Below are 137,587 nucleotides of genomic sequence, written 5' to 3'. Positions count from 1 at the left end.
GCAAGAGAAACACAAAATCCTGAGCTCAGCTCTTGGCAGGCAATGATTTTTATTTCCCCTCTAGGTACTCAAATGCTTGCCTATCCCTGACCCAAAACAATACCCTCAGAACTGGTAATTTCTGTGAGAATAATTAACAGCAAAATAGTTCCGTGAATGGACAAAGGGCAGCTGTGATCTGGGACCCTGCTAAAAATGAACAAAATCCTATGTGTATTGAGCTGGGTAACAAAGCAGATATAGTGTGAACTGCAGTTATTGATAAAGAACTAATTTGGGAGTATATTATTGTTATGCTTGCCAAGCAAGTTAACATTCTTACTGCAGTGTTTGGATCTGGCTGGCTTCTCCATGTTGCACGTAGGGCACAGGATGCCTTTCTGAAATAATGCACCATCGTATGCATAAATCTTCACCAGTGATGCATGATTTGATTTTGTTATTATACCTGTGGGAAAAAAAAGGAGTAAATAGTAAAAGTATTGGTGTTTGCAACATTTTTTAGGTTCCATTTTCAAACAGCCACAGCCCGCAATCGGCATGAGCTTACCGGGATCGGCACGGGAGCAGAGAACGAAGCAGCCGATGTTCCCAGCCAGCAGCAGGTAGGGCAGGAGCAGAAGAAGGAGGTGGAACTCCAGCTCCCAGCAGTAAACAAACACTTCCCACGTGTATTCAGCATAGACTGCCGCCTGCAAGGCTACGTGCAGGACAGCGAACAAACGGCTTCTGCAACAGAAAGGGGACAGTCTGTTTAACGCTCAGCATCCCGATTAACGGATCAAGTACGCTCAGGTGATCAGCACAGACTTTCCAAATGCAAGGGGACATCTCTTTTAGGTTTTTAGGCCAACATGGACTGCATATTAAGAGAGTTCTCTCCACCCAGTGACTCCTTTGCACATGAACTCATTTAAAAACCCCAGCTAAATTCACTTCCGTTATTAGCACGTCCTTGGGATTCTTTTCTGTCAGAGTCCAGTACAGTCTCATAGTCCCTGTGTGCTGCTAAAACATGCCACAGCAATAGGCTGCAAAATATTCTGCCAAAAAACATTTGCTACATGCTGCTCTGAAAGCAAAGAAAAACCCCAATAAACGGTAATTTTAAAAAACTGTAATATAGAAGAGCCGTAAGCAGCTGTTCTAAAAGAAAGCGTGGCAGAACGTTACCGATGGCGAGCGCTGGTTCCAGCCTGCCAGCAGAGTACAGCTTCTGCGAGGCAAGCTGCACAGCTGCTGGGCACGCAGGCTGGTTTGGGGTGCACCAGCTGCGCCGCAGCTGCCAGCAGCCTGGCAAACCAACACCAGACAAGCCGTGCGTTAGGACAGCAACTTCCACTGCAGCTCTTTGCACGATACACCAGTTTGCTGGACTTCTATCACCAGTTTGAAATAACTAGTAAGGGGTATCCTCCTACAGCGTGCCAAGCTCTCCTCTCCTGCTCTCTCCCACACTGTTTCTGTGTGCAATCCAGTGAGATCCTGGTGATCTCCTCTCAGCTGCAGGGCTGCAAGAAGGCTCCCTCAAGTGCTGCACCTCGCTGCACCTCTGCGTGAAATGAGAAGTCTCTCGGTGAATGAGGTGACGCAGCAGAAGGGCGTGCTCGAAGGATCCAAGTGCCTCCAGCACGCCGCGTAAGCTAGCAGTGACAACCACACCAGGCTCATCAGATAATTGCTCTGTTGCTGACTGCACATTTGACAGTGAAACCACTCTCCTGGGCTGTGTTAACTAACACCAGAAAATCTGCACAGCAGGCGACGGAACAACAGCAGTGTGCAATCGACAGCTGTAGACGCCCCTCGAGTGCCTGGCAAACTGGAGTTGCCACCCCCAGGGGAAGGGCATTTAAGTAGTTCCTGAAGCAGATCTTAAAGCACCAAATTTTACAGGACACTACGCAATTCACCTTAATACAGCAGGCTGCACACTGGCAGCTGTGCAGCTTCCCCTTGAGCCACCTGCACGCCCAGGCTGCTGGACTAAGACTAATGGGATTTGAGGGGGAGTTGGGATCACCAGCTCTGTCTAACTCATTCCGCAGCTGCCAGGGAGTTTGTTTTGTAATTCTCCTGGGGATGCAGCTTCCCACCAGTGTGACCAGCATCTGTTGTAGTGGAAACTCCCGAGCCACGTTGTTTGTCAAATATGTTCACATGTTTCAGAGTTCCATCTTCTCAACAGAAGGAACAGAAAGACAACAGTATGGCAAGCCTTAAGGGAAATCTGTAATCCCCACCAAGCATCCCTAATGAAGATGGAATATCTGAGGATAACACCGAAAGCTCCGGTGGTAGCAGTGGCAAGAGATCATCAACAGTAATCAGAAACATTACCAAAAACAATGTCAAAAGCATAAAATAAACATGCATTACCGTGTGTGGAAGAGCCTGTGAAGCACCTTCTGTGTCACTCTCTGGAGCCGTGTGGGGATTACCAATGACAATACCTGAAGCACATGAAAACACCGTTACCGGTACTGCACATCACTTCTGCCGTGGGCGCAGTCCAAACAAAAATGTAAGTCACCTCACCCCTCACTTACATATCCCTGGACCCGTATCACCAGGGAGGAAGCTCGTCTTCAGGGGCATTTGAGCTCCTAAGAATATAGGCAAGCAGTTGCTGGGGCTTTCAAAAGGGGAGTGAGGTTCCCTATTTCTGAAGCCCAGCAGGCACAAACAAATTTATCTGGGTTAATGTGTGAAAGTTATAAGGAGCTTTTATCAGGTTATAGACTGGGTCAGTGGCTGAGCAGGGGATAGAACTGAGCAATTTCTCAACTACAATATGCTTCATCAGGACATCCGACAGATGTAAGCAGAGATAAGCAAAGAGATAAAGCCTGCTATCCTCCAGAAAAACAAACAAACAAACATACAAAACCACAAAGCAAAACCCCCACCCCAGCTTCTTCAACTACGGCCACGATTCAGTCTGATAGCTCCACGTCTGTCTGAGTGCCGTTTCAAAAGCAGCCAGACACAATGAAGAATAAAACTGCCTGTCTTCATTCAGTGACATCCTCCGCAATAGGCTGTGACTCTGGGGTTGTTTGGCTGTGCTGTTCAGAAGATGACAGATCTCTATAGCAACACGCTGCTCCATCAGCGGTGGAAGAAATAGAGCAGCTGAGCCTATTTCTAGCAGACATGGAAAGAAAATATGCAGTCAGAGCTTTTTATCTTAGATGTGAAAGACCAGAAGGCAAAAAACATATGTAGAGTTGAAAGATGTCAAATATTTTTCTTTTAAGTGGTATGCCTCTTATCAGCAGTTCAAGTTACAAGCCTTTTTAAAAAGAGATTGAATACTGCAACAGGAGACACGTTAGGCAACTAGACAGAAAAGCAACCTATCACACAATTGCAAAATCCAAATTTAAATGAACTGTGTGTTAATTACAGCCCAACACTGCACTGATAACCTGAGACACCCACCATTCCCCCACTTACAGAACACCCATCCCTTGTATTTCAGACACTTCTTACATCAAAGAAAAAAGCTCTTACAATACAATTTGTGCTTGCGGTGATAACAGAGGTGTGAGGGAACGAGACCCATGTAATAAAACCAGCCTGCGCAGCTGAACCACTGGCGGCTTGGAAAAGACCCGGGGGTGGAAGATGACTTGCCACAGAGCTAAAAACAGCTGTGCTGTGTGCAAGTGGTTATTTCGTATTGCTCACGATGAATACTTTGAAGGGTCTTCAAGGAGTGCAGTCAAACAATTTCAATCCACTCCCAGGTTTATATACTTAATTAACTACAGTCAGAAATTAATTTAAAATACAGTGTCTACAGAAACTATTTAGCACTACCCATGTTTATTTCATGCATACAAGTATCAGTTGCATTTCTCCAAAAAGGGATGTTATAACACAGCAGCATTTTAGTTGCTGATTGCTACATGTTTCTTAAAAGTACCTATTAAGGAATGTGGCAAAATAATAAATTTCTCTGCACAGTGATGTGAGCGTCTATGAAACAAAATGGTAACACTAGGAACAAAAATCAATGTCTGTTTAGACTCTCATAAGCAGCACTAAATATTATTTACAACTTAAGTAATTGCCTTATCCTTTCCCTGGCAAGATTGCTATGCCTTTTTTTTCCCTATTCAGACACAGCCCAATAGACAGAGAAATAAGCTAGTGCCTTGTCAATTCATTCCCTGCTTTTACAACAGAACACCAACTCTTAATCCTCTTCTAAAGCTCCTTCACGTTATTAGGAAACAACAGCCTGCAACATTATTACAGACTCACCTTAAAAGCTTTCCCTACGACATTTATTACCAGCTATAATTCCCTCCCTATTTTAATCCTCAGCACCTCCCCAGAACTTGCTCCTCTTAATGGGCGCAGCAAGCGCCACAAGCTGCGCGTCCTTGGGGTTCGTTACTGAGGAGCATCTCACAGGTGAAGTGCGAGGCTGTCACTGAACAACGGGATCTCGGCACCGCAGGAAAACGCGATTTTAGCACAGCGGGACGACGCGACTTTGGCACGGCGAGACGTGCCACCCTGCCAGCACCCCGGTGACTGCGGGCGGCCAGCCTGGCGCAGCAGCGGCTGCAGAGGCCACCCCTGGGTGCGGGCAGGCTGTGAGCAGCCGCCTGGGCAGGGTTGCGGCAGCCCGAAGGAAGCAGAGTGCTGCTGCGGGTGCCGGTGGGCATCCTGCTGGGAGGTGGGCATCCACCTGGGGTGTCATCGGCACAGGCCGAGCCGCGCATCGCCGCTCAGACGTACCCACACGTACCCCCAGTTTTTACAGAGCAGACTGATATCCTCGCACACACGCGTTTTACGGAGGAGGCCGGGAATCCCAGGAGGGTTAGGGCTGGCAGGGACCTTGCAGCCCGCCTGGTCGCAGCCCCAGGGGCACGACCCAGCCCCAGCCCCAGCCCGGCCCGGGGGCACCCGCAGCTCCCCGGGGCGGCCTGGCCAGGGCCTCGCCGCCGCCTGAGTACAGAATTTCCTGCTAACATCTAACCTGACCCGGACCTTTTAGTTTAAAGCCGTTCCCCCTGTGACACACACCCCCGCCCCGCAGCGCCCCGTGTCCCCGCAGCCCCCTGCGGGCCCCCCCAGCCCCGGGGCCGCCCCCCGGGCCCTACCCGCGCCGCGCTCCCCGGGCAGCCGCCGAGCAGGGCCGCGGCGGCCAGCAGCAGGCCCAGGTACAGCGCCAGCAGCACCGCCAAGTCCATCGCGGCCCGGGCCGGCCTCGGGGCGGCTCCCCCGGCACCGGGCGGGGGCAGGAGGCGGCCCCCGGGGTCTGGGGGGGGGGGGGGCCTCGGCCGGGCCCGGCTCGGAGGGCGCTGCGGGGCCGGGCCCGCACGCGGCTGCTCGGAGCGCCCCCTCCCGGGGCCTGCCCCCGGCCGCGGCCCGAGGCGGCAGATGAACGGGGGGGGGCCCAACGCGGGTCCCCGGGCGGCGGGGCCGTGCTGTGGCGGAGCCGGTGGCGCCCCGAAGGGGATGCAGGGCGGCCCCGGGGCTTGGCGCTTCGGGGGGGGGGGGCTCGAAGCAAAGCCCGCCCGGCGTCTGCAGGAGCCCCGAGCGCTACATCCCGAGGGGCATCCCCTGGAATCGGGGTGCTGAACGTGCTGCACACGGTGGGGGCGGTTTGTGGCAGCACGGAGGGACACAGAGCGGCACAGGGTGACATGGAGTGACACAGAACACACACAGAGTGACACAGAGGGACAGCACAGAGTGACACAGAGTCACAGGCCCTTAGGGACTGGAAGGCGCCTTGGAAGATCCCCCAGTGCAACCCCCAGTGCCCAGAGTTGGGCCCCGGTGTGCCAGGGGTCAGGAGGTGCTGGCGGTCCGGGGCCGGTCCGTGCCCGCTGCCCGTGAGCTGGAACCATCCCCTGGCCCCGCTCAGGCTGCACACCGCCGCTCACGAGCGGCCTATTGGGTTTCTGCGCCGGGGTAGAGTTTGCCATAGAAACTCGGGCGGCTGCTGCCGCAGGTAACTGATCCAGAAGCTGCGCGGTGCGTTGTGGCTGGGATGACTCTGCCAGCCGATCCTCTGCGTCCCGGGCGGCCGCAGCGCGGGCACCACAGGTAAGCCCTGCAGGGCGCTGGGGGACGTGAAAATAACTCGCTGGGGCAGGAGAGGCTGCAGAAGATGAGGTGGCGTTTCAGGAGGGGATCTTATTTTCCCTGGTAAGTTCTCTGCCAACAACGCACCGAACTCGAGTCTGAGAGGGAATGCAGCCTGCGTTTGCACAGGGGCACAGCTGCCCAAGGACTGGCTGCGGTGCTGGTGTGCAGCCCGGGGCACTGTGCTCCTGCCGGAGGGCACTGTGAAGAAGCCTTTTTTTTTTCCTCCCACTGATTATAGCAAAATTTCTGCTTTGGGCACAGCTATCGACTGGGGACATTCACTGCAACCCTGCAAGTTCGGTGCGAGGCTGTGTTTGTGCGGGGGACACACAGGGTCCGTGCCACGTCTGTGTGCAGCCAGGGCTGGCTGTGCTCGGGGCCGGTGCTGCGTGCGGCTCCATGGCCACCTGAGCTGTGCCGCAGGACAAAACAACAGCAAAGGCTCTAGCAGCAGGCCAAGTCTGAAAGAGGTGAGGTTCATTCCGTTGGAGCGCTGTGAAAGTCAGTCAAAAGCCTCGTCTGATCAAAGTCTGGTCTTCAAGGAAACCCTCTTTTTGTTACCACAGATTTAGGTTGGAGTCCCAGAACTAATTTCTTGCAAGGAGCAACATTTAGTCATTGTTTAAAGCACTCAACTCAGTTAAAAGTCGTGGGAAAGGAAGCAATGACTTCACTTGCTGGGAAAAAAAAAAAAAAAGAACATCCATCACAGCTGTGTCTGCAGCTTTGTCTGTTGGGCAGTTAGCAGCCAAGATCCCCGCTTCCCCGCTGTTTTGTAGCAGGGCGTGTGGTTTCTGCGCCCATTGGGGCGGGCAGCGCACACCTCCCAGCGCCGCGCAGCTCCACGGGGGCCGTGCAGAGCACAGCACGCTGGGGAGGCCGGGGGGAGGCCGGGCCTCCAGTCCCTTGCAGCAGTGACATTGGCAAGGGGACGATCCTCCAGTGCAGAGCACATCCCTGCAGCTCCCTTTCTTAAGGTTTTGCCCACCCCGTGCCCAGGAGCCCAGGTTTCTGGGAGGCTGCTCCCCTCCGGCCCGGTGCCGCGCACCGAGGGGAAGGCAGGGTTGTTGTGTGGTCAGTAATGGGATGTGCCGTCCCCCTGCAGATCCCCACCCCTGCTGGTGCCACAGCAGGACGTGTAATACCCTAAAACCTCTTAGCGTGCTAAGCCCTGGGATCCCTAAGTGCTGAGGAAGCAAAAGAGAAAATCAGAAATAGCAGCTTAAGGGGGAGCTGGTGGGAGCGCGGGGCTGGGCTGCAAAGCGCTCCCTGCTGCGAGGAGCTGGTGGCCCTGCTGTGGAGGGAGCTCTCCCGAGCAGCCACCCCGACGTTAGCCTAGGCCCCGAATCCCTGCAGCATGTCGCGTGTTGCTGGGCAGACGTGCACCGCCAAAGGCTCTGTTTTCCCACCCAAATCTCTGGTGCTGGGGCCAGCTGGGTCTCGGGGCGCTGCGTCCCCGCTGCTTTGCAGAGCCCGTCTTGGGATTTGCCCCTGTGGGTAACGGATTTCCCTCCATGGGCTCTAATCTGTTTTACCTCCCTTCAGGCCCTAATCCCCCCTCAATCTGCAGGCTCAGGCCAGCACTAGGCGCAGCCAGGACCAGCACGGCAAGTCGTCTGTCCGCGGGTCTCTGCGATGGACATGAAGTCGGTTAGGACCGGGGGAACCAGAGGCAAGGCAGCCCTCTCTGCGTGCCTGGCCTTGACCCAGAGCGCCTGGCAGGGCGCAGGGCTGGAGTGAGCAGCTGGGGATGTGGCTTCGGCCGCCTGGTGCAGCAGCCCTGCCCGGGGGCTCCCTGGCTGTACCCCCCACGCTGGCAGCCCGTGGGCTGTCCCCTGGGGCGGCGGCGAGGAGGCAGGAGCTGCGGGAAGGCAGGACGCGCTTCTGCGGGCCATGGAGGAGACCCGAGAACGCCCGGACCCCTTAGCGGGACAGAGCTGCCCCCTGCGAGCGCCCACCAGGCTCGCTGCCATGGATTTCTGTGAGTGCTGTAGCAGTGGGACGCCGAGGTGGGAGGGTGGTGATGGTCGTCGGCTGGAACGTAGTGTTACCATCAGCATCCTGACCGAGGGCAGGGACAGCGGTAGCTGCAGCTGAGCAGTGTTCGGTCCTTTTTCGTACTCCCTGGTGAGGACGGCACTCCTAGTGCCCTTCGTAACGCAGTCTCGAGCAGCTGTTGGTGACCACGGGGCAGGCTGGGGTTATTAATACAGATTTCTGAGGTCGTGCTGTGTTCCCGGCCCATCCCCCTGCTCCTGCTCTCCAGCTGTTCATGTGGCCTCTGCTGAAACAGGACACGAGAAGCATTTCGTTCATCTCTTTGGCCTCCAGTAGGGTATAAAAGCAGCATTTTCAGCACCGCTGAATTTTGGTCAGTGTGGAGAAGATTTCCCAGGTCTCAAAGGAGCAGATAAATGGCTTTCGGTCACTCCAACCAGAGCCCTGCAGCGACACGGCAGTGGAGATGCCTTTGCTGTGCTGGCCTGAGCAGGGACCCTGGGCTGGGTGGGCAGGGAGCAGCGGCGCTGGGTGAGGCACCGGGGGCTGGCACCGGGGGCTGGTACCGAGGGCTGGCACCGGGGGCTGGCTTTGTGCCGTGCCGCTGGGCTGGTCTGCGGCAGGGGCTGCTGCCTGTCGGGAACAGCTGGGCTGCGTGGCTTTGAGTCCTGATCTGAAGAGCACGAAACTGAGGATGCATTGCTGAGGATATGCTTCTGAGTGATTATGAGTCTCCATAGTCCCCCTAAGATAATTTGCCCAGACAAAATAGTTTGGGTTTCAGTTTTGTAAATGCTTAATGTGTGCTAAGTAACACAGGTGGGATAAAGGTGGGAATAAAAAGCATCTTCAGGCAGCTAAGATGAAATGAAGTGAAACACCGCATGCAAATTAATTTAGCGAGTGTCAGCAGACAACGAATGCCCTCACACTCCAGCAGCATCAAAGGGCAGCCAGGAGCGCTGCTTTCCTCTGCTGCGAGTGCACCACGGCCATCAGCTGGGCTCGTCCTGCCCCAGCACAGACTCTGCAGGAGTGTGGGGCTGCTGTGCCGATGTCCCTTTGAGCACGCTTCTCCCACTGCACCCAGAGCAGGTCCTAGCCCATGAATTAACAACAAAGGAGTGCCTTTGAAAATCCTCATCTTTGTATTTCAGGGTGCTGTTGTCACGTTAATGCTAGACACGGGATGTTTTGGCCTTGAAAACATGAAAGCTGTTTTGGAGGAAATACACTGGAAAAGCATCCCTCTGGGGGCATTTCTTCCCTCGAGGCGTGGAGGCACGGCCCAATGCGGCATCTACAGGAGCAAGCACTGGGAACAGAGACGCCCCACAGCTCCGTCTCCCCTTTCTCTTGCAGTTGCAGCCATGCCGGCGACCAACCAGGGCTGGCCGGAGGCGTTCGGGTTCTCCATCGGCGGCCGCGGGCCCTGCTACGTCCTCTGGGTGGAGGAAGGCAGCAGCGCGGCGGCGGCGGGCCTGCGGCCGGGCGACGAGGTGCTGGAGCTGGAGGGGCAGCCCGTCGCCTCGCTGGGCCGCCCGGCGCTGCTGGCGTTGGCCCGGCGCTGCGTCGCGGTGCCCCCCAGCATCGGCGTGCTGTCCCGCCTGCAGCGCGCCGACCTCCCCCCGGGGCCCCGAGGCCGCTTCGGCTTCCAGCTGGCGGGCGGCAGCCCCCCGCGGGTGGCCAGCGTGGCCCCCGGCTCGCCCGCCGCCGCCTGCGGCATCGCGCCCGGGGACCTGGTGCTGGAGGTGGACGGCGTGCCCGTGAGGTGCCCCGCGGCCGCCGCCGCCTTGGTCGCCTCCTGCAGCGGGCGCGCTCTGCGCCTGGGGCTGCTGCGGCCCCAGCGGGACCTCGGGCCCAGCGCCGATGCCGTGCGCCAGGAGAGGAAGCAGAAGGCGCAGGAGTTCAGCAGAAAGGTAAGGCTGGGGCGTGCGGGGGCGCCGGGCACCCCGCCGTGCCTTGGCCATGGGGGCGTGGGGCTGGACGAGTCCGGGCGCTGGGGGTTTGTGCTCCGGGGTTTGTGCCACCCCTGTGCCACTGAAGCTCTTGGGGCTTCAGTGCCAAGAGAAGGGGCCAATAATTCCCCGTGTGTCAGTGATCGCTGGGAGAATAAAGGGGTGCTGCACAGAGCTTTGAGGTCTTCCACGTGCTCGCTCCCTGGGCGCTGTGGGAGCGCAATGCTCGTCGGGTGGGACGCCAGGGGCAGGGCCCTTCCTGCTGCCCGGCTGTCCTGCAGCTCTCCTGCTGTCCTGCAGACTCGCTAGCTCTCATTTTCTTCCAAAGGGAAAACTGTCATCACGATTACATCCTCATCGTGCTCCCAAAGGCTGCCTAGAGGGCAGTTTACCAAACATATCACCTCTTGCTAATTATTAATTTGATCATGGTTGTTTTTTAATCTTTCTAATTTCCATTTCAAAGTAGCCTTTTAAAATACTGTTATGAAAATAACCAAGCTTGTAATTTTTTGATCCCAAGCTAATAAAGGAACAAGGCATTCGTAAAGAGATTTGTGGGTATCGGCCGAATCCCCTCTGTCAGCTTTTAAATGAAAGATTCACAAACAGGTGTTGAGGTTTGGATCATAAGGTAGAGCACCGCGTGTGAAACAGATACCCGCTGATTACAGGAGATTAACGAGTGGAGGAGAGGCTGTTCCACGCCGCCTCCCTCTAGCGAGGCCACATTAATCCACGTAAACGTTTCCCGGCTGATCACAGGGGAGCACTTGCAAAGCACGCGAACCGATGGTGCTGCAGGCACCTTTCCCCTGCCAGCCGCAGCAGCCCCCCGCGGCGGGGACCAGGCTGGCTGTGCTGCGCACACCCCTCAGCAGTGCCCTGCTGCCCCCTCCAGCAGGGCAGGGCCACCGCAGGGCCGCGGTGTCCCCACAGGCGGGGCAGAAGCAGGCGCGGAGCCACGCGTGCTGCCGGAGCGCAGCCGGGATGGCAGGCAGCGTTCCAGAGGGACTCGGTGGCTCAGATGTTTCAAGCAGCTTCATTTGTATGTGATGCGGAAAATATTAGAATTTCGGGGGCGGCTTCCCCCTCATCGCCCTGCAGGCTCTGCTCTGGCAGGTGCCTCTGGTGCAGGCACTGGAGGCAGCACAGGGCAGTACCCAAGTGACACTGTCCACCTGGCATGGGTGAGGGTCAGAGGGGGCTGGGGGCTCGTGTTTCATGTATGCGCTGCTTGCAGGTGACTCACAAGTCTGGGGTACAGAGGTTTTCGTCACCCTCCTACATCCAGCAGGGCTCCTGTTCTGTTAGTGCCTGGGGCAGGATGGGTGGCGCTCCTAAAAGGGCTGGAGCTGAGCTGCCCACACCAAGCATTGCTTGGGGCCATCACCAGAGGTGATGAAGGTGCCCATGGTCTCAGATCGGGTCATTTCCCTTTGCCCCCTGCACGCTCAGGGATGCACTGGGCACGGTGCTGGCACAAGCGGGGGCAGCGCTGCCCCGGTTCCTGCCGCACCCAGCCCCTCAGCCCCAGCCCAGGGGGATCTCAGTGGAAGTGGCCTGGGATCAAGCTAACCAACACACCGCGTTCTTTGTCATCCTTGTGCTGGATCCAAAGACAAAAACGTGCAAAGCCATCCGTGGGGAGGCAGCTGCCGCTACCGCCCCAGATTCGGTAACCTTGAAACGCCGGCTGCTCCGCGGCGCTGTCACACAGCCAGCGGCACCCGGTGCCTGGTGGGGGGGTGGCAGTGCCCCCCGGGGAGCTCCCAAACGGAGCAAGCGCCTGGAAGGAGCGACCCTTCCCCTCCCTCACTGAGCGCCTCTCCCCAGTGGAGCGCTGGGCTCCCAGGGCATCGCCCCTCGGCTCGCTCTGCAGGGGGACACAACCACCGCAGGGGACTGCAATGAGCTCCTCTCCTCCCGCTGCTCCCCCCCACCTGGGAGTTGCTGAGGCCCGTTCCATGGCCGATGCTCACGCCTGAGTCCTCTCTGCCCACGTCCCCACAGCCTCCAAGAGTTACGGGCAGCACCACGGTGGGACCAGAGGCGTGGGCACCTCTCCGTGCACACCGTGGGTGCCCCAGGCTGATCCAGCTGGCCAGCAGGGTGCTGCCCCCAGACAGACCCGTTTCTGCGCTGTCTGTGCCTCTGCACCCACGCTTAACTTCTCTGCTGCTCAGCGCCCCTTCCCCTTTGCTCCTGCTCCTGTGCTGCAGGTGGACGACATCCTGGGGGACCAGCCGGAGCTCAAGGAGAAGGTGTTCACCGTGCTGAAGCAGTACGCGGCGGAACGCAAGGTGGAGTACCTGGCCTCCGCCCTCTGCATGGTCCTCACGCAGGAGTCCCACCAGCACCTCATCGACAGCATCAGGTACGGGCTGCCAGGAGCCCCCGTCCTGCCGCGCTGCTGGTTATCCCCTGGGGTCTGCCTGTCGGTGACGAGCGGCACGGCGCAGGAGCACTCACTGCCCGCGGGACGGGGACACCCCCGGCTGCCCGGCCATCCCCATCCCTGCAGGGAGCAGTGCCCACCGAGTCACCAGCTGCACCCGCCACGCGGGACGTGGCTCATTTTTCTGGATGTCATCTCAAATTAGGTGCAGAATGGCTGGTGATTATGCAGGAGCCGGGCCAGAAAATAAACCAGGCTCTGCAATTAGAGAGCTGCCGGTGGCTGAGGCTCTGCGTGGGGCTGGGGCTGCATAGGGGTGAGCGCTGCCCGCGGGGTCTCAGGCTGTGCACGCTGGCAGTGCTCAGCTCGGGGTCCCCAGCACCCCTTTTCCCCCCTGCAGAAGAGCCGTGGGTGGGCGTGCAGCCGCCGCAGCTGTTCTGCTGCTCTTGTCATGGCCGAGTGGCGCGGGATGGGGCCAGGGCTGGTGCCGGTGCGCGGGCACGTGGTGGGGATTACGGCTAGGCTGAGACGATGGCCATTAGGGAATCAGGTCTCCATCTGGCCCCGCTCCGGGCCCGGCTTTCCAATTCCTGCTTTAATCAGTGGAATTGCAAGATATTACAGTTACCATAACAACGTCCCCGTGCTGGGGTCTCACCGCGCTTGCCGAGGTCCCGCGGTGGGGAGGGTGGGGAGAGCAGGCGGGTGCCGTGGCCCGCAGCGCTCCCTGCTCCCCGAGGCTCTGCCACAGGGGCCCCTCCAGTGCCCAGCACCAGGAGCCCCTCAGCACCCCTCAGTCAGACCCCAGCCGAGGTGGCCCGGCTGTGGGGAGCCTGGCAGAGCCAGGGGTGCCGGGCATTGTCACCTGGGTGGTTATACAGTTGTTTGCTTTTTTTTCCCCCGCAGAGGGAGTTTGAATAACTGTCTAAATTTCTCTCCAGACCCAAGCCCCTCTGCCGGGGGCACAGCCGGTTTCCTCCCGGGGTGTCCCTGACCCAGCGCTCCCAGGAGAGCAGCTGAGAGCACAGCCAGACCCAGTGCTGCCGTCCCCGTCCCCGTGGTGCAGAGCCTGCCCCGCGCCCGCTGCGAGTGGTTAGCGCCGGGGCTGGGGCAGCACGCTCAGGAAATCAGGCAGCTAATCTCGGTTTAATGGAAATGAAATACTTAGCTTACGGAAAAGATTTACCGTCTAATCTTAATGAAATGAATTCAAGGGGAAAAAAAAAAGTTGCTTTGGAAACCAGGTTTCCCAGCTGAGGATGTGCTGGTGGGAGGCACATACAGCTGTGTGTTTGCTGCTCGGGCATAACATGAGCTGCTTAACCCGCAGTCTGTCATCGAACAGGTTTGCTGCTGAGCAAGAGCTTTTAATGCTTTTAATAACTCACCAAAAGGTGGTGAGAGACTCCCATAGGCACTGGATGTGTAGGGCTGTGATTTCATTTGGGTTATTTCCATGGGGCTCAGGACTGGGAAAGGGCTGGGTTGTGGGGCTCAGGTTCAGCCCCCTGGCAGAGCAGCCCCAGGCCCCCGTGGCTGTGCAAAGCCCAATCCTGCCCACGGCTACACCCCGCAAGCAGGGGAGGCAGCGCTGTGCACCCATGCACCGGGACGAGCCCTTCTCACGAGTGTGGGGCAGGCGAGGGCAGTGCCCACCGGCAGGGGCTGGGGAGGGTGCTGGGGGCGATGCCGGGGTCCCCAGCGCTCTGTGCTGGCAGCCCTGGGCTCCGGTGTGTGGTGGTGGCAGTGACAGTGGCAGTGTCCCACTGTGGGTGGCCGTGGGGCCTCTGCCAAGCAGAGCCAGGCAGCCGGCACGTCCCCGTCCACCCCTGTCCTGGTGCTGGCCTGGCTGGATCTTCCCCCTGCACCGGCTGTGTTTAGTTTTGGGCTGCTGCCACTCTCCTCCTTCCCGTGCCCCCCTGCCCAGGCTCCCCCACGCGCTCCCCGCGCGGTGCTGCTGTGCAGCGTAACCCAAGACCCCGGGACTCAGCACAAAGCTCAGAGCTCGCCCTCGCAGGGACCGCGGCTGCAGACAGCGCTCCTCCTCCGGCTGTCCTCGGGCTGGGCTTTTTCGAGTTTTTTTTTTTTTTTCTTTCCATTTAGCTCGAATGGATTCCATCCTATTTGCCCAGAATTAAGCTCCTGCAGATTTTAATTTGCTGACATTTTCTTCATCCGTTTGGTTGTGGATAGCAGGGATAATGCACGTGCTGCGCCAGTTCCTCCCTGCGCTCAGATCCCCTGCCCATATGGTTGGTCCGTGTAGTAAAAGTGCACAATTGTAGTTCTGCTCAAGGATGATGACAAGCAGCAGCGAGGGGGAAAGATGAGCTGTCTCGGGTAAGTAACGAACAGACCGTCCCCGGGACCCGAGGGGGCTGGGAGGGGAATGCTTTTAAAGCAGCTTAATTCTCAGATCTAGCAACCCCCGGCACCGCAAAAACGAGATGTGTGAAAAGTTAATTAACTCTTATTGCATCCGAGCTGCTGCCGCCAGAGGCTCCGTGGGCATCACAACTCTGCCGGCCGGGGGAGAGGGAAATCTCTCGTTTTGTGTGCCTCCATCGCCTGCAAGCGTCAGAGCCAGGGGAGCCGGGGGTTCGGCTGCTCCGCTCCCTGCGTGCGCAGGGCTGCAGCGTGCCGGGAGGGGAAGGGGCAGGTGGGTTATGTGGGGCAGGGGGTCCCGGGGGTGTGCGCCTCGCGGCACTGCTCTTGTTCAGAGATGTCTCCAGCCAGGGCCGAGCTGCGGCTCCGGCAGAGGAATCGCACCGGCTCTGCACCGAGCAGCGCCGAGGGCTTGTCCTGGGGCTCAGGGGACAAAGTGGCCCCGAGTCACTCGGAGGCAAGTGGTACGGACAGAGCCTCGCCTGCGTTTCAGTGAGGCTTAGAGCTTGTGAAACACCGCATACCGGTCCGGTCGCCGTCTCCCTTTGCGCTGTCCCCCAGCACCATCCGTCCCCATGCCGGTGCTGTTTCGGTTCCTGGCAGCGACGTTTGAAACATCTGTTTCAAGCAGATGAACAGCACAACTGCGGGGTGACGGAAATCACACAGATCTCCCCTCTCCCCATTGACCTTTAGTGTTACAAAAGCTTGTGCACTGAACACCAGCGCGGATGCCCCGTGCGCAGGCACCGTCCCATTAACCTGGATTTGATCAGTGGGAGGTGTTAAGGTCCAGGGTGCGTTAATTCAGCGGGAGGCAGCTCTCGGTTTGTTTAGGCTGCTACGTGTTGTCGTGGGTCTCCTTTAGGTCATTCTGTTGTGCTTCACTCTGCTGCAAGGAGAATACAGTGAGCTGTAGTTTGTCACGTCACTTCTTCGGCCGCAGCACGCTGCCTTTGCAACAGCCCCTGCTCGATTTGGGAGCCGAGGCAGGCACCAGACGTGTCCCCGCTGCTGCAGGGGCTGCACGGGGGCTGAGCTGCAGTGAGCGCGCTTGTGATTGCAGCCACTTTTGATCCCTGACAAAGATAAAATCGCTGCCCAACAGGGGTTCTCTTATCACGGGAGAAATTCCACCGCCTTCATTTTAATAATGCTCCAAACAATCTATTTGTCTCAGCTTGTTTTTCACGGCAATAAAATCGCTTGGCATGTCCCCGTATTAAAATGCACCAGCCATCTGTGACTTTCTCTGGATAAGAAATTTCATTTTATCAGGATTTATATAGGATAGATCGCGCTGCTCCCCTGCCTGCCCCCCTCCCCACGTCTCCCTGCCTGCAGGCTTTGGGGAAAGCTTTCCTTCGCGGTGGGGCTGGAAGTGCAGCTCGTGCGAGGCACGGGCGATGCCGAGCCCGCTGCGTCGTGCTGCTGCTGCCAGGCCCTGCTGCCCCGGGCTCTGCGCAGGGCCGCTGCACGGCCGCGTGGGCAGTAGGACGATAATGGAGGAAAAGCAGCTCTGGTTTGCTTCCGTTATAAAAAATCACTAATCTTATAGCCAGACATATGTTAAATGGCCCAAAAAAGGAATTAGGGCAGCAGGAAAAAAAATGTGCCAGCAGTGAAAGCAGTTGGGAGCGAAGTTCCTTTTATTGCAGCTGAGTTCAAATAGGTCATGACCAAAATGCCTCGGTGCAAAATCTGTTATGGGATTAACTTGGTTTGACAAGTCAAGCTACTGCTGTAATGCAGATTTTATCAGCGGAGCCTGCTTTCACACCAACACTGATTTGCAACTTCGATTTTGGAATGCAGTTGCCTGGTCTGAGGGGTTTCTCGTGTCTTAAACATGAGAAACTGCATTTGTCCTGCTGTTCCCACACTGAAGAGCTTACAAAAAAAACCCCACCTCCGTGGTGCAGGCACCAGGCTGGCAGGGGAAGGTGACCAGGGCATGTAGGGGTCCCCGGCCGGGGGCTGAGTGGGCTGGGAAGGCGCTGCGCTGCGGTGGGCTCCGCGTCTGCGCTGCTGGGTGGAGGAGCACCGTCAGTCCTGTTCCATGAGAGCAGCGGGCACCTCTGCAAAACAGCTGCGGCCAGATGAAGGATTACTGAGCCTTCCATTCTGGGGGGTGGGATGGTAGCCCTGCCCGCACGGAGAACCCACTGTGAAAACCAGAGGTCTGCGCCCACCGCCTGCAAGTGCCGCTGGCTCTGCGGCTGTGTCCCCGCGGGGCTGGAGGGCAGCGCGGGGCTGCCGGCACAGCCCTGCCCGTCCCCGCCGTCACACCACGGGACGAGTGCCCAGAGCCCGGCTAAAGTCTGCAGAGGTGTCAGTAGGGGAATCCAGGCAGGGAAAAGCAGATTAGATTTGAGAAGATCTGTGCAGTTCCTTACTGTATGGGTGAAGAGTTTTCTATCACAGAAGGATGTGAAATTTAGCATTGCAGCTTATTATCGGGGCAGAAGTGTTTTTCCAGCTTGGCAGCTGTTTATACGGCATAATTTAGACATAATCCAAATGTAGCTCAGTGTTTTAATCCACCCTGGGATGTGTTTTCTGCACAAGCGAGAGACTCAAGGTCAGGTCTTTGATGGCTGTTTTGGGGCTAAACCATACATTTTTCATTTTTCTTTGCTTTGCTGCCTGGAGATCATGTCTTATTTCTGCAGCTCCGGAAAGCTTCACATCCTCTTTATCAAAAGACAGTGCTGTGTTTAAAGACGGCATTATATAAAAAACAGTTGTGTTTTTTTTTTTTCATCTTCTATCCCTAACGCAATGCGCGGCTGCGTCACCCTGGGGGTGAATGATGGGGGTGAATGATGCCCCGCAGCGCAGGTTTGGGCCCACGATGGCAGAAAGCCGAGGTCGGGTTCTGGCCCTGCTGTCGGTGACCCCACGAGCCAGGGCTGGAGCCGGTGGCCACGGTGGCCGCAGTGGCTCCGCCGTGCGTGAGCATCACCACACCCGCGCAGTTGCTGTTTTCCTTTAAGGTTTCTCACCCATTACAGCAGCATGTAATTTAAACAGAAGCACTTTAGAAGTCAACTAATTAGCACCAGCGAGGCATCCCCCTGGAGTTCGGCGTGGAGCCGTGCCCTCCTTTCTGTGCAGCATCCTTACCAGAGAGTTCCAGCTGGAAATTACAGAGGCTGCAGTTTTAGGGAAAGCAAAAGGCTTCGTAGCCGAATTTCGGGGCAGAGCTGGAGCTGGGGAGAAGGGAAAGCAAAGCAGACATTAGAGCAGAACTGATAAAAAAGGAGGAGGACGCGGTGCGTGGTAACCCCAGCACTGGGAGGCGAGGGCGAGGGCAGGCAGCCCAGGCGCTGCCGGCCGCCCATCTGGCCGCGCTCCCCGCACCGCGGGGTGCCAGGGCAGGGCCCCGCTGGCACCGATCGGCTGCTGGATCCGCGTCGTGGGCGTGAGCTGAGGCTGAATCTCAGCTGCATGAGGAGCTGAAGCGTCTCCCTTTTGTTCCCGCCGCACCTGGACAAATGGGAAAGGACCGGAGTTTCTCTCGGCATTTTCGGTACGTCTCTGCTCTGCTCCTCCGCGTGCGATGCCTGGGGTTAGATTTACCGGGCAGGGCTCGTGCTCCCACGGGCACCCCCACGATGTCTCTGTTGCTGTTCCCCCACGCGTGGTGGGGCACGGCCAGCGAGGGGACCACGGCTGCCAGCATCGCCTTGGCCTGGCCAGATCCTGCTCCCCCATGGCTGTGGTGCGGGGAGCTGGGGGAGTCGGGCAAAGCTCAAGCAAAAATTGGGGCTGGGGAGGTGGGAAGAGCACTGCTGGGTCTGACTTGGCTCCGTGACCGTAGCCCACCAGCAGGCTGCTTTGGGGCGCTGCCTGGTGCCGGGGTGGGAAGGGGCGCGGAGCCGGGAGACCTCGTGGCTGGGCCCCACGGCTGGGCCCCAGGGAGCTGGTGTGAAGTTGTGGGTCCTGCAGACGCGGCACAGCACCAGCGCTGGGCGGCACCCACTGCAGCTTTCCAGGGCAGGGGAGGCCCCTGGGCTGGCGGGGGCAAGAGAAAACCCTTAGCAAGTGCCAGCTGAGGAATGAGGAATATCCGTGAGGAGATAAGCTGCAAATGACCTGTCTGTGAGTTTTGATAAGAGCGGGCAAAGACTGAGATGTGTTGACCACCCTCTGCTGAAGTGAACCTCAGGGTGGAGAGCTGTGACGGGGCAGGGCAGGCGGGCTTCTGCCAGCCGCATTTCCCGGCCCCATGGGAGCATGCAGCAACTCGCAGCGCTCGGGGACCTCTCCTGGCCTGGAAAATGCCCTGGATTCACATTGGTGCTGGTGCAGACTGAGTCCTGTTGAAGAACATGTCCTGGTACTCCACAGAGGAGGGCTGTCAGTGCGCTGGGGCTCTGCAGGGCTGGGGAGTGGGCGCAGGGCCACTGTGCCCAGGGCTGGGAGCTCCTTTCCCATCCCCTCTCCAACAGGGAATGCAGCCAGTGCTGATATGGAGCACACGAGGAAGAGGAGAGGGAGGAAGCCGATGGTGCGAGGCCGGCGTTGCCTGGCTCCCCAGCACAGGCAGCCTGCGGGGCTGCTGGACCGCGGGGTCCCCAGGTGCTCACGGGGAGAGCCCTGCCACAGCATCCCTTCGGGGGGAGAGGGAACCCAGCTGGGTGCTGGGCAGGGCTGATCCCAGGGATGGCCGGACGTGGTGGGGCAGCTGTGGTTTCCCACAAAGTGCCGGGCACCATCCGCCCCGTGCTGGTGCTGGTGCTGGTGTCGGTGTGTGCTGCGTGGGTGCATTGCGCTGGAGCTGCAGCATCAGCCCAGCACCATCCCCTGCGCCGCCTTGTTGCTGCGTTGCTTGTTAAGGACCAGATGTGAGCACACGCAGTTTCTCAGGCCATCCAAAACACTAAAGCACTGCCCTGCAGGTCCCCGAGCAGCGCCGTGGCCATTCTGCACTCCCCGAGGCCACTCTGGAAATTCTCTGCAAAAGGTTTTGCAGGAGGAAAACCATTTGTGTGCTCTAATAGGATTATTTTTACCAGTCATTTTGCTCCTCTCCATTCTAACACGAAGTTTTACTTTGAACACTGAGCCAATCCGTAGAGGAACGCGTCTTTGTGCCTGCTACGAGCCAGCTGTACTTTGCTCCTCAGCTCCTTTCTGTGCGCCCGCAGGTGAAGTAGCCGTCAGTGCAAAGTGGGACAGTCCTGCTGACGGCAGTGGGACCGAGTTAATTTGGCCAACTGAAATGGGAGCGCGCTCGCTGTGCCTGCGAGGGGCCCGGGCCCTTTCCCCGAGGGAGGGGAGCGCAGCCCGGCCCCGCTGCTGCCCGGCACTCGCCTCCTCCCTGCCGCGGGGCCGCAGACGCCTGCGTGCAGCTGGGGGAACGATTCATTAGCAGAGTTTCACTTTTTTCTAGTTGCTGCTTCATCAGAAATTGACTGTGAATTGCACCGATGTGTTACTTGTTTTAAATTATCACCAAACGCTTTGTGTGAGCATGTGTCAGCATCGGGCCCAGTTGCAATCTGCCTGCTCCGGCTCAGCGGGAGGGCACGAGCCGCTGCTTTGAGCTCTGCCTGTCCTCAGGAGGCAAACGGAGACGTCCTGGTCCTGGGAGGCTTGGGCTGGGAGGTCTGCTCTCCTCCAGCTTCGTCCAGGCTTTCAGGTTCCTGTGGAGGAGACGCCCAGGAGCCTCTCAGGAGCCCCCCAGTAGCACACAGCCGGCCACGGTGCTCAGCAGCAGCCTGCCCGCGGCCCTGCCACCCCCTCTGCGAAACGTGCCCCCGGCGCCTGGCGGCGACACCCGCCGCGGGTGCCAGGCCTGCTGTTAGCGCGCGGAGGTGAGGAGCGGTAACGAGGCGCACGAGGCGGTGTCTGGCGAGCGAGCGCAGCTGCGGCAGCGAGCCGCGGCCCGGGCGTAGCGCGCGGAGTTGCTATAGAAACACCAGGAGATAACACCTCCTCGAGGAGCCCCTAAATGTGCAAACGGAAAGGGTGGGAGGAGGTGAACGAGGTGTCGGTGTTCTGCGGCTGTGATGGCAAGAGGAAAAAAAAAAGAGAAAGGAAAAGCGTCTCCCCCGTCGCACCAAGCACGGGAGGAGTGCCACAGCCCGGAGTGAAAGCCGCGGGGCTCTCAGCAGAGGGCCTGGGCAGGAGACGGGCAGCTGCACCGTATGGGTCCTGGTGGGTCCTGGTGAAGAGGCTGGGTCTGGAGGAGCTGTTCTGGGGGCTCTTGTGCAGGGCTTGTCTGCCTGGACAGCAGGGACAGGGAGAGGACCCAGAGGAGGGCAAAGAGTCTCATCCTGCTTTTGCTAACACCGCCTGTCCCGTCCCCTCCAAACACTGCTCCGAGCCACAGCCCTCAGCAGCAGCGACGTTTGCAGCAGGACAGGCTCCACAGAGTGAGGTTTTCCCCCACAGGGCTGGCTCCTGGGCTGCTGTTAGGGGAAAAGCAGTTAATTTAAGGCTTGAGCAGAACCCTGTCATTGGCATACCAGGGCCAGTGGCTGAAGAGGTCTGGGATGGGACACAAGGAGAAACAGAGCTGTTTGAATTGGTCTCTGCAAGTGGAGGGCTCTGAATTCCTCACCCTGATGGAGCCATGCATGGGACAGAGCAGGAGATGCAGCCAGCATCCCTGGTGTCCCCAGGGTTCCCTCTGTTCCTGACATCCCCGGTGTCCCCAGCCCGGTGCCCTGGTGCTCACAGCTCCCGCATGAGACTGACAGCACACGAGGGGCTGGTGCTGCTCTGGCCTCTCCTTTCCCTGATACAGCTGGATCCAGAGCTCTGTGCCACGGCCACCTCGACCCCGACCCTCACCGCCCTCCCTTGTCCTGTCTGCCAGGATTTTCATCCCCAAGAAGCACCGGCAGCGCTTCGACGAGGTGGTGTCGCAGAGCCTGATCAGCAAGCTGTGCCGCTCCAAGAGCCAGCAGCACAGCAACCGGCTGCGGCGCAGCCGGAGCGAGGACCACCAGGAGCGGCTCCTCGTGTCCACCCGCGCCAGCTCCGTGCCCCGCAGCCACGAGGAGGCCAGCAGGAGCCTGCGGAAAAGCACCTCGCTCATCACCAGCAATGTGGCCTCGGGGGCTGCCCGCAGGTAACGCCTCCCCTGGCTGCCCTCGAGCTCACAGCACTCACAAGCTGGGATGGTGGTGTGCTGGGAGGGATGCAGGATACCTGGCCACGCTGGATGCAGGATGCTCGGCCCTGCTGATGGGCCACGATGCCCAGGCGCACAGCAGGCCGTGTCACCCTGCCCCAGCGGTGTCTGGGTGCCAGCAGCAGCAGGAGGGAAGGACACACTGGTGCGCAGGGGATTAACCCACTTCCCGCTGCCCATATGGCCAGAGCTCAGCAGCCCCGGAGCACCCAGCTGCCCTGGTGGTGCCCTGCTCTGTTCCCAGCCCCAGACAGATGGAGCAGGACGGGGTCTGTCAGCAGAGCCGGGGAATCCTCCCAGGAAGGGTCCAGGAAAGGGGGCTCTGGTGGGGCTGAGGAAGGAAACAAGAACTGAATGCTTGTCAGGCTCTGATGTCTCATTTGCTTTTTCACCTGCAGAACAGTGCGGGTTTATAAAGGCAACAAAAGCTTTGGCTTCACGTTACGTGGACATGCACCAGTGTGGATCGAGTCTGTTCTGCCAGGTAGGAAAAGCTGCCCGCCTCAGGAGTCAGACCTCTCTCTGGTCCGAATGTGAAATTTTAAGTGTTTGTTGTTTGCTAGAAATAGCAAGAGGGACTTCGACAAGGCTTAGTGATGGAGTCTCCCAGGTTGAATAATTAATAACTTTGGTGGGATTTATCTTGGTTTTACGCACTCCCTGTTTTGAAAGGTAGAAGGCATATTTAGTGAACAGTCTGAAACCACACCTGCTTTTGAGTACAAGCTGGGTGCTGGCATCACTGAGCCCGGTGGGCAGGGGCCCGTCAGCTGAAGCCCCTCTCCTTCCCTCCACATGCAGGGAGCCCAGCTGAGAAGGCTGTGCTCAAAGCCGGAGACCGAATCCTGTTTCTCAATGGCCTGGACATGAGGTAAGAGGCTCCTTAAAGCCCCTGGGATCAGGGGGGCCCTGGGCAGCGGCAGGGGGCCAGCACGGTTGTGTTCCTTGTTCACCTTTGTGCAGAGACCAGAGCTGGGTGTCCGTGAGAGCTGGCTGTTGGGGCATGAGGGTTTTTGCCCCATATGGACATCTCCTGTAATATTCTCTTATAAAACTGGCTCTAAGAGGAGTACTTCAGCTCGAGCCCTGCTGTTCCTTGTACTTCACCAGTGCAGTGGCAGCAGCCCATATTTCATCAGCTTGGACTTTCTGCACAAAAAGCAAGAGCAAAGGGTTAGAACAGGCTACGTGATAAGAGAGAGAGATGAATATTTAAAGGTTAAACATCTGATGCTTCTTCTGTCAGTGCTTCAGTTCTCACATTTCGGCTGATCCAGCAAACTGCTGGCTGATGCAGCACTGCCAGAAAACAGAGGAAACCCAGCTGAAGATTGTCCTCTGAGCCCACATTTTGGCAGGCCCTGTCCCAGGTCAGCCCGTGCCCTTCCCACGCAGCCCGGCCTGCCTACAGACGTGCATTTCACACCCACCTTGCATTTACTCTCCACACAGAACAGGGACAGGCAGACAGACCACAGCACTACCATTTAAATGGACAGTTATCTGCTGGGTCTGAGCCTAGCTTAAAGCTGGCTTCATGTAGCACAACAGCTCCGTGGGGCGCTCACACGCGCTGACTCCTTGCTGTGGGTACACCCAGGGTGTCACGGCGTGATTCACACTGCCCCGTCTGATCAGCACAGGGGGAGCCAGGCAAGGATGGAGAGTCCAGGGAGACTGCAGCCAGGGCAGCAGGGGCTCCGAGCAGCCAGCCGGGGCTGTTTGCCAGACAGAGGAGGGCAGCTCTGACCAGCTCCCCTGTGCCCTGCAGGAGCTGCTCCCACGACAAGGTGGTGTCGATGCTGCAGGGCAGCGGGGCGATGCCCACCTTGGTGGTGGAAGAGGGGATCGTCAACTTCTCCAACGGTAAGCGTGCCGGCCAGGAGGGGCGCGGAGTTAACGGGAATCCCAAATCCGAGGGCTCCCACATTGCCATGTCAGGAGGGAAGCACCACACACCCTCATGGGCTCAGCACGCTGCAGGCACTGCCTCCAGCCGAACGCTGCTCCTCCTGCCGGGGCAGGCGGCTGCTGGCTTTCTGGGGTCAGGCTCAATCCCCAGCCTGGCTGCTGCCCAGAAGGCTCAGTGTACTGTGAGATCGTCCTTGACAGCCCTGTCCAGCGTCCTCCACATGCAGTCTGTGCTGTGTACTTGACCGAAGTAATCCAACCCTGTGCATCCATGGTCGCTGTGCAAATATCGCGGTTGTGCACGGACTGTGCTGTTCAGAAGAACTGCTGCTGCTATGAATAATTTAGCTCACTGCTGGTGAGCGTGTCAGCAGGAGGAGGGTATCTGGGGTGATGTGGGTATTTGTCAGTGATTTCAGCACCACAGCTCAGCGTGGGGCTTGCTGCAGTGTTTCCAAAGCAGGGTCAGTGCATTATTGGGGTGCTGCTCTGCAGTGCAGGAGTTAGTGAGTGGCTCGTCCAGCCAGAGCAGTGACAGACTCCCCCGAGCTCCACGTTGGCAGCCCTGTGCTACCAACCTGATTGCACATACCCTAGAAACAAAAGCAAGATCTTCACTGCTCATCAGGAGGGCCAGGGGCACTCAAAACCCCTTGAAAAAAAATGGGATGGGATTTCTGCCCCCAGAGCCCTGGCCACATTCCCACGTTTGAGCACATCCCAGGGCTCGGGGCCAGGTCCCTCTCCCAGCTGGGACCATCGCCCCACACTGCTCCAGGCTCAGCACATGAAATGCACAGCAAAGCAAGCGGCCTCCCCTTCCTCAGCTTGCTTGCAGGTAACTCTTGACTGGTGCAGCCCCTGAAGGCAGTGATTATCGTAAAGTGCTTTGAAGTTTGAGCACAGGCTTTGGAGAGCAAGAGAAGGAATGCTACCCATGTTCCCAGACAAGTGCAGAAGCAGCCTGACCAAAGAGCAGCCCAGGCAGAACATCCCCGCCCGTCCGCAGCAGGTTACTGGGCCTGCTGGCACAGCCAGGAGCTCAGGAGCAGCCAGCCCAGCTCCCCGTGGCTCAGGACAAAGGCAAGGGCAGCCCCAGCTCCAAGCTGGCCAGAAAGCAGCCTTTTATCAGCCATCCAGAGACCAAAAATCTGTTTGATTCCCCCCCCCGCCCCCACCTCCCTGGTGCAGCAATGTGTGCGCCCGCACATCAGGCTGTGTATGTCCATGGAGTGAGGTGCTCATGCTCTGAGGTCTCCCTTATCAGAGAGATCTTACCTGGAAAACCAGGAGGTGGAGCCGGGTGTGAGTGGTCTGGGGGCAGGCATCAGCCTGAAAGACCCCAGCAAGACCAAAGGCACCCCGCAGGGCCCAGCTGCTGCATTCACCAGGGGGGCCACAGGCCAGGGCACCCAGAGGCAGGTTGCAGCCCTGTGGCTCCACAACCTGCGTGGTTTTCCAGGCCCCCCAAGAGGCACAAGCCAGCCCCAGCCACACTGTTCTCACTCCTGCCCAGCAGACAGGGCTGCTGCAGGGCAAGCCCCGTAGCCCCAGTCCAGCCCCTTTCTGTTGAACTTTCTTTTCTCTCTACCTGCGCCTTGCAGACTCTGACTCTGCTGAGTCCCCGACCGCCTCCTCCGCGCTCACCTCCCTGCAGTGGGTTGCAGAGATACTCCCCTCTAGCATCAAGATACAAGGGAGGACCTTCCACCAGCAGCTGGAACACCTGCTCACTCCACCTGAGCGCTATACCATCTGCAAAGCCCTGGAAAGCTTCTTCCAACATCGGTAACTCGTCAGCAGCCCCACTCCTCTAACACTGCCAACTGGACCAGTAGCGATGCCCATGTCAGGGTCAGCCCCGAAGCAGGAGCAGACCTCAGCCTCACGGGCTGTCAGCAGCGAGCTCTGATCCCTTTCTCCAGCTGTGCGTTTCCCTCAGGGAAAGAGCTGAGGCACAAGCCCATCTCTCGCCAGGTGTCCTGGCGGTCAGACATTAGCTTTGGAGGTCAGTTCCATCTCCTTCCCCCCCCGCCGTAAGGTGACCTTGTGTCCCACAGCACAGGCTCTCTTGCTGCCTCTGGCAGTAATCTCACCACGCTCCATTCCCGACTCCTCGCTCTTTCCAGCATTTTGTCTGCAGCAGGACAGCTGCACAGCCCTCATCCTGTAGCTGCACACGTCCTCCTCGCCCTGCTGCGGGGCTAAAACCCATCCCTGGGCAGCACCTAGACTTGCCGTAGTGACCTTGTTTTCTGCCCTTGGTCTTTAACCTTCCCACACAGCAGTGCAGAAGCCACTGCTCAGGGTGCTGGGAGGTGCTCACTGCCCCCTTCCACAGCTGCTGCCCCAACCGAGCCGTGCTGCCCAGCTGCTCCCCGGAGCCCAGGTCCCACCACAGGCTGGGGATGCACCAGGCAGAGCCAGGCAGGCTCCTGCTGCCTTCATGCAGCACTCTGCTTTATAAAGACAGATAAGGATCTGAATCCTCAGTTTTACAGGGAAACACAACAAACCCCTCTGTATTTAGGTCACTGACAGTAATAGACAAACTCCCAGCAGCAGCTCTAGGGCTGCACCACCACGATGCGACCAGAGCCTTGTGCTGCCCACGAACCTGCAGGTGCTGAGGGAGGCACAGCTGCTTGAACCCCCCACCAGCAGCTGAGCAAACCCTCCTGAGGCCCTGCAGTCACTGCCTCTGCCACAATAAAGCAGAAGTCATTGCTGTGAGCTCTCCTGAGACCACTCTGCTTCTGCGGGATTCCCCCAGCGGGCATTTGGGTGAGAACAGCTGCTGCAGGACGAGGCACCAGCCCCTGGGGTCTGCAGCTGGGAAACACAGACCCGAGCTGAGCAGGGCTCTGCAGGTTGGGAACTGGAGTCCTGCAAACAGAGCCAGGCAGCTCCCTCTCAGCAGGGCTGTTTCTGGGGCCATCGCCTTCACCTGCCCCAGGGCTGCACGAGGGGCATGGGAACCCCTCTCCTCCTGAGCTTGTCTCACCTCTAGCTGCCCCATTTCATGATAATTCATCATCAGCTAATCGTGTGCCTGCCCCAGGGTGAACCAGCTGTGACCTGTAGCTGCTCTGAGAAGGGCAGAAGTCCCAAATATTAAGTTCATGTTGCCTGCAGGCTCAGCAAGCAGATAGCAGCATTTCCCAGCTGTGAGCACAGGAGGGAGCAGGACACCCACAGCTGGGTTTTGGCCAGCTTACACACTGCAAGCCAGCTCGCCCTGTCCACAAACCAGGAGAACAGCAAGTTCAGAGGGCACAGCAGTTTCTGCCCCTGCAGCACCTCCAAAATACCAACCTCTGAGCAGGAAACAGGCTTCTGGCAGCCAGGAGCTGAGCCCAGCTCCACAGAAAAGGCAGAGTAGTGCAGAGCTGGAGAGCAGCTCAGCAAATGACCCCTTTCACCCCTCAGCTCTCCCTCACAGACCTGGTCCCTGCTCATTAGGGGGCAGGGACACTCCACTTGGTTAACATCAAGACAACAGATCTGTTCTAAATACAAGGTCTCCTTCCAGTTCTTCATAGGAAATTCTTACTATTGCTTCTACAAGCAGGATGCAGTAGTCGCAGGAAGCTTTGACCTCAGATCACCACCTCAGCTTCTCAGCAGAGGAGCAGCCTGACCTCAGCTCTCAGAAGGCAGTTCTTCCTGAGACACCCCTCCTTCCCTGGGCTGCCTCATCCTCCTCCCTGAATCGGGTGCTCAGCCCTGTCATTCTCAACAGCCCTTCCACCACCTCCACCCACCACAGAGCTACGTGAAGCAGAGCCTTCAGCCCAGCCCTTGTGTCCGGTGTGCTTCTACCTGAGCCTGCTTGCTGCCATCAGCACCTTGGGCCTTGCCAGAGCATCTCTGCCTTCTGGTGCTCCTTCAGCCAGCTCCCCCAGAGCCCAGCCTGCCTCGTGAACCAGGTTTTATAGCCTGGCTGCCAGGTGCTGCTGGGCCCAGGAGATCACTCTGTGCATTAGCACCACCTGCACAGCTCCAGGTCTCTGACATCTCGCCCTGAAGGGCTGGGTCCCTTGCTGGCAGCCTGGCAGCTCTGCGTGTAGCTGACCTGGTGTGCTTGCACCGAGGGCTCAGGCAAGCCGAGACGCAGGCAGAGGCAGGACGGGAAGCACAAAGCTGTGTGATGGGGCTGTGCAGCTCAGGACGTGCTCACTGCCTAGCCCTCTCTTTCCAATTTTGCAGGAATATTGACACTCTTATTGTGGATGTGTACCCGGTGCTAGACACACCAGCCAAGCAAGTCATTTGGCAGTTTATCTACCAGCTGCTGACGTACGAAGAGCAGGAGCACTGCCAGCAAAAGATTGCCAGGTTTCTTGGTTACAAGTCCTTGGCAGGTGAGAGGAAAGCCCGCGCTCCGGCAGGGATGCGCCGAGTCTCGCAGGCCCCCAGGGAGCTTGGTGCTGCCCCTTGCTGCCCCTGTGCAGAGCGTGTCTCCGGCTTCTGGCACCGATGAGGGTTTGATCTGTAACCATCAGGCTGAGGGCTGAGAGGAGAGGTGGTGCTGGTGCAGTAGCAGAGGTTGTCTGTGGCAGCAAAGGGCTTCAGAAGCTGCTCAGGAGGTTGGAGGTTAGGAAGGAAATGGATGGTCGAGGGGCAGCGCTTGGCTAAGAGAGGCGGGCGACGGATGGCAGCGGTGTCTGTCGGGGTGTCTGCAGCAGTCAGCCCTGCACGGGCACCTGCTGTTAACGCTGGGGTAGGAGGAGGTATCTCCACCTGACGATGCCAGCGAGGCGGCAGGAGTGCAGCTCGCCCAGAGACATCGCTTGTCCCTGTCCCCTGAGGGATGCCTGCGTCCGCCTCTGCTGCCAGCATCGCTTGTTGCTGTGGCAACACAAACCCAGCTGTGGCTCGGTGAGGATCACGGGCTCTGCACTCAGGCAGCGGAAAGTGGAGGGCAAATTTGGACTGAAATGTTTTAATCTTTGGATTTGGGCTTCTTACTCGCTTTCAGATTCTTCTATTCTAGGCCATTTGCATTTTGTTGATATGGTTGTTTTAGACTCAGTGTAGGTAAAACTGTATGAAAAAGGTGTTTGAATTCAGAGAGACATTTGGAAGAGCACAGTTCTTTTGGCACAGCCTTTCCCCTCACAGGGATAAACAGCTGAGCAGTCCTGGTGCAAACACCCCCTGTTGTGCGTGGCAAACTGACGGGTATTTGCTCACCTAATTTGCACAATTTCCACTGCTTTTGTGTGTGCGAAATCATGGCCCGATGTACCTAAATTGTTGGATATTCCGAGGAGCTAAGACCCTAAAAATGGAGTTTATAAACTTGAGAAGATCTCAGGGGGAAGTCTGTGTATTTGCAGTTAGCAGCCCGTGTCAGGGATGCCAAGCAGGTGTCCCCAGCCATGGACGATGAGGATGGTGCTGAGCCTCCCAGGACCACGCTGCGCACGGGTTGCTCCCTGGCTCCTTTCGGCCTCTCAGCAGCGAGGGGCAGCCTGTGAGCACCCCAGGTTCTGGCTGTTCTGGTGCATGATGTGTGTCCACGCATGGGAGCGGGCTGGCTGGAGATCCATGAATTTTGGGTGGTTCTTCACCTGGGCTTCTTCCAAACTCAGTGGCTATCTCTGACGTTTGTGTGTATCGGGCTGTGTGACCGTCAGTCTGTCGGATACCAGGGAGAACGATGCTCTGGTATCCTCGTCCTGCAGCGGGGCATGGCGGGGGTCCTACACGGCTCCCCGTGTCTCACTGTGCGTCTTTCTGCTGCAGCCGAGCCGGAGGCAGAGGAGCGCTACCGCAGCTCCGTGCGAGCGGCCTCCCTGTGCCGGGGCAGCCTTCGGACCCCCCGCCCCGAGGAAGGGGGGGCTGCAGGTGGGTGGCAGGGGGCTGCGCGGGGCTCCCGCTGCGGGGAGGAGGGCGCTGGGGTCCCACAGGCGGCACCCGAGTGCTCTGCCCCAGGTCGATGTCCTGGCCTGTCCCTGAGCACAAATGGTGGGAAAAGGTGGAGGTCAGCACGGAGCGGGCCCCAGGTCTTTGTCTGGAAATCCCTGCTTTCTGGAACAGCTGAGACAAGCACTTCCAATAAGAAGCCACTTGGGCTGAGCCTGAACGTTGTTTCCAGCCCCTTCCATTGCTCAGAAGTGAATTGCGAGGGTCAGCAGCCCGTGGGGTTTTCAGTAACCAAAAAGTATATTTTGTTTATTCTCATTTAGACAAACTGAGTACAGAGAGGTAAGGGGCAAGGCACAGGAGGACCGTCTCTCAGCTGTGCTTGTTTTCTGGTACACGCCATGTTTTACTGCTGGGTGGCTGCTGCTGCCAGCTTCGCTGCACGCCCGGCCGGGGCAAGGACGGGTCTGGGCCAGGCAGAGGATGGGAGGGACCTTCACGGGTCGGGACTGTCAGGGGCTGCTGGGGGCATGTGCAGGACAGGGGGCTCCTGACGGATTTGTGTCTTCCTTCGGCAGGTCAGAGTGACACCGTGGAGGTCCCGGTTCGCCTGATCCCTGGAGAGAGGCAGGCTGGGGACGGCACGTCCCTGCCAGAGACCCCCAACCCCAAAATGGTGCGGCTGTCACCCGTGGGTGGGAGGCGGGGAGGGCTCCTGGCAGCGCTTTGCCCCAGGAACATGGGACCTTTGCCTTCATGGGGAGCATCGACAGTTTGACCCCCTTCATGTTAATGCAGGAAAGCAGCAGCGATGTGTCTGTGTGTCAGCACCTGCTTTCTGTGCCTGGCAGCATCCCTGCCTCAGAGCTCTTCTCTGGGCAATTACTCAGCTTTAGTACCGGGGGGGTCTGTCCTTGTCTTCCTGCAGCCTTGTGGGAGGCTCCTGCGGAGCTTCAGAAAAGGCGAGGTAGCCTAGGTTTGGGGCGAAGCAGTCCCTTAAAGAATAAAAGACATCTGTGCTGGCTGTCCTGCCCCAGGACACTGCACGTCCCTGGGGGGGGTCACAAGCCAGGTCTCAGTTCGGGCACTGGCAGCAGCTCTTTGCCCTTTTTCCCAGATGTCGGCTGTCTACGCAGAGCTGGAAAACCGCCTGCTCGGCAGCTTCGCCAGCAAGATGGGCAGTGCCGCCCTGCACAGGGCATCGCCTCCGGCCCCAGAGCCAGCGCGCACCGCAGGTACCGTCTGTCATCCCACGGCTCCCGTGAGATGCAGAGCTGGGGGGGCTCGGGGGGGCTCTCCTGGTGCTCATCGCGGTGCCGGGCCCCGGCAGCCCGCAGGAGGGGCTCTGGGGAGCACCGCAGCAGGACCCCCAGCAGCGCCCTGTCCCGCAGGTTCTCGCAAGTCGGGGATGCCGGTCTCATGGCCGAGCGACCCGCTGGCCTCCCAGCAGTGCTACTACCGCCTGCACAGCAGCATGCCCTCCCCGAGCAGCACCGAGTCCAACCCCTACGTCAGCCTGGACAGCAGCCCGGCCCCGTCCCCCCGGCACCGGCCGTACCCGCTGAGCCCGCTGTCGCGGCGGAAGAAGCTCTTCACCTTCTCCAGGCCCCCGCGCAGCTGCGACACCGACCGGTTCCTGGACGCCCTCAGCGAGCAGCTGGGACACCGGGTCACCATCGTGGATGATTTCCTCACCCCCGAGAATGACTACGAGGAGGTGAGCGTGGTGCCGGGCTTGGTGCGTGTCTCCACCAGCCGTATGTGGCAGCCTGGAGCAGCCCGTGCCGTGCTGGGGACACGTCCCGGGGCCGGGCTGGGGGCAGAGGGGGGCAGGACCCCGCTGAGGCTGGTGGCCGGGGATGGAGGACGAGGAGCCTCCTTCAGCCTCTCCCCTCTTCCCCACCCAGATGAGCTTCCACGATGACCAGGGCAGCTACGTCACCAACGACGTCAGCAGCAGCGAGTACATCAGCAGCAGCGACGAGGGCAGCTCCCTGACCTACTCCACGCTCTCGGACCACATCCCCCCGCCACCGCTCAGCCCCCCTCCGCCGCCGCCCCCCCTGCAGTTCCACGACCCCCAGGCCGTCCCCGCTAAGGCAGAGGCCGCCAAGGCGAGCGCGTCGCCTGCCCCCAAGTCCCTCATCAGCCACCTGCACCCCATCCCACCCCCGCCGCCCCCGCCGCCGCCCCCCCCGGTGCCCTGCGCGCCCCCCCTGCACCGGGGGCTGCTGCACCGCAGGAGCGAGACCAACCACATGAGCGTCAAGAGGCTGCGGTGGGAGCAGGTGGAGAACTCGGAAGGGACCATCTGGGGGCAGGTACGGCCCGGGCGGGGGCGCGGGGGCTGCAGGAGGTTTTATCAACGGGAAACCACAAGCGCGGGTGGCAGCGGAGTGGTGGGGAGAGCACCGAGAGCACCACGGGGCAAAGCAGAGGCAAGGAGTGAGGCGAGGTGTGCTAAGCCTTTGGCCTCATGGACTTGAGGTGATGGAGGGGGATTCAGGTCCCTGTAGGGAGGAGCTGGCTTTGGTGGAGTTCATCTTCCAGCCCCTGTGTTTCTCCTCCTGCCCTGAACAGCTGGCTGGGAGCTGTGGGATCACCTCCCAGTCCCACAAGTACTGCCCGCACAGCAAGCACTTGAAGCCCTGCATCCCTGTGGGCAGCTCCCTCTGCCCCGGCACTCTGGGGAACAAGGTGTTTCTTCCCGGTGATTTTTTGGATGCAAAGAATTCCAAAAACCTCTGGAATTCGTACTTGATCCTTGAGTAGAGCGAGTGTGCCCCAGCAGCAGGTGAGCAGCAGTATCGCTCTGTAGGACTTCAGCTGTAGGACAGCAGCGAAACGAACCTGTGGGGCAGCAAGGCCAGCCGCAGGGACAGATGGAAGCGCTGACAGGAGTCGTCTCAGGGCTTCCTCCTCCCTTCTCAAAAGAGAGTGGGTCCCACCAGGTGAGCTCAGCACCTTGTGTAGAAGCCACCTCCACAAGCAGTGAGCTATTCACAGGTTTTCAGCGGGGGATTTACGATGGCTGACTCTCCTCTTGTAAGGACGGTGCCATCAACGTGTCCTGGGCTTTTCAGAGCCCGGGGTGGCCTTGGAGGGAAGGGGCACAGCGCAGGTGGCAGTGCCCGCTGGTCCCCGGGGACAGCACAGCCACCCGCCCGCTCTTTCTCCTCCTGCAGCTCGGGGAAGACTCGGACTACGACAAGCTGAGTGACATGGTCAAATACCTGGACCTGGAGCTGCACTTCGGGACGCAGAAACCAACCAGTAAGTACCGGAGCTCTGGGGCGGGTGCTGGTGGCAGGCGGAGGGCAGGGCGTGTGTGGCTGCGGGGGCCGCGGGGCTGAGCGGCCGCCAGGCAGCGGGGTGCTGGCTCTGCCTCGGGGCAGCACAGCAGCGTCCACACGCAGGGTGCTGTGACCGGCGGCACTGCAGGCTGTTAAGGTGGAGATGGTGTCGCTGTCTCCCTTAATCCTCCTCGCTGCCGTTGTCTGTTCTCATTGTCCGTTGTCGCTCTGCGTTTCAGTCGGGCTGGGCGGTGGAACTCGGCCGGACGGTTTTGCTCCCGTTCTGCTTCCTGCTCTCATGCGCTCAGTCAGCACTGCCCGGCTGCCCCCAGGCTGTTGGGTCCCAAAATGCTCCTCGTTGCCGCGACAGGCCTGGCTTTCAGTAGAGCAGAGCCCTAAACCTGCAGCACCTTTGTGCACGGGCTCCGCTCCCCGTGCCTGTGAAGTGCGTGGCAGCCAGCGGTGCTGTGTAGTGGGAACCAGCTGCAGGCTGGGAGCAAACTGCAGCTCTGCTGCTCGAGAACTCGGCCCTGAAAAAGCTGTGAAAACATTTCTCTGCCCATAGAGGGCATTACAAGTAACGTTTTTTGTTCTACCCATGTAATGTATAGCAGTGACAGCAGACATGGGCAGGCCCAGCTCGAGTGGGCAAATTCAGACGGGCTTGGCGGTGGAAGTGGGACGAAATGGGACCCTTCTCAGGGGCTGTTGTTTCGGGGATGTTTCTGGGCAATCTGGGATTTTCTGTGTATTTCACCTCTTGTTTTACCTTTTTCAGCTCCAACTGCGTCCTCCATTCAGGAGATCTTTGAATCGCAGAATTCAAGGATTCCCGGAGCCATTGCTGTGCGCAAAGCATCAGCTCTCCTCACTTTCATTCATGGTTTCACTGTTTTCAGCAGTTTTCTTCCCACTGGAGCCGGCTGAGCCTGTCCTTACCCATGATTAAATCTCTCAGTTTCTCTTCCAGAGCCAACTCTCATGCCTGAAACCTTTAAAAAGAAAGACGTGGTTGAAATTTTGTCCCACAAAAAGGCCTACAACACATGTAAGTAAACATCGTGGTGAACGTACCCGCAAAACGGGCCCCGAGATGGGACCAGGGATGTAGAGAACTGGAAAGGTAAAAGGAAGGAGGCTACATGAGCACAATCCCAGGAGCACAGTCCCAGCACGGCTCCTCTGGCCGGAGCTGTTCTTGCAGCCCAGCAGAAGCCGCTGCGAGTGCCCCCCAGGGCTGGGCTCAGCCCGGGCAGGGGGACAAGGATGGGAGCGGGATGGGATGTGGCTCATTGGCCTCCAAGGGACAGGGGAAGAGTGGTGTTGGGGCTGCCCCGTGCACCGAGGGGGGTCAGTGCTGCATCTCCAGTGCTTGTGGTGGGGAGGAGCAGTGGGAGGGCTTGGTGGGACCTGCGAGCCCCCGTCTCCCTGGGCTGCAGCGATGTGGCAGCGGGGGAGGCTCCGGGCATGGTTTCCAGTTTCCACAGTTTCCCAGATGGACATGCTGGGGATGTCCTTGCAAAATTTTGCAATAGCCTGGTAGGGGTCTGCAGGGGCGAGTGACTCCTGAGCCACCCCTACAGCCTCTGCAGGGCCTCGGGGGGTGGAAAGCCCTTCCTCCTCCCAGAGCTGACCTTGTCGGTGTGGGCACACGAAGCCCAGGCTGCTCTCACACTGCAGAGATTGCGCTTCCCCTCCCAGCCCCATCCTGCCAGGCAGCCCATCCCCAGGGCTGGCCCTCCTCCCGGCCCCGCTGATGTACGTCCCTCCCTGCAGCCATCCTGATCGCCCACCTCAAGCTCTCGCACATGGAGCTGCGCCAGATCCTCATGACGATGGAGACGGACCGCCTGGAGCCTTCTCACATCAAGCAGCTCCTGCTGTACGCCCCGGATGGGGAGGAGGTGCAGCGCTTCCAGAGCTACAAGGAGAACCCCGGCAAGCTGAGTGAGCCCGACCAGTTTGTGCTGCAGGTACCTGCTGGCTGGAGGTGCTCCGGCTGCGGGGCCCTGCCCGTGGGATGTCCTGCAGAGGGATGGGGGAGGAGGGCGCAGCAGAAAGCACGCAGCCAGCAGGGCTCTGATGTGCTCCGAGTGCGTGCTGTGGGTGGGAGGAGCTGGGGGCACCCATCACCGAGACCTCCTGTGGGTGATGCTTGGGCCGATGCCCGAGGTGTCCAGGAGCTCCCAGCAGTGGCAGTTTCACAGCTGAAGCATACCACAAAATTTACTGCATGCTAAGAGTGACTTTGCCCTCCTCTGACTTACTTCCTGCTGACACTTGTGGGTATGGGCACAAAACCTCCTCCTGCAGCACCATGCCATTTTCAAGCACAGGGAAATATGCCAGGGAGCATCATCTAGGAAGGATTTGGTTAAAGGTGACAGCAGTAATTTTCTCCTCCTTTTGCTCTCAGATGTTGTCAGTACCAGAGTACAAGATCCGTCTGCGCAGCCTGCATTTTAAGACCACCCTGCAGGAGAAGACGGAGGAGATCAAAGCGAGCTACGAGTGTATCTGCAAGGCCTCTCTGGAGCTGAAAAGCAGCAAGAAGCTGGCTAAAATCCTGGAGGTCAGAACCGTCCCTGTGGGCAGCAGCTGCTGGGGTCCCTGCCACCCCTCCAAGGCCCACAGAAGTGGCACAGCTCCGCACAGCCCCGGCCCCTGGCCCGCAGGGTCCCACCACTGGGTGCTGGCAGCTGCCCTTTGGCCTGACTCAGATGAGCTGCCCCAAATTAATGCTAATTCATCTGGCTTTGGCTTAAAAAAAAAAAAAAAAGACAAAAAAAAAAGCAGGTGGGATGAATGAGAACACGGTGTGACAGAAGGCATTTCCAGATGAGAGATGAACCGCGTTGGTGGCTCCTGGCCAGTGACCCCCAACACCTCGTTAAGTGCCGGGGAGGCAGTGGCTGGCTGCACATTAACGAGCAGAGAACAGGAATCCCGAGAGCCCCAGGCTGACTTCAGGGTGGTCCCGAGGGCCCTGCCCGAGGGCCCTGCCGTGCCCCTAGTGCTGCAAAGCCACAGCATAAGGAGTCAGCCTTTCGGAGGGGAAACAGCCCTGCTGGATCGCTGCTTTTTCTTTAAAAGATCCCCTTAAAGATCTGCAAAATCACGTTGTGCTGGAAGTGGCAAAGGAGCTGATCCAGCCAGCCCCTGGCCACAGGAGAGACCTGCCCGACTGCTGCAGGGGAGGGAAGGGAGTCGTGGGCAGCGCGCACGTAAGCTGCACTCTTGGTGCGGCTCTGACCCAACAGCAGGTGCCAAAGGTACCGAAGGAGACGGGGATGGGGCAGTGTAAACGCTGGAGGTGACTGGCCAGTCATCACCACGGTTTGTGTTTGCAGTTTGTGCTGGCAATGGGAAACTACCTGAACAACGGGCAGCCCAAGACCGGCAAAACAACAGGCTTTAAAATCAACTTTCTCACTGAGGTAAGAAGAGGAAGCGCGCGCCTCCTCGTGCCGGAGGCACCAGCGCCGGGAGCTGCAGTGACCCGTTGTCACGCCTGCCCTTCTACTGGGTGCTGGGTGCTGCAGCTCCCAGCGAGGGCCCCGCGGCAGGGCAGGGGCCTTCCACAGCACCGGCCCCGGAGGCCTCGGCCCTGAGTGCCCCGTGCGGGCTCCGTCCCAGCAGGGGCACCACGGTGTGTGCGGGGTGCAGGGATACAGCCCCCCGCGGGGTGGGGGCACTGCTTAGCAGCTCAGCGCCTCCCGTCTGGGTGTTACACACTGCGTAAACACTAAACGTCCCGTCTGAACGTTGATCCATGCAGCACGGCAGGGGACGGCCGTGCAGGGGAACGGACGCAGGCTGAGCCCCCGTGCAACCAGTCCCACTGGGTGCTTCCCAAACCTGCTCTGCATGGGGTCTCCTTACTTGTTTTGCTTTGCTGTAGCTGAACACAACCAAGACTGTTGATGGGAAATCCACCTTCCTGCACATCCTTGCCAAATCACTTAGCCAACACTTCCCAGAGCTCCTGGGCTTTGCCAAGGATCTTCCTACAGTGCCGCTCGCTGCCAAAGGTAATCGAACAAAAGCATCTGCACTGCCTCCTGGTTCGGTACGGGTACGGGACTGGCCATGAGCATTGGTACAAGCAGGATGGTGACCCAAGACAAGGGGGAATGGTCCTGAGCGAGAGGAGGGGGCTGGAAAGGCACGAGCTTAGTGGCAGGGGGGGTCCCGGCTGTGACATGCTGCTGCACCCGGCAGTGCCCAGAAACGGCTGTCCCTGTGCTGAACCTTCCTTCTGACACGAGAAGGTTTGGTGGCGAGTTCAGACGTACCTTGTAAGTGCCGATGAGGAGCAGAAGCAGGAAGTGCCAGAAGCCGTCCTGCTCCACCCAGCCCCTGTCTCCATCCATCCCGCTGCGCAGTGCCCCAGGGCTGGTGCCAGCGTTATTCCTGCCTGCAGCGTGCACCACCTCGCAGCTACAGGTTCACAGGCCAGTCACAGGTATTGCACGGACTGAGGATCACACGGCTTGGCTAGCTGCCTTTAAAATAGTCACCGAGATCTCGGGGTTACCATCCGTGTGCGGTGGTGGGGTCCCAGCAGGCTGGCTGCAGGCAAGCCGTGGGGCTGCCTTCCCTTTGCACACCATTGCCTCCTGGTTGCGAGCAATTCCCCTGGGAATTGGTGCTACAGGCGGTAAAGAAAGAAGAAAACTCAGGCCCAGAGATGTAAGCCTTCCCCTGATGAAGGCTGGAATTTGCACCTGGCCCAGCTGCTCTTCGCAGCCCACGGGCAGGCTGTGGGCAGAGCAGGGCGCGTGGAGCTGCGTGTCCCCGGGCAGCCCCGACCCCTGCCACGGCCCCTCCTCGCTGCCCAGCTAGGGGCAGGAAGGCAGCCAGACCCAGGTAACGCTGCTGGCTCCTCTCTGCGCCTGCAGTGAACCAGAGAACGCTGACGGCTGACCTCAAGGACCTCCACACCACCGTCAGCGACATACAGGTGGCCTGCCACAACATGCCCGCTACCGCAGAGGACAGATTTGCAATCGTGATGACTGTATCCTTCTGGGAAAGGGCCAAATCCCCAACACGACTTACTGCCCTCAAGTAAAACCATTTGGTTGTCGTTGTCCCCGCTTGGTAAGCAGCAGCGCTATGCCCACATCTCAGCACTGGGTGAAGTGTGGGGACCTCCACCCTCCGCTCTCTCCTAGCCAAGGTGGGAAACAGCTTTGTAGTGGCCGCCAGCCCCCAGGCCTCTGCATGGCAGAAAGCCGTGCCAGAGAGCTTTCCGGGCCATCTCCCCCTCCAGGGAAGTGCTGCTGTGCCGGCTGTGCATGGCAGCAGGCTGCCCTCGCGTGTGGACCTCTGCAGCAGGTCCTTTCCTGCATCTGGGAGGAAACCTGGCCACACTCACAAGCAGAAGCCATTATTATCTGTACAAGCCCTGCAGTCCGGCTGTTTTCCCTTAAGCCACCTCTCCCAGTCCTTTCTGGAGAGTGCCCAGCCCGCCATGCGCTCGCTGGATGACCTGCAGCACAAGGCCATGGAAGAATTCGGCAAGGTGTTGTCCTTCTTCGGGGAAGACTCTAAAATGACAACTTCTGAATCTTTCTTTGGCATTTTTGCAGAATTCATGAGCAAGTTTGAGGTGAGCTGTATTTCTCAAAGCTGGCGGGGGGGGGAAGGGGGGGGGGGGTCTGCTAAACGGGGGTGAAGCAACGGCCGTGGGGAGGGTGAAGCAGGAGCTGTGTCCCCCAGTTAACAAAGGCCGGCCTGCAGCACCCCAGGGCGGGTGGCACCGAGTGGGTAACACTCACTGGGTAGGTGGTGCCGTGGGGCAGTTTAGGGGAGAGTGAAGGGCACAGAGGCCGGTGCTGGGGCCGTGTTCTCCCTGACCACAGCAGCTGCCTTTGCCTGATGCTCGTCTCCTGCTCTTTGCTTTCTCTCCCCACAGCGGGCACTCACTGACGTGCAGGTCGGTGAGAGCCAGCGCAGCCCCAGGATGACGTCCCCCCTTGCCTGGTGACAGGCTGTGGCAACGCGAAGTGCAACAATTTATTGCCAACAAAGTGCAATTTGCTCCCGTTGAGTTTGGTTGTAAATACACTGCTGCTGCCTGCTACCACCGAGCAGAACCGCAGGCCGAGGGGCTGGGGCAGCTCCGACACTGAACGGGCACCACAGACGGTCACAGATGGAAGCGGGGGTGAGGCACGGGCACAGGAAGGCAAACACCGCCTTGGTTTGACAATGGCAATTCTTAGCATCCTTCACTTCAAGTGTATTACAGAATCAAGGGCTTCAGACACACCCAGGTAGAACCCCGCTGCCCTGCGTCCCAGCAGCACACAGACCTGGCACCAGCAGTCGCAGGAGCCCTGTCCCCTGTCCCCTGTCCCTGTGGCCAGCGGTGCGTGGCTGCGCAGGGCCCCTGCCCCTCGTGCAGGACGTCCCCTCGTGCCCAAGCGTTCCCCTCGCAGCTGCAGAGCCGGTCAGGCCGGGATGGGAGCGCTGGGGATGAGTACAACCCCCTCGGCCCCCTGTGCACTGGAGCAGCACAGCGTGGGGCTGCAGTGCTGCCTGCGCAGGCGGCAGCAGCTGGGTGCAGACCACCGGTGGTGGCCCGGAGGCTCTGATGCCTGCCAATGTCGGCCAGTGGCAGTGGGAAGAGACAGCACCTTGCAGAACCCCATGGCACACCTGCGTGGTGCCGACCTTGGGTCCAGGGTGGTTGTACCCAGCTGCTCGGGAGTGCAAGGAAAGCTCCAGAGCCCTTCTGGCCGTCAGCTTTGCTTAAAGGTGCGGCAATGACTGATAAAAGATCTTGTTGATAATTTCATGTCATCAGCCCTAGACTTACCTGAGCTCGCCAGGAGACACGAATCCCTGAGCATTTTGGTGCCTCCTTGTAAAGCACAAAATCCTTAGTAGCTTAAAAATGAGAGGGAGCCCTCTGGAGCCTCGAGTACTGCCCCCGAGGGACAGCAGAGCGCAGCCAGAAACGCCTCCTGTGCCCTCTGGTATTCGCTGCCAGGGGCTGGGGTCCTTGCAGTCCCTTTGGCGCACCGTGTGATGTGACCAGTTCGTGCTGGATATACCCAGGGAACTCTAGAAGCATTCGTGCCCATCTTTCAACAACAGCTGATTGTTATTTACATTAATTAAATTCCCTGCGAGCTGTCCCCGGGACAAAAGGGCTAACAGCACCCTGCGGTCAGTGCATGCGCCTCCAGGCGACGCAGCGCCCCAAGAGCTTTGCGGCAGCAAAACTACCGTGCGTTAATATTGTGAGGCATTGCTCCGTGCAAAATGCATCCATTGCCTTTCCAACCCGACATGCTCAAACCTCCCGGCCTGCCGAAGCGCTCCGCAGGCCGCAGCCTCGGTGAGCCTCTGCACGTCGATGCCAGAGCAAGAGCTCTTCCCGCAGCCTGTGCTGAAGCGCAGAATCACCAGCCGGTGCATTATTTATGGGAGACCTTATGACCATCAAATCATCAGTTTTCAATATTTTTTAAACCCTGCCGTAGAAAGTGAAGTATGTTTTCACAGCATTTTCAGTCCATACAGTTGTAAGTGCCAGGTAGTTTCCAGCCTTGTGCTGGCAGAGCCCAGCCCTGCCCGTCTCGGTCTCTTCTCTCCACTGACAGTGGTGACGGGGCAACGCGCCCTCAGCTCCACTCCCCATTTTGGGTGTTGCACACTGCATTCAGTTGATTTTTTTTTTTTTAATAATTATGTTAAACATTTAAACTTCTGGAGTTTATTTTGAAACTGTCATTAAAAATATGAAAGTGCTGTACATAGATTTTGCTACATGTTGTAACTTTCCAGAATAGTTAGAACTCCAATCCCCTTGGTATTTTTATGTGAATATTTTCAAAGAACCAGAACTTCTGAGATATGGTTATATTATTTGATAATGGGACTATGTATATTCACAATTCAGTCTCTACCCAATGCCTATGTGCTATTCCCAAAATAAAGCTACTGCCTTCTGCCTCCTGACTGCACGTGCATTTACATTCTGTTAAAAATCGCTTGGTACCACAGGTGCAGATGAAGGTGTGAGGAATTCTGCATTTGGCTTTTCTGTGACTGCACACCGCAATATCGGTCCTTGTACCTCCAAGATAAAGGTTGTTGCATCTGACCTTGCTGGTCTGAGGAAAACAGCTGCACACTTCAGAAGAGAGCAGTTTGCGAGCAGCGTTCAATCTAGCATGATGAATATGAGCAGCAAATTCTTAAAATAGTACGGATTTTTTCTGCAGCCTTCAGAAGAAAGTAGTCAGTGTGCATATGAGCCAGTGAATTGTTTTCCTCTGTAAAGGAATTCTTGGCTGAGGACAAGTTTATGTCCCTGGAGCAATTTATCTCCCTTTACCCTAACAGCAGATAGATAGGGGCCAGTCTCCTATCAGATTTCCTGGTTGTAGTTTAGCTTGTTTACAGCAACCTGCTCCAGCAGCGGCTCCTCCCTGGAGGCCATGGCACAGGCAACTGTAAAATGGCTCTGAGCAGAGCTAGGGCACATGCACGCCAAGTGCCCGCAGCCTCCCGGCGTTCCTTCAGCTCTCCTGGCTGCCCACGCCTGGCTGCACACAGGTCTGCAAACCGCCAGAGACGGTACCCTGCAGCCTCCACACTGTGTCTGGTCCTTGGCTGCATCCAGCCATGCCCTTGTTGTCTCGTTCCTTCTTGATAACTCCAAACACTTGGTCAGTTTTTCCCCAGAATGAACGCAGTGGCTGGAAGCTCTCCTCTTAGCCTTGTCCAGCTCATCCTTAGCAGAACTGAAGTCAGCCTTGACCATGGCATTGTCCTCATGGGAGAGCGTGGCCTTGGGAAGGGAGCAGTAACTCCTGGAGCAGCCCTGCTCCGGGACCCAGTTCCTCCACCACTGCGGGGCTGGCTCCATCCACAGGCAGTGAAACAGCCAGCACAGAAATCCCAGGTTGCATTTCACGCTTGGGAATATTTAAGGATTTTCACTCTTTCCTGCAAGAAATGGGAAAAAAAAAATCAAGAAGAGAACAAGCAGCTTAGGAAAGTCACGGTGAGGACGCCCTCACAGCTCCTGTTGGTGGACCGGCTGGGATAAAATAATTCCAGGCTGACGTCTCCAAGCCACGCTGGAACATGGCTGACGTTCTTCTAAGCATCCAGCCTGAAGTGCTGGGAGTCGTGATTTTTTTTGCTGTGAGTCGTGATTTTTTCCCAGAAGCAGTGAGAGCTGCCAAAAGGACAAACAGAAGTCTCAGCTTCAGAGTGGAAGAGCTGGAAGTCATAAAAAAGCTGCATGGGCTGGAGGTAGCGCAGGGCACCTGGATGCTCAGCTTGAAGCCTCCGAGGATCTGCATTGTTGTAGCACAATTCAGGAAAATCTGGAGTTTCCACATTCTAGCAGACCAAATTCAAGCATCTCCAGTCCCAGGTTTCAAAGACCTTTAGTTACGGCCATCAGCATGTGAGCTGAGAGGGAAACAATGAGCTAAAATACAGACACTAGCTTTTCCTACTTTGCTTCTGGTTCCCTGAGCTTTGGGGTGCTCGATTTTATTATTGTTTAACTTAGACACAGGACTAGCTGCGGGTTCCCTCCTGTGTCTTGGGATGTCAGCTTGAGAGGACACCAGCACTGACCTTTTTATTGTTACGTGTCCCTTCCTTAGCTGCAGATTGCTTCAGGGGGTGGCACTCTGGAATTTGACCCGTGAGCCCTGATAGTGGAAATAATGCCCTTCTTGCCAGAGCCGCAAGAGACCGAAAGAGTAACTTCGGGCAATTAGTTTAAGTTTGACTATAAATATTCCTCCTCATTCCTTGTGACACTGTTAACAGCTCTGCTGGCAAATCCCGATTCTCTGGCAATATTTAAGCTGCCTGTCAGTTGGCAGAGGCTTGGTGGTGCCTAGCGCGAGGGAACAGAATGAGACCCAGCTGAGCGCAGTAAGTTCCCGTTCGCCTTCTGCCTCGTGCCGGGGAGGTCTGGGTGCTGGGTGGCTCTGGGGCGGCTTCGGGGCTGACTCTCTTCCTGACGAGCGGTGGTGTCTTTAGAAGGTGGATAGAGCTGGAAAAGCTTTAAAAAATCCCATTACAGCGGCATTTAGAGTGGTAGAGTCCAGACGGTGCCTCGACACCCACGTGGGCTGCGTCTCCCTGGGACCATTGATAAAGGCTGGCTTCAGCGGCTGCATTTCTATGCCACGGATGTTCCTTCCTCACAATCTCTGGCGGGGAAAGCGCTGCCGCTTGTGCCAGGAACCGAGGGAGACCGAGCTGTGACCTGAATGCACAAAACAGGCAAAATTTCCACTGGGCCTGGGCAGGATTAGAATTAGAAATCAGAGCAGCTGAGCTCACTGCATTCGCCCTGCAGCTCATCGCTGGGTCAGGGACCCTGCATGGCTTTAAACGGGACCCACAGACACACCTTGGTGCCGGGAATTCACCCGAGCATGTCCTGCATGTCCCTTTGTCACTGACGGGCAGGACAGATGCCCGCAGGGCTCTGCCCCGGTGCTGCACACCTTGCAGAGGAAAAGGCACAGAGGTGTCCGTGCGCCCTGTCCCGTGCGAGACTGAGCGCAGGTAGCTCCTGGTGCTGGCTGCACTGCAGGTGTGCAGCACCTGGCCCTGCTACGGGAAGTGAAAAGAAATGGCAATATCAGAGCTGCAAAAGAGAAAGTGGGAGGTGTTAGAGGGGTTAGCAGCTTCCTGAGGCGGGCGCACCAAACTGTGTTTCTCTTTTCCAAGTTAGAGGTTAAGCATGCCAGTGAAAGCGCAGCGACAGCCAAGATACCTTGCCTCTTAAAGATGTAAGGCACCACTGACCGTCTGACAGTCCGTGCTCTGCCTCCTTGCAAGGCCAGTGCTCCCAGGGGATTCAGTGGGACCTGGGCGCTTTGCAGGGCACAGGAAGGGCTCTGTGGGGTCCTGTGGGTCCTGCTCTCAGCCCAGCACCGGCACCGCTCTCAGCTGACCACAGTGTGGCTCTGGACTGTCTTTGGGACGTGAGCTGTAGGATGCTGATGTCTCAGCATACAACCTGCCGGCTGTGGACAGTGGGTGATGGGACTGCAGGACCTTGCCTGCCACCCCAAAACTGCTTCTTGCCCTTATTGCCATAAACGCACGAGCCCCAAGGTCCTCATCCATGCAGACTGCACTGGGGCCGAGTTTGCAGTGGCACAGGGCAGAACCTGGGCTTTTCAGTGCTGCCCAGCAGTGAAACTGCTGCATCTCCATCACCGGTGCACTGGCAACATTGCCTCAGTGCACGGGGACACCGGGTGAGTTTTGTGTATCCGTTCCCTTCACACACCTGGCAGGGAGTACACGGCAGTGCCACGATGCCAGGGGCATCCGGCCGGCTCTTCAGGCTACGGGCGAGTTAAGGGCAGCTCTCGGCTGCTGCTCAAAGCAGCAATTGCATGCATCAACAAAGAGGTGAGGCCAGAGGAGGTTGTGAAACCCAGGACCAAGGGATGGGGCGGATGCCTCTGCCCGTGCTCGCTGAGCGCTGCGCTCAGGGGAAGAACTTGTCCGGCCGCCCCTCTCGCCAGCCCCGGCCAGCAGCACCGCAGCACAGCACCCGCACAGCTCCCTCTGCGTGGCGGGCAGGGCAGGGCGCACCGCCTCCCTTTGCCCCACCTTTTCCAGCTTTATCGTGGGGGGAGCTTATAAGTGTCACCTTACGAGTGCAAGAGTGGCCAGAGGCGCTGGGCAGCTCTGCAGGCATGGGGAGGAGGAGGATGAGCAGGCGCCCGGTGTCCTGGTGGTGACGGTGCCGCAACCCAGGCCAGGGGTGCAGGGTCTGCCCTGCCCAGGGGACGTCTCCTCGGCTCAGCAGGGTAAGAGAAAGCAAATCCCGTATATCCTCAGGGGAGGGCGAGCAGGGCGGGGGGGTGCTGGGCCACAGAGATCCTGCGTGACCACCAAAGGCCAGCACCAAGCCAGAGGCTCACTTTCTGTGCCACTGCTGGTGCTGCCATTCACATCCTGTTCTGCTTTCAAAGCAAGGTAGAGCCTGGATGAGAGGAGGAGGAGGAAAGGAAAAGGGATGACACTGATTCCCAATGAGCCTCCTTGCCTGAATTTTTCCTGTTCAGCTAGTTACTTCTCTGTAACGTGCCCATTTCTCTGCCGGGTAAAAACTCACCCACATTAATAGAGAGCTGACCCTGGAACCATCTGGCACGTTGCAGACAAGAGGGATCAGTGAGTGGGGACAAGAGCCAGGCACAAGAGCCACCCCCGCAGCTCCGGCATCAGCAGCACCGCAGCTCCACAGCCCGGCCAGCACCAACCACCCCAGGAAGCAGCCAGCACCTCCCCGCTGCTGCCACCACCCCACATCCACCCCCAACTGCCCGACCCGTTTTTTAACAGATATATGCATCAGGACAAAGAAGTGCCCACCCGCACCAGAAGCCATGGAGACCACCAGCAGCACCCCAGCGTCCGTGACTCCCCAGTGGGATGTGTTTCCCCAGAAGACGCTGGACTCCATCGACATCGCGGTCCTCGTGCTGTACTTTGTGTTTGTCCTGGCTGTTGGGCTCTGGGTAAGCATATAACAGTTTTCGTATGTGCCCTGTTATACTGAAAAATATGGCTGTTTGGGCCTTGAATTATTCTAGTTTGGCTTGAATCAAGCCACACTTCACTGAATTCAACTGCACAAGTGGAAGGATGCAGTTTACAGGCCCTTACCCTCACTTCAGCCCGGGGAAGTGCCCTCACTGCGCTGCAGGAGGGCTCTTCAGCTCCAGTGTTTGCAAAGGTTTTGAGAACACTTGTAAGGAAGAGGTTGTGTAAGTACCAAGTATTACTACTAATAATGTTTTGTTTATCCGGGAAGGAATTGCTGTCCTATAAATCATCCGTGCTTGTCTGCAGTGAGGTTCTGACAGCAGATCCCATAAATTAAAAATAATCTTTATATACAATTAAGGCATCCTCCTGGCACGGCTTTTATAATAGCAGAAGCACAATCTGGCTGTCACAAGGCAGAGATGAATGGTTGCTGCCTTCACATGCGGTGCATAACTCCCGATACCGCATGAAAACCTCTGAAATCTCTGAACAACAAGAGTCAGTGAGCAATGCTTGCAGTGCCTCGCATTTCTCCTGGCTGAGCCTGATAACTAGGGATGTCCGCAGCTCTTGTCCAAAATTATTGGCTTCCTTGTGGATCTGGAGTGATGACAGGACACTGTCCCACCGGGGATACGGCCACGTGCTCGGTGCTGTTCTGGGCAGCAGCTGAAATGATGATCCTTTGTTCTGCTTTTCTGCTTTCCCAGTCCATGTGGAAGACGCAGCGCAGCACTGTGAAAGGCTACTTTCTAGCCGGGGGACAGATGGTTTGGTGGCCTGTAAGTATATCTGTCATCGTACTGCTAGCCCCTAAGTTACAGTGAGACTAAAAAGCAATTTTGTCCAAGCAGAATGTATTTCTCCACACAGAAAGGAAAAGGTAACCCCCACGGTTTGCAAAGACCCGGGTACAATTTGGTTGTTTTTCCATGTTCAAGGAAGAGGAGCTGCTGCAGGGCACCCGCCCCAGCCCCGGGCACCACGGCAGCCACCCCCCGGCTGGCCAAGCCCGTCTGCTTCCTCGTGCCTTGTCTGGAGATCTCTGGCAGTAACGGGGTGGTCCCTGCTGCGGCCGCAGCTCCGTGTTGCTCTCTGCTAGGTGGGGAGCTTCATTGGGCTGGCCTGGTGAGGCAGTAGGTGCTAATACAGGAACCTGGAGGCCCGACATTCCTGGTGTGCCCTCCACCTTCTGCCCTGATCCTCCATGAGACTGGACACCCGTTTGGGAGCAGGATGCCCCGAAATTTGCCCCCAAGTGAGCGACACATTGCAAGTGGCGAAAGGAGCTGGAGAAAGGTGCCAGAGCCACTGAGCACGCAGGCGAAAGAAGGAGGCAGAGGGTGAAAAGGATTCATGTCCCACAGCAGGGTGTGCGGGAACAGCATCACCGCCCAGCCTGTGCGCTGGGACACGGAGCTGCCCCGCTCCCGGCCCCGTGCACCACCAGGCCCAGCTGAGGGCACCGCGCCTGACCTCCCGCATCTCTCTCCAGGTGGGCGCATCCCTGTTTGCTAGCAATGTTGGGAGCGGGCACTTCATCGGCCTGGCTGGGTCAGGAGCTGCCTCAGGAATTGCTGCAACAGCCTACGAGTGGAACGTGAGTGTGGCACGGCACAGCACAGCACGGCATGGTATTGCACAGCACAGCACAGCACGGCACGGCACAGCAGCCCTCCAGCTGCCTCTGTGCTATAAGGGCAGGTCCCCAGGAAGCCTGAGCCCCAAGGAACTGCCACACAAGGGCAGAGCAGCTCCCAAGGCTCAGAGTCCTGCTGCAGGAGCTCAGAGTCACCTCCAGCTGCTGGGGGCCTGAGGCCCGTGAGAAGTCCCCAAGTCCCCAGGGTGTGCGTGCTCCCCACACTTCATCACAGCCTTGACCAGCATCCGTGAACTTCCTTTCCATTTGTTTTGCAGGGGATGTTTTGTGTTTTGGTGCTGGCCTGGCTATTCCTTCCAATTTATATAGCGGCAGGAGTAAGTAAATGGGAAGTTGTGTCCATCAATGACTTTGTGGGATTCACACCAGCTGCTTGGCTCCTGGGCTTGGCCATTCCCTGCTGCAGCTGTGTTGCTCCTGACAGCAGCGAGGCAGCTGCAGAGCACCCGATGCCCCTGGGGCCCGGTGTGTGAGGGGCCGAGGGCCGGGCAGGAGCTGCTGCCTGCGCACAGTGCTCGGGCTGCCGGCAGTAAGGGAGAGCTGCGACATCTCCCAGGGAGCTGGGGGGTCCCGTATCTCACTCCCTGTTTCTCCCGCACAGGTCACTACTATGCCAGAGTACCTGCAGAAGCGCTTTGGAGGCAAAAGAATTCAGATGTTCCTGGCGATTCTCTACTTGTTCATCTATATCTTCACCAAAATATCAGTAAGTAGGAAGAAAATGAAAGGAGGCTGAGTTCAACTCACTTTGGAAAGGTCTTCAGCAAGACCGAGAGAGGCAGTGACTGCCCCTTCCCTGTAGTATCAGAGATGGGAGTATTTTCAAAATACCTCAGGTAGTCTACAGTTGTTTCAAGAAGCTACACGAAAAGAATTACAGCTTTTGTCCCAGGAGGGATTTGAATGCTTGCTACAGTAAGGGGGAAACTGCATGTCAATGTCCTGAGCAGTAATCCACTGAAAAGTTAACCTGATGGATGCACTTGTTAGATTTTGTGCGTCTGGCTTGCTTGCCCAGTTTCCCTTTGCATGTTCATTTCCTGCAAAGACACCAAACACTGCTTTGTGCAGGATGAATAAGAATGTAGGAGTCGGTATGCATTCAGGTGAAAAGAGTTCAGTGACTTATTGCTCCTGTTTGATGTAGTGCCTTGAATGAATAACTGAATCAACCCTTGCGCAACACCTCGCAAGCTGTTTATTAACTGGGCAGCAGTGCGTGAACTGGTGAAAGCAGAGAGTCCCTGCCCGTGTTTCTCCTGTGCAGGCAGGGCCCGGGGGGGCCGAGCTGTCTGGCACATGCTGCCTGCGGCCCTGGGGGGTGATGCATCGCGGGGTTCCTGTGGGCACCCAGGGGCCAGGCTCGGCTGCTCCTTTAGAAAAAAACGCCCCTTCGGTGCATCTCTCTGATGACATGATGCCTGATAGAGAAAAGGGACTGCTCAGATGCTTTTATACATCTGTCACTCTATGGTCTGCGGTTTGCCTGTCCTAAAAGGCAGCGTTTCCGTGTAGCTGCGGAGCAAGGTGGCTGCTGGGCCCACCGCACCCCGAGGACACTGCCCTCACCCACGGGCTGGGCCCTGCCAGCAACGAGGAAGTCACTGCACAGCCCAGGGTGCTGGGGCTGGTGGCAGGCGCTGGGGCACCGGGGAGAGCTCAGCACCTGGGGGCTCCGGTTCCTGCCCCCTCCTGCCCCCTCGCTGCCTCCTCCGCAGCGGGAAGGGGTCAGCTCAGCCCACCCGGGCACCTGCATGCAGGAGCCGTGTGCAGGCTCCTCCTGGGGTAGCTCCCACTGCGTCCCCCCACAACAAACAGTGATCCTAAACTCATCCTAACACGAGACGGAGCCTGGTCCCACGCACCGGAGCTGGGGCTGCAGAGGGATGTGCAAAGAAGGGGAAAGAGGCAGCTGAGTCGGCCGAGCGCTCCCGCTCCCTGGCTCGGGCAGCCTAGAGGGGCTCGGTAACACCATCAGCAGCTGCACTGACCGCTTTGTTCCCTAGGTTGATATGTACGCTGGGGCCCTCTTCATTCAGCAAGCCTTGCACTGGGACCTCTACATTGCTGTTGTGGGCCTGCTGGCAATCACCGCTGTCTACACTGTTGCAGGTACATGGCTGAGTTTCAGATCCTAATGCCAACGTTTCGCAGCACCACGGATCCTGCTTAGTGAGCTGAGTGCGTTCATGCAATGCACAGAGCATCCTCACGCTCATGGTAGGAGTCCCGCACTTCCCATACTGTCTGGCTTTGCCGTGAGTATGGAGAACAGCAAAACGAGCAATCGGTAACTCACCTGTTAAAAGAGAATGATGAGGTCAGAGTAAATGAACACCCCTTGCAAGGCCATGCCAGACATGGATGTACATCAGGTTCTCCTTACGGGGAAGTTATGCTCATGGTATTTGCCCAGTACAGTTTCTCCTCTGGGCTTTTTGGAGGTATGAGGGACTAACATAACAGCAAGCTGTGCAATGCGGAAAACACTGTCAGTCTCGGGTGCCCTTTTGGGGCTTAAGAGTGGCCAAATGGAACAAAGCCACGCACGGAGTAAGCAGCAAATCCCAAACAAATAAAGGTTGCTCCTTTCTCACTGCTCACCCCGTGATGTTGCTCGTAATGATCCCCCCCACGCCTGCTTTTCTTCCTCCTCCTTATTCAGCTTGGGCTTTGTCTTGGAGCTTTTCCACGTATTTCCCGTAGAAGTACTTATACTGGACTTTGGCTTTTTAGTGCCAAAATGGTGATTCATTACGATTCAAAACATGAGAAGTTTCAGCCAAAGTGCCGTGCAGAGGAAGGGCTGACCTGCCCACCGCGGGCAAAGCGCCCGGCAGCAGGTGACAGCGGCCCGGCAGGGCTCCGGGGTTGCCCTGCTCTCAAAACGCTGCCGAGGCGCGAGGGGTCCGGCCCAGAGCAGCTCCCGCTTCCCACCGCTTGCTGCTTCTCTCTTCTCTCAGGTGGCCTGGCCGCGGTGATATACACAGACGCGCTGCAAACCCTCATCATGCTGATCGGCGCCGTCACTCTCATGGTCTTCAGTGAGTGTTGCCCTGGGGCCGTGTTGATAAAACTGCGACAGAATCTTTAACAAATGGCACAGACACGCTGGGTCATTACAGCTGATTACTTAATTGATGTTCTGAGAACTGCTTCCTATGTATTTTCCTGCTGAAATATAAACTTACACAAATAATCTTACAGTAGTTCTTTATGTGGTAAAAGTGTACAAGTACTCCATGAAAAATACCTAAAGAAATGTGTTCTAAGGTAGTCTAAGAGATGAGCAAGCATCCTCTCTAGCCAGCAGGTTTACAGCGTGATGCTGTCCCCAGCCCAGTGTTAAAGTCACTAGCTTCTGACTTTAAAGAAGACCTGTGGAGGATCACCCTCAGCAAGCTGTAGAGTACAGAGCATGGAAGATGGTAATTGCTTCTTGTGACTTGTTTTAGGCTTTGTTGAAGTTGGCGGTCTCGAAGGCTTGCAGACAAAATACTTTGATGCCATTCCCAGCACCCGCAAGGAAAACAGCAGCTGCGGCTTGCCAAGGGAAGACGCTTTTCACATTTTCCGGGACCCTGTTAACTCCGACCTTCCCTGGCCGGGGGTTTTGGTGGGAATGACCATCCCATCCCTCTGGTACTGGTGTACAGATCAGGTGGGTTACTGCTTATTCCTTTGGCTGGTTTCATGAACATGCTCTCGGTTGTTTAAATCTGGTTACAAACCTAAGGTTTGCAGCATAGCCTGGACTGTTTATTTCTTAGGGGAATGCAGTAAAAGCTGATGCTTTCAATCCTCAACCTGCAAAACCTGACATGGACAACTAAGCTTTGTGAATAACTTTAATGTAAAAAGGGGGGAAATGTGTGTGTGGAGGGTGTTAATCTGTCTGTAGAGGTTTTTTTGAACTTCAGCCTTTTACTTCTCTCAGCCTTGCAGGGGTCTGACCGCCGTCACCCCTAGTGACAACATCAGAGCCAGCAGGAGTGGAGCCCTGGGCAACCTTCTGATGTTTCTGCAGCGTTCTTTTAACTCGTTTTGTTCATTTCAGGCTCTGTCTTACCCTGAGAGGAGTGCTGCTGAGCAGCAGACCAAACGCATTTCTTAATTTTTAGGTCATCGTTCAGAGGTCCCTTGCTGCTAAAAACCTCTCTCACGCCAAGGGAGGCTCCCTGATGACCTCCTACTTGAAAATTTTGCCCCTCTTTATGATGGTAATGCCGGGCATGATCAGCCGGGTTCTCTTCCCAGGTAAGTGCTGCAGGAGAGATCTGTTCCCTCTGCCAGTAACTGATGATGGTGACTGCTCTGTGGAGCTGCTTCTCACTCCCCCTTGCTTATTTCAGATCTGGTGGCTTGTGCAGACCCGGAAATTTGTCGAAAAATCTGTGGCAACCCATCTGGCTGTTCTGATATCGCTTACCCTAAGCTGGTCATAGAACTTCTGCCTGTAGGTGAGGAGCCCGGTAGCTGTGCTGGCACCGGTGGGCTGGGCACCAGCCGAAAGGCATCTGTGAGAAAAGTCCAGAGAGGAAAATGCCCTGCGACTATAATTTCAGTGGAGGTTACATTGGGCTTGATGAAACAGCAGCAAGGGACAGCATGCAACAAGAGAGATGGGTGATAGTCCAGTGTCTAGAGGTCTAATTCTTACAAATTCAGATAAGAGATAAATAGATGTTTAACAACGAGAATCAACTGCTAAAGCCTCCCTGCCACTAGCCATTTTACAATTGGGGTTAAAAATACTTTTAAAAGTCTGTTGTAGTTCAAAGAACTCAAGGTCATCCTGCAGCTGAGGTTATTCAGGAGTCCTCAGGGGGCGACACTTCTGTTTCCAGGACTCCGGGGCCTGATGATGTCAGTGATGATAGCAGCGCTTATGTCCTCCTTGACTTCCATCTTCAATAGTGCCAGCACCATTTTCACCATGGACCTCTGGAAACAATTCCGGCCTCGTTGTTCCGAATGGGAACTCATGATCGTTGGCAGGTACGGGGCACCAGGGCATGCGTGTTCTGTCAGACCCTGAGCCTTCAAGAGACCTTTTTGCACAGTTTGCACCCTGCTGCCCCTCTGGAGATTTAGTATCTCCAGTATCAATTTCTCTACTTCAAACTGGGAAAAAACAAAGAATATGACCCCTGTATTTCAGACCATTTTTAATTACAGCCACTTCATTACAGCATTGTTAGAGATGGGGGGAAGGAGCTTGCTCAGGTCAAACCAAACTACAGGAGCAAACCAAGATGCCATAGCACAAAGACATGCAGAGACATGAATCAAGCAGCTGGAGAGGGTGTCTGGGGAAGCCTGGGCAGGGCGGGTGCAAGGGATCCACTACAGGTGAGGACGGGCCGAGAGCCCCCTTCTGCACAGGGGTGCTGGGGGTCAACAGCAGAGGCCTGGTGGTTACAGATCTCAGCAGGAGCCCTGCAAGCTGAGCAAGTGGAAAAGAACAATCTGGGCTACCAATAATGACATCTTCTTCTTGCACAGGGTCTTTGTGCTGCTGCTCATTGTGATCTCCATCCTGTGGATCCCACTGGTCCAGGCTGGCCAGGGCGGGCAGCTCTTCATTTACATCCAGTCCATCAGCTCCTACCTGCAGCCCCCTGTGGCAATGGTGTTTATACTGGGTTGCTTCTGGAAAAGAGCGAATGAAAAGGTAACAACTCCCCTGTGCTCAGTGCAGTCACCTCTGTGGCCTGACAGAGGCTCAGAGCACAGCCCCAGGCTGCAGTCCGGCCTCCTCCTCTAGTGCATAGCAGAACAAAGGCACCCAGACCTCTGCAGAGCCATCAGCCTGGGGCAGGAAGCAGTAATTCCTGCTGGTTTTTACAAAGGCTCCACTGGCATTTCAGAAGTAGTGAGATGACTGTGTCACTTGGTTGCAGGGTGTTAGGGCCTCAGTAGCCATTTATTAGATGCACTCCTATGATCTGCATCAGGGGTCCTGGGAACTTAAGGAGCCGAATGGCAGCAGGAATCCAAAGCCTCCAGCTCCTCTGCAAAGATTGATGCTGGGTACAGGGCAAAGCCTTCCCAAACTGGCTTTTGCTTAGGTGGAGAACAGTTGTAAGCACCCACAGTTAAGGCAACCATTAGGATGTGAATATTTCCCTTCAGAGTATTTTGGCATAAGACATTATACCTCCCCTCCATACCAAAATGCATGACCCACTCGTCCCCACGCAGCAGAATTACCAGGCTCCAGCACACCTAGACGAACAGCAGGAGCAGAAAAGGGAGGCGAGGGAAGCCTGCCAAAAAACCTGCAAGGAGAAAGCCTGGCCAGCTTATAGCCTGCGAGCACGGGTATAGCCCTGGGTCCTGGGCGGATTCATGCTTCTTGCTCCAGTAAAGAATATCCCTCACTTCCTAGGGCGCGTTCTGGGGCCTGGTGATTGGGTTGCTGCTGGGTGTCATCCGACTGGTGCTGGACTTCGTCTACCCGGAGCCCCAGTGCGGGGAGCGGGACCTCAGGCCGGGCGTGGTGAGGTACATGCACTACCTCTACTTCTCCATGGTCCTGGCTGCCATCTCCACGCTCACCGTGCTGGTCGTGAGCATGCTCACAGAACCCCCCTCGGAAGAAATGGTGCGTCAACCCCTCAGATTTCTTTCATTATTCTTAAATGGTTTCCAGAATGCCCCGAGTTACTTCCATGGGAATAAGGTGGAGATAAATAATCTGGAAATGGAAGTTTCCATTCATTCTATGTCTGTGAAAACACTCGCAATAACTTGTAACAGCAATCCCTACTTTGCTCCAGCACTCTGCTGCCTTGTCATTTAAGGTTTTGGTCCCGTAAATCCAGAGTCCCACCCTGGAAACTGGTCAACAGTAGGTGTTAAAGAGCTGTTCTTAAATTCAAACGTGTGTTTAATCCATGACAAATTAGCTTTTTCCCTCTATTTTCCAAGAAATTCCAGCTTCTGGGTCATCTTTATCAACTCTCTTACTAATTTAGTGAGGAACCATTTTTACTCGCAGAAAAGAGAAATCAAGGGCAGAGAGCACACTTCCTCTGGAACAGGTTTGTGCCAGTTTGACTATTTTTAATAGATATACTGAGGCTACAGAAAAACATAAATAGCAGAAAGGAGGACTAGAAGGGACCTTCAGAAATCATACAGCCAATGCATCCTCTTGCTTCAAGACAGAACTAACCCGATACATTTCTGAAAAATCTCTGGCAAACTTACTCTCAAAGTCCCCAGAGAGGGAGAATGCCCAGGGAGTGCATGATCAGTTCGAGAGCTTACCTGCCCTTCTCAGTAAAGGTTTTTCCTCATCTCCAACCTGAATCTTTCTAGCTTCCATGTTGTGCTCATCCTTTCCTGTCTGCCCTGTCATTGATACTGAGAAAATTCCTCTTTAATGAATCTTTTACATATTTGAAGAAAATTGTCGTGTCTCTCATCTGTCTTGGCTTCTCTAAACAACCCCAGTTCTTTGAATCGTTCCTCACTGGCTGCAGTTTCCATTCTTTTGCTCCCTTCGCTGGCCTGCTCTCAATCTGCACCCAGTGATGGTCCCATGCAGAAATGTCTCCTGTTCAGTAACAAAAAGTGAAGAATGTGATCCTTCAGAGAGCTATCACGTTCCAGACAAAACTAAAACCAGCATGCCAATGGTAGCCATCGCTTCTGTCACTAGCAGCTGAGCACTTAGCTGTTCACCTGCTCCAGCAGAGCAGGAGAACAGATTTTGACCCTTTAAAGTATTCTCTCTCCAGGCTGCTGTGCTGCTAAGGTAGTCCTTTTAACAACCATGAAAGCAGTTTTCTTTAACACCACTCTTCATGCCATCAGATAAGTCGGCTTACCTGGTTCACACGCGGGGATCTACCAGTCAAGAAAGACCTAGCAGTCAGCACTTCTCCTGATGCTGCAAAAGGAGCGTGTGAAGCTGAGCGTCCCGCTCTCCAGATTGATATAAGCATTGCCTCTGAAAATAGTTCAAATGATAATAAATGTAAGTGCTCCAACACCACATTCAGTAATATCCACAATTAAAAACCCTACGCGTTATGTAAAGGCTCTGAAGACAAGAAAAGTTAAAACTACTTCCTCTGGATTTTTGTATCTTCGGGGTATGCTAAAAGGTTTTTACCTGACAGTTTTACCTGAGCAAACATTTAGTTTTAGTTTCTTTTCCATCTCTTGATGGCATTACATATGCTTGAAATCAAGAAGGAGCTGGATGGGATACAGGAAGCCATGCCCACTGTCCTGCACTAAAGATTAGCGCTATTTGCACCTGCTGCAAGGAGAACTGATTGAAAAAGGGGAGGGTGGAGGAAAACCACAATTATTTTCATGAAATTCCATTTCTGTTTTTCAGTGATGTTTTCTGATCGACTCTAGCAGCAGGGAGAACCCAGAGCCCTGGGCGGAGTTCTTGACAGATCAGTGAAGGAGGATTTACATTTTTTAAAACTTGTACTTGTCGGTATTAGGTACAAACATGCATAGCAACTCATTCTGCACTTTCCAGCAATGATTATCATCACTTGTTACTGCCAGGCTTGGGACACTGTTTGTGCAGCTCTGCAGCTTTTGCTGTGTATTCCTCTGATCTATAAAAAGCTATTGAAAAGATCAATTAGTTAATGAGTAAGTTAAATGCTGGGAAATCTCACTTTTGTTGTGTATGAGCACAATCTTCCTGGCATTTTGTCACGTATGTCCTAATCGACAACAAAGCTGGGAGAAATCATTTTGCACACGTGTATTGTGGAGTAACCCTAAACGGACTAGAGCATGCACGTGCAGAAGGAAGCTGACGGGCACCAAGCAGTTACAGCCGAGCTTTCAGGTGTGCTCTCCTGTTACGGTTTCCTAGAATGCTGGGAGCAGCAGAACTTGAGCTCAGACCTCCTGGGAAGAATGAAATTGATCCTGCAGCCCCAAACAGATGTTCCTTGAAGGGTTCCCCACACCTCAGTGTAGCTAGTGTATTCAGTTAAAGAGCGAGGATGCATTTTTGCATCACACCCTTTGTACAGGACCATACTGATACATCCCTGGGATTTGGTTTGTAAGTGAGATTTATACTTCGCTATTTACTGGCTTTGTAGGCACGACTGACACCAAAAGGAATTCGAAGCTGATGAAGACCTTTCTGTGGCTCTGCGGGATGGAGCGCAGACCGGAAAACTCTGAGAACGTGGCGCCAATTAAACCCGAGCTTCCCATGGCTTCCCTGGAGGAGAAACCGCTGGTGAAACACATCCTGAACATCAACTTGATAATAAGCGTGTGTGCTGGGATCTTCCTCTGGGCCTACTTCGCATAGCAGTCAGCCATTCGGTTCCAGATGAGATCAACTAATTTTAATTGGTGTAAACAATGATAATAATTAGCGGAGGGTTAATGTAATCCATAATGCTTTCTAAATCTTATTTAAGAAGACAGACCCTCCTCCCTAACAGCTTATTTCTCGCAAGGAGCCCGGCCATGGAAGGTGCTGAGCACTCGGCACCATCCCAGCCAGACCCGAACCAGACCCCTGTCGAGCCCGAAGAGCTCCGGCAGGCAGCTGGGCGGGAGCTGCGGTTATTTCAAGTATTTAATGACGCTCTGTGTGGTAAAGCACTACCTGGAATTCTGCTGCTCTCTTTGTGCCTCCGCGACCGCCTTTGCCGCACGCACTGTGCCCTCGGCGTCCTCAGCCCGCGGCTCGGGGGGGCAGCGCCGCAGCCCCCCCGGCCCCGCTCCCGGCCCCGAGGGGGCGCCCACGGGGGGGGCACCGACACGGGTGGGCGCTGCGCGGGGCCGGCGGCTGCGGGGTGCCGCTGCCGGGACGGGCTGGGCGCGAGCGGGCGCCGTTCAACCGCGGGGCCGGGAGAACGACCGCGCCCCCGGGAGCGGCCTCAACCCGGAGGGGGGGAAGGCGGCCGGGCGGTGCCGTGCCTCGGCCTCGGCCTGCTGCTCGTGAGCTGCGCCGGCCGGGCCTGCAGCTGCTGAGACCGTCGTTACGGGGAGCGAGCTGCTCCCGGCCGGGACCGGGGAGGGGGGGGGGGGCGCGGGGCAGGGGGACCGGGCCTAGCACGGGCCCAGAACCGGCCCCGACGGCCGCTGAGGGGCCCCGGCCCCAGCCCCGCGGCGCGGCCACGGCGGCGGCCCAGCGGGACTCGGCGGAGCCCGCGGCCCCGGAGCGGCAGAACCTCCTGGCGCTGCGGCGGCTGCGGCGGCACGGCGAGGAGCAGGTGGGGGCGGGAGGGACCACGCCCTGCTCTGACCACGCCCCATCCCGCCCCACCCTGGTCACGCCCTGCCCCCGACCCCAGCCCCACCCCGACCCCGCCCTGCCCTGCCCCCCCCTGCCCCACCCCGACCCCGCCCTGCCCATGCCCTGCCCTGACCCCACGCCTCTCAGCACAGGCCCGGCTCCCCCTGCACCGGCTGCTGGTGACGGCGCGGCTGGGCGAGGCGGCGGCGGAGGAGGTGGCAGGTGCGTGGTGGGGACCTGGGTGCGCGGCAAGTGCTGCCTCCCCCCTCTCGTTTCTTCCTCTTCGCTCGGGACGTGCCCCAGGGCACGGTACTGCTGTACGGTGCAGCAGAACTGCTGCAGAGTTGGAGCAAATACCGTGTGCTAAAGCTCTTTGTGCTGCACGTGCACAGAGTGACACAATGGGCAGCATGGAGCAGGGATTTGTACAGGCCCTGTCATAGCACATGAAATAAGAAAGCACCATTTTTGTTAGAGCATATAGAGAGAATTATCACTTAGGAATCCTTCCTAAGGAAATAAGACAGGACAATTAGAAACCCTGAGGGAGAGCAAGACTTTATTTTTGCAGTATGATACAGTTTTTACAAACAACTTACAAGCATGACGTTCTCAGCCATCTTAAAGTAGATGTTTTTTTTCTGGTGAGTGAGATACATTAAGACAGGTACTTAAAATTGCATCAGTTTGTGCCAATGCCAAGCACAGGCAAGAATCCAACTCTGCCTACAAAACTACTGAAGTGCTCCACATTTGAGGCCTTCAGGTGGTGCATCTAGAGCAGCCAACATGTAACTTCATCTGTCGAGTAAACAAATGCTGATAGAAATTGGAGGCTTCAGCTGCACTAAATGGTACAGGATTTGGTGCGGTTTTAGGAGCTAACATGAATTGTGTCACTGCATATGTGAAGAAGGGAATCCCGTGTTAACGATACTTTAACATTCCTTCTGAATACTAAAAGCGTAATTTGTAAAGCTGTTGTCTGTGGCAGCAGAGAGTACAAAAACAGAACAAACAGCACATGCTGCTGGAACTATCACTATAAGCAGTTTGACAAACTGCCGGTTTTTCTTTTGAAACAAGGTTATCACAGAAGATTGTTTGAATATGCCTCAAAACACAACTCAAGAGAACCAGTCTCAGGTCTGCTACTTCTCTGTTCCAGCTATGTTCTTCATGTAGTGGAGGTGAGTTAAAGAAATTCCTGGTGGGATCCAACTTCAGTTCATCTTTGTACAAACTTGGCTTCCAAAATCCAGCAACTACAGATGCGTAACCACCTCTTCCTCCATACATTGGCCTAACGTAAGAACTAAGACCTGAATAATGGTGTGGTGGTTTCCGAAGCTTACCTCTGAAACTTGCTCCACCTCATACTTCTGATAACTGCCCCAGAACAGTAATTTGACAGAAAGAGATGACACGTTCCATCAAATGTAATAAGAATGTGCTTTGTTTGCAATGTCTGGGACTAGAAGAGAAAGCTCATTTACAGGAGGGGAAGCTGATAAGTTATTTTTGTGTTCACAAATTATTTTGTAATATGCAATTCCATAAAAACTCTACCCGTTCCTCGGCAGTCTTGCAGCAGCACAATACATCTTATCATCCGAGATCTTGCTTCTCTCCAAGATCAAGGTCCCAGGTAAGCGGTGCCCATTAGCTTCTCCAAAAGAAAATGGTAACAGAAGTGGTAGAATGCTCCCTTTAAGGTTAAACTGAACATTAGCTATGGTTACACACCCTTTTTAGTAACCATTTGTGTACCTGCGGAGTACAGTACCACCATCCCACTCCTGCATTTGTTTACTAAATCCCTACTGCTCTTCTGCTCATTTTTTACCCTCCCATCCAACCAGTCCACTTGAGACCCTTGCCCAGTTGTTAGGGTGCAACTGGAAACAGCTTCTGCTGGAGGGTCTGCAAGGTGGACGGCCCGGGGTGGGAGGGTTGCTGCACGCCCCAGGCATACAGTGCTCTAGCATAGCATTAGGCCTGCAGATGCCATGTTGTCACATGGTTTATGAAACTTGAATGTGTTGTGATATAAAATCCTTGCTGCTCTAAGGATGGATTTCACTCTTTCCGCTCAGTGCTTTACTTCAGGACATTAAAGTTGCAGTGGTAGCACATAACATCCCCACCAGACTGTTCCCAGACTGGTATGTGACAGTGGTGACATCTCCTGTGACACAACCGCAAGAAACAACAGAGTCACAGCCTGCAGAAGGGACAGTCACAGAGTGCCTTAATCTCCTGTTCAGAGTGGCAGCCTGCACACCAAAACCTGCTGAGGTAAGCTCAAGATACTCGAGCTGTAAGAAACTTCCCCGGTTGCCCCCCCACAGCAATGGCAGCAACCTGCCATCCCCTGTGCCGCCTGCCCTGACACACGATGATTATTCCCAAGGACGACAGCGAGGACGCGACCGACAGTCCACACACTCTTGCACCCAAGCTGCTGATCCCGGCAGAGACAATTAGCCGTTTTTGCAGAGCCGGAGAATGTGCAAGCCCAGGAGACTTCCTGAGAACGTATCTAAGTCCTTTACAACTTGCCCTGGATTCAGGTACGCTGTACACAGTTTTAGGGATGAGCATCCCATTTAGTCACATGGCTGCAGTTCTGCCTCATGCCACTGAACTTGGAGGTAGAAGAGCTTGTTACGGGGCTGGAGCGGTGACCCGCTACCAGCAGGCGCCTTCCCTCCCAAGGCGCACCTGAGCAGAGGGCAGGGGGCAGCCAGGCTCTTTCTGATGCGGCATCAAGGACAGCGCAGCCAAAACGCGCGGGGTTTGTCACCGAGAGCCACGCGTCCCCTGGGGAACGCAGCTAACTTCATTAGTTACGTGAGCGTTACCCCCGGGGTCTGATTTCCTCTTCTGCCCCACCTCCCGTTCTCAGAAACAGTATGGCCCGTTCCCTCCCGCTTCTCTGCGCGATCCAGGCTGTGCCCAGCGCTTCTCCTGCCATTCCCCAGGGATCCACGTGTTACGGAAGAGGCACGTTCAGTCCCAGGCCACGTCTTCTGCAGCCCGTGAAAGAAAGAGCGCGCGGAGCAGGCAGCGCCCCGCTAGCTGCGGAGCCCCGGGGAGGAGCACACGGCCTCCAGGGCAGAACTCTGCTTCTGACGGAGCGCGAACCACGGGTGCTCCGTGCGCACGCCAATAAACAGGCCTCAGGCTGACAATGGGCGGTCTCTTGAGTGGGTCATGGCTGATTTGTGGCAGCGATGCCATCCCTGGGTGCAGGTCCACATCTTGCAGGCAGCCCCAGGCCAGGCTGAGGGTGCCACTGCCCTGTGGCCGGGCAAACCTGGCTGGTGGCTGCCAGGGCCCTGCCGCAGCCCCAGCTCCACATCCAGGTGAGCTCTGGCCAGCAGCACCCCGCGGGCACGGAGCCCACCGCACATGGGGCTGGTGGTGGCCGCAGGCAGAGCTCTGGGATGGGCCCAGCAGCAGCTGCTCCCTCCTGGCACCACACCCCCGAACAGGCGCTGGCTTCACACAGCGCCGCCCAACAGTCACCTTTGCACCCCCGGCACCCTCCTGAGCCCCGTCATATGCAAGCTCACGACCTGAGGCTTGTCCCAAGATCTTTATGGGATGTTCATGTGGCAAGATCAGCTGCAGCTCTAAGCGTTCAGCTTCATCCCAGCTCAAGATGCCACAGTCCATGGAAGAGGTGCTCTCATTTCTCCAGGCTGCTGCTGCTGGCTGCACCGTCTTTTAAAACCTTCAGCTCACGGGTGCCCTGGCAAATCAGAGCTTGTGCCAGGCGATGCACCTCCAGAAGTGGCACACCCAGAAAGAGATGCTGTGGGACTGCACAGCACTATCCAAACACAGCGTTCTCACAACTCCTACCCTGCTGACAGGTGGGGCTTTACGCACTGCGCCTTCGGTATCAAGGCCATCTCTTTCTTTTCAGCTGAAACATATGGTTTCAGTACCAAAATATTTATTTTCAAATGTTCCCTAGTGAATTCACCATTAGACCCAGGTCTTCCTCAATAATTTCAAAAAAAAAAAAAACTCAGTGCTTTCAGCTGTTGCCCCATGTTTCCCCCAAAATCTTTAATATTCACCTCCTCTTCTGCTCAAGTCCAGCTCTTCTTCCTCAGACTCTTCTCAGGGAGTTCAGCTTTTGCCCCAAGCTTCCCCCCAAAGGTTAAAAGCACAACTCAGAGTCAGTGATTTCAGCTGTTGCCCTATTTTTCCCCAAAAAAGCTTTATTGTTCAGCTCCTCTTCTGCTCAGGTCCAGCTCTTTTTCTCAGCTCTTTCCCATGATTTCACCTTTTGCTCCCCCATTTCCTCTCTTGCATGTGGAGTCTTAGCTCCCACCCAAGAATTTCAGCTCTTGCCCATTTCCCCAGAAAAATTAAGAAAAACAAACACAACTCAGTCAGTGATTTCAGCTGTTGCCCCATGTTTCCCCAAAAAGCTTTATTATTCAGCTCCTCTTCAGCTCAGGTCCAGCTCTTCTCGCTCAGCCTCTTCCCAGGGAGTTCAGCTTTTGCCCCACATTTCCTCCAAAGGTTTAAAAACACAACTCAGAGTCAGTGATTTCAGCTGTTGCCCCATTTTTCCCCCCAAAAAAGCTTTATTATTCAGCTCCTCTTCTGCTCAGGTCCAGCTCTTCTTCCTCAGCTCTTTCCCATGATTTCACCTTTTGCTCCCCCATTTCCTCTCTTGCATGTGGAGTCTTAGCTCCCACCCAAGAATTTCAGCTCTTGCCCATGCCGCCAGAAAAATTAAAAAAAAATACACAACTCATAGTCAGTGATTCCAGCTGTTGCCCCATTTTTCCCCCCAAAAAAGCTTTATTGTTCAGCTCCTCTTCAGCTCAGGACCAGCTCTTTTTGCTCAGCCTCTTCCCAGGGAATTCAGCTTTTGCCCCAAGTTTCCCCCCAAAGGTTTAAAAACACAACTCAGAGTCAGTGATTTCAGCTGTTGCCCCATGTTTCCCCAAAAAAGCTTTATTATTCAGCTCCTCTTCAGCTCAGGACCAGCCCTTCTCTCTCAGCCTCTTCTTAGGGAGTTCAGCTTTTGCCCCACATTTCCTCCAAAGGTTTAAAAACACAACTCAGAGTCAGTGATTTCAGCTGTTGCCCCATGTTTCCCCCCAAAAAAGCTTTATTTTTCAGCTCCTCTTCTGCTCAGGTCCAGCTCTTTTTCCCAGCTCTTTCCCATGATTTCACCTTTTGCTCCCCCATTTCCTCTCTTGCATGTGGAGTCTTAGCTTCTACCCAAGAATTTCAGCTCTTGCCCATGCCGCCAGAAAAATTAAAAAACAAACACAACTCATAGTGATTTCAGCTCTTTCCCATGTTTCCCGAAAAAGCTTTATTATTCAGCTCCTCTTCAGCTCAGGACCAGCTCTTCTCGCTCAGCCTCTTCCCAGGGAGTTCAGCTTTTGCCCCAAGTTTCCCCCCAAAGTTTTAAAAACACAACTCAGAGTCAGTGATTTCAGCTGTTGCCCCATTTTTCCCCCCAAAAAAAGCTTTATTATTCAGCTCCTCTTCTGCTCAGGTCCAGCTCTTCTTTCTCAGCTCTTTCCTATGATTTCACCTTTTGCTCCCCCAATTCCCCTCTTGCATGTGGAGTCTTAGCTCCCACCCAAGAATTTCAGCTCTTGCCCATGCCACCAGAAAAATTAAAAAAAAATACACAACTCATAGTCAGTGATTCCAGCTGTTGCCCCATTTTTCCCCCCAAAAAAGCTTTATTGTTCAGCTCCTCTTCAGCTCAGGACCAGCTCTTCTCGCTCAGCCTCTTCCCAGGGAGTTCAGCTCTTCCCCACGTTCTCCCCCAAATGTTTAAAAAAAACCTCAGAGTCAGTGATTTCAGCTTTTGCCCCATTTTTCCCCAAAAAAGCTTTATTATTCAACTCCTCTTCAGCTCAGGTCCAGCTCTTCTTCCTCAGCTCTTTCCCATGATTTCACCTTTTGCTCCCCCATTTCCTCTCTTGCATGTGGAGTCTTAGCTCCCACCCAAAAATTTCAGCTCTTGCCCATGTCACCAGAAAAATTAAAAAACAAACACAACTCAGTCAGTGATTTCAGCTGTTGCCCCATGTTTCCCCAAAAAGCTTTATTATTCAGCTCCTCTTCTGCTCAGGGCCAGCTCTTCTCTCTCAGCCTCCTCCCAGGGAGTTCAGCTCTTCCCCACATTCCCCCCAAAAGGTTTAAAAAGAAACTCAGAGTCAGTGATTTCAGCTGTTGCCCCATGTTTCCCCAAAAAAGCTTTATTATTCAGCTCCTCTTCAGCTCAGGTCCAGCTCTTTTTGCTCAGCCTCTTCCCAGGGAGTTCAGCTTTTGCCCCAAGTTTCCCCCCAAAGGTTTAAAAACACAACTCAGAGTCAGTGATTTCAGCTGTTGCCCTATTTTTCCCCAAAAAAGCTTTATTGTTCAGCTCCTCTTCTGCTCAGGTCCAGCTCTTTTTCTCAGCTCTTTCCCATGATTTCACCTTTTGCTCCCCCATTTCCTCTCTTGCATGTGGAGTCTTAGCTCCCACCCAAGAATTTCAGCTCTTGCCCATTTCCCCAGAAAAATTAAGAAAAACAAACACAACTCAGTCAGTGATTTCAGCTGTTGCCCCATGTTTCCCCAAAAAGCTTTATTATTCAGCTCCTCTTCAGCTCAGGTCCAGCTCTTCTCGCTCAGCCTCTTCCCAGGGAGTTCAGCTTTTGCCCCACATTTCCTCCAAAGGTTTAAAAACACAACTCAGAGTCAGTGATTTCAGCTGTTGCCCCATTTTTCCCCCCAAAAAAGCTTTATTATTCAGCTCCTCTTCTGCTCAGGTCCAGCTCTTCTTCCTCAGCTCTTTCCCATGATTTCACCTTTTGCTCCCCCATTTCCTCTCTTGCATGTGGAGTCTTAGCTCCCACCCAAGAATTTCAGCTCTTGCCCATGCCGCCAGAAAAATTAAAAAAAAATACACAACTCATAGTCAGTGATTCCAGCTGTTGCCCCATTTTTCCCCCCAAAAAAGCTTTATTGTTCAGCTCCTCTTCAGCTCAGGACCAGCTCTTTTTCAGCTCAGCAGCTCTTTCCCCCCAGGGAAGTTCAGCTTTTGCCCCAAGCTTTATTATTCCCCTCTTCAAAGGTTTCTTAAAAACACAACTCAGAGTCAGTGATTTCAGCTGTTGCCCCATGTTTCCCCAAAAAAGCTTTATTATTCAGCTCCTCTTCAGCTCAGGACCAGCCCTTCTCTCTCAGCCTCTTCTTAGGGAGTTCAGCTTTTGCCCCACATTTCCTCCAAAGGTTTAAAAACACAACTCAGAGTCAGTGATTTCAGCTGTTGCCCCATGTTTCCCCCCAAAAAAGCTTTATTTTTCAGCTCCTCTTCAGCTCAGGTCCAGCTCTTTTTCCCAGCTCTTTCCCATGATTTCACCTTTTGCTCCCCCATTTCCTCTCTTGCATGTGGAGTCTTAGCTTCTACCCAAGAATTTCAGCTCTTGCCCATGCCGCCAGAAAAATTAAAAAACAAACACAACTCATAGTGATTTCAGCTCTTTCCCATGTTTCCCGAAAAAGCTTTATTATTCAGCTCCTCTTCAGCTCAGGACCAGCTCTTCTCGCTCAGCCTCTTCCCAGGGAGTTCAGCTTTTGCCCCAAGTTTCCCCCCAAAGTTTTAAAAACACAACTCAGAGTCAGTGATTTCAGCTGTTGCCCCATTTTTCCCCCCAAAAAAGCTTTATTATTCAGCTCCTCTTCTGCTCAGGTCCAGCTCTTCTTTCTCAGCTCTTTCCTATGATTTCACCTTTTGCTCCCCCAATTCCCCTCTTGCATGTGGAGTCTTAGCTCCCACCCAAGAATTTCAGCTCTTGCCCATGCCACCAGAAAAATTAAAAAAAAATACACAACTCATAGTCAGTGATTCCAGCTGTTGCCCCATTTTTCCCCCCAAAAAAGCTTTATTGTTCAGCTCCTCTTCAGCTCAGGACCAGCTCTTCTCGCTCAGCCTCTTCCCAGGGAGTTCAGCTCTTCCCCACGTTCTCCCCCAAATGTTTAAAAAAAACCTCAGAGTCAGTGATTTCAGCTTTTGCCCCATTTTTCCCCAAAAAAGCTTTATTATTCAACTCCTCTTCAGCTCAGGTCCAGCTCTTCTTCCTCAGCTCTTTCCCATGATTTCACCTTTTGCTCCCCCATTTCCTCTCTTGCATGTGGAGTCTTAGCTCCCACCCAAGAATTTCAGCTCTTGCCCATTTCACCAGAAAAATTAAAAAACAAACACAACTCAGAGTCAGTGATTCCAGCTGTTGCCCCATGTTTCCCCAAAAAGCTTTATTATTCAGCTCCTCTTCTGCTCAGGGCCAGCTCTTCTCTCTCAGCCTCCTCCCAGGGAGTTCAGCTCTTCCCCACATTCCCCCCAAAAGGTTTAAAAAGAAACTCAGAGTCAGTGATTTCAGCTGTTGCCCCATGTTTCCCCAAAAAAGCTTTATTATTCAGCTCCTCTTCAGCTCAGGTCCAGCTCTTTTTGCTCAGCCTCTTCCCAGGGAGTTCAGCTTTTGCCCCAAGTTTCCCCCCAAAGGTTTAAAAACACAACTCAGAGTCAGTGATTTCAGCTGTTGCCCTATTTTTCCCCAAAAAAGCTTTATTGTTCAGCTCCTCTTCTGCTCAGGTCCAGCTCTTTTTCTCAGCTCTTTCCCATGATTTCACCTTTTGCTCCCCCATTTCCTCTCTTGCATGTGGAGTCTTAGCTCCCACCCAAGAATTTCAGCTCTTGCCCATTTCCCCAGAAAAATTAAGAAAAACAAACACAACTCAGTCAGTGATTTCAGCTGTTGCCCCATGTTTCCCCAAAAAGCTTTATTATTCAGCTCCTCTTCAGCTCAGGTCCAGCTCTTCTCGCTCAGCCTCTTCCCAGGGAGTTCAGCTTTTGCCCCACATTTCCTCCAAAGGTTTAAAAACACAACTCAGAGTCAGTGATTTCAGCTGTTGCCCCATTTTTCCCCCCAAAAAAGCTTTATTATTCAGCTCCTCTTCTGCTCAGGTCCAGCTCTTCTTCCTCAGCTCTTTCCCATGATTTCACCTTTTGCTCCCCCATTTCCTCTCTTGCATGTGGAGTCTTAGCTCCCACCCAAGAATTTCAGCTCTTGCCCATGCCGCCAGAAAAATTAAAAAAAAATACACAACTCATAGTCAGTGATTCCAGCTGTTGCCCCATTTTTCCCCCCAAAAAAGCTTTATTGTTCAGCTCCTCTTCAGCTCAGGACCAGCTCTTTTTGCTCAGCCTCTTCCCAGGGAATTCAGCTTTTGCCCCAAGTTTCCCCCCAAAGGTTTAAAAACACAACTCAGAGTCAGTGATTTCAGCTGTTGCCCCATGTTTCCCCAAAAAAGCTTTATTATTCAGCTCCTCTTCAGCTCAGGACCAGCCCTTCTCTCTCAGCCTCTTCTTAGGGAGTTCAGCTTTTGCCCCACATTTCCTCCAAAGGTTTAAAAACACAACTCAGAGTCAGTGATTTCAGCTGTTGCCCCATGTTTCCCCCCAAAAAAGCTTTATTTTTCAGCTCCTCTTCTGCTCAGGTCCAGCTCTTTTTCCCAGCTCTTTCCCATGATTTCACCTTTTGCTCCCCCATTTCCTCTCTTGCATGTGGAGTCTTAGCTTCTACCCAAGAATTTCAGCTCTTGCCCATGCCGCCAGAAAAATTAAAAAACAAACACAACTCATAGTGATTTCAGCTCTTTCCCATGTTTCCCGAAAAAGCTTTATTATTCAGCTCCTCTTCAGCTCAGGACCAGCTCTTCTCGCTCAGCCTCTTCCCAGGGAGTTCAGCTTTTGCCCCAAGTTTCCCCCCAAAGTTTTAAAAACACAACTCAGAGTCAGTGATTTCAGCTGTTGCCCCATTTTTCCCCCCAAAAAAGCTTTATTATTCAGCTCCTCTTCTGCTCAGGTCCAGCTCTTCTTTCTCAGCTCTTTCCTATGATTTCACCTTTTGCTCCCCCAATTCCCCTCTTGCATGTGGAGTCTTAGCTCCCACCCAAGAATTTCAGCTCTTGCCCATGCCACCAGAAAAATTAAAAAAAAATACACAACTCATAGTCAGTGATTCCAGCTGTTGCCCCATTTTTCCCCCCAAAAAAGCTTTATTGTTCAGCTCCTCTTCAGCTCAGGACCAGCTCTTCTCGCTCAGCCTCTTCCCAGGGAGTTCAGCTCTTCCCCACGTTCTCCCCCAAATGTTTAAAAAAAACCTCAGAGTCAGTGATTTCAGCTTTTGCCCCATTTTTCCCCAAAAAAGCTTTATTATTCAACTCCTCTTCAGCTCAGGTCCAGCTCTTCTTCCTCAGCTCTTTCCCATGATTTCACCTTTTGCTCCCCCATTTCCTCTCTTGCATGTGGAGTCTTAGCTCCCACCCAAAAATTTCAGCTCTTGCCCATGTCACCAGAAAAATTAAAAAACAAACACAACTCAGTCAGTGATTTCAGCTGTTGCCCCATGTTTCCCCAAAAAGCTTTATTATTCAGCTCCTCTTCTGCTCAGGGCCAGCTCTTCTCTCTCAGCCTCCTCCCAGGGAGTTCAGCTCTTCCCCACATTCCCCCCAAAAGGTTTAAAAAGAAACTCAGAGTCAGTGATTTCAGCTGTTGCCCCATGTTTCCCCAAAAAAGCTTTATTATTCAGCTCCTCTTCAGCTCAGGTCCAGCTCTTTTTGCTCAGCCTCTTCCCAGGGAGTTCAGCTTTTGCCCCAAGTTTCCCCCCAAAGGTTTAAAAACACAACTCAGAGTCAGTGATTTCAGCTGTTGCCCTATTTTTCCCCAAAAAAGCTTTATTGTTCAGCTCCTCTTCTGCTCAGGTCCAGCTCTTTTTCTCAGCTCTTTCCCATGATTTCACCTTTTGCTCCCCCATTTCCTCTCTTGCATGTGGAGTCTTAGCTCCCACCCAAGAATTTCAGCTCTTGCCCATTTCCCCAGAAAAATTAAGAAAAACAAACACAACTCAGTCAGTGATTTCAGCTGTTGCCCCATGTTTCCCCAAAAAGCTTTATTATTCAGCTCCTCTTCAGCTCAGGTCCAGCTCTTCTCGCTCAGCCTCTTCCCAGGGAGTTCAGCTTTTGCCCCACATTTCCTCCAAAGGTTTAAAAACACAACTCAGAGTCAGTGATTTCAGCTGTTGCCCCATTTTTCCCCCCAAAAAAGCTTTATTATTCAGCTCCTCTTCTGCTCAGGTCCAGCTCTTCTTCCTCAGCTCTTTCCCATGATTTCACCTTTTGCTCCCCCATTTCCTCTCTTGCATGTGGAGTCTTAGCTCCCACCCAAGAATTTCAGCTCTTGCCCATGCCGCCAGAAAAATTAAAAAAAAATACACAACTCATAGTCAGTGATTCCAGCTGTTGCCCCATTTTTCCCCCCAAAAAAGCTTTATTGTTCAGCTCCTCTTCAGCTCAGGACCAGCTCTTTTTGCTCAGCCTCTTCCCAGGGAATTCAGCTTTTGCCCCAAGTTTCCCCCCAAAGGTTTAAAAACACAACTCAGAGTCAGTGATTTCAGCTGTTGCCCCATGTTTCCCCAAAAAAGCTTTATTATTCAGCTCCTCTTCAGCTCAGGACCAGCCCTTCTCTCTCAGCCTCTTCTTAGGGAGTTCAGCTTTTGCCCCACATTTCCTCCAAAGGTTTAAAAACACAACTCAGAGTCAGTGATTTCAGCTGTTGCCCCATGTTTCCCCCCAAAAAAGCTTTATTTTTCAGCTCCTCTTCAGCTCAGGTCCAGCTCTTTTTCCCAGCTCTTTCCCATGATTTCACCTTTTGCTCCCCCATTTCCTCTCTTGCATGTGGAGTCTTAGCTTCTACCCAAGAATTTCAGCTCTTGCCCATGCCGCCAGAAAAATTAAAAAACAAACACAACTCATAGTGATTTCAGCTCTTTCCCATGTTTCCCGAAAAAGCTTTATTATTCAGCTCCTCTTCAGCTCAGGACCAGCTCTTCTCGCTCAGCCTCTTCCCAGGGAGTTCAGCTTTTGCCCCAAGTTTCCCCCCAAAGTTTTAAAAACACAACTCAGAGTCAGTGATTTCAGCTGTTGCCCCATTTTTCCCCCCAAAAAAGCTTTATTATTCAGCTCCTCTTCTGCTCAGGTCCAGCTCTTCTTTCTCAGCTCTTTCCTATGATTTCACCTTTTGCTCCCCCAATTCCCCTCTTGCATGTGGAGTCTTAGCTCCCACCCAAGAATTTCAGCTCTTGCCCATGCCACCAGAAAAATTAAAAAAAAATACACAACTCATAGTCAGTGATTCCAGCTGTTGCCCCATTTTTCCCCCCAAAAAAGCTTTATTGTTCAGCTCCTCTTCAGCTCAGGACCAGCTCTTCTCGCTCAGCCTCTTCCCAGGGAGTTCAGCTCTTCCCCACGTTCTCCCCCAAATGTTTAAAAAAAACCTCAGAGTCAGTGATTTCAGCTTTTGCCCCATTTTTCCCCAAAAAAGCTTTATTATTCAACTCCTCTTCAGCTCAGGTCCAGCTCTTCTTCCTCAGCTCTTTCCCATGATTTCACCTTTTGCTCCCCCATTTCCTCTCTTGCATGTGGAGTCTTAGCTCCCACCCAAGAATTTCAGCTCTTGCCCATTTCACCAGAAAAATTAAAAAACAAACACAACTCAGAGTCAGTGATTCCAGCTGTTGCCCCATGTTTCCCCAAAAAGCTTTATTATTCAGCTCCTCTTCTGCTCAGGGCCAGCTCTTCTCTCTCAGCCTCCTCCCAGGGAGTTCAGCTCTTCCCCACATTCCCCCCAAAAGGTTTAAAAAGAAACTCAGAGTCAGTGATTTCAGCTGTTGCCCCATGTTTCCCCAAAAAAGCTTTATTATTCAGCTCCTCTTCAGCTCAGGTCCAGCTCTTTTTGCTCAGCCTCTTCCCAGGGAGTTCAGCTTTTGCCCCAAGTTTCCCCCCAAAGGTTTAAAAACACAACTCAGAGTCAGTGATTCCAGCTGTTGCCCCATTTTTCCCAGAAAAAGCTTTATTATTCAGCTCCTCTTCAGCTCAGGTCCAGCTCTTCTTTCTCAGCTCTTTCCCATGATTTCACCTTTTGCTCCCCCAATTCCCCTCTTGACTGTGGAGTCTTAGCTCCCACCCAAAAATTTCAGCTCTTGCCCATTTCCCCAGAAAAATTAAGAAAAACAAACACAACTCAGAGTCAGTGATTCCAGCTGTTGCCCCATGTTTCCCCAAAAAGCTTTATTATTCAGCTCCTCTTCAGCTCAGGTCCAGCTCTTCTCGCTCAGCCTCTTCCCAGGGAGTTCAGCTTTTGCCCCAAGTTTCCCCCCAAAGGTTTAAAAACACAACTCAGAGTCAGTGATTTCAGCTGTTGCCCCATTTTTCCCCCCAAAAGGTTTATTTTTCAGCTACTCTTCAGCTCAGGACCAGCTCTTCTCGCTCAGCCTCTTCCCAGGGAGTTCAGCTCTTCCCCACGTTCTCCCCCAAATGTTTAAAAAAAACCTCAGTCAGTGATTTCAGCTTTTGCCCCATTTTTCCCCAAAAAGCTTTATTATTCAGCTCCTCTTCTGCTCAGGTCCAGCTCTTCTTTCTCAGCTCTTTCCCATGATTTCACCTTTTGCTCCCCCATTTCCTCTCTTGCATGTGGAGTCTTAGCTCCCACCCAAGAATTTCAGCTCTTGCCCATTTCACCAGAAAAATTAAAAAACAAACACAACTCAGTCAGTGATTTCAGCTGTTGCCCCATGTTTCCCCAAAAAAGCTTTATTTTTCAGCTCCTCTTCAGCTCAGGACCAGCCCTTCTCTCTCAGCCTCTTCCCAGGGAGTTCAGCTTTTGCCCCACATTTCCTCCAAAGATTTAAAAACACAACTCAGAGTCAGTGATTTCAGCCGTTGCCCCATTTTTCCCCAAAAAAGCTTTATTGTTCAGCTCCTCTTCAGCTCAGGTCCAGCTTTTCTTCCTCAGCTCTTTCCCATGATTTCCCCTTTTGCTCCCCCATTTCCTCTCTTGCATGTGGAGTCTTAGCTCCCACCCAAAAATTTCAGCTCTTGCCCATGTCACCAGAAAAATTAAAAAACAAACACAACTCATAGTGATTTCAGCTGTTCCCCAATTTTTCCCCCCAAAAAAGCTTTATTGTTCAGCTCCTCTTCAGCTCAGGACCAGCCCTTCTCGCTCAGCCTCCTCCCAGGGAGTTCAGCTCTTCCCCACGTTCCCCCCCAAATGTTTAAAAAGAAACTCAGAGTCAGTGACTTCAGCTGTTGCCCCATTTTTCCCCCCAAAAAAGCTTTATTATTCAACTCCTCTTCAGCTCAGGTCCAGCTCTTCTTCCTCAGCTCTTTCCCATGATTTCACCTTTTGCTCCCCCAATTCCCCTCTTGACTGTGGAGTCTTAGCTCCCACCCAAGAATTTCAGCTCTTGCCCATTTCCCCAGAAAAATTAAGAAAAACAAACACAACTCAGTCAGTGATTTCAGCTGTTGCCCCATGTTTCCCCAAAAAGCTTTATTATTCAGCTCCTCTTCAGCTCAGGACCAGCTCTTTTTGCTCAGCCTCTTCCCAGGGAGTTCAGCTTTTGCCCCATTTTTCCCCAAAAAGCTTTATTATTCAGCTCCTCTTCAGCTCAGGTCCAGCACTTTTTGCTCAGCTCTTTCCCATGATTTCACCTTTTGCTCCCCCATTTCCTCTCTTGCATGTGGAGTCTTAGCTCCCACCCAAGAATTTCAGCTCTTGCCCATTTCCCCAGAAAAATTAAAAAAAACAAAAACAACTCATAGTCAGTGATTCCAGCTTTTGCCCCATTTTTCCCCCAAAAAGCTTTATTATTCAGCTCCTCTTCTGCTCAGGACCAGCCCTTCTCTCTCAGCCTCTTCCCAGGGAGTTCAGCTTTTGCCCTACATTTCCTCCAAAGATTTAAAAACACAACTCAGAGTCAGTGATTTCAGCTGTTGCCCCATGTTTCCCCAAAAAGCTTTATTATTCAGCTCCTCTTCTGCTCAGTTCCACTTTCTCTTTCTCAGCTCCTGTTCTACAACTTCACCTCTTTTCCCTGTTTCCCCCACGAAGAATGATTTTTATATCCTACCTTTTCTCTTCCAGCACATTTCTCTTGCTAGCACTATTCTTCCACACCTCCTGTCCAGCTCCTTGCATCCGTTTATGTCAAGCTCTACACATCAGTACCGGACACTCGCCACTTGCATTGGGATTTCATGTTTTTCCCCTGGTCCATTTCATTTTTGTTTTGGCTTCTTCCAGCTGTCAAATTATTAAAATATCACACATCAATCACGACTGTTACTGATATTCTCATTAAATGCCCGCCGCCACGCGCCGCCCGGCCGCCCGCCGCCACGCCCCGCCCGGCCGCGCCCCGCCCGGCCGCCCGCCGCCGCGCCCCCCCGGCCGCCGCCCGGCCGCCCGGCCCGGCCCGGCCCGGCCGCGCCCCGCCCCGCCCCGCCCCCGGCCCGGCCCCGCCCGCCCCCCCGCCCCGGCCCGGCCGCGCCCCGCCCCGGCCCGGCCCGGCCGCGCCCCGCCCCGGCCCGGCCCGGCCGCGCCCCGCCCCGGCCGCGCCCCGGCCCGGCCCGGCCGCGCCCCGGCCCGGCCGCGCCCCCCGGCCCGGCCGCGCCCCGGCCCGGCCGCGCCCCGGCCCGGCCCGGCCGCGCCCCGGCCCGGCCCGGGCCCGGCCCGGCCGCGCCCCGGCCCGGCCCGGGCCCGGCCCGGCCGCCCCCGGCCCGGCCCGGCCCGGCCCGCGCCCCGGCCCGGCCCGGCCCGGCCGCGCCCCGGCCCGGCCCGGCCCGGCCGCGCCCCGGCCCGGCCCGGCCCGGCCGCGCCCCGGCCCGGCCCGGCCCGGCCGCGCCCCGGCCCGGCCCGGCCCGGCCGCGCCCCGGCCCGGCCCGGCCCCGGCCCGGCCGCGCCCCGGCCCGGCCCCGGCCGCGCCCCGGCCCGGCCCGGCCCGGCCGCGCCCCGGCCCGGCCCGGCCCGGCCCGGCCGCGCCCCGGCCCGGCCCGGCCCGGCCGCGCCCCGGCCCGGCCCGGCCCGGCCGCGCCCCGGCCCGGCCCGGCCCGGCCCGGCCCGGCCCCGCGCCCGGCCCGGCCCGGCCCGGCCCGGCCCGCCCCGGCCCGGCCGCGCCCCGGCCCGGCCCCGCCCCGGCCCGGCCGCGCCCCGGCCCGGCCGCGCCCCGGCCCGGCCGCGCCCCGGCCCGGCCGCGCCCCGGCCCGGCCGCGCCCCGGCCCGGCCGCGCCCCGGCCCGGCCGCGCCCCGGCCCGGCCGCCCGCCACCGCGCCCCGCCGCGCCCCGGCCCACCCCATTCCTTTAGGTACCCAAGAACCCGTTCCTCTTGCCCACCCTCTCGTCACCATCAGCTCACCCCATTCTGCTGACGCCGCCCCTATTTTCATCCGTCGTCGTCGTCGTCGTCTTCACACTGTGACAGCTGCTCCGCCACGTGCTCTATTTGACACCCTCGGCCCCGCCCCGCGGTAGGTGACAGCCAATCCCTGACCTCAGCAGCTACAGCTGGAACCAATCCCGTCCCGCCTTGCTCCGTCCAATCCCTGCCTCGGCCCTCTCAGGCCGGGCCCGCCTCCCACCCCGCCTTGTCCCGCCCCGCCCAATCACTGCCTACAGCAACTCCCTGCCCACCCAATCCGGTCTCGCTCGGCCTCGCTCTGCCCAATCCCGGCCCTGACTCTGTCAGTTCGGCCCCGCCCCCTCGCCTTTCGCGTCCGTGGCGCCGCAGCGCTGCCGCCCGCCCGGCAGCGTCCGCCGGGGACTGTCCCGGGACCGCGGCCCCCCCGTGCTCGCTCCTGGCGCGGCGGGAAGTTGTCAAGGGCCCGCTCCCTCCCCCAACAGCCCCGCAGAGGCGGTGTTCGGTGTCCGGGCAAGGCGCGGAGGGAAACGGGCCGGACGCCCCGGGAGGGGGCGAGACGGGACGGTACGGGAGGGACGGGACGGGACCGGGCTCCCCGTGCCTCCGCCGGGCTGCGTCTCCAGGACGCTGGTGGCGGGGGGGGTCCCCGGGCGGCCGGGCCGCAGCGAGCCCTGACGGGGAGGGCAGGGTCGGGAGGCGGCTCCGGCCTGACAGGGCGGGCACCGGGGTCGGGCGGACCAGGGCCGGCGGGCCGGGACACGGTGGGGAGCGGCACGGGCGGGGCGGGAGCTGCCGGGGGCCGGGCTCGGTGAGCGGGGCCGGGCGGGGCGGGGCGGGGCGAGTCCATCCTGACAGGGCCGGGACGGCGATTCGGTGGGGCGGAGCCGCGCCTGACAATGGGCGGGTCCGTCCTGACAGGGCCAGCACGGGGATTGGACGGGGCGGTGCCGCGCCTGACAAGGGGCGGGTCCGTCCTGACAGGGCTCGGACGATGATTGGGCGGAGCGGAGAAGCGCCTGAAAAGGGGCGGGTCCAACCTGACAGGACTCGGACGATGATTGGGCGGAGCGGAGAAGCGCCTGAAAAGGGGCGGGTCCATCCTGACAGGGCCAGCACGGGGATTGGACGGGGCGGTGCCGCGCCTGACAAGGGGCGGGTCCGTCCTGACAGGGCTCGGACGATGATTGGGCGGAGCGGAGAAGCGCCTGAAAAGGGGCGGGTCCATCCTGACAGGGCCAGCACGGGGATTGGACGGGGCGGGGCGGGGGGGCGGTTCCTGCTTGACAGGAGCAGGACGAGGATTGGGCGGGGCGGGGCCGCGCGCGACGAGGGGCGGGGTCTGGCCCGGGCCGGGCGCAGCCGCCGAGCGCCGGGAGCGGCCCCGAGCCGCGGGTCCGGTCGCAGCGCGCCGGGGTGGGCCCGGGCCAGCCGGGCTGTGCGGAACGGCCCCGGTTTCCGCCCCGCAGCGCGCCACAGCCGCACCGCCTTCCGAGCAGGCCTGCGGGCACGGGCACCCGGCGGGGCAGCGCGGCAGCGTTACAAAACCGCCCCGCCAGGGCCCCGCCGGGTGGCTCCGTGCCCGCCCTGTGGCCGACCGGAGCCCCGGGAGCGCCACGCGCGGGTCGCGCTGCCCGCGGGGCGCTGCTGCTGCTGCGCCCCCGGAGGCCCCGAGGCTGCGGCCCCCCCGCGTGACGGCAGGAGCCCTGCGGCCCCTGGGGAGCGCTGAGCTGCGGGGCTGGGCCGGTAACCGGGCTGAAACCGATCGGGGGGCAGCGCGGGGCTCAGGGGCTCGGAACGCTCGTTGGGGGCTGGAGCGGTGACCCGCTACCAGCAGGCGCCTTCCCTCCCAAGGCGCACCTGAGCAGAGGGCAGGGGGCAGCCAGGCTCTTTCTGATGCGGCATCAAGGACAGCGCAGCCAAAACGCGCGGGGTTTGTCACTGAGAGCCACGCGTCCCCTGGGGAACGCAGCTAACTTCAGTAGTTACGGGAGCGTTACCCCCGGGGTCTGATTTCCTCTTCTGCCCCACCTCCCGTTCTCAGAAACAGTACGGCCCGTTCCCTCCCGCTTCTCTGCACGATCCAGGCTGTGCCCAGCGCTTCTCCTGCCATTCCCCAGGGATCCACGTGTTACGGAAGAGGCACGTTCAGTCCCAGGCCACGTCTTCTGCAGCCCGTGAAAGAAAGAGCACGCGGAGCAGGCAGCGCCCCGCTAGCTGCGGAGCCCCGGGGAGGAGCACACGGCCTCCAGGGCAGAACTCTGCTTCTGACGGAGCGCGAACCACGGGTGCTCCGTGCGCACGCCAATAAACAGGCCTCAGGCTGACAAAAGATGGTCTTTAATTTTTATAAACGTTCACCAACCGATGCATCAAACCAGCTGTTCAAAGTTCTTTCAAAATTCAACCATTTTCAATGAAAGCACAAAAAAAACACTTCCACAGTTTTACCTCAGAACTCTTGCAAGTTTCACATAAACAAAAGCAGGCTTGGTTAATACAAATAACTATGAAATAAGTATTAAGTATCGATCATTGAGTAGCAATGAAATGATTAAAGATACAGTAAGTTTCCTTCTACAGTATGACAGTCCTTCAAGGCACTAGAATACGTCCACAGTTTTGATGAGGCAACTGATAACCAGCAGTCACCACCAGCACTCCGACATTTTTTGGTTCATGTTTTTAAAAAGAATCTGCAGCAAATCAGTGAGGGAATGTCTCTTGCAAGGCATCTCCTTGTAATGTCTTAAGAACTAGAAATAAAAGTCTAACCATGACATTAAAAAGATTATTTCCATAATACATGCGCTTTAAATAACTAACGTTTTGCTTCTTAATCGTTTGGAATATTTGCTAATACCAGTTGTATTAGCAGCAATTATGCTTCCTACGCAAGTTTCTGCATTAATTAATTTCTTCTATCCACGATTCTGAAAACCATTGCTGAGACACAGATCATTCAACTTCTTCTGAATGGCTCAATCACTTTTGCAGTGACTCACAAGCCAGAACTCTGCACAGGTTTGCCATTTTGTCAGAAGAAGCTTTTCACTGTTAAGTCTGTTAGTTTTCCCACCAGGAGAGGAAAGTACAAAAAGTTTGAGAGTTTCCTCTATAGAGCAGTGCTTTCCGTATCATTGTCAACATCTAGCGTGAGATGGTTGTGCAGTTCTTTGCTCGCTGTCTCTGTAAGAAGCTCTGGAGAAGCATTTTGAAGTGGTTCTTGAATACTGGAATTAGAGTCTGCACAAAAAATGAAACAGCAAATTTAGCAGTCTGGACAGTGACATCGCATTCAACAGTATTTCTGGTGCATTTCCTTAGAAAGAAAAGGGAAAGGAAAGATCAACAAAGGCTCTGCTAACAGAGGGCTGGAACATATGTGCATGTGCACACAAAAACAGGAAAAGGCTAAGCCAAACTAAAAATCTAATCTTTGGGTTGCTTCTCCTCCATACCTTTATTTTAGGTACACTAAGAAAAGCACTTATTTCTGAAGAACGGAAGGAATCAAGTGTGATTTAATATCACGTTCCTCAAATCCTCAGAGGAGTGATATTACACTCCAGACAGTAATATCAAAAACAGGATTGCCACTCGGCATAAAATTTGGCACCTAGGCCATCATCCAAGTAAACATCACCTAAGACTTGCAGAAGTGATGAGTGCATGTTCAGATCAACAAATCCAAATGAACAGCTTGCTTTTAAACTAAGGTGACATCAACAGGAATCTTGTAAAGACTTTGAATTGTATCTTAAGCATTAAAGTCTTAACTTTAGTATAGTAGTTACGTTGTAAACGTTCGAGTTGAAAACTTTCGAGCTAAGTGAGTGACATGGAAGAGGCCAAAGCACATAGAGAACAGAAGTCTTGAGTGCAGCCTCCCCCACTTCTTTCTCAGGCCCACTGCATAAGGCTGGCTGGCACTCTTGTAATCTGCAGTAATTCCGTAGTGACACAGCTAATATAACAGCTGGAACTGTACCATATTGTTTCCTGACACCAACTGACTTGTCTTGCACAGGACAGTCAAATGTGCACTACTAGAACATTCACAAAACCTTTATTCTAGGATTAATGCTTTCTGTGAGGTGTGAGCCATACATTTTCTCCCAAGTCCTGTATTAAAATTTTAGTGGTAAATAAAAAAAATCCAGAAGGCACAGAACAAAACACCGGTACTGTTACGACTTGTTAAATGCCATCCACCAGGGTGAATCTTTAAAGAAGACTCCTCTCCCCAGCCCCCATTCTCATTCTGAAGACCAGTGCCCTGCTTGCAGGACCGTGAACAAGGCTGTGTTGCGTCTACAGGAAGACGCATGTTCAGTAGACCCTTGATAGCAATGAAGAAAATAATTACTGTGGCTACTTTAAAATCAAACCTTTTCACTCAGCCTCACATTCACAATATTTAAACTAAAACCCTGCTGATCCATGAAACCAAACTTCCTAGCATCAGCAGCTCCCCTTTATCCCAACTACGATGCTTGTTTCTACAACGGATAAAAACGTAAGTACTTTCAAAGCTAGCTGATTTGTTTTTAACTTTAGATTTTTTTTAGGCATTTTCACTATTGTTATTAGAAGCACCCTTACATAGAAGAATAAACTGCTGTTATGCAATTTCCCAAATTCTTACAGAGTCTCTTACTCAAAACGTTCCACAACAAGCTGGGCCCTAGAAGAGGTGAGCACAGAATCCGAATAGCAGAGATCCTGCACCCTAATATCTATCATTACCCACAGTACTGCTGAATTTTCATTTAAAATATGATTCAAAAGATGTACTTCAACTTTAGAAGCAGACACAGAAGTTCTCCCTACCACTACTGCATACTCAAGGATGAATCAGAAGAGGAGGTATCTGAAAGTGTGACATGACACAGGAAAGAAATGTGTGATAAACAACAGTACAGCTAACACTGAATATAAAATGAACCACTGTACTAAAACCACGGATTTCTGTGTGATTTTCTGTAAGTGGAAAAAGTACAACGTGAAACTGCCCAGTCAAAACATGAATTTTACATATTCTTCTCTCCAGTACTTTTAGTACGTTAATGTAAAAGCAAGCATAAAACAGCCATGCTTTTTGCATGCCACGCTAATGATAATACAAGCAAGCAGTGTTATTTGTGACGGGTTAGTAGTGGGCATTAGCACACACATGATTATGAATCAGCAACACTTTTGGCCAATCATATGCCTTTTCCTTACCATTGAACTTTCCAATACAGTTCATACTGAATGCAGGTCAAACATCTAGATTATTTAATAAAATTTTTGATTAGAATATTCTTTCCAAGGGCTCATAACTTCAATACCATAAATAGAATTTGAGACATTACTGTCCAGCATACGGACAAAGGAATTCGTTATCCTGAAAATGGTTCAGAATTCCAGTTCTGATATAAGGAAGTTTGCTTACAACTTATTTTTGGCTTCCATAATTCCTGTTTTCCCTTGCTTCACTATTTAAGGTTAAAATTAAAAATAGCTATTTCACACTGTGAATTAGATAAGACAGTTTATGGTATCAGACTGTTTAAAAATAAACGCTTACATGTGTAAATGTTAGAGCAGATACTCTTACATAATATGCAGTGATGTTAATTCATAGCAACTATTAATTCTTTTTTAAAAACAGATTGATCTGGAAAAGTTGGATGATCCTCACTGAGTGTACTGCTGTAGGTAAGTTTGGCTATTGCTTTAAATGTTCTTTTTTTTTTTTGGTGGAAGGTTTTTGTTTGTTTTCCAAGACACACTAAAATTTGAAGGTTCCTTTAACCAGCTTTGCTAAAGAATGATTCTTCATCAGCTTTCCTTTACTGACTCTCCTGCATGGTAGCTTTCATACTATTGCTTACCATATACAACTTACATGGCCAATTTGCTAAGGTTTGCACTAGGGAGGAATGATATTTAGTCTTTTCAATTTCAATATTTTCAGGTTAATAATCTGTTCTTAATTTCAGTATTATTTTTTAATTTATTCAAAGTACAAGACAGCTGTGTATCTCATGCCTGTAATGACTGAAAATGGACTATCCCTGAAATTCAGCACTAACTGTAAGTTCTTACAACAATTTACAATCCTCTGGTCAATTCACAATTGTTCTCATATGGCAGATGCTTTGTTTGTGTAACTTAAACTCCTCCACTAATTAAGCAGCCCCCTGCAGACCAGCTGTATATTGTTTAGAATGCAAGTATTTCTCCAGTTACATTAGGGTAAAACAAATCTTGTTTGTCTGCTATCATTAGAACAGTTTCCCTCAGAACCAGAAAAATTCCAAAATGAAAACAAGCATAGTCAACGTATGAAACATGACTTCGAAATTAAGTTTAAGTCTTTGCTTGAAGTTTGACTCATCAGCACAGTTCCCATTCTCAGCTTATTTGCAAGCACTGTAAAGATCCCAAACTTAGCCTTATTTCTGAATTCTAATATTAATAGAATGCTAATTTAAGAGTCTTTCCTGTAAGCAGTCAAATCTTGAGATTATTCAGGAATGTAGCTTTAACTTTTCCAGCCTGCCATGCAGTTGATATCTTAAAAAGGTAGCATTTCCAAACCATTATCCATGAACAATAAGATTATTAACGTGCTGTTTGGCAGCTGCGATTGAACAGACTAGTACTATTAGTGAGACTGGAGCTGACAGAATGCAAATGCAAACATGCCAGAATGCAGATGCTGCTGCATCTGCAAAGGGGTTTAGTCACAGGAATGTGTATTTTGCCAAATAAATTCCAAGTAGTTAAAAATAACTGAAAACCTAAAGTGAAAGCTACATTAAAATGCAACCACAAAATACTGAAGGAAAAAACATGAGCTGCAATATTTGCCTGCACTGATGAGAAGAAACCTCATTTTATATGGGTCACTGCTTCACACCTGGTAACTGTGTGAAGTGTTATTCAAAATAGTTATTTTTATGATTTGTTCTGAAGTATAAATTAATGTTCACAGGACTATTAAAATTAAGCATAGGGCCTAGTATCTCTTACAACCAGAATGATATGTAGTAATGAAATAACATACAGAGTTGACAGAGAGCACATATTCCAAAGCGCATATACAAAATAAAGCTACAAAAAAATATTGCTGTGCAGGAGCGTTTTAGCTTATATTGCATGTTTCTAGTAAGTACAAACCTTATTCGCAGTAACCATCCCCACCTGTGAAGGCATCATGGGGTAAAGCTATTAGGCAACAGAATTTATACTTTGCATTCCAAAACATTAGTCTTATTGTACAGAAGCTGCAGTGTCATTAGAAAATTTTAACCATTATTGAATATAAGTAGAATTAAAAGCGTTAGTATTTTACATTATCTCTTCCTTCAGAACTTCCTAAAATAAACCTTTCAGGAGCACATTTCGAGATCTGCTAGCTTTTATTGTCTTTAGCAGTTAATTTTTTTTCCAAGACTTAAATTAACATTACCCCTATCAAGGTAATAACTACAAACTTCATGAAGTTCCTGTGAGAAAATAGAAAATTGGTCTCTAATTCATGAATGTCTCAAAGCACAAAAAAGTCTGCATTTAAAACATGAAGATCTATCTAGAAATTGGCCTAAGATACACAGTTAAATGCACTTGATTCTTCAGCTTCTGGATGTCTGACTTAAAAGGACATCAGAAGGCTTCATTCTCACAGGGTAGAACATCCTCTGTGTTAGTACCTTTCCTATCAGAACATGTATCAGTGACTACATTGCTCATTTATTATCTCCCGTGTATCCTGAAATATACTGTCCTTGGCTGCATCTTCTCTCTCCTCCAAGTATTTGTCTTTTCAACAACAAAGGCATAAGCCTGAGACTGCTACAGTGCCAAGGCCAGAGAAAGCCCTGCAGAGCTGGTTGCTACACTAGTGTCTTGCTTCCCAAGCAGGAAGAAAAAAAAGCAAGCTATTGCACACTTCTTCCCAAGCACTTCTGCCTCAAGAATGAAGACATTCACTATCTGGGGAAGATGTCCCAAAACCTGATCTGTGCATGGGGAATGTGAGCATTTTATTTTAACTGAAAATTAGCAATTTTGTATTCTAGCTGGTACTTGTCCTTTCAAGTTTTTCGTAGAAAAAATTACAGCTACAGACATTTTCTTCATTCCCGGTCCCTGAGGAGACACCGAATATGAAGGAATCCACTCACCTGTTACTATTTTGGAAGCTGTTTGGGTGGGATTTGCAATAATACCATCTCCAGCCAGCTGAGAAGGAGGATGAGGCGGAGGGGGAATACTGGGTCTGTTTCTGGGTTTAGGCACTGGCCGTGGCCTTGGCAGTGTGCCGCTGTGAGGTGGAGAGTGAGACTGAGAGGTTTCTTGAGTAGATGACTGTGACGATGGGGAACTAGTACTATGTTTTCCTAGAGGGGGTGTATCGGGTGGTGTTGGAGTCTGCGGAGGAGTGTAACAGGGCTGCTCTGGTCCGTGCTCACTGCTGGCTGCAGCAGGAGGAGATGCTTGACTGTTTGATTTGGGCTGCAGTGGAGGAGTAGCCTGTGTTGGGGGCTGTGGTGGCGGATGGCTGGGAGCTTGTATTGGGGAAAGGCTGCTGGAGTATCGCCGAGGTGCAGAAACCTGGGAGCTGGAGGTCTGGGCTGCTCCTTGGTTTGCATGCTGGGCAGGAGGAGAAGAACTTCTGGCAGGTGGTTTTGGTGAGATAGAAGGTGGCTGAGCAGCTGAGGCAGAGCTCTGGCTTGCTGGCTGCCCTGGTGGTGGGTTGGCTGGCTTGGGAGGTGCTGGTGCAGGCTTTTTAACAGCTGTGAAGATAAAAGGTGAGATTTCATGGTTGAATGTTGTAAAATCAAACTCCTGAAAAAAAAAAGGAGTTAGTAGCTCTAAACAACCCTTAAGTACATTATCAAAATCGAGTATTGTATTATCAAATAAAAGTGGTTATCAGTAGGAAGCTACAGAAACACATATACTGGTTTACTAAGCAACAGCCTTTGAGTGATTTCATTAAAAGTGCTGGTAACATTACTACCAGCATTCCGAAGATTCATTTAGCTAGGCCTTAGTGAAATGCAAAGGAACTAAACCATTATCTGGAATAAAGGAAGAGATACCGGTAAAGTTATTTTAGAAAGCATTTCTGCAGTATGTAATGAATTGGAACTTAATGCTTCGAAAAACAAATGAAAAAACACACCTCTCCTCATTGAATGGGGACTGGGACCTGCTGCATTCTGTGGCTGATTAACAGAAAGCTGATTAGTGCTACTTGCTGACTGGTTTTGGACAATGCTCGCATGCCCACCATTTCTCACAGGTGGAGGAGTAGCTGAAGACGTGCTGTCCTTAGGTTTTGAGGTACTGAAAATTAAAAATCCTAAATTAGAAGATGATTACAAAATGCCTTGTTCAGATCAACCGCATCAATTACAGTTTACATTATCAACTGTGCTCCAGTTGTGACCCTCAAACACCTCAGAAAATTTACTGACAAACTAAACACTGCTAGAACTATTCAAACAAGTCACGAGTAAGCTTCACATAAACCTGTACAAAAGATCCACTACCAAACTAAATCAGGAATCCAAGTAGTTTTACAGTGCTGCAATACCTGTTTGAATTACAATACTGGTACTTAGAGTGCAGTCTCCATGCCAGAGCACCCTCAGTGCATTTTGTAGGTCCTTTAATAAGAGTCCCAACAAGTAAGTTCATATAAAATGACTTCTCCCATTTCCTCAATCAAATATAACCATCATCCCTGCAGCTGTTGGCCTTCTCAGAATATTGTCACAGCATCACATCCAATTCACTGGCAGTTATCTGGTAGATGTAGTTACCAAGCATTAGGCACTCTGAAGCTCTCCCAGAAAAGCAAAAGACACAAACCAACTTGCTACATACAACACACAGACGAGGCAGATGTGGTCCTCACCGAAGTCTGTGGGGCCTCTGAAAGCCCTCAGGGGGCCTAAGGGACTGAAAACGCTGGGGGTGTGGAGGGAGCCGTGTTTCCTTACTCACTGGCTGAACTTCTCTCCACCCTATCTGGAATTAAGCTTTTACCTCACTGCCCCTGATCAAGGGAGACCAGAACTCATCTGAGGGAACAATCCCAGTAAAATCTTTGAGATTCACACAAGGACAACTCGGTTTTTTCTTTCTGACTTCTGGTTGTGAAGACAGTAGAACTGGGGGGAAATGAAACACTTGGGTATGAAGCAGACAAGGTGATGCTTGGCAGCACCTCCTCTTCCTATGCACTTTGTCTTTACTCATTTCTGCTTTTAGCATCTCTTGCAGCATCTCGCTCATCTCAAAAGGACAAACACCCTTCAATCACTTTTATTGACACATTACAACCCTCACTTCTCCAGATACTGTTATTAAATTGCAAGTACTTGCACGCAGAGTTTGTGCAGATTTAAAATGTAGCTTTTAGACACTACGCTCAAGGTTTCGTTTTAGCTGCCTCGACCACAAGATACATCTGTGGAGGAAATACTAGTCTACAGGGGATATCTGAATGAGATGTTTTCGTAAAAATGTCATCTGGAACCAAAAGCTATATGCAAAAGAATCAGTGCTGCATAAAACTCGATGGTGGTGGCTTAATGTATGATGCTGTGCAAGGGATTGATGTTTGGAGAGCATTAGAGGCATTTTTACGTGGTTTGCTACATCCCTCAGACCTCAGGCATATTGAAAGCAAAATGCTGCTTTCACCATACATGAAAATAAGAGTCAAGGCTACTGCAATTATTCTTGGAGTCCATGTATCCTGATACTGAGGACATGACTGCACAGAGTTTCAACAGTAAATAAATAGCAAAACTCATATACGTGCTTATCCTAAAGAAACTAATACAGAAATATGATAAACTGACTTCCAGTTTTCTAGCAAGCAAGTCTGGTCACGACTTAGACTTGCTACAGACAAAAAGACAAATAACCAATGTCCAGATAACATGTACAAGAAGCAACAAACAAGACCACCTGGTTTCTAGTATTGCCACTGGCAGGTTTTGTTCTTTCAGCAGCAAACTGACAGTCATACTATATGAATACTTCTAGAGTACAACTTGGAAAGGTCAATGGGGGCAGTAAAAGTACAGTCTTTTTTAGTATTTTTCAAGATCTTTTCCCCCAGGAATTTTTTTGTAAGATCGATTCTAGAACAGACATTCAAATTAAGGTCATAAATATAGATAGCAAGAGAGCTCTTCTGTAGCACTTCTGCCCACATCTGAGAAGGCTTTGCACATGACAACATGCCTTCTAATTACAAGAGGTGCCTGGTGAAGCAGATACAGCTGACATAATCAGTTTGCTGCTGAAGCAGCCTGCCAAGCCGCTGAAGCAATACCTCTTACCTGACATCCTCATTTCCTTGACTTTGTAACTGTTCTGCTGTGCCAGCAGAGAGAGCAAAACCAGCACCTACTGGGCTTGTTTCAGCCACAGCAGCTTGTGAGTGCTGCTCCGCTCCAGACTGAGCCAGCACGCCAGCCTCTGTGGGTGGAAGTGGTGGCTGGAAAGCTGGGGATGTGTGCTTTCTATTTATAGTGCCACATCTCCGAGGATTTGCTTGGAAGTCCATAACCTTGACACCAAAGCTACAGAAAGAAGAGAGAGTAAACACACCACACCAGCCAACACCAGGTAACTAAAGCAGCAGGACAACTGGATGTTACAACCCACAAAGACAAGTGCAACCCCTGCTGCTTAGCATGCAAAGCAGCAACAAGGAAAGCTTCAGTTTTCTGCATATAACACCATTAATGTTAACACATGCAACACTACTTGGCTTATCTGCACAGAGGGGTAAACTAAACAAAAGTGGAACAAGCTACTCAATTACATTTGAAGACAGACATTGACGACAATGAGGTCGAAACACTCAGTAATTTTACATGTAAATACATACATTTCCTTTCACACCAGAGTATTTCCTCTTTAAATATAGTGCATAATAGAAACAAAATTGATGTGTTGAAACCTCTACACTGCTGTACAGATTTCAAGATAGATAAAGAAAACCACTAGGATATATGCTTCCATGATTTGCATCATTCAAAGAGAAAAAAGAACCCCTATTTAACTATAAAAAGACTAAAATTCTAATGGATTTTAGAATGTGTATACTATATTCATTCTAGAACCAAATTTTATTCCAGTTGCATTCAAGACTGAATCCTGACTTGACTTTCTTCTGCTCCTTCTGTCAGTAATGATAAATTTGCATGTGGCTAGCCACAAATACTTAGGTAACATTTCAACATTTGCATAAACAGCTAAAAACAAAACAGCACACCACTTTCATATTCATGGTATGAGTAATAATAAATGAGTGTTATACTACATGTTATATGGGAAAACAGCACGTTTTATTTTTATTTTTTAGCATTCTACTATTTGCTGTGGCATACTGTACCATCTTCAAATCAGAAGTCTTATCATGAAGGCACCAGGTAACACCACCTCAGCTTATGGGCTTTGAAAAGAAGCCATGGAATATCAGAAGTTAGATACTGATAGATGTTACTATATACAGTGTTTCACTGGATTTTAGACCCCCCAAATCTGTAACAGGAAGATGGTAATTTGAAGCAGTAAATATCTGCCTTTTTTTTTTTTTTTTTAAATGAAGTCATGCACATAGTATAACTGGAAGGAAATACCAGTACATTACCTTTGAATCTTCCTCAGGCTGCAACAACATGGGGGGAAATAAATCGCTGCTGTTACCTGTAGTATTTCTATGAAATTCTCTTCCTGAGACCACTAAAAGCATGTCTAACTACAGCCTCCTAAGTAGTCCAGTTCTCAGGACTGAGGATTTGCAGCCTAACCTGAGAATGAAACATACCTTTCCTTCTTCAATAAATCCCCTTCCATTACAGCCATACTAACAGGCCTCTTCCGTTCCAGTGTCCCAGATTCATATTCATTCCCAGTGTGCGACAAGTGATTTGAATTAACAGGAGGAACTGCAACAAATGCCCCAGACACATTGAAATCTTGATCTGGTAAAAAGAGACAAAATGTATCGTATGACATACAGATACAAAATGGTGTCTCACTGGAAAAAAAAAAAAAGGTGTTGGAGGTTCACCTGCACAGGGATATCACAAATACAGAATTCCTTTAACTAGAGCAAGAATTTACCTCCAGGGAAGAACCAGTCTGCATGCTGAATAATTGGCTCAATAATTGCTACCACATGGACTGAAGTTGCTGCTGCCATTTCAGCAAGGGATCTGTGGAAGAAATTTGTAGAACACTATATACAGAGTTCTATCAAAGTAATAAAACACAAGAAATCTTGCCTAAATGGCATGTTATGGTAAGCATGATGAATCAAGAATCTTAAGTAGCTACCACTTCACACTTTAGTAAAATCTAGCCTATTCAATAAAATTTATGGTGTTTAAAACATTCCTAAAAAGATCCAAAAAATGTGAATTCCTAAGAGGATCTGGAAGCACAGGTTGAGAAAACAAAGTACTTTTTTAGGCAAATACTCTGTTGCTGTGAATTGTCGATATGATTTAAAACAATCTGTTGAAAAATTCTGTAGCTTCATGGAAGCTCTGTTTTGCAGCTTTCCTAAACAACTTACCCTTCATTCTTTGCCCATAACAAGTTGGGGCCCAAGACTATCGCAACATTGCTGGGTGTCATTTTGTTAACATCACTGTTCTGTGCAAGCTTTGCCAAAAATTTGATTAAATACCTACAAAAAGAAAAGAAACAGGAAGTTTTTCCATACCGCATGGTATAAGCTAGTACATCACTGACATTACGACATAATTAGCTTTTATGGCAAATAATAGTTCTGTTCATTTGAAAGGATGTTTCAAACTAAGAATGTTCCTTGCTGAAAGCAACTAAGTCAACATTCAATTAACTCCTAAAGACAACTTCCCACAATACAGACAACAAAACTAACAACCTCCTTAGGTAGTGGCTGGCTACTACTTTTCTACCTACGAATCACAGATGTTGAACGGGTTGAAAAGAAAGCAACTCCCACCTTAACAAAGCAGCACTATTAGACCTCCAGAAAAAAAATAAATAGATAGAGAACACCTACTCAGCAGCTATTTTCACATCATGTAATGGAATTTCCACACTTTTAGGAATCGCAAGTTGGTTTTGCTCCAATTCATTCCCAAAAGGCAAAACCAAAAGGTAAAATAATACAAAATAACACATGTAAAATACATCCAGGTGATATTTCTAAGACTAGAAAATATAATGAAGAGCACAACTGTTGAAAAGTCAGGTATTACTGCCAACAGCAGGACCCTTTAAATGGCAGAGCTCTGTGCATCACTGTTTTGCTACAGCCAGTAGTGAACTACCTTGACTGAAAGCCTGTCACTGCCAACGTACACCAACTACTTGATAAAACAGGATGTCCTTTTACAAACCGAATAGGATCAGGCCAAGAAGATAATAAAAGGATTAGAGTTTCAGCTAATCAACTTTGGAACATACTCTATCATCAAAGCTGCTGTGCAGCAAGTCAACAGATGTGTATATGTACCTGAAATTAGCATGATAATGCTTGGGTAATCTGTTACAAATTTTCCATAATTCTTGTAGCTTTTTATCCTGGTCCTGAATACTGGAAGGAAAAAAAAAATCTGTTACATCTTAATTCCAGATCAGAAAATTGTTATTTCTGCAGAGAATAAGAAAAGATGATTGTGTAATTTTCCATATATGCCTAATAAATGCACTGTTTTTTATTCAGTAATTCAATAACCTCCTTTTCAAATCTGTGAATTACCTCTACCTGCAACAAAATCAAACCTGCTTAAGCATCAACACTGTGAAGCCAGTAATCTGGAGTAGCCCTTATGTTTAATTATAAAATACCTAGATACTTCACCACATTTTTGTACAATATTAAGCTACAACACAAGATTTAAAACAATTTGTTAGACAAAATATTTACTTATTAGAAAAGAAATGGGAAAGAAAGCAGTGTGAGCTTAGACTTTTCTTTTGAAGTTGTACAAAGCACCAAATTTGATAGAAATGTGAAATATTTACCTATATAACTATTTTTAGTATACTTACTTTGCAGCTTGTGTCCATTCTTCATAAAGACTGTAGGTCATTAAAGGTTCTGGCAACTCTCGTAAATAGGATTTCAAGGCACCTGTAATGAAGACCAGGAATAGGCAAGTTTTTTAGCCAATGCTTTCAGCCTTTATTTAAAATACTGTTCTTAGATTTGTGATTTTATCCATGCAACAGGATCTAAGTCCCAATGAAACATCAGGACAGCTTAGTATTTCCACAGTATCTGCTCAACACTTAACACAAGAGGCCTTTGTCTGAACTTGACAGAAACATGTGCTATGAAACAACTCTTTGGAACAACACCCTTATTAAAGCTACATATGGCTCTAATCTCCTTTGATCATGTTAACACTCTTCTCATTAGAAATATGATAATGGAATTACCGTGACCACCTGAATTTTAAACAACACTCTGGCATGCAAATACATCAAGTATGCCCTATACTTATCCATGTTAAATTATGCAACTAATCGGACTTCCAATTTACTTCCATTCATAGTTTATTCTGCACAGAGAGTAACACTGTAGCAAGCCAACAGTTAAATGAACAGAATAAACTTGCGTTGTATCAATTTATACCTGGTTTTGATTCAGTACATTCACAGTACCTGCAACAGCATGGGGATCTGAGTAAAATTCATCGAGCTGTGAAGTTGAACAGTCTAAGGCAGCTTTCAGCTTTTTTAACTTGGAGGCTCCAGCAGCAATTCGGAATAAGCCCTGCATAATAAAAACCAAACTGTAATTGACTGGTAAAAACATGTTATAACAAGTGTGAATTTTTATGAGAGCCTCTTTCAGAGCAGTTTAAAGTTCAGTGTCTTCACCTTAAACTGATATGACCGAGCTCTCTCCCAATGTCACTGCCATCTGATAACGTTTTGGTCCCCTGTCACTCTTGACCCATTAGTAATTTTTCAATCTACTCGCACTCATTTCAAATATATTCCAAATAGCGCTGAAGGCTTTTCTGTTGCAAAAGGTTTATCACCTACAATAACGAGCAAAATTATTTACGCAACTTGTACAGACAGCAGTCCATGAGTTTGACTCGCTGCTTTTCCTTTCTTTCACAGAGCGTCATATGGTATTACCTACCTCCTCTCTCATCCCAGTCTCCAAAAGCATCATTACACAGGCTTCAATAGGGACTGCAATTTCACGACCACTGCGCTTGAGATGCTCTTCTAATGGAGTTCCAAAAGCTGGTTTTTCAGTCCATTTGTCTAATTGAAGAGTATCAAAACGTTAAACAAAATATCTAACAATCACTTAAATTATGTCTCAGACATGAAAAGAAGAAAGCCTCTAGGACGGGTAAGAAATTTTCAGAACGCAATAGTAGTTTTACAGCCTTTGACTGGTAAAGTTTCTTGTATCATGAGTAAATTAAAAATAAGCCTGCTGGTATTCCCAATAAAATTCAGCATCTTTGTGGATAGCACACCACGTATATATCCTTTGTGTAACTGGAAGCACATGTCCCAACACAGGTGATGTCACATGGCTGACAATTACACCAATTCTGACTTGCCAGGACTCCAGAAGACTTAGATTTGCAAGAATCTTTGAGAAATTTTTTGCCCAGATTGCTTGACCTGGGCTGATCTTAATTTTAGCTGTATTTAAAGTGAATATAAACTGAGCTCTTAACATCAAGTTTATTGCTGATTTAAAAATCAACAACTTGAAATGGGTGTTGATAATTCCAATGTCATGATTAGAATGACCACGTTAGCTGCACATCACACTAATGCTTGCACAGATTTTCAACTCAATTTCTCTTGATTGTTCCTTAGCTTTGAAAGTCAAAATTGCTACAAGTTTCTACAAATTGAATGTGAATTTGTTTTCTACATGTTATTTTTCACCCGTTATTTCTGCTGTTTTAATTGAAAAATGCAGTAAAAAGACTACTAACTGTTAGTAAAGATGCATTCTTTCTTTCATGGGGGGAAAAAGATTAAGAAAGATTTTGAAAGAGCAAAGACATTTTCTGCAAAGGATTTGAAATACTTTTTTTAAAAATGAAAAACACAACACATCAACGCTATCCCTTTCACATGGCTTTAATTCCTCTCGTTCATACCATGAGAGGCCCACATAATTTTCACCAGTTTTTCAAGTCACAGTTTAGTAACTGTTCAAAGTCAAAGCAATTTACACTACAGCTAGAAACAATTCAATTCATGTCCTACATTTGAGTCTTAGACACCGGGCCTCCTAGCACACCTTCTAAGGAAGGCTAATCTGTTCTGAAATACTCACCATATGAAAAACTTTGTACAAAGCAGGTAAGCAACAAAGAAAAATTGGATCAGTTGGATCTGTAGCTTGTATACACAACCTTCCACACAGCCATAAGGCAGCCATAACACTGTGCAAGCATAACTTATTTGCATTACTTTGCCTTTCACCACATCTACAGAGAACATATATTCTCTATCACCTTTCAGCACGATACTCATATCGGCATCTTTAGTTTACTGGTTCATATTTTTACAACTTGCATGCGTTCTGCAACTGAAGATACCTGAGTTTTGTTTGGCTCAGAATATTTTTTTCCCCTCAGACTTTGTTCAGCGTACTTCTTGTTCAAAGCAATTAGCAAATTGGAAGACAATACAGCCAAAATTTAGGATAGCAATTTCAACAGTATACAGTGCATCTTCATACCAAACTATTACTGATACTCCTTAACTTCTGTTGACAATGAAAAGCTTAGTAGCATGGGGCAGAGATAAAGCTGCCTTAATAGCTTCTTAATTGTGGATATTCAACACAACAAAACGAAAATCAATTAGCCAGCTGTAGTGCAGCGTGCACATTGGGAAAAAAGATTACATAGGAAGAAAAAAAGAGAAAGCAGTCCCACTCCTTAGAATCTGGGGATTTTTTTCTGATAATTGCCTGGTAGCTATTCAAGAAACAAGGACCCTAAAGTCCCTAAATCATAATGAAATCTTCATCGTCTGGAAGAGCCAAGTATGAATTAGCAAAAGGTCACATGATATCAAGGAAAAAGTGCAAACAAATAGAAAAATCCTTCCTTTACCCTCTTGGGTATCAAACAGATCCATAGTATTTTATTAGTGTGTTAAAATATGGCTGGAGAACTCCAGAAAACACAGTAAAGATGGAATTATGCTTGGGAATGTAAAATTGTTAAGTAGATCAAAATGACCTATTAAGAAAGTCTGCATGCAAAAGAATCAGATAAAGGAGGAGAATATTGTGCAGAGGTGGCACAGGCAAGGAGAAGCATCAGCCAGAGCACAGGTTACTTTACCTTGATGGGCTTGAATTTCAGGTAGGACTTTTTCTATGACTGTTAATGCTTTTCTATGGTAATCTGCTTGTGCTTCTAATAACTGAGAACAGAAGCCACATTTTAAAAAAAAACAAAAAGAGCATTAGCTTCTGATGAGCACATAATACAAGACTAGAAGGTTTAGCACAAGAAATGTTATCTTTGAGAATTGAGTGTCTATGCACATTAGTGCTGCAATCAAAGTCATACTGAAAAAATACTCACCATAACAAAGAATCTAGCATATTCCCCTTCTTTGGACACAAAGCTGTACATATCTGCTGCTAGTTGATCCTTTGAAAAAGAAAAGGATGAAAAATAGGAAATGAAATTTACAAACACATTTCAACTCATATACATAGACAGTATATACTTTTATTTTATCTGCAGGAACTATTGATTCAGGCAGCACAGAAAACCAGTAAGCCACCCACCATGCTACACACTAAGTGGTAAGCTCCAAATGAATTTACAGGATGAACTAGAGGCAACTGCAACCTTTTCCTTGGGGTTAAAATCGGAAAATGCTGTTTAAAAATACCTAATTGTGTGCATGTGTGAATACAATATAGAATCCATATTGTACTACTTGTGAGGAAAGTACATGCAAGAGTGCAGTTCATTTTTGTATAATTGGCAAAATGCTTTTAGGCCACGCAGTTGATTTTCTTTCAAGCAAAACTCATTCAAAATGCCTACAATGCAAAGAAATTGGCCCCTGAAGTCAGCAATTGAATTGTATGGCAATATGTTATTTACAACCAACCCTAGAATGCAAAGACAAGTACTACTAAAAGGTTTTGGAGGCTTGGATCAGCTGCATCATAACGTAGTATCCAACAACTGAGAAGTGAAAGCAAATGTGAACTGCCCAGAGCAGTCCATCAATATTCCTTTTATGTCAGCAGCCACAGCTTCATCCAGGTAGCTCACACTTCATGGCTACTCAGTGGCCTGAAGCACATGGACACCCTGAACACTTAGGACAAGACTGAGACACAGTTCCTTCTCATAAGTGTCTCAGACTAAACCAGCAAGTAATGTAAAATATACATCTTCAAAAATAAAGTACCTTTTACATTAATGCATTTTAACGCTCACTGAGCACTAACTATACCTTTAAGACATACGATTTATTAACAGTCACATAACTTGTGACTATAACAAAGCAGACAGCTAGTTCCACAAACAAGGTTTACAGAGGCTGCCATACCCTGATCACTATTGTTGCTTATCAGTTATGTACAGAATAGAGACTCATCCTGTCCTACCTTGCATTGTTCTACTTTATTTCCAGCTTCATCCATCTCTTCTTTAAGAGAATCTATTTTTGAAGGATGCATTTGAAAATTTGTTCCTGAAGTCTTGTGTGCTTGGTTGTATCTGTGGAAGAAAGGCTTCAGTCATTTGATGAAACCTAGTATTAAAAATGAATCTGCATTCATAGTTCCTTTTTAAAGTTGTTTTGACAGGGAAAAAAAAAGATCATTCCAAAGGTTTTCCAACTGAATTAAGAAAGCTGTTCAAACTGCTTACCTTCCTCTTGCAGAATCCCAATCCAACACCAACTTTGCAAGCTGTTTCCTCTGTTTTTGAATGTTAGGGATCTCCATCTAAAAACAGAATTCAAAGCACATTTATTTTTAAATTGTATACTATACTAAACTTTGTAGTTTTCACATCCACTTTCCACTATTAACACATGACTACTTAAAACAGTTTTATTATTAGCAGCAAGATAAACTATTTTTGCTCAGTTTATACGTAAGTATCCAGACTTCTTTAGTCAGGCTGGAGTGACTTACCTCTGTTAGCACACTCAGTGGTTCTAAAATTTCTCTTTCAATCTGAACTTCATGTTGAGACAGCTCCATTGCCAGTTTATTCTCTGCATCACCACATGTATCTAGCATTTTCCTTTAAGAATTGTAGAAAATTGTTGCAATATGAGTTACTATTGACTAAACAAGAAAAGATTCAAAACAAAACAACTGTGGGTCTTTGTCCTCTGCTACCCGTTTGGAAACATTGGCATTGAACAAAGCAAGGCCTTACTTAACAGCCTAAAACCAAGCTGCTCTTTGGTGTCATTGGTAAATTCAGTATAGACAAGGAGTGTTATAAAACCTTTGCTGTCTATAATTCCTTAGCCATTATAATAGCTTTGGAGGCTTTAAGTCATCTAGATGATTATACTGGCCCCAAATACAGAGAAGTCGGTATTTATTTCGTAGCCCAACTTACCAGATGCAGAAAAATTGCTCAGTGCAGTAATTAATTTTCTCCTAAGCCACTTTGATATAAAAAGTCTTAACACATCGTAACATTATGTAATCAACAGGAAGAAGTCTCAGGTTCCAAAATCACAATTTGACCTTTATTTCAAGCTTGTTCCAAGGAAAAAATCCCATTCTATTTAAAAGCTTTACCTGATTTCTTTGAAATGTTTAAATTTTGCAACAGTTCAAAAAAAATGCACACATTTTTGGGTCATTCTACACAGTTTCCATTGGAATCCCCAGCAACAGCAAGGAAACAGAGCTGCTTTGGCAATTCATTGTATTGATGTTCTTTTGTTTCAGCCACTTCCCTGTACTTAGCAAATCTGTACCTTGCCAGGATAAGGAAACTGGCGTTATCTAAAGTAGAAGCCATTAACGCAAACCGGCAGAACACAGTATTAGATTTTAAACTCTAAACAGAGATGATAATTTTATCAGTCCATATGGAGAAAGGAAATTTTCAAAAGCTTTCACAATAGAAGAGAATAAGAATCCTCTGGAATGTAATTCAGAGCAAGCCTAATACTTGCCTCCATAAACACTCAAGAAGAAATGCTTGTTCACTTTTTCTCCCCATGGATTAGAGAAGGAATCTAGAAGTATTAGTCTTATTAGGTTGAAAACAGCCTTTGTGTACATAAAGTCTCTAATTAGAGCTCTACAAGCAATAAATAACAGACTACATCTTATAAAGAAAGTCAGATACTTACCCCAGCAGAGTTTCATCACTTAGCTGGACAGATCCTTCTTGCATATTTTGAGCAAGAGCTGTTAGAGGAAGCTTTTTCTACAGAACAGAAGGAACAGTGATTCATTTACTTTATACTAATCACCCTTTCCAGCTTTCCCAGTACATTCCCACTGAATTTTTCTCTTATTCCATATGGTCTCTATTATACACATATGCGCCTCATTCTTTGACCTTCAGAAAATGCCAAGTCACAAAAACTTTCAACCCACAATACTCATGTTTCTCAGATACTTTGAAAAGCACTGTTTTCTCTTAGTTGGAATGACTGGCCCAAAATTTACACCAACTACTGTAAGACCAGTAAAAAGCTCTGAGATTTAAGCAACTAGCTCATTCATCTCCTTGCAGAGGTTCCTTCTCTGTGCTCCTGTTTTCAGAAGGACTGTTTTTCAATAAAAGGAGTGAAGTTGAATATTAGTAATTTCTGGTTTTAATGCACCAAGAAAGCCTTCTTATGGCTTTACTAAAGAAAGTTAAGGAGCAGAAATCAAGTATGCACAGAAGAAAGTTTACAGTTAATTTGAGACACCAGTGCACAAAGGTAATTCTAAACAAAAGGAGCAGATCAGAGCAGAGTATCATCTTTTCTTAGCTCTTATGAAAGCTGTAAGTACTCAGCATGCTGCAGGAGTGTCCTGACATTACTAAGATAATACTCCACGGTCATGTTTTTATATCTGGATGGTGAACTACAGCTAGCATTTTAACAAATAATGTCAGCATGTGAGATGACTTTACAGTTTTTCTTTTGGATAATTTAAGGTACAGTGACTGATCAGCATGTAGAAGGCCAGACCGTATTCAGACCAATCTCAGAAGACAAGCCAAAGAGCGGTTTTACTTACATGTCGCTTATCAGAATCTGTACCATGCTGGCCCTGAAAACATGCAATTAATCGCTTCTGTGCGATATGGCAAACAGATCTCACAGTGTCAAGACGTCTCTCAATCTAGTAGGCGGAAGGGGGAGAGAGGAGGAAAACAAAAAACAGAAGTTATTTTCTTGGCCTCAGCAGAAAATCTTCCTCCTATGTGACATTTAGTTTTGGTGTGCTTATTTCTCAAGGTCTACAGATTAAAAAGAAGTTCAGATGCTTAGCAGCATCTTGACAGCAAAAATATGTGGAAGAGATTTAAATTGCTTTTGTTCTCAGTGGAGATTCAGCTGGAACTTGTAATGCCCACGATACTATGAAGTAGAAGAGAAAAAAAATTTCTCCCTACTTTTTGTCCCAGCAAGAGATAATCAGGTTGGGGCGGACTGCACATGCAGATATCCAAGACAATAATTTAGGAAGAAAACTGGAAAAACTCTCAGTCTTTCATTGTGAGTTTGTAAAATAGAATTGTAGAACCTGACCATTTCTTTACATTGGACCAAACCTGTGGCATTTCAGCCTTGCTATAAGGTAACCTCCTCCAGCTTTTAAATGCTAGGGCAACGTTCCTAAATACTAAGTAAAATAGTATCTTCAGGCACAGATTAATGGGATTCAAAAAAGTTCGTAGAAGGAAAAAAATAGCATCAATGTACAGACAAGTATTCTGCTTACCATGGTATATCGGAAACATGACTTAATACATGGAATGTGAATATGACAAAGATATACAATGAAATAAAAACCCTTGAAAGAACAGTGTATTAAAGAACACAAAAGAGCTAACAACAGCAAGTGATGAGCACTGGGACAGAACTGTTCATGGCACTGAGCTCTTGAGGCACAGCACCAAAAGAATGTGGTTTATCAACATTTTGATGACTCCCCAGGATTAGGAGGAGGAATGGTTATTTAAAAAGTAAATTTCTGCAGAAAAAAAATCTAAACAGACTCAAGTTTTTGATACAGCTCTAAAATCACAGGTTACATTTTCAGGAGGGTAATAATTCTCCCCAGCTGTCCTATCAGTGCATAAATACAGATAACTGCTGACAAGAGCATTAATTTTAGTGCTAAGTTATTATACTTTGTTAAGTATCTTTAAGGGCACAGTACTTAGATTTAAAACAAGAAATATTCACTCTTCCAGAAGAAGCTAACTGCTACATTCTAATGAACATGGAATTCTGTAAATTCTCATTTAGAACAATATACATCCAGGTAAGAATGACATTTTCCTCTCCCAACACATTTATTTCACGCTTATGGACAGTAACTACTGTATAGACCTAAAGTGACTGCAGTCCACAATTAGGTCCCAGCAAAAGCAAGTAGTGAAAACTGCAGATTAATAAAGAGACGGCAGCTCCGGCTGAAGACAAGCCTCCAGGGCTGGGTTCTGAGAGAATCTGTGAGGGAGAAGATGCTAATGGAGACAAGCCCAGGGAGATGAGACGGACTGGGTGAGGATCAGCACAGGATCACTGTTGCTGACATGGGAGCCCTGTCCTGGATGCACGAGCACGCACAGGACTGGGCCCCCCAGAGGAGGGGAGCAGCAGCTGTGCAGGCCTGCAGGAGCACCCAAAGTTGGGCCTTGGGGCTGCCACGCCGCCCGGCAGCAGCTTCTGCAAGTCCGAGGGGAAGGTGGAAAAGAACCAGTGTAGGAGGGCTGGTGAGTTGGAGGACCAGAGCAGGAAGACTGAAGTCTCACTGGCTACACAAGGCACTACTGGGACTAACAGCTTGACAGCCACAAGATGAATCCAAGCTGGGCTGCTCAAAAAGCTTAGTAAAATCTATTTTGGTAGAGTAAGGTGCAGACAAACTGCCCATGAAGGGCTGCTCTAAAAGCACAAGGCACTGCCTTTAATTTTGAGATTGTGTTCTACAAATAAAGTCCACTTTGAAGTCCATATGAAGATGCATGAAGAAGGCAGTACTGTTTACAGCCTACTGTTACAACTGAGAAGTTTAATTTCTATTGTCTTATCATCAAGATTAAATACTACCGAGACATTCCAAATCAGCCTCTAATTGTGAAAGTACTTTTTTGCAAGGTCACGTAGTTTAAGACTTCTTAAACTATCAAGCACAATTTTGGCAGGGGGGTTGGACCCAATGATCTCTTGAGGTCCCTTCCAACCCCTACAATCCTGTGGTTCTGTGATTATCCACACTTGAAACACAGTAATAGCAGTAACTGAACCATCTTACAGATCCCAGCGCACTAACAGCCTCTGTCAGCCACACGCGATGGCTTACGCGCCTTAGAAAGGCGGGCATATTCCTGACAGCCCCTTTCCAGGCAGTCTGAATGCCAAATTCAAAGGGCAGAAGATTGATAGGAGGAACATGACCCCAGAACTTTGCGAGTCTCCCCTCTGATCTGCTTTTTAGTTCAAAGATATCAGGAAAACCACGAAGGACATTAATCTCCATTAAGCTACGTTTGAACTGAAAATGTGACCTACAGGCCTTACTGTCTGCACCCACAGGGCATCTTCAGCGTACAAAGACATCAAACAATTGCTCCACTATATGCTGCAATGGCATTCCAGAAAGTGGGCCTATTGTAGAAGCCTTTCCAGTACTGAGTTATACTGCTTCTCTTCAGACAGGAACACATTTAACAGAGATACTTGAAATGGAGCATTACACTTCACAGAACAGAAAGCAAGCTACGGCAATCCTATGTCAAAGTCTGAGATAAATATAAAAAGGAACACTGTGAAACATGTTTGTAAAACAAACAGCCCCATGCTTCTAAGCTCTTTAGTTAGATAAGAACCTCCCTCCCCTTCGCAAGCCCCCAAGAGCAAACAAACAAGTGAGTAAATTCTTCCACTTGGGTGTAGCCAGTCTGCTCTGTGCCTGGGAAAGCCTTGCTTGCAAAATTTTTTTGGCAACGAGCAGCAGGACTTCTGGCTTTCACTTCTTGTTACTATTCTGCAGTTAACCAAGAAAACAGATGGGCCCTTGAAGGCTATCAAGGTGTTTTAACAGCCTTTTTGCCATTTAATTGCACACGTTCCTTTAGAAATTAAAAATTATATTGTCAAACTGTAAAGATACTTATGTTTCAAACAAAGCAGTTCCCTGGAAAGCAGGGCAAAGTGTTTCAGGTCAGCTCATTTCACCCTTACTCAAGATGATTTCACTTGTTCTTGCTGAATTCAAGTTTTAAAGCCGATATATTCTCTCACCTTCTACTTTAATCCAAACAGCTGGAGAGATTTGAAACAAAAGAAACACCTCATTTGTTTGGCCTATGTGTTTTCTGCAGAGGTCTTGAACTTAAAACATACTAACATGCTTTGTAATTGACTTGAAATCACCATTACACTCCAAGTTCAAAGGAGCAGCTAGCACATCTAACTTCCCCAGCCAATTCACCTTCTGCCTTTTTTTTTTCTGTACGAACCTTTCACAAAATAACCAAAGGAAGAAAAATATGTAGAAGAACAAGTCTATAGTCAAATTTGTTTCATGTGATTAGTCAACCTTGTTAATCTAACAGTTGCAACTAAAATTCCACCATGAAACTAATGTTTGATTAGATGGCATTCTTTTAGAAAGATGACAAGTCTGCAAACAGAACAAATGTCAGGATGACAGATTTGAGAATATTGCAGGCTAAATATGAAACATTTGTACGTTTATTCAGAGCAATTCCAGGCTTTTACAAAAATGTCATTATCAGTGAGCAAGCAGCTGGTATGCTTTTTGCCACTTCTTTTAAGGCCCAAGATGACCTCTTCAAGAGAAGCACAAATGAAGACAGAAACCAGCTGTGCCTAATCATAGCTTCTTCCCAGCTCATCATACTCCACCAGACAGCCTGGCAAGTCATTAGCACTAATGGTTCATAAGCTTAACGAGCTAGTTCATCTAATCAAAAGAAAAAAAGAAAAAGAAAAAAAAAAGAAAAAAAGAAGAAAAAAAGCTTCTTCCTTCACTTTATCAAGCTATATGATAGGATTCAGAAAGAGAAGCAACAGTTTTTCCTTGCAAGTTTTAAGTTTTTTCATGTGCTGAGAAGTCAGCCAAGGACATCATTGTTTTCATCCCTGTCATTTGCATTTTTCCCTCCACACTGGGTACTCAGAAGGCTCAAATTTAGAAACAGAATTTTAAGAATGCATATTAACTGTGTTACGATACCTGCAACAGGTCTTCACTAAGTACCTCCGTTTTCTCAGCCCTAAGTGAGGAAAAAAAGAACACAGTCAAATTAGCATGCTCAGGGTCAAAGATTGCCTTTAGTAACTGCTTAGTTGCAAGTGTAACCCATTACAACCACCGCTGCAAACACCACCATGTTCACCATGCCATAGGTAGCACTGGCTCTTGGCCACTGCCAAGGAAGAAACACTGATGGCTTGCCCAGCGCAGAGTGCTCGGGAAAGCCTGACATTCCCGAAATTCTCAGCCCACAGCACTAATCCACTGCATCGAGTACAGAGATATTTCAAACTGCACACGACTTAACACAAACTGGAATCCTGAAAAACTTCTCTTAAATGCAAATGTTTCCTTTTTCCTAGAGATCTGCTCCAGAAAAAATGCAACTGGTTTCTACATCTATGTTACATAATCAAAGTTTACATTATCCCCCCTTTAAATAACTCTAGCCCTTAATTTGGCTTAATGCAAGAGAAACAAATTAGAGGCAGGTATTTCAGCAGTTCATTCACCCTCTGTGCTGACCCACTTTTATATATTTACGTGATATGAAACAGACACCACAGAAGAGGAATTCCAGCATACCAGAAGAGAACACACATTAACCTAACAGGCAGTTTTGTGAAATGAAACAGCCACCTCAGATGGCATAATTCAAAACAATTTCTAAAAACATTTAGGATACCTACAACTGGATACGTATGCATCATTAAACCACTGAACTGCTGCAAATCCCATGAACTAGCAGGGAGTACCACGCAGGCTTATGTGAAAAAGCTTTCAATTTGACTGAGAGTTCACAGTTTTTCCCACCCATACTGCAGCAATCAAATTACAGTTACTATAAAATTTTACAAATTCTCTATTAGCTATTGAGAAATACAAAATGAATTTTACCTTCGGAAGAAAAAAGGCTCATTCTAATATTATCCCATGATCACAATCCTCCCATTATACTACTTAAAAGTTACTGGATGCTTTTGAACAGCTTTAGGCACAATATTAATTTAAACCCACCAAATACTTGCCTAGAAATTGCACACAACCTCACATTCATAAAAAGTATGATTTCTCCCTCCCCCGCTTTTTCCTAGGTAGTAATACCCATTTGAGTGAAAAAGTAAAGAAATTTACATAAAGTGCTGGCAGAAGTTCATTTTCATTTTAAATATTGTTACCTGCAGACTATGCATCGTTGTGCAAAACAATTCTTGTGTATACAACAAGTCCCCTTTGCACATGTGATTGGTTTATCAAGTATTTAGGGTCACAACCAGAAAATCCAGATCTCCTTTGAAGTCAGGGATTGTTTTTACCAGTCATCGGCTGTGGCAGCACGGCGTCCCCAGGCCAGAGCTGATTTAGAAAAGCCACTTATGATGATGTCAGGTTTGGAAACGCAGAGGGAAGACCTCACCCTTCCTGCAGGCCCACATTCCACCTTTAATAATGAAGCCAAGAAAGAGCCACTAAATAATATTGTTTTTCAGTGACCACTGCCATGAAACAGAGAACGTAGCCTTGTGACAGCAGCTCGGCCCTTATCTCCTTGCTGAGCCGTCAACAGGGGAAAAGCGACAAACCAGCAAAGGTACCTGCCTACCTCGGCACAACAGCTACTACTGCTTCTAGTTCTAAGTTTATGTCTAACTGCAGCTCCACGGGACGCTAATTCCTTCTGCCAACTAATTAAAGAATTAGAAAACCTATGCTAAGCATTTTTTTCCACTGCTCCTTATCCCTTATTAGGTCTTGTTTGTGCCTTTCCTACTAGGTAGCATGAAGCAACAGAGGAACAGTGCCTCCTGGAATCACGAGCTGGGTAGCAAGGGGAAGATACAGCTGCAGAGAAGCTCCCCAGCCACTACAGCTCCCAGGAGCCCATCAGAGCAGGTGACTGGCCCTTGGCTGGGAGCCCACCGCCTAAAGCCTCTCCCCAGGCACGCCACAGACACAGCCGGCCTCACGCTAAGGTTACTTGGCTGTTGGCATTCCCAGCAGCTGGACTCCATGCCATCAAAACAGTTAACTCACCATCGCACGGGGATGCCCCTGCAAGCCATTACTAACAGGAAAAGCACGGCAGAGCCCCTGCTGGGCCAGGAGGCCCCAAACGTGTTGTTTCTGCAGGATCCGTAGGCGCTTCGGCATGGTGGGATGCCCGCAACTGGGAGCGGGAGCTGAGCACAGGACCCAGTGGTGCAGTGGGCACATGCCAGCTGCTCGGCTCCTCGCACGGCGAAACAGCCGCTGGGCCGGCGGCCGAGCACCACGAGCAGGGCTGCGCCGGTCCCCTGGGAAAGGGGCGGTTCTGAGGAGCGGAGGTGAAGGTTCCTGCTACACCTCGAGGCAGGACACTGTTATGGCAAAACTTTTATATGCGATGGCTGGTACAAAGTTCTTCAAGTAAAATTCAGCGGTGCATTTTTAAAAGACTGATTCTAAAAACAAAATGGTGAATGCGCAATGGCATATTGCAGCTATAATCATCCCCATAACCAATACAGAGGATAAATACTGAGTTCCTTTGAAACATTACTTCCAAACTGTTTTCTGCAAGGAATGAGCACAACATTAACCCACTGCACGCACACCAAGCACACGGCTCCCTGTACCTCTGGAAACAGCAGATGAGAATTCCTGAGATAAAAATGTGTACCTTTATTGGGGCAAGAATTTACATTTGCACATATGAAATAAAGGAGATCTATTAAACCAGAGCTGGAAAGTTAAAAAAAATAAATATAAAGCTTCATCTAAACAATGTTTGAGATCTCACTGGCTTCACAGCAGAATCCTGTCCACCATCAAGGCATCAGTACTGACCGGGGAAGATCTCCAGAGCAGGTCAAAGCTACAAAACCAGTGGAAATTTACACCCCCGAAAGGCTAACAAGGAGGGAACAAGAGCAATCCTGACACGCAGAGCCATAAAAACTTGGACATTCACAACAGAACAAGTGACTCAGTTCAAGTATCAAAGTGGAAACAGAAACCCTGACTCACGCACGGAGGCCGGGATGCGGAGCTGGCAGCAGGTGATGCCCCGGGAGGGCAGCTCGTGTCGTGACGGAAAGACGAGTCTGCGCTCCCAAACTCTGGGAAGACTTCAGCGGAAATGAGGAGATACCCACCCGAAACATGAGACTAAATTAAAGCTAGCCTTCTCACTGTTTGATTTTCCTTAAAGTATTTGTTTGTTACTCAGAGTAACCAGATTAGCGCTTGCTGGCAAGTTAACGCTTTGCAGCACCTTTGCGGGGCGCTGCGCTAGCAGCACATCCTGCCTGCTTCCACAGCACAATAGGCAGGACTTGGTGCCAGGAAAAATGGAAGAATCAGCAGCTCTGTTCCAAAACAAGGAATCCAGAATTAGGTGACAACTTCCCTTCTAAAAGCTTTGCTTTTTTAATCCTACACTGTCTGCTTCATAGCAAATATAACTTAAAGATGTTTCGGGACTAGCAGCTTAGTTCAACATGGTACTAAATTCCAGGGACAGCCTGCCTTCTTAAGCAGTATGAACTATATATAACCCAACTTTATGGAGCCTAATCATTAAATACATCAAATCACTTCAAAATCAAAAAAACCCTGCCCTTGGGAAAGACCTGAACAAGACAAACTCAACAACCCCTTTCCAACAAAGGCACAGGAGAACAGCACCAACGTTCAGGAGAACCTAGGCCTGAGTGCCATTTACTCTGCACCAAAAGTGACTGCTACAATCAGTATCCAAATGTGAAACAGATCATTGCTTATGGCAGCATCTTTCTTAAGTTCTACTTGTTTTGGACTTTCCTTGACATGAAGGTGATGCAGGGAACCCCTCGTCTTTCAGCTCAGCAGATGCGAGGTACACTCCGTCCCTTCCTCCTCCCTGGCAGCCAGGCGCACATAAGGCTCGTTACCTAAACTAGATTTTAAAACAATACAGGCTGTAACACACAGATTTCCTGTTCCCTGTATTCTACCCATGTTCGGTATTTCTGTATGCTTTTCAGAAGCTGAGATCTTAAACATCAGTATGTTAAAGGAAATGTGCGTAACTGGAAAGCAAAAAATTCTATGACTGTGGCCTTTGTAAGTGTGTACATTAAAGGGCACTTTTCAAAATCACTTCATTACAGAGGAAGTATTTTGCTTCCTTTGGCAATCTGTGGGAATACTCAGCTTTCTGGATATACTACAGGAGTTTGGTTTAACCTGCGCAGCATCTTGAGGACAAGCCAGAGCAAAAACGTTTGGCCAAGTGCACTCCTCACCACAGAAACCAAGTTTATTGCGCTACACAAGCCTCAAATTAATCCCCTTTGACTCGCTTCCATGACAAAACTAGCACTCAAACTGGAGGTAAAGCAACAAATACCAACCTTCACTGCAGGTGATTTTTTTCAAAATCAATATTCTGCAAGTTATTTTTAAACAAGCTTTAACATCACTTCAGAATGACCGTCAGATGAGAATCACCTTTCAATATTTACTTAGTGTTTAGTGACCACCGCTAGCAACCAGCCACCAGTTAGACTTCAAGCCTGCCTATTACCCCTGGTTTTCACCCAAATTAACAATATACACTTCTGCACAAGTATTAAAAATGTGTTCATAGTAAATCTGATGACTGTGGAGACTTTAGTGTCAGTAGCAGAAATCAAAACCAAAGGTTCCTGTTTTGGAGGCGATAACCCTCAAACTGACTTCCTATGGGAAGTCCTCGATGGAGAACTGTTTTTCATACTTAAGTGATGCTCAAGGCATCAATTTTAACCCATGTGGTTACTGCAGTTTTTGTGCTTCCTTTTGAAATGCTTTAAAAAATGGTGCATCACCTCCGAAGCACCAAAATGCTTCATTAATTAATGCACCTTCAGAACCCCAATAGGTGCAAAACTACAACTTGGGACTCAATAAAGAGAGAACTGTTTCTACTCCTCTGCCTTCCTTCATTTTCTCCATTGAGTTTCTCCATCAAACTGCCCGATCGCTCAATCTAAAAGCTACAACATTGACATCTTTGTAATCTCAGCCACCCACTTTTGAAGAATGAGGCTTGTCTGCCCAAATTAAAGGCAGACGGGGCTTTAGAAAGATGATCTTGGAAATAAAGCAGACCATGCCTTCACAGTCGCAGGGAAGCCCATGACAGCCTGTTCGCATTAATAGATCTGAAATTCCTTACTAAGTGAAATGGATCCAAGGCCTCCTCTCCCAGGCGAAGCAGTAAATTTAGCTATTAAGGACAACCGCAGCCCAAGCCAAATCCTATTTTAGGGCCGTTCTAGGAGGCACAGCCACAGCAGCAAGGCCCACACCACGCTGCAGAACTCCAAACCCCTCCCTGTGAAACAAACAGGTTTTAGTATTTGATGTTGAGAATTAAACCACATATACTACAGTGTGAGGAAAGAAATACTGCTTAAACAGTTAGGTCTATCTAACAAATCAAGGTAATTACGAGCAACACACACTACAAATTAGAGACAAATTTCAGTTGAACTTTCTAGATGACAAAACTACAATTGTGGTTTAAATGCAAAACAAGATTTAAAGCAGTTTTGTCCTGATAGAGGAAGTCACGTTTCAGTGAGCAGTCTTTGAGTCTGATAGTTTTTAAGCTTCTGGTTACAAATAAAAATTTACAATTAAGTGCTTTCAGTCAACTGTTGTCCCAGCAAACTGAATACTTACTGCTATTCTGTTTCATACCATTACAAAGCTTTAGCTGGTGAAGCTCTCCCTGTATTCCTTTTTACTTTCAAAAAAAAACAAACAAAAAACCACCACCCAGAACGTACATTAGGACATAACAACAAAATGTGATTTCTCTTTAAGGTACATTTGATTTGCATTTTGTTCAGAAGGTATTAGCACTTCCGCAAAATGCTGTGGTGAGGGATTAAAATTCTAGATGCTTAAATCCAGCCAGGATGAAATCTAGCAGTGGTCGTATGTTTCTTCCAAAGTAAAAGCTCCTATTAAGCTGTGAAAAAACAGCGAGGAAAAAAAACACAAAGAATTTGAGACCAACACAAAGTAAAGATACAGAAGAATAATCTTCTGAGCTGATCAAATCACAGTGTATTTTCAATGCCTCGCTTTTTTTCCCTTCAGTATTACCATATAAATTTCTCATGCTAAGTGAACTCAAATATTTAACACCACTGGAGAACTTGACCTTTCCAAACATGTCAGTTTATTAATTTATAAAAGATGTATGCAAACATCCTTATACAATATCTTGGTAAAGAATTATTTTTAACATTTAGCTGCCCAATGTTTATTTACATTTAAAAGTTTATTTTCACGTAAGACCAAGCAAGCAACCTTTGCTTCCCCAGAGTAAATTTATCTAAAACTAGGTGGGTACAACTTTGATATGAAAAACAGGAGGGCAGAAAAACCGTAGAACACGAGGTTGTAACCACGGCGTGCCAGCACCAACGCAACCGCTGCCGGGACGGGCGCTCCCATTGCCTGCCTGGGCCGCCGCAGCCGCTCAGCACCACCAGGACACTCGGTCTCGCCCCAAGGGCAGCCAGGCTCTGGGCGTGCCGGGGTCACAGTGCTACCGCCCCACGGTGAGGGATTGCTACAGCCCTTCTCCTTCCTGAGCACTGGGACGAGATCCGTCCCCTGCAGCAAGGCGCCAGGAGCAGAGCCGCTGAGGGACCCGCAGCCTGGGGCCACCGTTTCCTTAGGGCCCAGGAGCCGCGTCTTCCTGCCACCCTCAGCTGCTCGTCCCGCTGCTGCACCGCGGCCAGCCCAGGGGGTTGAAAAATAACCGGGCCAGAAGAAAACACATTTTTCGGTCAGATCAGCTTCACCACCAGGTGAAGCCTGGGAGCACGGGGCAGGGGTGGGAATAAATGGAAGGGGAGCTCGGGAACCACCGCGTCGGCAGGGAGAGCGAGCGCTGCTGCGGGGCCGAAGTCAGCCGTACCTCTGCAAACATGGAGTTAAGCCGGCAAGCGACATTTCTGGATAAAAGACTGGCTCAGTTATTTCCTACCTGTGGGTTTGGCAGCTTTTAATTTTAGACAAGGATTAGTTCCCTTGCCAGATTACCTGCTGACACAAGAACTCCCTTATGATTAAAGAAAAATACAACTCAGACATACCCCGAACTTTCACGTGAGACGTTACTTTCCATTCTAGCTACTACAAAAGTGGACGGCCCACCAAGTAAAAATACTTGAATTTTGTGATTTTTTTTTAAAACCAGAAACCCTTCATTGTCAATCATTACAAAAGACCAGAAGAAGCAGAACTTATCTTTTGCAAATAGAAAACTTTTTCAGTGCCGACATGTTCGAATAGGATAAACATACAATACAAGAATGAGCAAACTACAACTGCTACAAAATCACAGTTTTTTTTTTTTTGCACGTTTGTATGGTTTTGGACTTTGGCAGGACATTTCAAGCTACATATTACATTGCATAAGTGTAAAAAAAAACACACTAGAATTCAAAATGAACATTTCAAAGTTAACGCTGTTGTTAATTTAATACACTGTCCAGACAGGTCTATTTTAAGTCTAAGGATTCATAAAACTGGCAAGTGAAAGCCTCTGAAAAGGAACCAAACTGAATTCAACACAAAAAGCAAAACAAGGAAATACAGAAGAGGCAGAACAATGAAGTAGGAACAGAAAGTAAAAATGCAAAGAGGAGCTGGAAGCATTGAAATAACAGTAAAAAAAAAAAAAAAAGCCCAATGTAATTCAGCAACCTGGAACATCATACGATTGACTAACAGGACAGTCACAAAGTAGGGATTACTCTATGTCCACCATTTCACGGTGAAGCCTTTGCACTGATTTTCTGATTAACAATTAACAGCCAAACCCTTTATTATGTTTCACCAACAGGAAAACCAGCTTCTAACTGAGTTGAGTCTCTGCTGGTTAGCCTGCAATTGAGACTACTCATCCAATTACTGGGTTTTACAACGCTGGATACACAAGTCTGTTTTTCTGTTGCTTGGATACGGGATATACAAGGCCAGATTAATGCGCGTAACATGGAGAACCGTGCCATTACCACTCTGCCACGTGTTGCACACCATGTTTTTTGGTGTTCTATCATGAAACTGAAAGTTAACTCTATCGCTAGATTCCTGAGCGAAATATGAGCCTCTAACAGCCTAGTAAAGGTTTATTAACACTTCAACGCACACTTGGACTTCCTGTTACAAAACCAGGATTACTTTACCCTTGTGTTCCATTCCTACAAAAACCACGGACAGATCAGAACACTTAATCTGCAGGGGAAATCGGCTTACAGCAGGACAAACCAGCTAAATGTTCAACTGAAAGAGAAGCTGCAACAGCTTAGCTCACACATTTCTATTTTCTGTAGAAAATGAAGGTAGGATAGAAAGCTAGTATTTTTATACAGAAAAATAATTTTTAATCAGTTGGATTATTTCTTGTGGATTACTTGATAACTGGTTCATTTATGTCAAAAAAGTTGGCATCGGAATTGTTGTGCCTTTCAAATCCCTGTAACAGCCATAACTCCCAAATCTGGATGCACAGCAACTTATCTTCTAAATAGAAGGTCAACCTCACTCATTTACAGTTTTCTCCTCATCTTCTCTCTGCAACTGTCAGATGTAGAAGTTATCAGCTTTTCTTGTATTAATTTTCACCCTGGAAGTGTTGTTGAGATCTTGAGAAATATGCAGTATGGACAAAGAGCATATTTATACAAAAGTCTCCATTGAATGATTTCTGGTGCAGGACAACTTGTAAGACAGATGAAAGAACTCCTCCTTTATAGATCCTTCCTATTTAAAATTGATTCAGGTATTTTGCATAGTCAATTCTGCAGATTCCTCGGCTCCTTGAGTCACTCTGCTGCAGTCACTCCAGGATGTTCCTGTCATTTTGCAATGCAATTAACTGCACCAGAAAACAATCTGTGTCAAGGAAAAAAAGGCTCCTCCTCAGTTGAGAGAAGAACTTGTGACCTCACCCAGCTGGCTTGTATTTATGAAAGCTAGCTTCCTGTTGAGACAGCAGGACTGTCCAAGCATAAGATGCACCACTATTCTAACATGCTTTTATCAGCAATGGCATAAGGATTACAAACTCAAACATTTAAAGCATTTGGTTCCTAAGGAATACATTTTAGTCAAAACATTTTAAATCAGTCAAGGAAGCAATGTTGCAGATAAAAAAGATGCTTGCAAGTTCCCCCTTCTTCTCTTGTCTAGACATCCAGCACTGCTTTAAGCACAGCACCGCGCTGAGGATCAAGTTTAGCCTTGCTTGCAAGGCTGGGATGGCGAGCAGTCAGGCAGCCTGAACCAGGAGGTAATCACACACACTGATCTGGTAAAACCACTCGATACGTCAGCACCAAGTGCTGCGAAGCTATTTGGTTCTGAATTACAGGAGGTCAGCCACAACCTCCCCAGTTTGGCCTGCGCTGTTAAACTCCCACGGGTTTCAGACCAGAGCTACCCACGGCACACGGGGCACAGCTGACTGACGTGCTATGTAAGGCCCAACACGAAGGGCTGGAGGTTCTCCCAAAGCACTAAAATGTGGAGCTGCTAATTCTAACAAGCTACAAAATGTGGTGGGTTTTTTTTTTGGTCAACACTGTGCACAATATTAAAAAAACATCTAACACGCTGACACTTTCTATTTAACTATACCCTAAAAAGACCATACATGTTTGGCTTTTCATTATTTGCTAATAGTGTCCTCCAATCTAAAGAACAGTTCCGGTTACAGATCCGTTATCACTAATGAACCTAAAAATACTATGCAAGTATCCAAGAAATACATTTGCTTTCCTAAATCCCAAGCGTATCGCATTACAGCATCACGTGGAAGCAGCTCATTAGATCACTTCTAGCTATTTTAGCAGCTTAAATCATTACTATTTTAGGATGTCTCTGGGCATAACCTGATATTAAAATTATTTGCTCTACAAGCCACCATCAGATCAAGTTAGAATTAAGGAATCACAACTTCACCCACGAAGGGGCTAAACCCAAGAGGAGTTCGGCTTTGTGATGTGTCGCGGATGCCACCCCGGAGAGCAGCCCTGGCTCCCACGTGCTCCGCTGGCAGGTTAGCTGAGCAGCTCTCCCTCAGGCAGGCTCAAGGAAATGCCTCCCTTTGCTGCCCTGTTATGTCAGATACCAACATCTCCCCCCCAGACGCACCTGACACCCCTGCACAACCCATCCTTTCCTCTGGTTCCCTACAGCACCTCGCCCAGGTGGCTGCACGGGCACAGGACGATGCCGCAGGCTCTGCTTAACATGCTGCGGCACAAGCGCAGCGTGCCAGGTTTGGCAAAATCATTATCGCTCTCCTAGATCCTCCAAAGCCTTGTGAAACAACCGGAAAAACAGACACACTGAAAGAACTAGATTTTATTCGTCATTTTAAGGCAACATAAGACTGTGCTTTCCTTGGGCGCGTGCTCTGCTCTCCCTCGCTGTGCGTCCCTGACCCGACGGGCACTCACGTGGCAGAACAGAAAAGCCCGAGGTAATCCAGCTAGAACAGATCCCATGGCATGTGCGTGTCTGCCTTTTATTGTTAATATTTTATCAGTCTTCTGATCTGTTTCAGCAAGCAGCAGTACAACAACCAGAGCCAAAGGAGATGAGAGCATGCAGCTAGAGGCACGCAAGAGGGCAACTAATATTTTTCAAATCCCTCAGTTTGGAGTCCTTTAATTTCTTCCTCTGCAACAAAAATCTGAAGAATTTTGCACATTGCCCACTCAGCAGTCAACAGGCAAGCCTGCCAGTTATGTAATACTTTCTTTCTTCTAACCAGCAGGCTTTAGCTAGTTCTCTACTAGAAGGCACAAAACCTTATTCAGATATCTTCAAGTCAACAAAATTGAACAGGTCTAATACAAAGCAGACTTTATCAAAAAGTTTATATAAAGGTTTGAAAGGCCTTTTCTGCCTCTACTAAGGGAAAACAAAATAACTGAAGCTATACCTGCCCTGACAACACCCGCTGTTCTGAAAAACAGATAACTCGTCCAGGAGTTCATTCTTATGGATTGCAGGCATGGAGAAATGCTTTTCCCTCCTACGTGAAAAGCTTAAAGTGAAACTGAATAGCTGAAACTTAGAAACGTGGCCTTTCAGAGAAGCAGGGAAGCTGGAGCCCTACGATAGCAAGGATGGCACAGCCAACGCACGGAACAAAGCGAGCCCAGCACTGCCAGACGCTGAGCTACACGTGAGCAGCCAGCTCTGCCTCAGGAAGCTCCAAGCAGCCAGCAGCGGGTTGAGGGGACAGGTGGGACATCTGCCTTCCTCCCCGGTCATCTGCTCCTGGCCGCTGGGGAAGACAGACACAGTCCAGCCATGTCATTCCTGAGCTTTCATGTAGTCTGGAATCTGACCACAAGTGACGACACTTTTTAAGCTGAGAGTGAGCTGTGAGCTTTTTAAGCTGAGAGTGAGAGTGAGCTTTTTTAAGCTGAGAGTGAAAACCTGCTGCTGCCCTTACGGTGCACTACAGGCGCAACAGGAAGTATCTGGGCAGCTTAACACACCGGTCCTCTGGAAAGCACCACACCGCAACGCACTAAAAGTAAAGCTTCAGACACTGAACAACTTCTGCTGAGTAAAATGCATTCTTAACAGCTCCTAATCTCAGTGATTTTTAACTGTCTAATTCTTCAGACCAACACGAGATCTTCTCAGTCCCCGAGGAATTGAGATAGAGGTCAAAATATACATACACTCTTGTCTTCTGACCGTCTGTTTGTGAGACGCAACCCCTGCTCTTACCCAGGGCCCCAGTAGCAGGTGTTCAGCCTAAGAGAACTCACCAGCGGTTCACTGGGACACAACTGCACTGAAGCAAGCCACTACAAAGTCCTCAATGTGGGCAAATTCAGGCCATTTTTCCTTTGGCTTTAGCAACTCTGCTTTGAAGGGTATGCGGATTAATGAGATTAACAGATGTACAAACAAAACTGACAGCTTGAACACAGTTTATCTCCATAAGCTATTCCACTTGTTGCTACGTTAATGGAAGTTGCAAATACACTGCTAAGTACAACAGTCAGCAGACCCACACTGAAAACATACTAGCTGCACATTTTTCTCTAATTGGAAGTTTGCACTATTAAAAAAGATTTACGAGCTGCACAGCGCATAGATTGTGTCAGTTTTACCTTAGGGGTGCAAGAAATAGATAAATGTGTACATACCGAGCAACTTTTGTTGATATAGCTTAGGCCAAGAAGCAGTGCTAAGGGGGCTGTTAGCCATTTGTTTGCGGACACCTCAGATTGAGAAATTCTACCTGAAGCGGTGCTTCCAAGTGCTGCACGTACGGTTGCCTCAAAGTGGTGAAGAGGTAGCACAAAGCTGCAGCAGCTGTGCTCCCGACTGCGCTGCTCCAGTCAACGTGCTCCTTACTGCCTCCTCGCTCTGCCTATTCCACAGCCAGACTCCACCAACACGCGGGTTTTCAGATATCGCACTCCTGCTATTAGTAGACAAGTGCTTTAGCATTTGCATGCAGTTCATTTCAATCAGCCCTTGACAGTTAGCTACACGAACTCTGAAAGCCCGCACATGTTCAGGAAAACAGACCTTCCCTAATCCAATCTCCTCAGACTCTTTAAACCTGTCATTGAATTAATCTTCCTTCTAGAAGAATCTTAAGTGAATTTTCTAGTTACAGAGACCTCAAACTTCATTTGGAGATAAACAGGAAATGTTTAAGATGGCTATTGTAAACACTGAAATGAGGATTTTCTTTTTCTTTTCACGAGTACTCCGATGTAGACAAAGGCTAACCTACAAGACCAAGCACAAAGCAAGTTTTCCCCTTGCACATGGGGGGTCAGATTCATAAGGGCTTTTTTCCACAGAAGAACAAGAAAAATATTAAACTAGTATTTCTTCGACATCTGTAAAACAATTTGATTTTAATTTATTTTAAATAGCTTTGTAAGGTTTGTATTATATTGTAGTGCTTTAGATTTAGAGATGAGCAAACTCATTTTACCACAGTTTTAAAAAAACTAGTTCGCACAGTACTATCAACAGAAGACCAAGATGTAAAAAATGCCCTAAGCAATAATTCACAGAAGAATTCTGAAAAAAATAAGACCAGAAACAATAGACAGTACTAATATGGGGGAAAAAATAACTCAGACCACCCAGTTTTTCCATGATGCATTACTAGAAATTAGCAGTTTCCAGCAGATCTCCCCCTATACATATCAAAAGCAAGCTGCTCCGTGCTATACACAATCACTGAAGTTATTTTAACTTAACTTGCTTTAGTGTTGTGTCACACTAATGCCAATTCCAACATACAGATTGCCAAGGGGCTTGAAGAGCTCCTAAATATAGTGTACCACGGTACCTTTCATGCACAGCACGAGCTATTAAAAGATACGCGCAAATACTCCTGCCGAGTCGCAGTAATGTCATGTGTACAAGGCATGGAAAAACTCTGTACACAAGATATATTCAAACAGTAAAACTTGTTAAGAAGCTACAGCAAGCTAGCTTTTTGACTAAAAAAAGATCTAAGGCTGTTTGTGGCCTCTTCTAGACTTTAATTAGTCAGAACTGCTGCTCCCTGGTTTAAATTAGCCTAACAGCCTGAAAGGCAGATAAAATATCTCTCCTGGTAAAGACACGTGTGTCCACCCAGCAGTCTTGATCTTACATGACTTCACGGATCTAAACTTTCCAAACCAGTTGGCTGGAATAATTTTTAATCTGTATGGTACGCTAAAAGATGAAAAAAGAAATTGATGGGAACATTCATAGCTAGGTCCCCAGAGGCACAAAAGCCTAACTCGTGTAAAATTATTAGACAGTCTAACAAGTGTCATTAATTACCAAGCTGTTTTTCTGTAACTAAACAGCGTGACCCAAACACCTCCGTGGACTCATTTCTCATAGAAATTACTCAGCTATGTAGCTCAAATGCTTATTAGTGTATCATTTGAAAGCCTTTAATGACAATACTTCTGAACATTTATTTTGTTAGAGAACTAGAATACTTCCTGAGCTTCTAATCAAAATCTGTCTCCTTTCATAATTTATTAGAGTATAAAAACTGTAAGACTTAGATTTACGAATTACCTCAGTGACATCACACACAATATAATCCTTTGTTACTTCTGAACCTGATACACAGCTGAACTGCTACAACGCCTACCTGCTTATGAGGCACCCGAAGGAAAGGTACGAGCGGGCCAGGCAGGGGAACCTCACCTCCACAAAGCCGCGAGGCAGCACGCAGAACGCATACCATGATGTGCCCCTCACAAAGTGCTCAGCCCAGGCAAAGCACACCTGAAACGCGTGTGGACAGAACCGTTCTTGGTCCAAGCATGGGCTTGGACTTCAACGCAGATTAAGTTTTGGAGGACTTAATACTTACATTTCATTAAAAGCAATCTCAACACATAGTCTCTAAGGAATCACAGGCCACCTGAAATTCAGAACGAAGGTTGTGACTCTTTTTTTTCCCTTCCCTTATAGTCCTTGAAGCCTCACTTAGGGCTTCAAATGTCTCTTTATTCTGATACATTAATTCAGCTCCTCTGGAACTAATGATTGCCAGGTGAGCTATGTCTCCGCTCCCCTTCTCTGCTCCTGGCCCCACTTCTTTTGAATTCTCTCTCATCAGACATGAGATGCTTCGCGATGACATGAGAACCGCCACACTCCCACCAAGATTAACAGTTTATGAAAGGGGTCACTCGCCCGCTCCAGATCAGAATGCCCCAAGGAGGTTCGGGCGCTGCCTCCCGACAGAGGCAGTCGCACAGCTGCCTGGCCCAGCCTCGGGCACTGTCTCCAGCACAATCGACACCGGCTGACCCCAGCCGACAGCACCGGAGGGACCAGTGCTTGAACTGCCAGGTTTCAAGGGAAGGCAAAACATCCTGTTCGATCTTCCCCTCTCCTCCATGTTTATATGGACAAGTAATTGATATTTCACTTCAGGGGTTAACCAGAGCTTGCTTCTACAGCTGCATCATTTACAGAGGACCTGTTAAAAAAACAAAGTACTCAGTGGCAGATTGAATACTCCTCTTGTTTAAGGCATCCAGCAACATCCACAAGATAATTGATGTGGAGTATTTAACACCACATCTACTAATTATTGGGGAATCCTGCTCCACTTAACTAATCCCCTCTTTAGTTCCTTACATGTATTTCATAATGCTATACAATTCTGACCATGCAGACTCACAGGCTTCTCAGAAATGCCATTCCTCTGCTTTAGCAAAGCTCCTGACCACCTTTTCTTATTCCTTATTCTTCAGCTAAGGAGTTACTTTCTGCTGATCCTAAGTCATGTACACGTGGTACAGCTGTAGGCCAAGCATGCCAACCTTCATAAGCTGACCGTAAGAGAGGTTGTATCACTCATACTCATGGCCAGCTCAATAGAATATGCCCTTAACTTTAGATTTAAACATTGCTTCATTAAAAATAAAACAACTATGGGTGTGCTGACCTCACCATAACATGCCTGTCCCCAATTTTGGGGAAAAGAGCTCAGAACGAGTGAGAAGAGCAGAACACACCCCTTTCTGATACACCACCACAAAAAACAAGAGCCAAAGGTCACCCAAGGAAGCAGCAGATGACACAGACGGGTAGATGTGACAAACAAGGTAAATGGCAGGGAGCACTCTGCACCACAGCCTCGGGTGCCACAGGTGAGCTGGCAGAGACGAAGGGATGGGACCCCCGGCACGGCTGCCAGACCCACTGCAGCAAGCGCTGCTTGTCTGTTGGGGCAGCCCACTCAGCAGCTCGGCCTCCCAAGGGTGAACGGGGTCCTAAAAAACTGACCACATCTCTTCAAGAGACTTACATGACCAGTGCAATGCTTCTGACAGAGCATTTGCCTCATGGTGTCCAAGCATATGGCTAACCAGCAAGTTACAGCAACGCAATATATATCAGCCTCAGAAAACAGCCATCTGCAACCGTACCAACACCTCTCATAAAAACACCGCGTACCTGAAGGCAGTTGGCTTTGATTCAACTACACCTAGACAAAAAACAGATAAAAGGTACACTGCATTATTTTTCAGTGTTACAGAATTTACAGATTTACGGAAGTTAAACTCATTTCAATTACATAAGCGCTTTTCTTTAACTTGGAAAGCCACAAATATTCAGGTCAGCAATAAAAGAGTAAGAAGTACGTTAATAAGACTACAGCAGGCAAACCCCTACAAAGGGCAATCAGGTCGATTCGAACCACTTACAACCACTTACAACCTTTTGCGTACAATCTCTATGCAAAAGAGGCAACAAGTACTGGTCAAAACTTCAAGATACTCCTCATTCTTTACAGTCTTCTCACTTCTGATTAATTAAAAGAAAAGCTCGTATGTTCTTGGGTAAAGAATCCATACCACTAACTGAACACTCTGAAGACAATTTATTAAAAACCACTTTGTAAGCAGAGAGAGACCCAATAAGGATGTGCTCGCATTTAATGCCAACAGGAAAAAAGGAGAAACATGGTTTAAATTGAATTTAAACTATTAATGTTAGGTGTATGAAAACAAGTGAGTTGGTATCATTAGGTATAACTTTTAGTGAAAACTTATTTCAGCTACCTGTTTGTATTTTAATGGAAGCAGAAAACTTTGCCGTTCGAGGCACAGGCTGCTACCGCACCAGCAGACTGCCTGGCACAGAACAACCACCACATCACGCACACAGACAGCCACACCCCGGGAATCTCAGCTGGGAAACAAGCGATAGCTGCATCTCCCGGGGATCCTCACAACAGACACTTCTCAGCCGCGGTAGTCAAAGGTCAGAACGAAGGTTGGAACTTCTGCTCCCAACGCAAACACGACTATAAACACTTCTCCAGATTTAATTCTTCTTTTCCCCCTGAGGTAAGAAGTAGCCTGAGATGTTTATCCTACTCGGTACAACACAGATTACCAGAAATTCCACTTGGGATTTGGAGCTACGGCCCAACACGTACAAGCAGGAACTCCAGTAATCACTCCAATGATTTTAAAGTCTACAAATTTATGAAGAAAACTCTATATGAGACGAGGATGAAAGAACACGGGACTGGTTTGGAAGTTATGCTCTACCTTACAGCAAAACAAATGTCCTAACAAAATCTGCTACTTTGCCATTATTAGCTGGCGCCCTGGTCTTTTACATCCAAATAGGCCCCAAAGAAGATAAATAATGTATTAAATGAATTACTGGAGCAGAGGCCGTGAAAGCACGAACTCGGATAACCTGAAAGTATACACTTCGGGATTAAGTTTTTATTAAAACCTGAGAAGTTTCTGGAGGTATAAAGAATAAGTTCAGAGCCCTGCTCTACCAGCAGGAAAGCTCCATTTGCATTTTCGGCGCACCGAGGAGCTGCAGCTAAGCATGACCGTGCCTGCGCCCGGCTCTGTTCCTGAAGGCTTTCCAAGACCCCGCCGTCCCGAGGCTGGTGGCAGCCGCTCAGACGGGGCTTTGGTTATTTTCGTCACCGAGCACGCACCCCCCCGCGATCTCCTCAGCGCGGAAAAAGCACGCCGCGGATCAAAATAGCTCCGTGAGACGCGGTAACAAAGGAAGCGAAAGTCACGAAGGGCAGGCAGGAAGCGCACGGCGCGGGCGGCCGGCAGGGAGCCCAGCCGAGAGGCGGCCCCGGCCCGACCCGGCCCCGGCGGAGCCTCCTCGGCGCTCCCGCTCCCCGTTCCGCTCGGGAACGCCGGGCTGCCCCCCCCGGCCCTTCCCTTCCCTTCTCCTCCCTCCCCGCCAGGCCCCGCTCGGGACCCACCGGAGGCCGCCCCGCGCCCGCTGCCCCTCATGCGGGGCCCAGGCGCGGCGGGGCCCGGCGCTGCCCTCACGCGGGGCGGCCCCGCGCGGCGCGGCCCGGCCCGGCCGATCTGAGCCCCCCGCCGCGCCCCCCGCAGCCCGGCAGCCCCCCGGTAGCCCCCGGTGCCCACCTGCCGACGGTCTGGTTGGCCAGCTGCTTCATGCGGTTGAACTGCTTCTTCATGGCGGCGGCCGCCCCGGCCCCCCGGGCCCCTCACCGCACTCCGCCGCCACCCGGCCCCGGCCTCCTCCGCCCTGCTCGCGGCGCCGCCCGCCCCGCCCCGCCCACACCGGAACCCGCCGCCGCTTCCGGCCCCGCCCCCCAGCACCGGGACAGCCCGGATGGCTGGCCACGCCCCCGAAGACTACAACTCCCGGCTTCCCCTGAGGCACGCAGCCATTTCCTGGGCGGGGCCGAGCAGGCCGCGCCCTTCCATTGGGTGCTGTGGAAATGGGCGCGGCCTCGGGCCAATCGCGGCGGGGCTCCCCGAGCTCCGGCGTGCCGCCCTGCGGGGGCGACCAATGAGAGGCGGCGGGGGGCGGGCCGCACCGGGCGGCGGCGGCAGGGGCCGGTAGGGGGGCCCGCTTCGCCTCGCGCCCTCCATGGCGGCCGCTGCCCGTGGCCCCCTCCCCGCCGCCGGCCCCGACGAGGCGGACGAGGCGGTCCGGGGCACGTGCGAGGACGCGTCCGTCTGCAAGCGGTACGGGACGGGGGGGGGCGCGGGGCCTGAGGGGGAGCGGAGTCGCTCGGAGCCTCCCGGACCCGTCCCGGGGGGAGCCGCAGGGCCTGGCCCCCACCCTGCGGGGCCCCGAGTCCCGCCGCTGGGCCTGCGGGGCCTGGCCGTGCCCCGCCGCTGCGGGGGGAGCCCCCCGGGGGGCTCTACTTGGAGCTCGCCCCGCCAGCCCCGAGGTGCTGAGCTCGGCTGGGCCAAGGCGGCGGTGTCACAGTGGCCCCCGGGTGAACGCCGGCGGCCCGCGGGGCAGAACGGTGCAGCAGCGCAGCGCGGGTGCGTGCGGGCTGGGAGACTTCAGCCAGGCAGGTCCCGGTTGTTGGGTCCTCAGGGAGGAACCGCTCGAGGTTGGGCTCTTCGCCTGTGGCAGGCCGTCAGGTAGCGCAACGGCCCTTGGAAAGCGGCTTGTTTAATGTGGCAGCAGGCAAAATGTTTTAACGTGGCAACCTGTAACTTCCTAATGGAAATGCTTCCACGCGCTCACCAGGCTGTTCAAACCTCGCGTGCACGTAGGCATGCACATCAGCGGGCTTTTCAGCTTGTTTCTTTTCAAATAAATCTTGCTGGCCTTACTTTATGATTTTTTTTCCCTTTGTTGGACAGGTTTGCTGTAAGTGTTGGCTACTGGGAGGACCCTTACATCCAGTGTTTTGTGAGACAAGCCAAAGAAAGAAAAGCACCTGAAATCAATAGAGGCAAGTTGGCATATAAACGTGAAGATAATATGAAAGTATTTTTATCTGACCTTGAAGAGCGTCAAACCAAATTTCCATATGTCATATATGGAGCGCAGGATATACGTGAAAGAATGAGACAAGTACCCTGCACAGTAAAATTGTGTACAGTGTCTGACCTTACAGTTATTTTTCTTTTAATCGAAGCTCTTATCTTTTGCTTTCCCAATTCTGAATGGAGTGTCTCTTAGTTAACGTGCAACAGGCTGTACAAAGCAATCAATTGTCCTGGGTCAAGTATTGACAGCAGAGTATGTCAGCCCTGGCCTCTGCAACAGTTAAGTGCGCACTACAGCTTGAATTAATCTGGTCTGTTCTTCCTTTACCCAAGGAATCGTATTTTTTCTGTGCATCTGATTTAGTTAGTAAAAGCGGGGAAAAAATAAAACTCTTAGGTATATTAAAGAATGTATTATTCTTCATAAGAAACACCTTTTTGGGGAAAAAAAAAAGAGTTAACAGTTTCTAAAGTTACCTAAAAATCTCTATGTTAAGCATCCAGTATTATATTAAAATAGTAGTTAAAATAATATATTTATTTTTTAATATATTTATTTTTTAATATATTTATTTTTTAACAGGTTATTATGCTCGTGTTCATGGGGTCAGTTATCTGCTTAAGGCCTTTCTAAAGAAAACAGAATGCAACTGTCAAATTGTGAATCTTGGTGCTGGCATGGATACCCTCTTCTGGAGATTAAAGGTAAGTGGTAGCTGCAAGTAATGAACTCAGCTGAAGACAAAGATTTGTGTGGATGTTTGAAGCACTCTTCTGCAAGGGCTTATCAGTGCTACGTTCTGCAGCACAGTGTGGAGGTGTGTATGTCTGCAGACTGCCCTGGCTAGTTTGCCTCAGTTCTCAGTTTAGAATAAGTTTAGGTATCTTTAAACTGCAGCCCCTGAGGAGAGGCTGTTTTCACTGGTTTTCACCCAAAAGCATGTGACACGAAGCTGACCTCTAGAGGACTTTCAGGGAACAGACCATGAACTTAATGTTTTGCTATCCTCTTTAGGGCTAGGATTTCACTTTCCTTGTCCTGTATCCTTTTATTTTGTGCACGTGAAATGTGAATGGCCCTAATTCTATGGTATTACTCCAATTCTCAGGATGAAAATCTTCTCCCTAGAAAATATTTTGAAGTGGATTTTCCAATGATAGTTGCAAGAAAAATACATAATATCAAGTAAGTATATCGCTCACATTTACTGATATGATACTGGATATAATTTAGCTAAATGTCGTCAGTTGGAAGCTATAAATTTTAATTATTTCACCTCTCTTCTGAGGAACTCTTCACACTCCAGGATTTAGAATAAAGGTTTGATTGTGCAGGCAAGTCGTACATGAGACTGCTCTACTACAGTTTCAATTTGGAGAAGTTGCTATGTGGAAACTTTAGGAAGGCAAGCAGACTTTATTCTTAATTGTATAAAATGTAGTGGGGCAGGGCAAACCTCAGGATGATCACAGGCAATTAAGTCTCTTCTATTAGTACTGAATACGTAATAAATTTTCAGGCTTGCATATTCAGTTAGATAGGATAGCTGGTACTGCGCCTGAATATTCTGTTTGAATGAATAAATTAAGGCTTGTGGAGATACTTGAGTGTCTGGATTTCTCTTGAAAGAGTACCTCAGAACCATAAGAGTTGGTTATAAAACTCAACTGCAAGTCCAACCTGCAGACGTTTTTGTTTCCAGTAGAGGGCAGAGGTATTCTCTTGTCTGTTTTTTTTTTTAACACATTTAAAAAATATATAAAAAAAAAAATTGGAAGCAGAGTTAAACAAGCCTAACTGCTCAGAGATGCTTCTTCCTTCTTCCCACAGATCAAAACCTCCCCTGTCAAAACCTATTATAGAATCCCATTCAGGGGACTCTCTTCTAATAGGTGAGTCATCTTTAAAATAAGTCAGCAATGTACTGCAGCACTTTTAAAACTTTTCTGATCACTTTGTTCTGATATGTGGGCAGGCTTTTAATGTTTGAAACGCTGTTTGGACAGAGAATTGGGAGGGAAAAGAGGCTTTTTTCTTTTCTTATAAAATCCTGCCCATTTGCTCTGTGTCATGTTAGAAATGTCTTCTTTTGAAAAGGTTTTATTCTGCCGGAAAGTTTTGCTGTTTTTTTTTTCTCTTGTATGTCAGTTAACTTACATTTTCTTCTCTGTCACGGAAAAGGAAGAATGCTACCGATGGTCAGATATACTTGACTAAAATATCTCAGTGCTTTCCTCATGTTTTCCATCTCGTTAAGAGCACAAGTCTTTACATTTAGCAGTCTTCACAGAAGTAATACAGCCTACAAAGTCAATTTGCAGGAGCCGGTGGCACTTGTTATACTTGGGTATTTAAATAAGAGGATATTACACTCAGTTGGTGTTATATCGTTCTACTGTCTTGGCTTACAGCCACATTAGGCTTGTGTCAAGATTAGTTTAAATTTGTGAAAAAAAAAAATGGATTCTGTTGAGCTGTGTTTTCAGTGCCCAAATTGCAGATACTGCACTGTAGCTTCTTTTGGACCACTTAGGAGGAGCAGTAATTAGCTGCATCTATGATGGCAGCTAGTTTGCATTAGCAGGTGTCACTCTAAAACAGAGCTGGAAGTCTCGTGTTTCCTGTTATGGTGAAATCTACAAGTGCTTTTAATAGGCATAGTCCTAGCTGAGAGGCTGGAGGGCTTGGAGGAGCCCTCTAAAGAGAGAGAGTGAGAAGCTGTGCTCATGCTGCCAGTGGCATGCTGTAGGTGCTCACTCCAAGGCTTGTTTAGTGCGTGAACTTTGATCAAGAGCACTGCCACACGCTGACTGAACTGCATATTTATGCATACCATGAACATTTTATTGCTGCATATTAGAGAGTTGTAATTTAGCAAAACTTCAGATGTCATTTGAATGTCAGGATTCTCTGCTGTTCATTCAGGTTTCAAAAGATGAAAGCCCAATGCACCATCTCAGAAAAAGACCAAGTACCGCTTTGTTTCGGTAGGAGACCTTGTAAGTGTGTGATACAATGAGATATGCTGCATAAGTACTCTTAAAAAAGCATTAATACAAAGCTAATCAGAAAGGTTTGATAGCGTTTGTGTTACTGAATAGCTCTGTAGATACCACTTGTACAGCAAAACTACTGCTAAGTTACCAAGTTGCAGCAGTGTATTGCAATCAAAACCTGCTAATTAACAGGTCACTGCAGTTGTGAACCTACTGGAGTGGCTTATTTCTTTAAAGTTTTTCTTGTTCTTTCTCAGTGCTGGGCATTAATGCTTTAGAGTAGGAATTTCAGTGTAACCAGCTTGGTGTAGGTGCTACCATGGTGTGACCTTTGGGCTGTAGCACAGTACCTGCATATATTCGGAGACAGCGAAAGTCTTCTGTGGAATGCCAGCTTGGACTGGCACTCAGTAACCACGGATGAGATTGAGTGAAATCCCTGTGGGAACTCTCAAGGACGCATTAATGGAACTGCTTCACATGGAAGTAACACCAGAAGAGGGTGTAGAATGAGCAGACAAATCAGTCGGATGAATCTTGCCTGGTCCTAAATCTTTCTTACAGCTCTAAAGGAACTTGACAAAGTGTGACCTTATACGGCTGTTAGAATAACTCTGTGTTCTGGGAGTCGTAACTGTCAGGATGGTTGTGATGGGCAAACGGGGCATAATGAAGCAGCGCTTCCAGATAGTGAAATTGCTCAGGATTTTTGAATCTTGGGTTTGGTGGTTGGTTCTTTTTTTTCTTCCTTTTTTTTTTTTTCATTTTTCCTCGTAAATCAGATCCGCACCACTGTCTCTTGTGCACAAGGAATAATTTCAGAAGCTTTCGAATTCATTTCTTGAGTTGCTGTAATAACCATTGACGTGACTCTTGTTCTCACTGCTTTTCCCCTCACGCTAAATGTTTTCATTTTATGGAACCTAGTGCTTTTTTGGCTTCGGGGCAACATTTGTTTTCTCCTTGCTGTTTTTACAAAGAAGTGGCAGCAAGGCTTGCAATTCAGGGATAGATATTTGTGGCCTCTGCCCTTGAATGCAACAGGATGACACTTGTCATTGAACAGCTTTGCTGTTTCCGAGGGAATGTCAGATCTCCAGGGGAAAGCAGTGAATTTGTGCAGTAATTTGACATTGCTGTGGCAGTATCAGGTTAAATTGTTTTCAAAGTTCAGTGATTCTATCTGGTTTATGATGCTGTTGTGAGTGTCAGGAATTTAGTACTCCACATTTTGCTGCCTTGCGGGTGCAAATTATGTTTCAATGAACTATTACCTTTGTGTCGCTCATACGCTTTCTGACCCTGTCTTGTCCAGCTTGGGAGTTGATTGTTTTAACTTGCTTTTTCCTACATTTCCAACTTCGCTTGTGACTCAACACAAACATCAGGGGTGTTGCTGTCTTGGTGATTTGTATGCCTTGCGTTGAGGATGATCCTGCTCTTGCAGGACAAGCTAAATTTCTTTGTGTTTTTGACGTATACCCTCTTTTGATGTTGTAGTTACAAACAACCCAAATGAAACAAACACTGTGTCATTCATGCCTGTGATCCCGCAGCATGGTTTGTTGTAAAGCTGTTGTTTATAAAGCTGCCAGAGATAACTTAGCATGAAAACGAATGTGAAGAAAGCAGTTTGAGTGAATAGTATGCTGTCTCTTGGAAAATCTTCAGGAAAAGTTATTTGAGAGCAATTTGAGAAGAGATTAAGAAAAGAAAACTCTGAATTCTTGCATTGTAAGTGCTGTGCTTCGTGCTCCTGTGACTCTATAATGCTGCTTCAGTAGACAAATTAAGATAGGGAGTGAGTGTCTGAGGGCCACCATAAAACAGAACATTTATTTGCTGGTAGCATGTTTCTGTAAAGGGAAACTTTATTGTAGTAAGGTCAAAAGGTAAATATAAGCAAATCCTGCTACCATTCAATAGCTGTAGTGATGTCTAGTTCAAACTACTTGTTTTGTTACTTTCGTGGCAAAAATCACAGAAAATACACATGCAAGTGGTATGATCAGGGGCAAATGTATTATGCGTGATGCAGATAACAGAAGTATACACAGGGGCTGAGGGGAGCCTGTGTTGGACTGATGGGCTGGGTTGGAGTGGTGGGGGGAGTTTTATCTACCTCATCTGCGGGGAGCTCACTGTGGGAGGCGCCTTCGGAGGGGTGAGGTTATAGTAAGAAAAATGTTTGTTTCTTTTAAGCACCAAAAATTTGATTCAGTTAAAAAGAACCTTCTTGTTCATAAGAAAAAAATCAGTGAATACCGCATGACTGTGCTACTGAAGTGTTTTTTTTTCCTCTCTCAGCTGCTCTGTAGGTAGGCAGCTATTGTAACATACACTTGCACCAACGCTGCTTGGTCAGGGTAGCAGCGTATTTGCAAATTTTCATATTTAGAACATCAAGCTATATGCTGAAGTAGAAATTGGTGCCAAAGACCATGAAGTAGGATCACGTTATTTTCTGGGGCATTTATGACCATGCTCCGACTTTTGGCCTCCAGGCTGGGAACAACGGCAATTCCAGCTATCATCAGCTTTCATTGCCTCGCAATAAGTGAGTGTCTGCTATCTGTATGTGAAATGCTGGAGCAGTTGTCAGTTGGATTTTAAAATGTTGAAGAATTTTGCCTAGTTAAGTTTGATCTCTTCATCTCTGACTTTATATATAAGGGGATATTTTTTGCGCCATTTATAGGCCAAAGGTAGAAGCTGGTAGAAAATCTTACACAGAATTTTAGAAAAGGCTCGGCCGAAACTTTTTCCTCAAACTTTTTTTTCCACCTCTCTTTTTGCATTTTGAAATCGACTTGTGCTAATTTCATATCCTTCCCTAAGATTTCCTCCAAAAGTATTGATCATAAATGTTGACATATATGAATTATGGAGATATTTAATGAGGTGCTGTCAGATACGTTTCAAATGAACAATTTTTAGCAATTGTATCAACTTTTGTATGATGTGTGTGCAGCTCTGCCTCAGTTTTCATCTGCGGTTGTGTTTGCCAACAGCCATCAATGGAGAGCTGAGGGATGTTGGCAGGGAAATGTGTGGAGAAACAAGTATGTTCTGTTTGAATGGACCAGAGAAGAACCAGGCAGCCCAGATACTGGAAACAGAAGTAAAGTGATTGCATTTGGTGTAAAATGCTTTTGAAGAAAAGAAGAGAATCCGTTCCTCATCAGCTTTCTTCACTTTTTTTAAGTTTCTGCTGCTGAGAGTCCTGTGCATTCTTAAAGACATAGCCAAGCATGAAGCATACTTGGATTTAAGGTTTAAAGAATATTTCCACTGAGCCAAATAACCCTTGAGGAAAACTGTTTTGTTTTTGTTTTTTCGTCCTGTAGATAACTTGAAATCACCAGGCTATGGTTAGGTGGCTGTTGGTTTTCACTTGCCCCCAGCCCACATCTCCAGGAACAAGTAAATGTTTGCTTAGCACTGAGGATCAGCCAGCTTACTTTAGCCATCCCTTCTTCTGCCCTGTCACGGCATAGCTGAAGTCCTGTGGTTCGTGGTGTATACAGGCATGTTAAAAACAATGTTAGTAATTTTGATGAAATTTGAACCGTTGTAAAGGACAGTTTTAACCTACAATTTGAGAGGCTTTGTTCTTTCCTGTTCTTTGGTTATAGAAGCTCACACTTATGGTATGAGCAAAAGACGCTTATTTCTACCTCTGGTGAGGTGTTTGTAGTACGTCTGTTGCTGGGTCAGTTGAAGACTTTTGCAGCGTATTTCTGGTCATACTGAATGTACCAGTACGTCCACATCAGTGCAGCTGGACAAGAAGATGGCATTAAATTCATACTAATTGTGATGGCTTGACGCTTACTTTGCTGTATCTCTGGTAAGCAAACAAATCACTATCTGAGTTCTTTCCTGTGCGTGGTGAGGTTCTTTAGGTGCCATTATCGTGGCCTTGATACCATAACTTAAAGAGAAGGGTGTGGGAAGCAGTAAAGCTATTACAGAGCACGCACACAGAAAAAAGCCTTGACTGAAAATGTCGAACCACTCGCTGCACAACTTCCCCTCTCCGTAACTCTGCACAAACCATTCTGATCTCTGTGCTTGTTTGGAAATGTTGCTAGAAAAACAATTATTGTGGCTTTCTAGAGCCTTTTCAGAGTTGGTCTCTTGAAAACTAAATGGAGCTCCTTCTCCTAGAATGTTTGAAGTACTGTTTAATTCAATGAATTGCTTTTTGTTTTTTTCCATATTTTTCCTCTCTCAGAATGGAAAACCTTTTTCACATTGTCTCTTCAGCCACTCGGCTTCTCTTTCACCCAGCTCTTGACATCTGTTCTGATACTGCCGCTCAAGAGCTGTGTTTCTGCCACAGGTTCCCAGGCAGAGCTGTGCCAGAGCAAGTGACAGCTTCTGCAGATGGATGCTGGCTGTCCGTTATGAGACCGCTTCAAACTCTGTTCTTGTTGTTGTTTTTGTCGTTTCTCTCCCTACTGTTTAGCTTACTTATTTTACTGTTTGCTCGGACATCCAAACGGTAGGAAGGGAAGGTTGCTTGCTATTCTGTCCTCCCATCTTCACTCCAGTAGTACAGCTCTTGAGTTAAAGCTAAAGCACGAAAGAGCAATCTATCATATTCCAACAGAACCTTGCTTCTTTAAGGGTGGGTTAGATACTGGACTTGTGATGTGCTTTCTCTGCGGGCTGGGTTTATAGAGCTGAGTTGATTGCAACTGGTTGTCACAATTACCAATAGCAAGATACTCATGTTGCTACTGGCTTCCTTACAGCTTTGCTAGTATAGCAAGTGCCTTCTGGCTTTAGTATTATTTCCCCCTTTGCGTTGGGAAACCTTTATCAAAGCTTGCTTACTGCTGTATCCTGGGCTGAACATTTACATCTCAGAATATCTTTTCTAATTTGACTCCTCGCACGTAATACCATTGCTAGACCATACGAGAAGGCTGAACTAACTTTTTTGGCCCCCGATCATGTCTGATACCCATAGATGTTATATAATGTATGTGTTGTTAGTTTATATAACTGTATCGCTTGTTAATTTTTGAAACATTGTTAGTCTCGTTTTTCAGAAATTAGTGAAGGAAGTAAGAAGTCTATTGGGTCACCTAAAAAGACTCTAAAAAGAAAGCAAATACCCCTGCATTTAATCTTCATTCTTTTTTTCCTCTCTGCATTCCTTGAAACCATGGTAACAGATAGGTTATCCTGTCTGCATTATAGCGGCTACAGAGTAGAAGATTAGGTGTTTGGCAGAGTCTGATGCTAATATAACACAATCTGAAAACCACAATATCTGGTATGAGGGAAATTAGTGTTTTTAAAAGAAGAGTTTTCAGTTAATTATTAGGTATAACAGATCAAACTTCGACTTCGTATTCATATGTTGATGAATATTTTAATTTATAATTTCAGCATACCTCTTATTTGTAACTGTTGGTTTCCAAATTTTGAACTTGCAGATTCTCACAGCCTAGACTCCAGTCGTTATTCCATAGTAGGAGCAGATCTTCGTTTCTCATCAGATCTGGAGGAAAAGCTAAAGAAACATAACTTGGACATACAGTAAGGTTTCTTTATTGTTACTGTTTTTTTTGATGAGAGTGTATGGAGGCAGACTGGTGAGAGTAAAGTCAGGCTTGGGCATACAGTATCTGCATCCAGTTCTCATTATGCTATTTCCATGGTTACCTTTTCCTGAGCCCTTTGAGCAGAAGGAATTGTGCAGACACCTCATGCAGCCTAACTGAACTATTGCAGAGTTGTTCCTTCTGTAGTCCCTCCTGCAAACAGCGTTTTCATCACCTATGTATCAAAATATCATGAGTTGTTTTTTTAAGGGTGGAGTTTTTATTGATTCAGTTGTATTTTTTTTAAAGATGACTTATGGGAGTACCTAGATCAGTACCTAGGTCTTCCAGCCCTATTTTTATGGGCATGAGTCAAGATTTCTAGGAGCTTAGCTGGAAAAATGAAGAATAATTCTGTCAATGTTATTTTATTTTTTTTAGAGTTTTATCTTTGTAATTATTTTCTATTGCCTCCACTTAAAATCTATATTGTTCCCTAGACCTTTTGGTGAAGTGATTGCTATGGAGTTTTTTGAGAACTTAACTCTGGAAGCTAATGTCTAGCATTTTATTGTTCAAGCATTAGGCTTCTGAAAGGGCCAGGATTTAAGTTTTTAAAGCAGATGATGGACATACCTTTCAAATATAAGATATATATATAAATAGCGGCTATCTGGATGGGTGGGAGAGAGCATATGGGAAAGCAGAATGCATCAAACTGCCATTTAAATCTTTACATTTTCGTCTTCTGAAATCTTGTCTTGCTTGTCTGTATAGCTGCTCCTTGTGGAATTTCTCCTTCTTCTAGTGACTTTTCTTTTTCCTGTTGATTTTAACAAATAAAAGAAAATTCTAATTCCAAGAAAAATCACTCGCGTAGATGTCTGTTTTGGTGGTGTGGATTTTGTTATTTTTTTGTTTGCTTGTTTCTTGTGGATGGAAGAAGAAGAGACAAAGTGCAAACTACAGATTGCATTTTGATCGATGTTAGTACATGAAGCTTTTTTACTTATATCAAACAAATTTGTCTAATTATAGTTCTTAAAAAGTTTTAGAAAAAAGAGTTTTTCTCTTCACTTTGTACTTCAATCCTAATTTTGCTGATCTGTTAAAATTGCACGGATTGTGTCTATAGGGTATGGTTCTTCTCCAAAATGATTTTTAATATGCACTTCAGTTCCTGCTGCCACAGTTCAGAGATCGATTACAGGATACACATTCTTCTGTATTCATTGCATGGCTCGCTTAAAAGAGATCGTTTCTTAATATCTCAGTTCTGGAACCAGGGGAGTCCTCTGTGATTAATTTGTTGGCTGCTGGAAAACCCAGTTCTAGTCAAACTGATGAAGTGATTTCATTCAGTCTTAAATGTCTAGTTCATAATAGTGGAGCTCTTTTAAGAATTTGGGGGGCATGAAATTACTTGCCAATAATTCTTGTTCTTTTGCTAGAAGTGATTCTCTTGGTTTTTGTTTTAAAGTTTGCCGACGCTTCTGATAGCAGAGTGTGTGCTGGTTTACATGACACCCCAGCAATCTGCAAATCTCTTAAAGTGGGCAGCAAGCACTTTTCCAGTGGCGATGTTCATAAATTATGAGCAGGTAAAACAAAAATGGCATTTTTTGAACTGCATTATTGACATAAAAATTGTTCTCAGAAGTGGGAGTTCTGCTTGTAAAATGAGTTGTCCATATCCTTTTCTATTGACAACAGGTTCTGCTGAAGTTCTGTGTTAACGTGTGGTATCTTGTCAATCTGTTATCTCATTGTAAGGAATATACGACTATTCTGAAAGGTGATTTGCTGGACTATATTGAACCAAAAGAGCTAGGCTTAATCCATATGTGGGTGAAACCATAGAATATTAGTTTAGATAAGACAGAGCTAAATGAAATGATGCTGAATATTGACGATGAGTTCATAGCATTAGATAATCACCTCTCTTGTGTTTGGCAAAGGGGAGCAAAAATCATATCAGCATGAACTTAGCTTTTCTGTGTGCTAGTAAAACGCTGCCTGGAGGGAACTAGGTAGCTGCAGGAGTTAGTAACAGGATCTTCCATATTGTAAGTCACTGCTAGGGAGCTAAACCAGGTTGTGAACAACTTAAAGCAGAGTTAGTTTTCAGCGCACAGTCCCTGTGCCCACAGGGGAAGTAGTATTGTTATCATTAGACCAGCACTCAGTGGTAAACATGACATAGCTGAGGAGGTTGTGGCTGTGGGAAATGAGACCTAGTTTAAGAATGGGAAATTTACTTTTAAGTTATCCTGTGCGTTTTATGACAGACAATTAGAGAGTTTAACCAAGTTACTGCTTTTCATTGCGATTACATTCTTTTCGGAAGGGGGAACACTTTTGTCTCATTCTCTACCTGAGGTGAATATGACGGATCGGTTTGGACAGATCATGATTGAGAACTTGCAGAGACGACAGTGTAACCTGGCGGGAGTGGAAGTCTGCAGATCCTTAGAAGCTCAGGTAATAGAGCACAGAGCTCTGGGTGTGTTCAATAGCAAATTTACTTTATTTGTCTTCAAGTTCCGTGTACACTCTAAGGCTCAGAGCAGTAACTGAAGCAGGTTTGGGGTGGGGCAACTGCTACCTACAGGAAACCCTTTTCCATCTGCTTTACAGTGATTCCCTGCTGTTAATGTCGTGGTTGCTAGATAACCAGTTAGCTTCTGCAATTGTGCAAAAACTGCAGTAGATCAGAGCACAACTCTATCTAGCTCACTGCCCTCTCAGTAGAGGTTAGCAGCAGATGCTTAGAAAAGGGTATAACAGCTCTTCAAAGAACAGGTCAAGCAGCTGCCCTACAAAATCCTTAAGGGGAAAAACTTTTCTGGTATCATGTCCTCGAGTCTTCTGAAAACTGTCCTCCTTGTTTATTTTACAGAGGGAACGATTGCTGTTAAATGGCTGGGAAAATGCACATGCCATTGATATGATGAAAGTGTACAGCTTTTTGCCACAGGCTGATGTCAAAAGGTATTGCTGGTAGCTCGCTTGCAGCCAAAAGTCATCTTCACACACCATTTCCAAAACATTTTATGCCAATATGTAGTACGGGATCCCCTCATATATCAGAGGGTAGCTGTGTGCAGATGCTAGCTAGCTAGGCAGAACATGTCCGAGTCTGAGGTTTCTGCAGAGCCTTAAGGATAACGCCTAGAGCAACACAAGTGATCCAGAGGCTTATCTCTGTAAGGAGTAGACTGCCAGTGGTAATGATTTATTTCGGTGAGGTATAAAGCATCTCATGACAGAAATTTGCAGATAAAAGATGCTACAGAAGTGCTGTGTTTTTACAGTACCCAGGATGTTTCTTGTGAACATCCAGCCTCCACAACACCAGATGGGTGAGGCGGAGTCCTAGGATACATTCGGAACAGGCATCCACTTTTCATGTCCCCAAGGCGGAGATGACATCCATGTGTTTGCTCCAGTCTTGTAGGCCTACGTAAGATTACTTACCATTTGTTTTTTTCTGCTACAAGTGGGTGGAAAATGGCCAGTTATGTTCTTCCTTCCTTTTCATATCATGTTCATGAGCTAGATTGCTGGGTCTGTACACGGTTGAGTACAGAGTGGGTATAAGTAAAGGCTGTTTGCACTGGTCAGTAGTCTGCATTGATTTTGTTATTTTTTTGCATTAAAGAAATGCTAAAAAGGGGGATTTTTTTTAGTGAGTAACATTTAGGTATGTAACGTGAAATGTGAATTGCTATGAGCAGTTCATTACCTGTTGTTTGAATTAGCTAAGCAACTCCCCTTGGTCAAAATAAATATTTACATATAGGGATTTCTCAAATTATGGAACTGAATGGGTGAAACTGAAAATCATAGGTTGTTTAAATAGGAATTATGACACTATTCTAATGTACAGTGACACAGAGAGGAGCACGCCATGTTAAACTCTTTAAAGCAAGGACAGCTTGGGAGAGGTTTTCTCGCTTTGGTGAAGTGGAAAACATTAAAAAATGAAGAATCCTTGGTAGAGACCATTTTAGGGAAAAAAATCCTCACATCTTATATGTACCATTTGGTTTGTGTTTTGTCATGAGCTCATGTGGGAGAGTTGTTAGGAACTGCATTGGTGTACCCATCACTCACCAAGACATAATATGGACTTGTTGTGATTGTGTGGAGAAAATACTATCTTCGACTGTTAGCTGTTATCCTTTGCTAAAGATGAATCTCATTCCATTAGTCTGTAACTACCGTCTCTACATAAATCCAGCAAGACCAGATACATGTAGTAAAAGGGGTTAGAAGAGAAATGCTGGTATTCCTGAGAAATTACACAGACTAATCCTGGAACATTAAATTCCTGGGATTGGAAGTTAAAAACGTCTCATTGTTTCATACATTGACGACAAAGCCTAGCAATGGTGGTATCTTCATTATGAACAAATATGTTTATTTTACTGTAAAGATAACTGCTTTATTGGCTATGCCTTTCAATTCTCTGGAGTGAAGAAGTGTACATTAAAAACTGCCCTGATACTCCAGTTTAAATCACATGTTTTTTGTTCCCACAGAATAGAAGAACTTGAATTCCTAGATGAAAAGGAACTGTTTGAACAACTAATGCAGCACTACTGCATCTGCTGGGCCTCAAAAGACAGCAGTAACCTGGGTAATGTTCTCCAAGATCTAGGAGTTGACCCTTCACATTGAAATCTTACATGGAAAGACGGGGACTACGTCCCATCAGATGTATGACAGAAGTATCCTGTAGCTGGAATGGGTTCTGCTTCTCTGGGGCTGTGAACACCTCCTAGATGGTGACAAAGGACTGTTTCTCCACTGTCTTCTGAGGGTTTGTATAGGCATCTAAATTGCCTAACTCAAGCCTGTTCAGTACAGGGGAGTTTGAATTTTTATACTGAAAGATGCCGTATGGGTTACTTTAAATAACTGCCTGCTTTATACTATCAGTGCTAATTGAAAGGATTACAAATCCTATGAACGTAAAGTACCATATGGGCACACAGTATATAAAATCACGGTGTCCTGACAACATAAAAATAATTTTCTGCTACTTAGTCCAGTCTTCTGCACTGTCCCCATTACATCCATCTAAGGCTTAAGTGTTCCATCCTGGGAGAAGAAATTCCCCCTGAAGTTATTAACTCTTTTAGATGTTCCTTTGTTTTTTAAAGCTGGTAAAGCGAGATCTGCAATATCCCATTGCTGTTGCTGTAACAGAGGTGCTAGCTTGTGGTGGCGTCAGCTGATCTGAATCCTACAACTTTGTCAGTATTGAGTTACAGAAATGCACAATTTTCCTTTGTTTTCTGATTGCTATGAAGTCATGACTGTGCTACAGGACTTATTTCTAGAGGAGCTAAGCACAACAAATTCACCTACTCATAGTAGCTAGCATCCCTGGGATCTGCAGCATTATTCTTTGCTGTGATTAGAGAAGTATTTAGGACAATTTTGTGTACTGAGGTTAAATGGTGCAGCGTACCTTAGAAGTCAAAAAAAGCAAATCTCAATCAAATGTGTAATGCCTGGGCATGCCTCAGTCTAAAGCACTTTTTCTTTATCCAGTGTGAACTCATTGCCCTCATTAATGGTACTTGTCCCAGCTTTCTCTTCTTAATTCCACGAGCAGACTCTTACTTCTGTCAACAGTCTGTATTGCTCTTTCTGCCACAGATAACCTCAGTGTTCCTTCAGATTGGCTTATTCAGATCAACTGCTGAATTGCTATGAAAAAAAAAGTTTAAAATTGCACATCAACTTGATTCCTAGTTTCCTTTCCTGCCACCAAATCTTTAGTATTTGTTTTAAAACCAAAACAAACCTCAAAGCATCCTACTTTCTGTATCTATCTTAATAGTGAAATGTGGGTGGTATAGGTATAAACAGTTGTTTCTCCTCCCGTGCCCCCACCCTTTCTTTTCTTTTAGGTCTTGCAGATATCACCTTCTAATGTACTTGCTCGAAGGAAGCCGTGGGCCCAGAAGCCGCAGCTACTGCCTTCTGCTTGAGACGAGATCACAGAAATGATGGGACTCTGCATGTGCCAAGTTCAGTCTGCTCATCTGTGTAAGCAGTGCCAGTAAAGAAAACGACTGGTGCTGCTCATGTTGACTCTCCTGTTGGCTTTTGGTAGTTTTAACAATTTTTTTGGCCCATTGTGAGCAATTGTTACGAAGCAAGACTCACTTCCCATTCCTGGATATCTCTAATGACAGACTTTTATAAGATGTTGGTAATTCCTGTTTAAAAGCTCACCTTCCTTAGTTTAAAACAGAAAGTAAAGTGTTCTTGGATTATATTATTCCCCTCTTTCATCTTTGTGGATGTGTAAATTGTATTTGTGACAGGAAGCTGAAAAAAAAGTTGGTGAGCTGCATTACTGGATACCTCTTTGCACTGTGCACGGCTGATCATGAAAATTAATTTTTGTTCATTTTCGTTCTGTTCAGGTTTAACTTTTATGAAGTGTTACCCTATTAGCTTTCTCCAGGCTTTTACTGTTGCTACGAGGCTGTCATTATATTTGGTCTGTTTTTGTATGGGAAGAAGAAGAAAAGGGACCGTGATTCTTGTTCAGTGATGTACAAGAAACTGGTAAAGCAGATTTTATTTAACTGGATAAGACTTAGCTTGGCAGGTCAACATGGGAATTGTAATGGTAAGAAAGAAATTAATCTACATTTGAACTGCTTCTGGCAGTATCTTTATGCCAGTGTCTCATTCTTCTTTCTTTCCCCTTAAAAGAAATGAGGAAAATCCCAGCAGCAACAAAACAAACAAACCTGCCCTATTGTTTGGAATTGAATCGTGCAACCTTCTGATGAGAAAAATAATAAATGTTTAATATTTATAATTTGCCTACTGTCTTACTCAAAAATTACTTATTTCTATTTTAGTGATGGTTTTTCCTTTGCCAAATGCCTCAACAAGAGTATTTTATTTTTAAAAGTAGTTGCAAGCATAAGCAGCCATTTTAGTATGCTGTATGCCGTGTGAATTCCTGTAGCGTACAAGTATCTGGCTTTGGAAATAGTTGATATGGGTTTGGACTAGGGAAGGAGGTTATTGAGATTCCAGAAAAACTAAACACTTCTTAGAAGTGACAGTCAATTTTGGAGGAACAGAAGTAGGAAAAGAAATGGCCTTTACTTTGCTGCCCTCCTCTCACAGTCAAGTACCAATTTTAGTCACTGGTAGCTACAGGCTGCCTGCTGTAATGTTTGTATCAAGCTGATTTCGTAAATGACAAGGCACAGAAATACAGTATTTGCTCTGCTTGGTCTTTGCTAAGTGTTTCCCAAAAAGAAGAGATGGATCCTCTGTGCAGCAATGAAAGGAACTTAAAAACTTTTGCTTTCAAGATAACGATCATAATAGTATGCTTATGCCTGCGCTTTCTACATTTGGGCTTAGCTGTGCCCTTCTGCTGAGAGGCATGTGCAGGCTGTCTTGGTCTGCGTTAGTGTTGACCCTTTCTCTCTGCAGATGCAGACCGGAAAGGTGTGGCTCATTTTTGCACCTTGCCATCAAAGTTTCTTCTTTTACACAGAAGCTACAGCCAGAGACTATAAAATTTGCCATTGGATGGTTTTCCGTTGTAGTTGCCTCCTGTCTAGATTGGAAAAGTAGACTTGCTGAGCCTGTTTATTGTGAAGCAGGGGGCAGTTAGCCTGCTGCGCTTAATGGCCTGCAGCTTCTGGCTTTTTTTTTTGCTTTGTTTTGTTTTTGTTTTGCGTTCTGGTTTTACACTCTTGTTACTTTGAGATTTTGAATCTTTCTGTGTGTGTGTCCTTGTACTCTGTCATACCAACACAAATCCAAGGAGCTAAGTTCGACAAGCATCTATGAATCTGTCTTAATTCGATCTGAGTCCTTCAAACTTACTGCCTAGCTAAATGTAGCATCTTTGCCAGAGACCTGGGAAAAGATGAAAGCGTTGTGGCTCCATGCCCATCTTCAGTATACAGTTCCTCCTGGCTCTCTGTGTGGCTGTGCAAAGAGTAGATATTCATCTGGCATAGGGAAGAATACCGGTATGCAACTGCTTTCTTGCTGCTTGCCCCTTCAGAAGGCTGGTGGAAGAAACTGGCCTCTAAAGGTCCGCGAGTGAGTACTGAAACCTTAATTTGGGTAAATACAATTCACTGATACTGCCAAAAGACAGGAGTATCAGAGTCACAAGGGCAAAATTATATGAATAAAATGTCATTTGAAACACTGCCAGTGCAAAATTATATCTGCAGTTGCTACTCAGCATAAAAATTGAAAAGGTTCCTTATGGAAACACCTTTGTCCTCCCTCTGTGTTGTTCTGGTTTTATTTCAGAGACTGACAACTGCAAGGGCTTGCAAACTCTAATGGGACAATGACAAAATGGCAATGGCCTGTTTCTAGGCTGAGATACAGGCTTTAGAAAAGGTAAAAAGAACTCAATCTCAGTCAGTTCTGCTGTATTTCCAGGAATTGTTTCTCCTCTTCTGCCGTTCGTCACAGTTGGATCAGCAGTTTGTTTTTTACTATGGATGTGCTGTCCGTGAGGCCAACCTAAATTTTCATAGAAAGATGGCTCTGATTCTGCTGAGGGTAATGGCAGTCTGGTAAAGGTTTCCTTGTCAGTTCTGCTCACGTGGCTTCGTGCTGCCCAGAAGCTTGCATTATTGACACCTGAAGCATGGTTACTCCGCAAATGTGCTCAGCCCTGATCTTTCTAACTGCTGGTCAGGCCTTGAGCTGTCTGAAATTGTAATGGCTTTATAACACGTGGTCTCTTCACTGGCAGTTGTTTTGGTCTGGGTTTTTGTTGGTTTTATTGCTTTCTTGGTCATATTCCTACATTTGAGGAGATATTAAAACTTTCTAAAAGAACTATTATATAACATCTTTATTTAGGCTGGGATTCTGAGGTGTCACCTCCGTGCCCCTTCACCCCCAGCCCTATTCCTTTACCCAACAGCTATTTTCCCAAGTCTGAAAATCCTGTAAGTCTTTCCTATGGATGCTGCCCCCTTCTGACGTTTTTTGAATTCGTCAGTACCGCATCTTGGATCGTGCTGCAGACCATTAAGCTGCTTTTCTTGCTTTTAATGAGCTTATAGCATACGAGGCCCTTCCACCTACAGATACTGACTCACGAGAGCTTTGCTACTGTGGGGTGTGTGTGCTGATTGGGAAGTCGCTTGCTAGATCTAAGACATAACGTTATGAAAGCATGAGTAGAGGTTGGGCACTTTATTGGTTGTTTCAATTTCTAAGAAACAGTAAAGTGCTCCTGAAAGAGAAAGCAGTAAATGTTTTACCTCTTCCCCAATCAGAGTAGACTGTAGCACTGGGGGATTGTGGTTGAACTGGGATCTGTTGTTCGACCAGCTGGTCTTCTCTACTTGTAATTCCTTTTGCTTCAATT

At 49.5% G+C, this 137,587-nt stretch overlaps 6 protein-coding genes and 4 long non-coding RNA genes across 21 annotated transcripts in view; 5 read left to right on the top strand and 5 right to left on the bottom strand.

The window, feature by feature from the left end:
- The window catches only part of ZDHHC4 (zinc finger DHHC-type palmitoyltransferase 4), a 7,254-nt gene extending 1,947 nt beyond the window's left edge, over positions 1-5,307 (bottom strand). Inside the window, exons 1-4 of the mRNA XM_066977871.1 lie at positions 5,124-5,307; positions 2,380-2,453; positions 551-729; positions 323-448 (exon numbers count right to left, since the gene is read on the bottom strand). Coding sequence (XP_066833972.1) covers positions 323-448; positions 551-729; positions 2,380-2,453; positions 5,124-5,213 — 469 coding nt within the window. The 5' untranslated portion in view covers positions 5,214-5,307. The remainder of the gene's footprint in view (positions 1-322; positions 449-550; positions 730-2,379; positions 2,454-5,123) is intronic.
- Positions 5,308-5,553: 246 nt separating this feature from the next.
- On the top strand, positions 5,554-41,052 carry GRID2IP (Grid2 interacting protein). 6 transcript variants are annotated; one of them, XM_066977861.1, is made up of 22 exons: positions 5,554-6,075; positions 9,478-10,034; positions 12,296-12,450; positions 21,686-21,940; positions 22,402-22,487; positions 22,805-22,874; positions 23,775-23,869; positions 25,519-25,702; positions 28,124-28,278; positions 29,666-29,767; positions 30,364-30,461; positions 30,903-31,502; positions 31,693-32,106; positions 32,971-33,058; positions 34,037-34,126; positions 34,855-35,051; positions 35,495-35,650; positions 36,429-36,515; positions 36,980-37,109; positions 37,980-38,098; positions 38,528-38,692; positions 38,999-41,052. In XM_066977861.1, exons 2-22 carry the CDS (start codon positions 9,486-9,488, stop codon positions 39,068-39,070), a joined length of 3,867 nt encoding a protein of 1,288 aa, XP_066833962.1. In that variant the 5' UTR covers positions 5,554-6,075; positions 9,478-9,485; the 3' UTR covers positions 39,071-41,052. The 6 variants fall into 6 exon arrangements, with proteins under 6 accessions (XP_066833962.1, XP_066833960.1, XP_066833963.1 ...); XM_066977859.1 differs by lacking the exon at positions 5,554-6,075 and having other exon boundaries at positions 8,158-10,034; positions 30,903-31,020; positions 31,177-31,502; XM_066977862.1 differs by lacking the exon at positions 5,554-6,075 and having other exon boundaries at positions 8,158-10,034; positions 28,124-28,311; positions 30,903-31,020; positions 31,177-31,502; positions 34,049-34,126.
- LOC136786455 (uncharacterized) lies at positions 23,885-28,129 on the bottom strand. The gene is made up of 2 exons (XR_010825162.1): positions 27,737-28,129; positions 23,885-24,507 (listed from the first exon to the last, which is right to left on the bottom strand). It is a non-coding gene; the product is annotated as an uncharacterized lncRNA (long non-coding RNA).
- Positions 41,053-42,633: 1,581 nt separating the features above from the next.
- SLC5A11 (solute carrier family 5 member 11) lies at positions 42,634-56,733 on the top strand. Its single transcript, XM_013196895.3, has 16 exons — positions 42,634-42,996; positions 45,439-45,614; positions 46,356-46,427; positions 47,141-47,245; positions 47,563-47,622; positions 47,907-48,011; positions 49,312-49,417; positions 50,269-50,349; positions 50,761-50,966; positions 51,427-51,562; positions 51,658-51,765; positions 52,153-52,303; positions 52,811-52,979; positions 53,697-53,912; positions 55,130-55,292; positions 56,398-56,733. The coding sequence occupies exons 2-16, from the start codon at positions 45,483-45,485 to the stop codon at positions 56,613-56,615; spliced, it is 2,028 nt and encodes a 675-aa protein (XP_013052349.3). The 5' UTR covers positions 42,634-42,996; positions 45,439-45,482; the 3' UTR covers positions 56,616-56,733.
- On the bottom strand, positions 52,459-55,271 carry LOC106046056 (uncharacterized). The gene is made up of 2 exons (XR_010825160.1): positions 55,144-55,271; positions 52,459-54,869 (listed from the first exon to the last, which is right to left on the bottom strand). It is a non-coding gene; the product is annotated as an uncharacterized lncRNA (long non-coding RNA).
- Positions 56,734-56,776: 43 nt separating the features above from the next.
- Positions 56,777-60,747, top strand: TEX47 (testis expressed 47). The gene is made up of 8 exons (XM_066977874.1): positions 56,777-56,884; positions 57,280-57,528; positions 57,704-57,773; positions 58,638-58,741; positions 59,135-59,199; positions 59,648-59,849; positions 59,965-60,124; positions 60,460-60,747. The coding sequence occupies exons 1-8, from the start codon at positions 56,777-56,779 to the stop codon at positions 60,594-60,596; spliced, it is 1,095 nt and encodes a 364-aa protein (XP_066833975.1). The 3' UTR covers positions 60,597-60,747.
- Positions 60,748-72,240: 11,493 nt separating this feature from the next.
- Positions 72,241-74,090, bottom strand: LOC136786454 (uncharacterized). The gene is made up of 3 exons (XR_010825161.1): positions 73,844-74,090; positions 72,560-72,732; positions 72,241-72,377 (listed from the first exon to the last, which is right to left on the bottom strand). It is a non-coding gene; the product is annotated as an uncharacterized lncRNA (long non-coding RNA).
- A 101-nt stretch (positions 74,091-74,191) lies between these two features.
- LOC125182704 (uncharacterized) lies at positions 74,192-76,175 on the top strand. Its single transcript, XR_007163052.2, has 2 exons — positions 74,192-74,410; positions 75,888-76,175. It is a non-coding gene; the product is annotated as an uncharacterized lncRNA (long non-coding RNA).
- ARHGAP17 (Rho GTPase activating protein 17) lies at positions 76,168-118,469 on the bottom strand. 5 transcript variants are annotated; one of them, XM_066977865.1, is made up of 22 exons: positions 118,301-118,469; positions 100,311-100,350; positions 96,114-96,218; positions 95,228-95,304; positions 94,041-94,152; positions 93,772-93,848; positions 93,507-93,618; positions 92,461-92,529; positions 92,215-92,296; positions 90,024-90,151; positions 89,534-89,645; positions 88,919-89,000; positions 88,380-88,460; positions 87,450-87,563; positions 86,996-87,087; positions 86,697-86,853; positions 85,201-85,443; positions 83,025-83,188; positions 82,021-82,632; positions 81,014-81,037; positions 79,070-79,114; positions 76,168-77,089 (listed from the first exon to the last, which is right to left on the bottom strand). In XM_066977865.1, the coding sequence occupies exons 1-20, from the start codon at positions 118,351-118,353 to the stop codon at positions 81,015-81,017; spliced, it is 2,535 nt and encodes an 844-aa protein (XP_066833966.1). In that variant the 5' UTR covers positions 118,354-118,469; the 3' UTR covers positions 76,168-77,089; positions 79,070-79,114; position 81,014. The 5 variants fall into 5 exon arrangements, with proteins under 5 accessions (XP_066833966.1, XP_066833965.1, XP_066833964.1 ...); XM_066977864.1 differs by lacking the exon at positions 79,070-79,114; XM_066977866.1 differs by lacking the exon at positions 81,014-81,037 and having other exon boundaries at positions 76,949-77,089.
- Positions 118,470-118,713: 244 nt separating this feature from the next.
- Positions 118,714-135,037, top strand: LCMT1 (leucine carboxyl methyltransferase 1). 3 transcript variants are annotated; one of them, XR_010825097.1, is made up of 13 exons: positions 118,714-118,870; positions 119,504-119,595; positions 120,216-120,337; positions 120,742-120,818; positions 121,464-121,525; positions 128,080-128,182; positions 129,668-129,788; positions 129,901-129,982; positions 130,535-130,668; positions 131,087-131,178; positions 131,502-131,650; positions 132,732-132,829; positions 134,112-135,037. XR_010825097.1 is itself a non-coding variant. In XM_066977637.1 (12 exons), exons 1-12 carry the CDS (start codon positions 118,773-118,775, stop codon positions 134,132-134,134), a joined length of 1,104 nt encoding a protein of 367 aa, XP_066833738.1. In that variant the 5' UTR covers positions 118,714-118,772; the 3' UTR covers positions 134,135-135,037. The 3 variants fall into 3 exon arrangements, 2 of the variants coding, with proteins under 2 accessions (XP_066833738.1, XP_047922388.1); XM_066977637.1 differs by lacking the exon at positions 131,502-131,650; XM_048066431.2 differs by lacking the exons at positions 129,901-129,982; positions 131,502-131,650 and having other exon boundaries at positions 130,567-130,668.
- Positions 135,038-137,587: the final 2,550 nt, after the last annotated feature.

This window comes from Anser cygnoides, chromosome 15 (assembly GCF_040182565.1).
Source record: "Anser cygnoides isolate HZ-2024a breed goose chromosome 15, Taihu_goose_T2T_genome, whole genome shotgun sequence".
NCBI classification, from domain to species: Eukaryota; Metazoa; Chordata; class Aves; order Anseriformes; family Anatidae; genus Anser; species Anser cygnoides.
The sequence above is the reverse complement of the archived record's forward strand: the minus strand, read 5'-3'. Positions and strand labels throughout refer to the sequence as shown.

Coding starts and splice junctions, on each gene's coding strand:
- TEX47 (XM_066977874.1), top strand. CDS start 56,777: ATGGAAGGTGCTGAGCACTCGGCACCATCCCAGCCAGACCCGAACCAG. Junction 59,200..59,647: donor CTCCAAGATCAAGGTCCCAG/GTAAGCGGTGCC, acceptor CTTTCCGCTCAG/TGCTTTACTTCAGGACATTA. Junction 59,850..59,964: donor GCACACCAAAACCTGCTGAG/GTAAGCTCAAGA, acceptor ATTATTCCCAAG/GACGACAGCGAGGACGCGAC.
- LCMT1 (XM_066977637.1), top strand. CDS start 118,773: ATGGCGGCCGCTGCCCGTGGCCCCCTCCCCGCCGCCGGCCCCGACGAG. Junction 119,596..120,215: donor AGCACCTGAAATCAATAGAG/GCAAGTTGGCAT, acceptor ATTTTTTAACAG/GTTATTATGCTCGTGTTCAT. Junction 129,789..129,900: donor TGTTCATAAATTATGAGCAG/GTAAAACAAAAA, acceptor TATTGACAACAG/GTTCTGCTGAAGTTCTGTGT.
- ARHGAP17 (XM_066977863.1), bottom strand. CDS start 118,353: ATGAAGAAGCAGTTCAACCGCATGAAGCAGCTGGCCAACCAGACCGTC. Junction 94,153..95,227: donor AGTGATGAAACTCTGCTGGG/GTAAGTATCTGA, acceptor CAATTCTTAAAG/GAAAATGCTAGATACATGTG. Junction 93,619..93,771: donor TGGGATTCTGCAAGAGGAAG/GTAAGCAGTTTG, acceptor TTTCTTCCACAG/ATACAACCAAGCACACAAGA.
- SLC5A11 (XM_013196895.3), top strand. CDS start 45,483: ATGGAGACCACCAGCAGCACCCCAGCGTCCGTGACTCCCCAGTGGGAT. Junction 52,304..52,810: donor GAACTCATGATCGTTGGCAG/GTACGGGGCACC, acceptor CTTCTTGCACAG/GGTCTTTGTGCTGCTGCTCA. Junction 52,980..53,696: donor GGAAAAGAGCGAATGAAAAG/GTAACAACTCCC, acceptor CTCACTTCCTAG/GGCGCGTTCTGGGGCCTGGT.
- GRID2IP (XM_066977857.1), top strand. CDS start 9,291: ATGCTAGACACGGGATGTTTTGGCCTTGAAAACATGAAAGCTGTTTTG. Junction 23,870..25,518: donor GATCGTCAACTTCTCCAACG/GTAAGCGTGCCG, acceptor TGCGCCTTGCAG/ACTCTGACTCTGCTGAGTCC. Junction 34,127..34,854: donor CAAAAAGGCCTACAACACAT/GTAAGTAAACAT, acceptor CCCTCCCTGCAG/CCATCCTGATCGCCCACCTC.